General features: G+C 39.3%; 2 pseudogenes; both read left to right on the forward strand.

Annotated features, from left to right (window-relative positions):
- Window positions 1–15,651: 15,651 nt before the first annotated feature.
- LOC149186512 (coatomer subunit beta'-1-like) lies at window positions 15,652–118,083 on the forward strand (annotated as a pseudogene).
- Window positions 118,084–124,540: 6,457 nt separating this feature from the next.
- Window positions 124,541–125,140, forward strand: LOC149186513 (gamma-glutamylcyclotransferase 2-3 pseudogene; annotated as a pseudogene).
- Window positions 125,141–144,179: the final 19,039 nt, after the last annotated feature.

The following is a 144,179-nucleotide window of genomic DNA, read 5'->3' on the forward strand; positions in this document are numbered from 1 at the left end:
TGAGTGAGTGATGAAACTGCAGGGCCATATGGGTATTCATGAAACAATCTTCAAATAGTGGAATATGGACTGTTTCCAGCTAGTAAGAGGCAACTAAGAATCTTTCACTAAGCTGGTGATATGGAGAAATGAAATATTACTCAGGAGCAGATTAGAATTCCTGAACAGTATTTACCATGAAAGATTTAGCGTAAATGTGAGCAATTAAGAATTACACATTCATAACTAATTCTAGAGAAAACATGCATAACAGTATAGATTGAGTTCAGGGTGTTCAATGAACAAATCCTGAAATATTCTTCTTCTCTACTGCTAAACCTATGAAACATACAGCATAAGTGGATTATGAAAGAGCAGAATACATAATAACATGGTTTAGAAAACTTATTGTGACATGAAATAGCGCAGGAATCCTGTAGCAGCAAACAAGCACACCACAACACTTCAAACAACTCAGAACTTCAGAAATTCCATTAGCTTCTTGTATTGAAAGTCTGAATTTATAGCATAGCTCCGTAGAAGAAAAATCAACAACCCCAATAAGTTTATGCATGGGGATATATATACAATCGTTTTACAAAATATCTTAACGATGAGTCATTTGCTCAATAACTGTTTTTACCAACTTTCAAGAATAGCAAATGCAACAGTTATTGCTACATTAAATAAACAATGCATGACTGTTCACTCCTGTCAGAAGCTTTTTGACTTTTGGGGGAAACTGGGTCGGTTGGGTGCATCGCATTGATTCTAAGTACTATGCCCTTCACTGTTTTGTCGTGCTGCGGCTATCTCAGCCTCGTCATCTGCATCTATCGGTCCTGCTTGGTGATCAAACTTGATTGCTGAGTTGGCCCTTTTCACTTTTTTCCCAGTCAAAGCAAATATATCAATTTTTGAAAATGCTGACTTGTGACTGATATACAAAATTTGGTGAACAATCTGTTTCTTCACAGCAGTGTTTGTTTCATGTTCGTCCACCATTCCTGTGTAGGCAGCTGGTGTCTTAGAATTATACCAAGATTCTCATCTGCCTCAGTATATTTGTAATAGTTCGGAGGCACTTCAAAAAGATGTCTGATCTCATTCAGAATAAAGAATAAATTCTCTATTTTGTCATAGAAACTCTGCCCAGATGGAGGCCCTGTTTCCTCTGGGGCACTTGCTGATGCAGTGATCTGATTTGTGACATATGTATCAACTCTTTTAGCATAGTTTTCATGAGATAGTAACCTTCCTGCACTGGTTACTAAGCTGGGGAGACCTCTGTCATGTAGTGCTGTAATTTTCTCAATGAATTTATTCACCTCTGTCTGCATTTCTTGACACCTTCTATCTAGTGTCTGTACATGATTTCTCAAAGTGAGCACTCTCTTTACCAGTAAAATGGTATCAGTTCTGTTAGTGATACCCATTGCTGCCAGCTGGGGGCCAGTGCGATTGTTCAGGACATTGATCATCCTGTTGGCTATTTCAGGCATATTGCCTAGAGATGCTCTTGCTCTTTGACTTTCCTTTTGGGCCCTGCCTATAAGATCCAAGTGTTCATGAATAGTTTCAATATATTGCCACTGGTCTGAAATAGATTGACTAATATTGGCCCACAGGATTTTCTTGATTTCAGCTACAACCTTGTCAAGAGAGAGCTCTTTTTCCAGTTCCTTTATTTTCTTCTCAAGAGCCCTTACCTCTCTTGTTTTTTCAGCTACACTTTGTTTTGATTTATCATACTTTTCTTCAATAATAGCTTATTTATCCTTGGCCTCTTTTAGTTCAGCCATCTGTGCTTCTAAAGCCTCAAGCTCTTTCATCATGTTCTGCATGCTTAGACTGGGTTCCTGTTCTGGTGCTGTTGCTGGAGCTGCTGTTGAAGGGGTTGCCTCTGATGTTTGTCCTGTGGGAGGACCTGCTGTAGATTCCTGTGCTGGCTGCATTGGTAATTCAGCTTGCTTTGTTTTTAATGCTACCTCCAGTGCATTCTCTATTTCCATCAATCTTCTGTACAAACTTAGGAGTAGAGCCATTACATCCTGGTCCTTCTTTTGCTCTGCCACTTCTCCAGTCTGAGGGTGAAGGGTAGCTGGCAGCTTGATATGCTTTCTCATAGCTGCTATGTCTTCATCTCTCTTCTTTGGTAGTGCCTGAACACCTTTAGGGTTCTTTGGATCATGACCCAACTCTACAGTGATCTCTTCCAAGGACTTGATTCTGTTGTCCTTGGTTTGAGATGATGCTTTTTCCAATTCCAGCTGAGCAGAAGTATTGTGTAAGGAGTTTTGTAATTGGTGTGCTAGCAGGGTCTTATCAGCTAATGTAGAATATAACATCTCCCCGGTTTTCCTGTGTAGCTCAATCTGATCCAAGGGGTGGATGTCTTTGGCAAAAATTTCCAGGTTTGTTCTGATATAGTCGGTAGCTGTTTGAGGTTGCTGCATAGTAGGCCTGAAATGACTAAGAGTCATTTTCTGTTCTTGAATGTCATAAGCAGACATTAATCTTTGCTGATTGGTTGGTGCCATTTTCAAAAGCTGATTTTAGATTTGGTGTTTGAGGGGCTCATTCCTTTTCTTGATGTCTATGAACTGTTGCTTGATGCTAGAGTCTGCCTTTGATCGCTGCCTTGAAGAGCTCACCTCTGCCCCATGTGATATGTCTTGTCCTTGCTGTAAGGAACTGGCCGATGTTTCAATGCTAGGAGGGGGCATTGTATTAATTGGTCTCTCTGGTAATTCCTCCTCTGAAAAGGGGTTTAGCCTCTGCCTTTTTTCCCCTTGCTATTCCGTTGAAGTTGTAAGAGGAGTGTCCTCTTGTCTGTCCCTTTTCCTTCTTCTTTCTTCATTAATAGGTGTTTGTAGAACCGAGGATTCAACTGTTACCTCCTGTCTCGGAGGGATTTGCTCTTGTGTTTGCTGTTCTGTGGGGGCAGGTTCCTTGGCTGTACCTTCCTGCTGCTCTGCTTGTTGTTCCATACTTGGAGGTAACTCTTCTTGCTGCACTGCTTTGCCTTTAGCCATGTCTGCTGTTTGGTCAGCTGTTTTAGCAGGCTGCTTGGGAACGGTGGACGAAGAGGCAGCTTATCCAAGATGCTGAGTGCCAGAAGACCAAACCTGTCCAAAATATTCCAAGTCAACTGCTTTTTCTAAAGTTTTAATGGCCTTCTCTGCTAATTCTTCCTCAGAATAATCTTCCACTAAGGTGCCTTGCCTCCACTCTAGTTGGTTAGCATATTTTTCAATTTTTGGGATGCTAAAATGATCATAGGTGGCAAGCCTATATTTGATTCTCCTGAGGCTTATGAAATGGTTAGGGTCATAGGGTGCCCAATAGAAACTGGTCTTCAGGAGGAGGCTCTTTAGCATTTTGTCTGCCTCTTCCCAAGCTTCTTCCCTCTTATTAAACATAAATGGACCCAATTGATGCTTAATTTTTAACTGTGCCTTCTTGTTTCTGCTATGGAAATGAATCATATCTGCATTTCCGAACTGCCTGAAGTATTCTAGTGTAAAGAGTCTCAATGGGAACATACTTTGGTAGCCTGTATGGTGCTAACTCACAACCGTATACTCTGATCACTGTGTGGTCTTGGTAAAAGTACCAATCTCCAATACTATAGTTCTTAGAGAGCTGGAGAATTTTCTGCATATCATCAGTAAGTCTAGGAGGAGGGGAACTCTGCAGCAGTGATAAGGCTGGGTGAATGAAGAGGTCAATAAACTCACAGTATGTATATGGTGAGTAATGAATATGATGGCAGACTGATGTCCAGAACATTACAGACCTTCTGTTTCCCTTTGGATCTAGTTTCTTGAGGAAAAGAGGAAAGGCATCAGGCTGATGGTACAATATCAGATGATATATATAGGAGGTGTACTTGAAAACCCTCTCTCTTTCCAAGTTCATGAACTGTTCATGCATTTTGTTGGCTATAAATGAAGCATAGTCATACTGGACAGCAGGGGGCTGTCCTTGGCAAAAATAGATAGCACTACCAATGTTTTCTCATCTACAAACTCATTGGTTTTGAACCCCAGGATGGAGGATATCATGTCTACTAACAGTCTCCCTATGTCATTAAACCAGACATGCAGATAAGGGGGAGGCTGCTTAGGCTGAAACTCTGGAAGCATAAACAGTTGGACAATTCTTGTAACTTGTAAGCTGGAGAGCTTGGCACCTTGTTCTGGTAGAAGCTGCATAGTAAGAGGAGCCAGTGGCTTTGTAGGTCGAAATTGTAGCATTTGGTTGATAGCTTCAGGATAAATGTGGAACAAGACAGAGCCTGAAGGACTCAGAACAACCCTTTGATTGGGGTCATAGTTTGTGCAGCACTGGTGGATCAAGTCAGGAAACTCATTGACCTGAGGGAGATAGTAGATTGGAAAATGGGATTTCTAGATTCCCAGGAGGTCTGTACCATCTCTGTGTTTCTTCCTTAACTCACAAACTGTTTCTATGTGGTATTTGTTACACAGCTCTACAGTGTATCTCATTTGATAGTCTCTGTCTGCCAGGGCTAGCCATTCCAGGTCCTTATGTGGGGCATTCAATGGTGCAATGTTTAATGCCACAGGGGTCTCCATGGTTAATTGATATTTGAAGCTGTGTTTGAACTTGATTTTCTGGGTACAGCACTATAGAGTAGTGAATTTTCAACAAGGGGGGCAATTTGCAGAAAGGACCAGGCAAATAAAGGATAAACTGAGTTGAAATGCTTCTGGGAGAGTTTCAACGAGCAAATGCTGGGATTAAGAATTGCTTTCCCGGTGGATTTGTCTAGCAGAGGTTTTAGATTTGTGAATGCGCAATAATCTGTGAAATTGTGATAATTTAACACAATGTGGAACCTCTGTAGGTGGACTTTGGGCTTTTAGTGCGAAATGAAGCTCGGTTGCTGAAGGTTCCTAGCAATTTCTGCGTTTTCCCTCTTTTCTTATTTGCTTCGGTGAATTATGCAAAAACTAAGGCACGCAAAGGGAAACTGATAAATACCTGGGTAGAATATGACAATGGCGTTGATATACAGGTGAATTCACGGCGCCAGCAGCAAGGAAGCAGTCTTGAGAGTTGGTGGACAAACAACGTAACAGCTCATGCAGAAGTACAGTGAGTGTTTTTGTAAATAACGCGAAAAAATGACTTTTTTGGGCAAAATAGGGAAATTCGGCCTTTGGCGCCTTTTGTTGGATGACGTCAGCATGACGTCATAGGTGGGGTTAGGTACGGAATGATGACGTGGCGGCCGGTGGGCGACTCTTCGTGGACAGGTGACATGGCAGACAGCTCGGAGCAAATGGCGGATCGGGCGGTAATGTTATGCTGAAGCGGCAATGACGTGGGGGTGACGTGGGAGTGACGTATAGCGGGAATCGGAGGGCGGTAAGCGGTAATATGAGACCGCTGAAGGTACGGGTGTGGTTTTGGCAGGAGGCCGCCCGACAAAATGCAGGAGCGACACGCGTACGAGCCCTGACGTCACCCTCTGATAGATTTCAGGCGCTAACTTTCAGGCATCGGGGGTGGTCCGATATTGCTGTGGGCCGTCGGATGGGAGGGCCCGAATCTGAAGGTCGACGGGCTGCGGAGGTGATGGGTGGATACGGCGGAGATTTTAATAATATTTTTTGTTTTTTGCGGTGCGGCGCCCCGAAATATATATACTTTGGGAAATGGAACAAAAGTGGTTTTTTGCAAGATTTGCACCATGGCGGGAATAATGCAATGTGAAGGTTTGCAGAGCGGAGAAGGGTAGGAATGGGTTATTAAATTAACCAAGTGTTAATCCAATCCCTAATCTTTCAAAGTGACCTAGATATCAGAGACCTTTGATTCTGTAGTATTGTCCAAACTTTGAAACTATGGCTATAATGCCCAAGGGGGGAAATTACATATTATTTGGGCTTTTTCACAATAGTGTTATAGTAGTATGGGAAGAGGGGCACTTAGGGAGTTAGATAATAGGGTTAGAAGTCAATGTGAATTGGCGATATGAGAGATTGGAATTGAGGAATAGAAAACTAAGTTTAGTGAGTAAACTTAGATTTTTAGGAGTTGATGGGGAATGATTTTACACAAGAAATGTGGCTTCTTTTCGGAGAAGAAAGTGAAAACTTGCCATGAAGTTTCCAAGAAGAAATACAAGGAGGATTATTTAGGAAGATCCTGAAGTCCTCCATGGGATGTTAGAAAGAGATTCTTTTGGGAAAAACAGGGGGAGTTAGACATGCTTCTTTATTCTGCCTTCAAAATGATGCATAGATACCTTTGCAACTGCTAACATATGCCTTCTTGATCAAGGCCAAAATTGAATATGATCAGGATTCTGCAACTTCTGGCTACCTACCCAACTTAGAACCTAGCATTTTTTGTTACTTCAGGGAGGGTGCACTTAGACTTGCAAACCCTCATATGCTCTTTTCTTTTTGCTGCTCTCCTACCTAAATCTACCCTTATATCTTCCAAGGGCCCAGATTAAGCTAGTGGGCTCCTTTCTTTCTCTATCCAGCTAATCATCTGTCAAGCTTAAACTGTTTGAACAGGTACTCATTACCTACTCTACAACAAGCAATTCAAAACATGGCATGGCCCAGCTTGAACTGTTGAGCCATTCATCAAGATAGCAGTGGCATTTTGATTGGCCACTTTCTTGGTCTTTCTTTGGGGTTCATTTCAATTCTTTTTCTTTTGACCATTTCATTTTCTTGCCTTTTGATTACTCTTTTAAGGCATACCCTCTTTACATTTTTTAACTTTTTGCTTAGTTCACAAAAATGGAACCTTTGTATCATCAAAGATGATTATTTTTGGCACTTCCACTGTCAATCATGAAATATGAAACCCTATTGGTATAGGAGGCTAACAGTGGCTCCACTTGGGGATGACTTTTCCAGATGAAAAGTAAAGATCAGCATGTCAGATTGCCTTCTTTTTTCACCCTTCTGCAGTTTACCTTTCCTTTTGTTGAAGAGCGAACATCTGAATCCATGAAAACTTGCATGCAATACTCCTTAAGCTGATATGCTGTGAAATTACAACCTTGTTTTTGCCTTGCTTCTATGATTGTTCCTCATCTCCCATATAGTTCCCAAGTTCCTTCTCTTATTTTCCCATGACAAGGTGAATAATATTCATCAAAATAGTGCAGCACCTTAGTCTTTCTCAAAATCTGCTTCTTTTGGACCTTTATCTATCTGCTGAGAATAAACTACTGAAAATACAAATTTATGTACAATATACAATTGGGCAATGCTTGATCAGAGTGGGTCAAAGTAATGCTTAAGCATCCTCCCATTGACTGGGCCTTCCTCAGTATTTGAGCCATCCAAGCTCTTTAGAAAATAAGTGTTATTACCTTGTACAACATAAATTACATAAGGTCCTTTCCATAAGAAGTCAAATTTCCCATGTTTTCCTTTGTCCTCCCTCCTGGAATCGCATCTCAGCACTTTGTTTCCTATAGAGAAGTCTTCAGCTTTGGTTCTTTTGTCAAATATTCTTTTGATATTTTCTTGCAGTACCTGGGTTCTTTCATACACTTCCTCTCTCGTCTGCTGCAGGTGAATTGTCTGATTGATCCTTCTTTGAATGTCATTGGGCTCAGCTTGTATTTCTTGCAGCAGCTTCATTACAGGAACACCTAAAGATGAAGGAAACCTTGCTTCCATTCCATAAACTAGTTCATATGGACTTGTACCAATGGATCTCTTGGTGGTTAGCCTATCTACCCATAGAGCATTTACTAACTTCTTATGCCAATTCTTTTTGTTTTCCTCCAAAACTTTTTTGATGATGTTGATTAGGCTTTTATTGGAAGACTCAGCTAGGCCATTGCCTTGAGGATAATAAGCTATGGAATGACCTAAGGTCATATGATATTTGTGGCAAAAGTGGATCATTTTTTTGGACTTGAAAGCGGCAGCATTGTCTGTGATAATTTTGTCTGGACAGCTAAACCTGGACAAGATGTTGGTCTCTAGAAATTGTATGATAATGGAGTCATTGGCCTGCCTACAGGGGACAGCTTCTATCCATTTGGTGAAATAGTCTGTAGCAGTCAGAATCCACCTATGCTGGCCAGAGGATGGAGGGTGAATTTCACCAATAAAGTCTAAACCCCATTGCTGGAATGGTCTCTCAGTTGAAACAGGTTTGAGTGGTAAAGGCAACAGTTTTCTCTTCCCCTCAAAGATTTGACATTTGTGACAAGACATTACAAATTTTCTTACATCAGTAAACAAGGAGGGCCAATAAAAACCAGCCCTTAGGATTTTATCAGCTGTGGATTTCCAGTATAAGTGTCCTCCACAGTCACCTGCATGAAATTCTTTGAGGACATTGTCAGTTTCATTCAACGTTAAGAAATTAAGTAAGATTCCTTCATGATTTCTCCAAAACAAAACACTGTCAATAATACAAAATCTTGATGCTTTCATTTTCAAGAACCTTTTCTTAGTTCTGGACAACCCTGGAGGAGCTTGCAGGTTTAACAATACAAAACATATATCAGTATACCAGGGGGATTGCATAAAGGCTTGGTTGATCTGTGGAGTCGCCATCTCCTGTTCATTGTCCAGTTCATTAATGTCAAGGGCTTGAAAATTAGCTTCAGCCATCAGCTTGGCTAGACCTTGTCCTTTTATCAGTTTGGTAGGCTTGATTTCCATGTCATATTCTAAGATTTTGGCAATCCATTTACCCCTCCTACCTTCAATTCCTTCTTGGGTCAAAATGTCCTTCACTACTGCATTTGGGACATAGGAAATGATGTGGGAGTACAGGATATAAATTCTAAAGTCTTTTATTGCCTTTACCAATGCATAGGCTTGTTTTTCCATAATCTGATATTTCAAGGGGGCATCTCTAAGGGCTCTGCTAAAAAATGCAATAGGTTTTTCACAGTCTTGGTCATCTTTTTGTAACAGAACAACAGCAATTGTATGCTCAGATGCAAAAGAAAAAATGATGAAATCTTTATCAAATCTAGGACTTGTTAGGACTGGTGTGTTTGTCAATGCTCTTTTAATATCCTTAAAGGCTTGTCTAGCTTCCATGGTCCATTTGACCTTGGAGTCCTTCTTCAGCATGTTATTTAACAATCTTGTGAGCTCAGCCAAATTGGGAATGAATCATCTCAAGAAGTTGATTTTTCCCAGAAAGCTTTGGAGTTCTTTGATATTTCTTGGATGTGGTACTTGTAGGATAGCTTGAATTCTGTCTGGATCGATCCTAATACCATCTTTTGAGATTATATGCCCCAGGAGTTTACCTTCCTGCAGGCCAAACAATGATTTCTTTGGGTTTAAAGATATACCATATTTTCTACAAATTGTGAAAACCTACCTCAAGTGTTCTAAGTGTTCTTGGTCTGATTTTGAGAAGGCTGTAAGATCATCCAGGTAGACCACTAGAAAATCATGAATTTCCTTGGCGAAGGCTATATCCATTGCTCTTTGGAAGGTGGCCCCTACATTCTTAAGCCCAAAAGGCATTTTGACATATTTGAAAGTTCCCCAAGGTGTTGTGAAGGCAGTTTTGTCTTGGTCATTTGGGTGTACTAGAATTTGATTGAATCCTGAGAAACCATCTAATAATGAGATCCTAGAAGCTCCCACTACCCTTTGCAGGATATGATCCATTTTTGGTAAGGGGTAATGGTCTTTGAGAGAGACTTTGTTTAAATTTCTCAGGTCAACACACAATCTGATTTCTCCTGTCTTTTTCCTAGTAGGTACTAGGTTTGAAATCCATTCTGAGAACCTGATTGGAGCGATGATTCCTGCTTGATACATACGTTTCACCTCTTTTTCAATAAGGGGAAGTAGCACCGGGTTCACTCTTCTAAGTTTTTGTTTAAAAGGCTTTTGGTTTTCTTTTAAAGGTATAGTATGCTGGATGACTGATGTATCATAAGATTTGAGGTCCTCATAGCTCCAGGCAAAGACATCTTGGAACTCTTTAAACAACTCAATGTATTTCAATTTTTGATCAGGTGGTAATGTTTTAGATAGCTTTATCATTTTCGGATTTTCTGTAGTTCCAATGTTACAATCTTCAATTTCGGCATTTAGTGGTTGCATTTTTGGTTTTCTTGAGATATCATTTGAATCAAACAGATCCTCCAAAGGGGTTAAACCTGTGGGCAGAAAATTATCTTTTAGCTCAATTACCTCTGTTTCTGTTTCAGCCAATTCATCTCCATCTATCTGCTTCAACTTTTGTATGGTTTCACTGTTAAAGGTGGTAGGATGCAAAACTATATTAGCTGTTTCAGCTGATATGTTCTGTGTGAGAGTGTGTGTCTGTTGTTGATCATCTCCAGTAATTGAGTCAATGTTAATGCCAGAGAATTCCTCTTTTAGAGTGAGGAAGTTATTTATCTGAGTGTCACTCTCAAAGACTTGCCAGTTTTTAATGTTGTCTGGAACTGCAGGTCTATGCTTGATTTCAGCAGTAAAAGTATGATTGGGTTTGAAGGGCAGCTTACAGGTGCTGGCAAAGGTTTCCAAGCTGTGAGCATGTAGATTGAGTTCTCTAGAAATTTTAGTCAACTGTGAGTGTGAAAAGGTATCAAGTACCTGTATAGCTGCTCCCTTATATGCTCTCAATCTTAGATCATTTGTGGTAAAGTTTCCTTTCATTTGTTGTATGATCAGATCTGAATCTCCTAGGATTGAAACTCTGGTTGCACCCAAATTTTTTATGAGCTTCAGACCTAACAAAAGGGCCTCATACTCAGCCATATTGTTTGTACATCGGAAGTTTAACCTGTATGCATGACCCTCAGCTTGGTCATTGAGCATATTATGGATCCAGACTCCTGCCCCAGCTCCTAACTTGTTTACAGAACCATCAAATTCTAAATACCATAAGGTCTCATGATCAAGATTTGAATTGAGGTCTTTAGAGAATTGGATCATGGGCAGGTTGGTTTCTTGCAAGTCGCTTGATATATCATATCCTTTTGTTTTATCAGTTGTACCTAAAGTGTTTTGGTGTTGGGGAGAAAGTTGTTCATTTGATTCCTCTGTCTCTACTACCATTACTTGTTCAGAATAAACTTTGTTGCAGATGTCCGCATTATAGAGAATAAATGAATCCATGTCAGAGTGTATTGAATAGATTGGGAAGTTTTGGGGCTTCTCCTGACTGCTTACCACATATTTCATTAATGTTTCACGGTACAACCTCTTTGGCTGCCCAAAGACTGAAATGGTTGCATAGGACATATCTAATTGCAAAGATCCTTGGAGTTTGGCCCCCCAGGATCTAGACAAGAGCATACCATACTTAGGAGGTATGTCAGCTACCACTACATCCATCAAGATTGTTTTGGTTGGGTATTGGACCAAGGAGACACATAAATATTTAATCAATCCTAAGCACCTGACTTGGCTTGAGTCAAATAAGAATAGATCTTTATAAGGTCTTGTGATGTCTAAGTCAAGTTTTTCCATTACAGATTTGGGCATTAGGTTATGTGAGGCCCCGAAATCAAACATTGCATTGTGTAGAACCTTATCATGAATGTTTAAACTGACATAGAAGGGTGGAACTCCTCCATTTTCTGTTTTTCCATTAACCTCAGGGCCAAACAATAACTCTGGTTGATCATCTAGGACATTCACAACATCTTTATTGTCTGATATTTGAAGTGATTTGTTGATTTGCTGTCTGTATACTTGGTGTTTGGCCAATTCCGAAAGAGGGACTGATATCTTCAGCTTACTTATTTCAGTTTCTAAATTAAAAGGCTTTTCTATTTGAATCTTGGCATTAAGTGCAGTGGGTTTATTTGCTTCAGCTGAGTTATCAGAGATCTTTTGTTCACTGTCAGCATGATTTTGAACGGAACTGGTACGATGTTTATTTCCCGGGGCAGCATCTGCCCTTGCCTTTGCAGGATGGAGTGGAGCTATTTGATTTTCAAGGAGCTGTTGTTCTGAAACATCCTCTATAGTGACTTCTGTGATATGTGGGTTTGAATTCCCAGCTGATTGCGGAAGAGCAGTCTTGTCATTGGTCTTTTTTGGTTGCTTATTGTCCTTTGGTTTAAGAGGTTCAGGTACATCTATCGTTCTAGTCCTTAGTTTATACTGTTTGTGTACCTCATACACAGTTGCATCATAACCTTCTTTGAAATCGAATGATTCTCCTGACTTAGTGTGGCATTGATTGTTATTATAGCTGTCTTGATCTTCTTGTGTTAAAAAGACTTGTTGTTCACTGTCCAAACCCATTAAATTAATGTGAGGTTCCTCCGCTGGTTCATTAGATGTTGAAGCCTCAGCATAAATTTCTTGGAAGGGAGGTCTGATATGCTGGTCTGGATCAGTCCTTCCAACATTAGAACTTTGATTCTTTCTGAAGTTTGGGTTTCTAATAGTGCTTGGTTGACCTTCCCATGATGATTTTCTTTCTATGGTTTCCACCCTGTCCCCAAGTCTGTCCATACCTTTGATAATTGCATCCAGCTTTTTCTCAAATGATGAGGGTTCTTCTTTAAAGGTGGTTCTTCTTTTAGTTCTTGCTCGATTTCTTTTAGCAATTAAGTTTGCCTCTACACTTACAGCTATGTTTTGCATGTCTGCCAAAGTTGCAGGGGCTCTTTCCCTTAGTTGATATGCCATATCAGCATCAAACCCATCAGGGAACTTAATTAATGCCAAATCAGGTGGAGGCCTAAGATTTTGAGGAATGGCATCATAAACAGTGTTGAATCTGGTACAATAATCTAGTACAGTTTCTTGAGGGCCTCTCCTAATGGAGTCATACTCGGATAAAATGTGTAGAGGGTCCTTTTTCTTTTCCCATCTGTTCAGGAAGGATTGATAAAGAGCGCCTGAGTTAGGTATAGAATTTGCAGCAAGTGCTCTGAACCAAGTTCTTACTTCACCTGTTAAGCTTTGGACAAAAATTTTCATCCTTACATCATCATCATCTATCTCATAGTTCTCAAAGTAATCTTGCATTTTCTTGGTATGCTGTAAGGCAGTGTATGTACTGGTTCCATCAAAATAGGTGATCTTACTTTGGTAGTCCTGAGGCATAGCCCCCGGATTACCAGGTAATTGAAGAGGAGCATAACGATTAGCCATATTTGGAGGGATAAGTGGGACAACAGGTAGAAGGGGAACAACTGGAACAACAGGGACAGTAATAGCCATTTGTGTGTTGGGTGGGGGTGTGGACAGTATGTTTTGGGAAGAGGATGAGGAATAGGGGGAAGAGTGGGTTATATGTAGGTGAACTGATGGTTTAGTAGGAGTTGGGATATAACTTTCCTGAATTGCCTCAGGGCTGGACTCAGCAGATCGTTCAGGTTGCTTTTGGTTCCTGAGAGTCATGGGAATCAGATTGGGGTTATCGAAAACAAGTGGAGGATTTGGGTCAGGATTTGACCTGGTATGCCTAGTTCTCTTTTTAGGAGCCAGCTTCTGAGCTTGTTTTTGGTATTTTTTGAGAATATTTTTAGAATGGTCAAGGGATTGCTTAAATTTTGGAATCACTATCTAGAACAGACAGCAGTTGAAACATTAGTTCTGATCCCCAGTGGAGTCGCCAATTATGTTAACACTCAGGTTGTTCCCTTTGACTCCTAAGGGAATAAGGCCGAGGTAACCACAGACCAATCTTTGGATCATAGGTCCTAGCCTACCTGCAATCGGAGAGGGCTCTCTCTTTAGAATTTAGCTTTGTTTAAGTAATGTTCAGGCTAGTTATGATGTACTGAATTTTGTTTAAAGTTTTGGTTGAATGATGTCTTCTATCGACTTAAAATGTAATCTTCAGAGGTTTCAGTCCATTGGGCATTGGAGTATGTGATTATGTGTTGTTTGAGGCGTTGAGTGAGTGATGAAACTGCAGGGCCATATGGGTATTCATGAAACAATCTTCAAATAGTGGAATATGGACTGTTTCCAGCCAGTGAGAGGCAACTAAGAATCTTTCACTAAGCTGGTGATATGGAGAAACGAAATATTACTCAGGAGCAGATTAGAATTCCTGAACAGTATTTACCATGAAAGATTTAGTGTAAATGTGAGCAATTAAGAATTACACATTCATAACTAATTCTGGAGAAAACATGCATAACAGCATAGATTGAGTTCAGGGTGTTCAATGAACAAATCCTGAACTATTCTTCTTCTCTACTGCTAAACCTATGAAACATACAGCATAAGTGGATTATGAAAGAGCAGAATACATAATAACATGGTTCAGAAAACTTATTGTGACATGAAATAGCGCAGGAATCCTGTAGCAGCAAACAAGCACACCACAACACTTCAAACAACTCAGAACTTCAGAAATTCCATTAGCTTCTTGTATTGAAAGTCTAAATTTACAGCATAGCTCCGTAGAAGAAAAATCAACAACCCCAATAAGTTTATGCATGGGGATATATATACAATCGTTTTACAAAATATCTTTAACGATGAGTCATTTGTTCAATAACTGTTTTTACCAACTTTCAAGAATAACAGATGCAACAGTTATTGCTACATTAAATAAACAATGCATGACTGTTCACTCCTTTCAGAAGCTTTTTGACTTTTGGGGGCAACTGGGTCGGTTGGGTGCATCGCATTGATTCTGAGTACTATGCCCTTCACTGTTTTGTCGTGCTACAGCTATCTCAGCCTCGTCATCTGCATCTATCGGTCCTGCTTGGTGATCAAACTTGATTGCTGAGTTGGCCCTTTTCACTTTTTTCCCAGTCAAAGCAAATATATCAATTTTTGAAAACGCTGACTTGTGACTGATATACAAAATTTGGTGAACAATCTGTTTCTTCACAGCAGTGTTTGTATCATGTTCGTCCACCATTCCTGTGTAGGCAGCTGGTGTCTTAGAATTATACCAAGAGTCTCATCTGCCTCAGTATATTTGTAATAGTTCGGAGGCACTTCAAAAAGATGTCTGATCTCATTCAGAATAAAAAATAAATTCTCTATTTTGTCATAGAAACTCTGCCCAGATGGAGGCCCTGTTTCCTCTGGGGCACTTGCTGATGCAGTGATCTGATTTGTGACATATGTATCAACTCTTTTAGCATAGTTTTCATGAGATAGTAACCTTCCTGCACTGGTTACTAAGCTGGGGAGACCTCTGTCATGTAGTGCTGTAATTTTCTCAATGAATTTATTCACCTCTGTTTGCATTTCTTGACACCTTCTATCTAGTGTCTGTACATGATTTCTCAAAGTGAGCACTCTCTTTACCAGTAAAATGGTACCAGTTCTGTTAGTGATACCCATTGCTGCCAGCTGGGGGCCAGTGCGATTGTTCAGGACATTGATCATCCTGTTGGCTATTTTAGGCATATTGCCTAGAGATGCTCTTGCTCTTTGACTTTCCTTTTGGGCCCTGCCTATAAGATCCAAGTGTTCATGAATAGTTTCAATATATTGCCACTGGTCTGAAATAGATTGACTAATATTGGCCCACAGGATTTTCTTGATTTCAGCTACAACCTTGTCAAGAGAGAGCTCTTTTTCCAGTTCCTTTATTTTCTTCTCAAGAGCCCTTACCTCTCTTGTTTTTTCAGCTACACTTTGTTTTGATTTATCATACTTTTCTTCAATGATAGCCAATTTATCCTTGGCCTCTTTTAGTTCAGCCATCTGTGCTTCTAAAGCCTCAAGCTCTTTCATCATGTTCTGCATGCTTAGACTGGGTTCCTATTCTGGTGCTGCTGCTGGAGCTGCTGTTGAAGGGGCTGCCTCTGATGTTTGTCCTGTGGGAGGACCTGCTGTAGATGCCTGTGCTGGCTGCATTGGTAATTCAGCTTGCTTTGTTTTTAATGCTACCTCCAGTGCATTGTCTATTTCCATCAATCTTCTGTACAAACTTAGGAGTAGAGCCATTACATCCTGGTCCTTCTTTTGCTCTGCCACTTCTCCAGTCTGAGGGTGAAGGGTAGCTGGCAGCTTGATATGCTTTCTCATAGCTGCTATGTCTTCATCTCTCTTCTTTAGTAGTGCCTGCACACCCTTAGGGTTCTTTGGATCATGACCCAACTCTACAATGATCTCTTCCAAGGACTTGATTCTGTTGTCCTTGGCTTGAGATGATGCTTTTTCCAATTCCAGCTGAGCAACAATATTGTGTAAGGAGTTTTGTAATTGGTGTGCTAGCAGGGTCTTATAAGCTAATGTAGAATATAACATCTCCCCCGTTTGCCTGTGTAGCTCAATCTGATCCAAGGGGTGGATGTCTTTGGCAAAAATTTCCAGGTTTGTTCTGATATAGTCGACAGCTGTTTGAGGTTGCTGCATAGTAGGCCTGAAATGACTAAGAGTCATTTTCTGTTCTTGAATGTCATAAGCAGACATTAATCTTTGCTGATTGGTTGGTGCCATTTTCAAAAGTTGATTGTAGATTTGGTGTTTGAGGGGCTCATTCCTTTTCTTGATGTCTATGAACTGCTGCTTGATGCTAGAGTCCGCCTTTGATCGCTGCCTTGAAGAGCTCACCTCTGCCCCATGTGATATGTCTTGTCCTTGCTGTAAGGAACTGGCCGATGTTTCAATGCTAGGAGGGGGCATTGTATTAATTGGCCTCTCTGGTAATTCCTCCTCTGAAAAGGGGTTTAGCCTCTGCCTTTTTTCCCCTTGCTGTTCCGTTGAAGTTGTAAGAGGAGTGTCCTCTTGTTTGTCCCTTTTCCTTGTTCTTTCTTCATTAACAGGTGTTTGTAGAACCGAGGATTCAACTGTTACCTCCTATCTCGAATGGATTTGCTCTTGTGTTTGCTGTTCTATGGGGGCAGGTTCCTTGGTTGTACCTTCCTGCTGCTCTGCTTGCTGTTCCATACTTGGAGGTAACTCTTCTTGCTGCACTGCTTTGCCTTTAGCCATGTCTGCTGTTTGGTCAGTTGTTTTAGCAGGCTGCTTGGGAACGGTGGACGAAGAGGCAGCTTCTCCGAGATGCTGAGTGCCAGAAGACCAAACCTGTCCAAAATATTCCAAGTCAACTGCTTTTTCTAAAGTTTTAATGGCCTTCTCTGCTAATTCTTCCTCAGAATAATCTTCCACTAAGGTGCCTTGCCTCCACTCTAGTTGGCTAGCATATTTTTCAATTTTTGGGATGCTAAAATGATCATAGGTGGCAAGCCTATATTTGATTCTCCTGAGGCTTATGAAATGGTTAGGGTCATAGGGTGCCCAATAGAAATTGGTCTTGAGGAGGAGGCTCTTTAGCATTTTGTCTGCCTCTTCCCAAGCTTCTTCCCTCTTATTAAACATAAATGGACCCAATTGATGCTTAACTTTTAACTGTGCCTTCTTGTTTCTGCTATGGAAATGAATCATATCTGCATTGCCGAACTGCCTGAAGTATTCTAGTGCAAAGAGTCTCAATGGGAACATACTTTGGTAGCATGTATGGTGCTAACTCACAACCATATACTCTGATCACTGTGTGGTCTTGGTAAAAGTACCAATCTCCAATACTATAGTTCTTAGAGAGCTGGAGAATTTTCTGCATATCATCAGTAAGTCTGGGAGGAGGGGAACTCTGCAGTAGTGATAAGGCTGGGTGAATGAAGAGGTCAATAAACTCACAGTATGTATATGGTGAGTAATGAATATGATGGCAGACTGATGTCCAGAACATTACAGACCTTCTGTTCCCCTTTGGATCTAGTTTCTTGAGGAAAAGAGGAAAGGCATCAGGCTGATTGTACAATATCAGATGATATATATAGGAGGTGTACTTGAAAACCCTCTGTCTTTCCAAGTTCATGAACTGTTCATGCATTTTGTTGGCTATAAATGAAGCATAGTCATACTGACAGCAGGGGGCTGTCCTGGGGCAAAAATAGATAGCACTACCAATGTTGTCTCATCTACAAACTCACTGGTTTTGAACCCTAGGATGGAGGATATCATGTCTACTAACAGTCTCCCTATGTCATTAAACCAGACATGCAGATAAGGGGGAGGCTGCTTAGGCTGAAACTCTGGAAGCATAAACAGTTGGCCAATTCTTGTAACTTGTGAGCTGGAGAGCTTGCCACCTTGTTCTAGTAGAAGCTGCATAGTAAGAGGAGCCAGTGGCTTTGTAGGTCGAAATTATAGCATTTGGTTGATAGCTTCAGGAGAAATGTGGAACAAGACAGAGCCTGAAGGACTCAGAACAACCCTTTGATTGGGGTCATAGTTTGTGCAGCACTGGTGGATCAAGTTAGGAAACTCATTGACCTGAGGGAGATAGTAGATTGGCAAATGGGATTTCCAGATTCCCAAGAGGTCTGTACCATCTCTGTGTTTCTTCCTTAACTCACAAACTGTTTCTATGTGGTATTTGTTACACAGCTCTACAGTGTCTCTCATTTGATAGTCTCTGTCTGCCAGGGCTAGCCATTCCAGGTCCTTATGTGGGGCATTCAATGGTGCAATGTTTAATGCCACAGGGGTCTCCATGGTTAATTGATATTTGAAGCTGTGTTTGAACTTGATTTTCTGGGTACAGCACTATAGAGCAGTGAATTTTCAACAAGGGGGGCAATTTGCAGAAAGGACCAGGCAAATAAGGGATAAACTGAGTTGAAATGCTTCTGGGAGAGTTTCAACGAGCAAATGCTGGGATTAAGAATTGCTTTCCCGGTGGATTTGTCTAGCAGAGGTTTTAGATTTGCGAATGCACAATAATCTGTGAAATTGTGATAATTTAGCACAATGTGGAACCTCTGTAGGTGGACTTTGGGCTTTTAGTGGGAAATGAAGCTCGGTTGCTGAAGGTTCCTAGCAATTTCTGCGTTTTCCCTCTTTTCTTATTTGCTTCGGTGAATTATGCAAAAACTATGGCACGCAGAGGGAAACTGATAAATACCTGGGTAGAATATGACAATGGCGTTGATATACAGGTGAATTCACAGCGCCAGCAGCAAGGAAGCAGTCTTGAGAGTTGGTGGACAAACAACGTAACAACTCATGCAGAAGTACAGTGAGTGTTTTTGTAAATAACGCGAAAAAATGACTTTTTTGGGCAAAATAGGGAAATTTGGCCTTTGGCGCCTTTTGTTGGATGATGTCACCATGACGTCATAGGTGTGGTTAGGTACGGAAATGATGACGTGGCGGCCGGTGGGCGACTCTTCGTGGACAGGTGACGTGGCAGACAACTCAGAGAAAATGGCGGATCGGGCGGTAATGTTATGCTGAAGCGGCAATGACGTGGGGGTGACGTGGGAGTGACGTATAGCGGGAATCGGAGGGCGGTAAGCGGTAATATCGGACCACTGAAGGTACGGGTGTGGTTTTGGCAGGAGGCCGCCCGACGAAATGTAGGAGCGACACGCGTCTGAGCCCTGACGTCACTTTCTGACAGATTTCGGGCGCTAACGTCCAGGCATCGGGGGTGGTCCAATATTGCTGTGGGCTGTCGGATGGGAGGGCCCGAATCCGACGGTCGACGGGCTGCGGAGGTGATGGGTGGATACGGCGGAGATTTTAATAATATTTTTTGTTTTTTGCGGTGCGGCGCCCTGAAATATATATACTTTGGGAAATGGAACAAAAGTGGGTTTTTGCAAGATTTGCACCATGGCGGGAATAATGCAATGTGAAGGTTTGCAGAGCGGAGAAGGGTAGGAATGGGTTATTAAATTAACCAAGTGTTAATCCAATCCCCAATGTTTCAAAGTGACCCAGATATCAAAGACCTTTGATTCTATAGTATTGTCCAAACTTTGAAACTATGGCTATAATGCCCAAGGGGGGAATTTACATATTATTTGGGCTTTTTCACAATAGTGTTATAGTAGTATGGGAAGAGGGGCACTTAGGGAGTTAGATAATAGGGTTAGAAGTCAATGTGAATTGGGGATATGAGAGATTGGAATTGAGGAATAGAAAACTAAGTTTAGTGAGTAAACTTAGATTTTTAGGAGTTGATGGGGAATGATTTTACACAAGAAATGTGGCTTCTTTTCGGAGAAGAAAGTGAAAACTTGCCATGAAGTTTCCAAGAAGAAATACAAGGAGGATTATTTAGGAAGATCCTGAAGTCCCCCATGGGATGTTAGAAAGAGATTCTTTTGGGAAAAACAGGGGGAGTTAGACATGCTTCTTTATTCTGCCTTTAAAATGATGCATAGATACCTTCGCAACTGCTAACATATGCCTTCTTGATCAAGGCCAAAATTGAATATGATCAGGATTCTGCAACTTCTGGCTACCTACCCAGCTTAGAACCTAGCATTTTTTGTTACTTCAGGGAGGGTGCACTTAGACTTGCAAACCCTCATATGCTCTTTTCTTTTTGCTGCTCTCCTACCTAAATCTACCCTTATATCTTCCAAGGGCCCAGATTAAGCTAGTGGGCTCCTTTCTTTCTCTATCCAGCTAATCATCTGTCAAGCTTAAACTGTTTGAACAGGTACTCATTACCTACTCTACAACAAGCAATTCAAAACATGGCATGGCCCAGCTTGAACTGTTGAGCCATGCATCAAGATAGCAGTGGCATTTTGATTGGCCACTTTCTTGGTCTTTCTTTGGGGTTCATTTCAATTCTTTTTCTTTTGACCATTTCATTTTCTTGCCTTTTGATTACTCTTTTAAGGCATACCCTCTTTACATTTTTTAACTTTTTGCTTAGTTCACAAAAATGGAACCTTTGTATCATCAAAGATGATTATTTTTGGCACTTCCACTGTCAATCATGAAATATGAAACCCTATTTGTATAGGAGGCTAACAGCAGGGTGAAAAAGTTAATAGTTCCAGATGAAAAGAGATTGGAAGAGTTACTTGATTGACTGGACTAAGCAGTAACTTAGCAGCAGTGAAAGGTTTTTCCAACACAGTAGCCAATGCAAGTTTCAGTTCAACATCAGTATTTTTAATGACTCGGCAACAAAAACCACCCAAATAGGGCCACCATTTCCCTCATAGTCTACGTGGCCTATTGTTTTTGCCAGATTAGATGATATCAGTTTGTAACTAGGCTAATAAAACACTGTCAGTTTGAAAACGATCTTGTAGATAATTATTGTAATTTTTATTATAAATTCTTCACTATTTCATGCATCAAGGGTTGATTTTCGAATGTAATTTTTGTTGCATATTGTAATTTTGAAGTACTGGAGCATCAATAATACAGGGACCTTTTGCAGGATTCATGTGGTGTCTTGAATGGTGATATGTTTCTTGTCTTTACCTATTTAAACACTATTATTTCTTTCCTCTATTTTTCTAATCCTGAATTAATCAACAGAAATTGTGATAAATAAGATTCGTTATCAAGAGCGCCCTATTTTCGTTGTTGTTAATTTTAATGTTTTCCTATAAAGTTGGGATAAAGAATTCTTAATTTCTCTTTGTTCTCTACTGAACTTTACATTTTTGATTTTCCACCATCCATTTAAACTCTGGAAAGATCCATTTACTACACCTATTTTTCCCTGTGAGAACTCCTTTAAAAATTGATGAACAAACTCTAGTTTAGTTTATAGACTCCATAGCCCAATGGAATTATAACACTCAAATCAACCAAACCTTTTAAACAAAACAAATAAGTACAATCATAGCTAGCCTAAAACTTACACTAAAACAAAGCTAAATTAAACAGAGAGATCCCTCTCTGAAGCTGGCTGGGCTAGATCCTAGCTTCCAAAGTGGTTTTGATGATTTCCTATGTGTGTACTCCCTCCACCTCAAAAATACAGAATGACAACAACAAGCTTCCTTGCGATCGACAAGGTGTTTACATCATTAGCTCTTGATTGGTCGAGTTCACTGGTGTTTGACATCATCTCATTTATTCACACTTAGTGGAATGTACTAGGTACCTTGGGGTCCATTTTCCTCATTGATGGATTCCCTTGCATTTGTTACTGGTTTACCTCATTGGCTGGTAATCAGGCGGTTTCTACCATGCTCGACATTAGCTCATTTATTCACATGATGTATATTTGTACCATCGGGGTTATGTCAAAGACCCTGGGTTAGGGACATCTCACTCTTATATGGCATCCTTCCTAGGTTGCATTGGAGTTATGTATCATTCATGTACTTTGAGGACTATCTTGAGACACTTCTCTGTCTGTCATGTGTCCATAGTCCTACTGATGTATACTGTGACATAGATCCACATTTGTATTTGTTAGTGGCTATGCTCTATATGTTGAGTCACATGGATTGATTGTGTATGTCTTCGTGGCCTGTTGAAGCCTTGCAAATCGTTGCTTACAACATGGGGGGAAAACCACCCACTCTGGCCCTTGGTTGGTAGTTCCTTTTCCGTTTGGTGTGGTGGATCCAACTGGGGATAATGGGACCAATTTCCCAATCTAATAGTGTTGATGGGGTGATATGTAATATCTGGAGTAATGTTTAAGCTAAAAGTAATATAATCTGAACTAATAATCACATATATATATCCTAATGTAGACAATATCTAGCTATGACTATACTCGGGAATAATTTTGAAGTATGCGGTCTACAATAATGTCCAAAAGAATTTGGTAACAAAGATAATTAATTTGCAATAAGAAATGAAATCGTTTAACAATAATCATTTTGGATAAATAGTTAGCCAAACCGATTGTGAAATATATATCGCATAAGAAATTACTCATATATTCAACATAAAATTTAGGCCATCACCATACAAAAGTGCAATAAATGATAACCAAGATTCAAACTTTCATACATAAACAACTTGAAGAGAAGTTATTGCCTAATACATAAGTAAAACAAAATTATGGGATAAATGTACCATTTGTAATAAGCCCTGTTCATGTGATTCAACAATATTGATCTACTTCCAATCAATCCAACACCATATAAGAGTACAAAAGTGTAATTTCAGTAGAAGATGCCACATAAGATAAAAATAAATATTGTTCCATTCATTTCACCAGAACTTCCTCAAAGGGACAGAAGTGCATGTTTTGAAGATTGTTTCTGATAAAATTTCTGGACCCCTCTCTAAATGTGTGAGAGGGGTTTAAATACTAAACTATAAAACTAAAAATAGATTATTACAAAAATAGTTGAGGAGGTTTAAACGACCTTCCTCAAATTATGAAAAATAAAACAAAAATATAAATGAACATGGTGACTAACTCCTTTGTGTTTGATCCTTAAGATCGTAGATGTCTGTCATGAGCTTAAGCTATGATGGTCGGCTGCTTTAGATCTCAACTGCCCAGTGAACACGACATCGGTCATTGCTGGCACCATTTTCTCCATAGAAGTGGTTGGGCATCGCAGTTTCATCCACTGGTTGTGAGGCTTCACTAAATGTTGCCAGTATGCTTCCCAGTTTAACCTGGTCATTTGCCTAATTACTTCTCCTTTTTCCTTTGTTGCCTACCTCCATTGTTGTTCGAGTTGTTTGACATTTAGAAGAAAAATTGGAATGGACTCTACTACTAGGTTGGTGCTATGTAAATTTTCATTGATGTTCTTGATAACACTATTTGCTGCTGCTACTATTGCCTTTTCTGTCTGTTTAAGCCTAGCATCCCAGTCTACAAATAAAATTTCCTTGTGTGATTCCTCCAATTTAGGCAAGTCAGCCTTTCTCCCTTCTTCTGAATTTTGCCAGGTAATGAAGTCGGAAACTCTCTTGAATATTTCATCATATTCAAGTCTCATATCAATGACTTGGCTTGTTAATTTGTCACTTGTCTCACAATAGGAATTCCATTGCGAGAACTTCTGGCATAATAGTTTCTTTTGGTGCATCAACTGGGAGTTAAGGCTAAGTGATTCAATAATAAACTGATCATTTTTTGGATCATCTTTATCCAGATCATTTATTCCTTGTATATGAACTTCCTTCTTTGCTAAGCTGGTTTGATGTTTTATTTTCATCTGCTCGAATTCGCGTTGGAGCTTAGCTAACTGCGATTCTGCTTGCTTGTTACATTTTTCTTGCTGTAGTTGTTGTTCTAACATCAAGATTTTATTTTCCCTTTCCTTTAGCAACATTTTCACCTCTGTTTCTTTATCGATAGTCGCTGAGCATAGGCCCCTGCAAACTATGACAGTCTAGTAAGGTTGGCGGATGGGTCGATGGGTGAGTGTTTCCATACAATATCCATCGGTTCATTATCGGGAGTAGTAGCAGTTGTAGCATCCAACTTCCTTTTATTCATTTGTATTTTAACAATGGCTTTGTGGGTAGGACTGTAGAATACATCTAAAGGAGGAATCTCCTCAATCCTCAAAACAATTTCAGAGGTAGGAGTGTTAGGAATGTTCTCTACCTCTTAAGTATTTACAATTTTCTCTATTGTAATTTCTTGAGTTGTTATGTGCCGTGGAGTCTGTAGCTTTGTAATTTATTTCTTAGCATGGAGCTTTTTATTAAAGTTCTCCCATTCTTCATCTAAATCAATCACAAGGGGTTTTATTGGTTGGGTGGAGGTGTAATGAATTTCAATCTGTTTTTTAGCTGAAGTTTGCTCAACTGTCTTTTCTGTAGACTAGGTTGTTTCTCTTTCTAACTCCTTACTTTTGCTTCTCCCATTCTATGATTGTTGTTCTGAGTGCTTTGATTCCCTCATAGATTTCTCTTGGGATTCTACTTAGGAGTCATCTCTAGAGGTTCCTCTGGAACTACCCTCTAGGCTTACATTGGGAGTCGGCTCCCTTATTGGTTCAATCCGCAGTTGGTCCAATGGGACCTTTAACAATATCCTTTCTATGTATTGATGAAAGGCCTCAAGCTCTTCTTGGTCAAAAGTAGTGATGACATGTGCTTCACTTCTGTGAATGTCTCTTTCTGTAGGAAGATGTCATTAAATGGATCTTCCTCGTGACTGAATACTTTCACTTTTACCATGGTCGTGAAGTCTTTGGCAGTGCCAAATGGGTCATACTACCTACCTAGGAATTTAGGTAATTGTAGAGATAACATGATCTCTGCTTCTTTAAATGCATGCCCCACATCGTGTAGTGCAAATGCTCCACATTACAAAGGGAATGTAGGCCAAATCGCCTTTTTTTCTTCCTTCAATGCTTTTCTCAGCCCACCCTCACTAGTTGTTTTATAGGATATCCCTCTAGCCATCAATTTATCCAGAACATAGTATGGGAGGACATGTGGTAGGGTAATGCTACAAAATACTCTGATATACGTGAATGTTTCCTCCCTAAACCATCTGGCCACTGGGAGGATATCTACCCCGGCTTCCTTGGAAAACCTGGGGGCATCTCAGTTGTAAATCCATTTGTGGACAGGGAGCATGACTCCATGAATTTTTTTGTAAAAATGTGGTTGAAACTGAGATTCCCACATGTCTTTATCGTATATATGAATGGGAAGTGGATCTTGGATAATGCACTTCCATCCCATGACAGGAATTTCGAACCAAAACAAATTGCATCCATTACATAAGCACTCATAAAAAATGGAGGGTAAACCCTCGTTGAGACACTCCTTTTCCTCCTATAATCGATTATTGCCTTCACTAAATTATCAGACAAAATTTGGGCCCAATTCATTATAGTTGCATTTACGGCTGCATCTATTAATGGCAGCCATTGTTGGGAAAATTTAGTACTATCGGGCTTGCCAAACATCCTACATAGCATGGCCTCTGCAAAACTATGAGGGGGAGAAATAGACGCAGTAGAGTACATACCATTTTTGTCCTTTTTGATTTTTCCTTCATTATTTGAGCAGGTCTAGGTGTAGTCTATTGGTCCTCGTTCTCTTTGGAAAACTTCTCAATGAACTGCTTGGTGTAGATGGCTTGTGGCTCTGGTAGGTGGTACATAAGCCGTAGGTTGTCCAGCGAAAAAGATCCCATAACCTCTTGGCTTCTGTTCCTGAATTCTATGTCTGAGATATCGACCTCGTCAATAACCCATTTAACCATATCTGTATAAGAGATTAGCTTTGGGTGTGCAGTTATGCGATGCAAAAATGAGCATGCCATCTAAAAAATGGAGGCATATGAGGAATCACGATCGTCAACTGTGATCTTTGTTTCCAGAAGTCTTGGTTCCTCTTCTTCTAAGATATTATACATGGTTTCCCATGTAGAGGTTCCTCCATCTCTGCTGCATGTAGTATCCGAAAATAGGGGAGTCATTTCTGATTTCTCAGATGTGACTGCCTTGCCTTTCTTCACCATTGCTCCCAAAGATTTGTTTTGTGGATTGTTCCTGAAAGTGGAGAAAAACAATAGCTATCGGATATACAGAGATAATAATGAACGTGAAATGGAATGATACAGATAACTTGTAAAGGTGATAAAAGGAGTTTTATTTGAACGCACGTAAGAAGATATCATATCACATTAAATGGCTTTTCACACATAAATGCCATTAACCTTCACTAAATGCCCACTAATGTTCATTATCTCTTAGCTTTAATGCTCATAAATGTCCACATCGTAAGTCGGGAAAAGAGCTTCTAGGGTGGCAAGCCTTCGAATTGTGATAATGTCGATTTTGTGATTTGCGAAGCAATATCACAGATCACATTATCGCATTATGCCTTTTTTCTTTTCTTATCGTCTCTTATGTTTTTGCGAGATGCGAGATGTGAGACACCTATTTATTATTTCTAAGACAATGCTCATTTGTTAGGTTTTCTACGTAAAGACCTTTTTACTAAGCGACAGACCTAAACATTTGTTTGTAATGTATGTCGGGAGTGGGTCTGAGTTTTGATTGTATTTCGCAATTTCGACGGATGGTAAGTTTGCGGTGTTCTTTTAAATGCTAGAAATGCGGTGAGGTAAGGGAAATGATGTGATCACAATTTCACATTTCGCTTGTTTTTTAGGTAACTTATTAAGGCGTGCCATCTATGAATAATGATATGCGATGTGAGACTTAGTTTTGATGAGAAATACCTAAGGACCAAGTTTATATAAGAAACTTAGTAGTTTCAAAGCGTTTTAGCACACAATCCTCCTTTGATTGCTTTTTACTAGATTTGGTGGGTTAGCAAAGATTTCAATCATGCTTAATCATATGATATGCGGGAAAGGCAAGCATTTACTAGTTCTTTTGAAAAGGGGTTTGATTGATATCTTGTTTTATTCCAAAATTAATAAAGAAAATTCTTAAATGCTAAAATTATTTTGGAAATATTTTTTTTAAGGGTCCCCATTTATTAATGTAATATTGACTACTACTATTAATAAATGGAGGGTAGTTGAATAACACAACAATTGGCGATTCACTTGGAAGAACAAGTTATCTCTGAGAGTTTTTTGAAAATTCTAAAACATCCAAAATAAAGATGATTTAGAAAATAGAATTTATATGAAATATAAGATAAGTCACATTGATCTTTGAATATTTAAACAATATCTACTTAATCATCATCCTTTTGATTATTCTCAACTCATAAGAAAGTTACTTTGTCTACATCAGTCATTACTTGGTTTTAAAGATAAAAACAGGGGGGCTGTTTTTAGATCAATTTTTGGTATACTCAGTTGTCATAGGTAGAGCCTCTGCTGCCAGCAGGCATTCATAGCCTCGACGGAGTTATCTTTTAGCCAACAATGATTCAGTATCCCACCTTGGTCAGAATGAAATTTTAGAGACAAGCTCAGATTTATATACTTATTGTCTTTTTATTTTCTAAAATAATTATTTTTCTTCAACCTTTTATCTTTTAACCCTTAAAGGACAATGTCTTGGTTTGGTGACCAAAATTGACAATGTCATTCACTTGACTTATAACTTAACTAAACAAGCTGGCTCGTAATGAGACCCCTTGTATTTTTAATTAATAAAATCTCAAGCCATTACCCTATTTTGATATGCAATATTGGTAATGTCAGCTAGTTATAACCTTATGATCATTGTAAGCTGGCTCTTGATGAGACCTCTTATCCTTTAAGTTTAAGTATATTTTAGAATTATACTCTAAAAATGAAAGTTGATTAGGTGGGGAAAATCATTGGCTCCTTAAGAGCTTCTGGATGACAATTGTAGAGTTTGAGGATGCTTTTCTGTAGAAAGACTTTGTTTTGTTATCGATACTTTTCTTCATTGATGTAGAGGAAAGATTTATTTCTAAAGTTAAGTGTCATCAAAGATCAAATAAGTTTGGCAGAGAACATGAAATTTCAGAGCAATAGAACTTAACTATATGTTTCATATGTGAAGATTACTTTCATAACAGTCTTTACTTATACAAGTGAAAAGTCAAAATTAAAAAGAGACTATCATTTGTAAAGCCAAAAGTAAATGTTTTTCAACTTGTATTATTCTTTCTATAAAAATAAAATAAAGGCAATAATATACAATGAATATAAGAGATCATCTTCTATGGAAAGTATTTCGTTAGAATCTACGCATTAACAGGTAGAGATTCTCCCTTACCTGATAAATCCTGCAATAAAAAGGTTGATGGGCCTATTTGTTCCACAATTTGAAATGGGTCGAGCCACATTTGTTGGAAATTGGTATGCTTACCTTTTTCTTTGTGGGCTTTATCCCATTTCAATACTAGATCTCTGATTTGAAAAGATTTTGAACTTATAGAATTTGAATCAAAGGAAGTCTTGACTAACTGTTGATGATGTGCGTGTATGATTCTAGCCTTTTCCCTTTTCTCTTCAAGCTTAAGTATTTGTAATTGTCTAACTTGCATAGAAGAGGAAGGAGTTTCTTCAATGAACTGAACTAAGGCTAAAGAGGGAATATCCACATTTGTAGGTAAGACAACTTCTTTCCCATAGACCAAATTGAAAGGAGAAGTGCTAATGGAGGCTTTTTGAGTTATTTGATTTGCCCACAGAGAAAATATCAAAGACTTATGCCAGTTCTTTTGACTTTGGTCAACAGTTCATTTAATAATCCTTATGAGATTTTTGTTTGTAGATTCAGCTAACCCATTTCCCTGGGGATAATTGTTAGCATAGTACTTAAGCTTAAAACCTCTTTTGAGAGCAAATTATTTCATGGAATTGCCTGAAAAATAAGATGTGTTATCAAACAGAATGACAGATGGTAGACCAAATCTAGCTATGATAAATTGATCGATGAATTCAATAATTTTTTCAAAATTGGCTACCTTGAGTGGAATTGCTTCCACCCATTTTGTAAAGTAATCAGTTGCTGTAAGGATGTATCTATGTTGCTTAGAAGAATGAGGAACGATCTCACCTATTATATCCAATTCCCATTGCTCAAATGGTTGTTCAATATTGACTGGCTGTAAGGGTAATGCAGGTTTTATTTGTCTCCCAACAGCTGTCTAACAAAATTTACATCTTCTTACATAACTTTGTCTATCTTTGAATAATGTTGGCCAGTAATAGCCGACATGCAGGATTTTATGTGCGGTGGTATCTCCTCCAAAATGTCCACCAGCTAGTCCATCATGAAGTTCCCGCAAGACCTTATTTGCCTCAGTTTCAAGACACCTCAATTTCAAGACATCTAAGTAAAAGGGAATCATAATTTATTCTAAATGTCACATCATTGACAATTTAATATTGTCTAGCTTTTAGCCTCAAGGCCCTTCTCTTTTTGTAATTTAATTGCGTTGGGGCATATCCATTTTTTAAGTAAAATATGATATTAGCATATCTTGATTCAGTGTCATTAAGGCTTACCTCATAGAATTGTACATCATCACCTGAGTCTTGTATTACTGATAGATTAGATGCTCCTGCTAACATCCTGCAAAAACCTTGACCTTTTATAATTTTTGTTGGTCTGATTTCAATGTCATATTCTTGCAGAGATGTTACCCAATTTTCTCTCTTCTCACCTACATCCCTTTGTATTAATAGATTTCTCACTGCTGAGAATGGCACTATTACTTTGGTGTGGTTTTTGAGGAGAAAAGGTCTGAAGTGTTTTATTGATTTGAAAACGTCAAAAGCTTGTTTTCAACATCTCAGTAATGTAATTCAGCCCCCTGCAAATTGGAGCTAAAGAAATAGATTAGGGATTTAGCTTTTTCTTCATTTACTTATGTTAATATGGCTACATATGATTTCTTGGAAGCGAAAGTATATAAAATGAAATGATTTGAAAAATTCAGGGTGGCTAAAGATGGAGCATTTATGATTGCTAGTTTGATCAAGTTAAAAGCTTCATGTTCTAAGTGTCCCCATTTAAACAGAGATTTTTCTTTATCATGGATTGAAGAGGTAAAACAATTCGTGGGAAGTCAGGGACAAATCTTCTAAAAAATTTATCTGACCTAGGAAAGATTGCATTGATTTTTTGTTATGAGGTAAAGGTATTTCAGAAATTTCTCCTATTCTATCAGGGTCTATGTGAATCCCTGATTTCGACACAATGAATCCAAGGAGCTTCCCTTCACTTAACGTGAAGAAATATTTCTTAGGGTTAAGAGAAATTCCATTTTTGGAATATACAATTATATCATATAAGTAGATCACTATTGATTTGTTTACTAAACCTTTGAAGGCTATGTCCATGGCTGTTTGGAAAGTAGCACCAACATTAATCAGTCCAAATGGCATCTTTTGATAAGCATAAGTGACCCATTTTGTTCTGAATGTAGTTTTTAGTTGGTCATCTCGATGTACTAGGATTTGATTATAACCTGAGAATCCATCTAGTAAAGACATTAGTTGTGAGCCTACAACTGATTGCAATATATGTTCCATAGGAGATAATGGGAAATTGTCCTTTTGGAAAGTTTTGTTGAGGTTGCAGAAGTCTATACATATCCGAATATCATTGTTCTTCTTTCTGATTGGGACAAGATTGGAGACTCACCGGGAATGTCTGACAGGGAAAATAATCTTGGCTTTCAGCAGTTTGTTTAGTTCAGATTTAATCGATTTTCTAAATTAGGATGGATTTTCCTTAATTTCTGTTGAACAGGCTTCTCATCAGATGTCAAGGGGATAGTATGTTGAATAATAGAAGTGTCGTATGTTTCAAGATCATCATAGTTCCATGCAAAGACATTCTTGTATCTCTTCAACATACATGTAAAGGCTAATTTTTCATCTTATGTAAGCTCGAGGCCTAGATTAATATTTTGAGGTTTCAGGTCGGTTCCAAGGTTAATCAATTCAAACCTTAGAGTTGAACTCTGAAGTTTTGAGTTGGTGGGTTTTTTAAATCTGTCTTTGAGGTCAGATAAATCTTCTAACTTAACTACAGACTTTGGTATAGAAATATTGGCTATTTCTTGTTTAAGTTGGCTATCATACTGGTCTTCATCAACTATCTGGTCATCATAAGAGCCTTCTGATGTCAAAAAGCTTATGATATCCGGGTCATTATTAAAGAATCTCTAGTTGGCAATATTATCGAGAATATAAGGCCTAAAAATCAATTCAATAGAAAAGCAATTAGGGCTATAATCTTTCGGTGGAATAAGCTTGGAAGTGACATTAGCTAGGAGATTGGCACTGGCATTTTGGAGTCTTGGAATAGGGGAAATATTAAACACTGTAAAGTGGGAAGTCAGGTCTTGAACCAATGACAATAGTGATTCAAATGTCCTGATAGACATTGGATAGTATTTCTTACCTGTTTTATCACAATTTATGAATCTCCAATCACTTGGAGGTGTTTTATATTAAGTCCAATGGTCTTATACAACCCTTGAACTAATGCTTCATATTTCATAGTGTTATTTTTGCAATCAAATTCAAGTCTGCATGCTAACATAGTATTTTCTCCTCTGGGGTTGACTAATATGCATCCTGCTCCTGCTCCATCATTAGATTTAGATCCATCAAAAAATAATTTCTAAAATAAAGAGCTAACTATAGGTTTATCTACAAAATTTATGCATTTAGAAGTGTTTGTTTGGGAAAAAATTTCAATTTGAGATACAACAGAGTTTTCCAAGAAAGGTGAATTGTAAGCATTGAAATTTCCTAGAAATGATTCTACTAAGTAGTTACCGATGATATTGTTTCTATACATGACTAGTTCATTTTCTCCTTCTAGCTCTGTGACTATGTACTTTTGATGTTTTTCGCGATCAACCCTTATTTGATTTGGCTTGCCATTATAGGGAAGCCACATGTGAGAACAATCAGTTGCAAAATAACCATGAAGTTTTTTTGACAAGTCCCTACTAAGGATTAAGCCATAGAACTCAGGAATATTAGCCACAAGAATGTCAATGACTTGAAAAATTTTAGGGTTTGACAAAAGTCTGATGGTTACTTGATTAAGTTCCCCAAAAACTTCGACTTGAGATCGATCTAACTATACTATACGTACAACATATTTTTGGGGCTGAACATTCAACTTTGCAAAATTGTTCTATGTAAGATGTTAGATGAAGCTCCTGAATCAACTAAACAATTGTGTAAATTATTATTAAAAACTTCAAAAGTAAGGAGGAATGGAGGAGTATGAGATTAGTTCTTCCTCTGATTAGAGCGATATCAGTTGGATCAATTTTGTTTAAAGAGGTGCTAGGGGCCTTCCCATTTCTTGGGTGTCTTGTGAGATCACGACAACAGGAAGTGGTACAGTAGGTACTGCTTTAAGTTCTTTAAGGAGTAGCTTCTGCTGATGCTTCAATTTTCTAAGCTCATGAAAGGTGATGTTTTCCCTAGTCTTCTTCATATCATCAAAAATATTATATTCCATTTCATCAGAAACTATCAGAATTTTAGCTGAAGGTGAAGAATCTAATTGAGAAGGAGTGGTTTGAGTGGATTTTGATGAAGACTTATTACCGGTTGTTTTGTCCCTGGGAGGGCTCATTGAAGCCTTCTTCTTTGGATTTGTTTGTGGCAAATCAACAAGGTTTTTACTTCAGGTGGCAACAGGCAGTGCGTCTTGAGTTTCTTCGTTGGGAAGAATAAAATCCCACATTCCTTGTAACTCCGCCACTTCTTCATCATTTGTTTGTTCTTCGTTTGTTGAAACTTCATCCTCCTCTCCATCTGATTCGACATTTGATATAGCATTTGGAGGTTTAGGATCAGCAAGGGAATTCCTTTTAAATGGTCTAAAAGATTTTTTAGAGGAGGTCTCTGCTCCCTATTTTTTGATATCAACCATTTCGTTAGACATGGCTTTGAGGAATTTTTGTAAACCTTCAAGATCGAAAGGATCTTTAGGTGGTTTCTTCTTGGAGTCATCCATAAAAGTTACTTTCTTAGATTTTCATTCTCCTAGTGCGTTTTTCTTTTCTACAGCTAGAATGAGTTTTTCTATAGCTATTTCCTCTTTCATATTTTTTTCCAAAGTCAGTTTGGCAGCTCTATCAACGAAAATAGTTGTGTTTGAAGGGAGAGCCGAAATATACCATTCATTTTGGACTTCATCGCTATGCTTATATGCTGTTGGTATCTTATTCAATAATTTATTAAAGCGAGAGTTGAAATCTTTTATTGGTTCTTTAGATTCAACTTTCAAATTTGAGAGATCATTGATTAGGGTAGTTGTGGATCTATCATCTCCAAATTTAGTTAAGAACTGCTCTTGAAAAGCATCCCATCTATTAATAGAACCCGATGGTAATGAGAAGTACCATGATCCTACTGTTCCTTGTAAAGTATATGGAAATAATCTTATAATTGCATCTTCTTCCACTACTTCATTCAAGTTAATGGACAACATGAAATTGTTTATATGTTCCTTAGTAAGTGGGCCATTATCAGGATTGAATTTGGGTAACCATTTCTCTAGATGAGCTGGCAATTGATGTAAAGGCCCAACCATCCTAATATCTCCTGGGTTTGTCCATGGCCTCGGAGTATTCTATGCCATTGCTAGTATGTGAGTAGGAGAAGGTGTAGCAGTGGTTGAAGGTGATTGGGTAGATGAGGATGTAGTTCTTGTACCTGTGTCAATTGCGATCTGGAGTGGCGAGGTGGACGATTGATCTTGTGATGGTATAGATGGAATGAATGAAGATGAAGATTGTGTCGATGAGAGAACCTCGCTATGAGATCCGGATGGTGTTTTCTTAGCTTTCTTACGGCTTGGCAGAGGGAATTCGAATAGTGGGATTCCAAGTTTTTCACTTTGTGCTCTAGTTAACCATTGAGATGGGGTAAACTGAGAGGTAACACTATCTTGGGATAACTTAGATTCTTCTTGAGATAACGGAATCCCCTGTAATTTATGAATCCAAAATTGGACTTTAGGGGCTTGTTGTGGTCACCAACAACCCCCCCCTCTTTGCTTGATGTTATCCATAACCTCAAGCAAAGTGGGGACCCTGAACAAAAAATCCAAAAAATACTTTGTTAAAATTTTTGTATTTTTCTCCCTAAGGCTTCAATCGCATTGCAAGGAAAGACTGAGGCATCCCCCAAGCGCGAAAAGCAAAACTGCGAAAGAGTGACGCGAAGTTCATCGTGTCGCATGCATTCCAAGCGCTCTTAAAAAGAAGAGATTCAAGAAACGCCGATCACCGATATGCGACATCGCACAGCGCAAACGTCGCACTAAGAAGCATAAACCATTGAATGAGATCTGCGATCTACGATGTCAGCGATCTGCGATATCAGTGAACCGCGATCAGCGATCTGCGATCTGCGATATGAAAAGACTCATCGCAAGAATTCTCCGACATACACGATAGACCCAAGATTGAGCGCGCACCTTAAATGAAATTAATGACCGCATGCTTGAGTATCCAGAAATGATTGCATCGCATTTTCTGAAGAGTCAAGTCATGATGAATGTCAGGATTATGCATTCATTAGAATTTAATGCTTTCATGTCAATCTTTTCATTTTCCCTTCTTCTTTGCGTAGACTGCAAGACACGCAACTGATATAAATCTATATGCAGGAAACATCTAAGGAAAAGGGGAAAGCGCCAATCAGATAACAGAGAGAAGATGCCTCCGCAAATGGATGCCGCACTATCAGCGAACCGGCACTGATGAAATTAGACTGTCCAAGACGAAGAGTCAAAGGCGCACAAAAGCAGCGTGTTTGCAAAAGATCCTGAAGCTCAGACTTGGTAAAGCAGAGAAAGAAGCGCAAGAGAAGGAGGACGCTCCAGAAAAGCCTGGAACAAAGAACGGAAGAAATTATCGACACAGGGAATTGTCCATACAGCACGACTCCTAACTCACTCAGTCATTCGCACGACCAGAAACCAAAATAGCAACAGCAAAATCAGTTCGAGAAGAACCTGGGTTGTGCTAAGTATATACGCAGCGAATACACCCAGCTAGAGAAAGGTTTTCGAAAATATCTTCTGGTCTGTCTGAAGGAGGTGCCAGCTCTTGTTATTTTCACTTTTATCTCCCGAGCGAAAGAAGAAGGCAACCAACCGACTCTTCCCAGGCAAACGTTGCACTGTTTACAGCACTAAGGAGAATATACAGAAACGGTCAGAAATTAGATTTTAGTTTTAGAAATAAATTTGCTTTTAGTAAAGGGCGGTGATTTGAAGCCGTTTCCCTAAATTTGTGTAATTAATATTAATTAGTTAGTAGTATTTAACCCTTCTCATGGCATTTGGAGAAGGGTCCGGAAATCTGTCAAAAAACTTGTCCTCAGAACATGCACTTCTGCACCCTCGGAGGAGGTTTTTGATGAATGGATGGATCGCGATTTATTTATGTTTGCATTTTAATTTCTGTTACTGATGTTTCACTTCTGTACTCTTAGCAGATATTAGAACAAGTAGAAATAAATCATTATTGCTTGAAGTTTATTAGTGAAGTCAGTCATAAATGGTACTTTTATCTCTTGACTAAATTCTGCTAGTATTCCTAAAGTGATATGCAGCTGAGTTCTTTATATGTTACTGTATGAATGTGTGTATTACCATTTGGCACTTCTGTACGGTGGAGTCATTTATTTATGCTTGACATATGAATAACTGATTATGCGATATGCTGTTCACAACTGTTCTGCCTAACTTCTTATGCAGAGTGGTTTATCTTTATTGATTTATATTCTGATAATAGTTGAATGATCTTTATTACCAGCTATTGTTTGAAATCTTTCTAGATCGCATAACAAAAGAAAACACCCCGGGTTAGCGTAGATTAGATGTATTGTTTTTCTTCATTAGATTACATTAGTATAGAGTTAGTTTAGCAGTTAGAATTAAGACTAGTTTAGAAAAACCTTTAAATCAATACCATCAAACTCTACACACACACGCACACCCTTCACATTGGGAAACTGGTCCCATTACCCCCAGTCGGACCCGCTACTCCAAACGGGCAAGGAGCCGCCAACCAGGTTCTGGACCGGGTGGGTATCCCCCTTGTTGTCGACCCGATTTCGGGGCCCTCAACATTTCTGGCGCTAGAAGGAGGGCATGAGCTATGAATGGCGCATAATTCAAAATCCAAATACCATTCTGAGAGCAAATCACCCTCACCAACTTCCCCGACTTCTCCGGTACGATTAAACTCGGAACTAGAGGTCGCTCGGGTATCCACCGCTGCTACACACCGTAATACATCAGACCAACTTATCATTGATCCCCCTGAAATTCAAACTTTGATCCGTAAACTCCAGGGATTCTCCATTTTTACTCAGAGGTCTGATAAATCTAAAGGCAGCGTGACTTCGCAGTACAATCCTGCTCATCCCCTGACCAGATTGAAGAGTGAAAGGTTTGGCATCCAGCCAACTGAAATTCCTCTCCCCACTAGGAAAAGAGCAAGGAAAGCACTTCCAGAGTCTGACAGAGAGACTCTTTCGTCCACTTCGTCCATTTCAACTCCCTCTCCGCGAAGTCAACCACCCACATCTTCACCTCAAATCACCCATCCATCTTCCACAACCCTTCCTCCGCAATCATCGAAGATCATAATATCTCCATCTTCTCAACATCAGAAATCACCTTCTGCACTTTTGTTAACTAGCAACTCAGCGATGGCCCAGTCTCCATGGAACAATCCTGGGGCGGTTTTAATGCCTCCACCCCTAAGTCCAATACCCGCCCATCCTGAGAAATGGCTACCGAAGTTCAATCCAGAAACAGGAATGCTAGCTGAAGAACATATCAATAATTTCATGCTTTCTGTTAATCTCAACGGAGTTACCAACGAAGATGTCGTGGTCCAACTTTTTCCCTATACAATGCAAGGGACAGCCGGGTCATGGTATTTTTCGCTGCCCTCCGGATCTATCACGAGCTGGGACATTTTTCAAAGTCAATTTCTTACCAAATTCGGTGATGATAGATCGACAGCGACACTGATCAACGATTTATCCAATCTCAAAGCTGAGGCTAGGGAACCCATTAAAGATTTTAACTTACGGTTCAACAAGATCCTCAACAAAATCCCCGCTGCTTCCCAACCCAGCGAGGAAGTGAGATGTGAATGGTACATCACGGCCTTACCTTCAAACTTGGCCATCTTCGTAGATAGGGCAAGCAAGACAACCTTAGTTGAAAATTTGATTGAGGCGTTAGCAGTTGAAAAACGCGTAGTAGCCCTAGAAAAGAGATCTGCAATCGAAGAATGTAAATCTAAGAAAATCTCTTTCAAAGAAGACACCAAGAAGAAGCAAACGAAAGATCCTTTCGATATGGAAGGATTACAAAAGGTGTTAAAGGCCATGTCTAATGAGATGATTGACATAAGAAAACAAGTAGCAGAATCGTCCCCAAGAAAGCCTTTTAGGAATTTTAAAAGAAATCCTCCCATGGAGACGAAGCCACCCAATGTGGTCTCAAACGTTGAATCTGAAGAAGAATAAGAAGAGAGCACCATCGAAACACAGACCGACGATGAAGAAGTGGTGGAACTGCAAGGAATGTGGGATTTCATCCTCCCACAAGAAGAAGATCAAGAAGCATTTCCGGTTAGCACACGAAGCAAAAATCAACTTGATCCTCCCCAAACTACCCCCAAACAGAAGGGCGCAAGCCCTGCAGCAAAAGAAAAGGTCGCAACAAAGAAAACAACTGCTAAAGCGACCCCATTTAGCCCAGCCCAATCAGATCAAACGCCTCCATAAAGAACACTGATAGTGTCGGATGAAATGGAGTATAACATCATCGATGACATGAAAAAGACTAGGGCTAATATCACTCTGTACGAGTTGAGCAAATTGAAACAACAACAGAAAATCATGATGAAAGAGTTACATGCCGTGCCTACTACACCTTTACCTACAGCTGTAGCTTCCCACCATATAGGAAGACCTCCGGTCAACACGATCAATAAAATCGATCCGAATGACATCGCTTTGATCGGAGGAAGATCTAGATCTCATACTCCTCCTTTCCTCCTCACTTATGAAATCTTTAATAGAAACGTGCACAACTGCTTGGTTGATTCTGGTGCCTCAACCAATATTCTACCCAGGTCAATATGTGCCAAACTGAATGTTCAACCGCAAAAATCCGCAGTGCGCATAGTTCAACTTGATCGATCGCAAGTCGAAGTGATAGGTGAACTTAACCAAGTGACCATAAGACTGTCGTCTAACCCCAAGGTATGCCAGGTTATCGACATTCTAGTGGCTGATATCCCTGAATTTTATGGTTTGATTCTTAGCAGGGACTGGTCCGAGAAACTCCATGGATACTTTTCAACCGACTGGTCGCACATGTGGTTACCCTCCAACAGGAAACCAAATCAAATAAAGGTTGAACGAGAGTTGCACCAAAAATACATAGTGACGGATTTGGAAGGAGAGAATGAAGCCATAGCATACAACAGCAGCATCATAGGCAACTACTCGGTAGATTCTTTCCTCGGAAATTTCAATGCTCACATATCACCTTATTTGGAAAATTCAGTTTTGTCCCAAGTAGAAAACTTTTCCCAGACTGATGATTCAAAATGTGTTAGTTTTTTAGATAACCCTGTAAATACATCTTTATTTTGGAAATTATATTTTGATGGATCTAAGTCCAACGAGGGAGCAGGAGCAGGATGCGTTCTAATTAGCCCAGACGGAAATAAGACTATGCTTACATGCAGACTCGAGTTCGATTGCACGAACAACACAACGGAATACGAGGCCTTGGTGCAAGGCCTATACAAAGCAATCGGATTGAACGTCAAGTATCTTCAAGTCTTTGGAGATTCCGAGATCGTCGTCAAACAGGTACGTAACACCATACACTGCCTGTCAAGTCATTTGAAGCACTATCAATCGTTAGTTCAAGATCTCACTGCACATTTCATAGCATTCAATATTTCGTAAGTCCTGAGACTCCAAAATGCAAGCGCAGACCTGTTAGCTAACGTAGCCTCCAGACTCATTCCCTCCGAAGACTTTAGTCCAGACAGATTCTCGATAGAGTTAATTTTTAAACCATCCATCCCTGACAACATCACCAACTAGAGGGTATTCAACGACGACCCAGACATCGTAAGTTTCCTCACCTCTGAAGGATCCTACTCAAACCAGATAATTGACGAAGATTGTCATGATCACCAAATACAAAAAAATAGCACTGATAATGCTATACCCAAATCAGTGGTCAAACTAGAAGACTTATATGACTTAAAAAGTCGGTTCAAAAGGTCAGCTAATGCCAAGCTCTACAGTTCAACTCTGAACTACGAATCAGTGAACCTAGGAACCGATGAGAAGCCGCAAAACATTAATCTAGGCCAAGGCCTAGCCCCCGAAGAAAAATCAGCATATATCCGTCTTCTACGACAGTACAAAAACGTCTTCGCCTGGAATTATGACGAGATGAAAACTTACAACACTTCTATCATTCAACACACTATCCCTATGATTGACAACGAGAAACCTGTCCAACAGAAGCTCAGAAAAATCCACCCCAACTTGGAAAATCAGATAAAAACTGAGCTGAATAAGTTGTTGAGAGCCAGAATAATCTTCCCGGTCAGACATTCCAAATGGGTATCCAATATGGTACCTGTTAGGAAGAAAAACGGAGATATTAGAATCTGCATCGACTTCCAGAATCTCAACAAAGCCTGTCAGAAAGACAATTTTCCCCTCCCACCGATGGAGCAAATATTACAGGCAGTAGCAGGCTCAGAGTTAATGTCTTTCCTGGACGGATTTTCAGGATATAATCAAGTGCTAGTACACCCAGATGATCAGTTAAAAACCAACTTCCGAACCAAATGGGGTACCTACGCGTATCGGAAGATGCCATTCGGTCTGATCAACGCCGGCGCTACTTTTCAGAGAGCCATGGACATTGCATTTAAAGGTTTAGTCAATAAATCGGTAGTGATTTACCTGGATGATATAACTGTGTACTCCAAGAACAAAAGCGACCATCTCAAAGATTTGAAGCAAATCTTTCAAAGATGTTTAAGGTATGGGATCTCGCTTAACCCGAAGAAATTTTTTTTCGCGTTGAGTGAAGGGAAATTGCTAGGATTCATAGTGTCCAAATCGGGCATCCACATTGAACCTGACAGAATCAAGGAAATTTCCGAGATACCCATGCCTCATAACAAAAAGACCATGCAATCTTTCCTAGGACAGATCAATTTTGAGAAAAGGTTTGTCCCAGATTTTTCACGTATTATTTCTCCTTTACAAAAAATGATAAAAAAGAATTCAAACTTTAAATGGGGTCTAGACGAGCACGAAGCGTTTAACTTAATCAAACAAGCCATCATCAATGCTCCATCTTTAGCAACCCCAAATTTTTCAGAACCTTTTGTCTTATACACGTTTGCCTCAGAGAATTCTTATGCTGCAATTTTGACTCAAGCGAATCAAGAAAAGGTGGAAGCTCCAATCGCATTTTTTAGCTGAAACTTACAAGGTGCTGAACTCAATTATTCGGACGTAGAGAAACATGCATACGCCGTTTTCAAAGCGATCAAATATTTCAGACCTTTCTTGCTAAAGGCCCATACCAAGGTCATAGTACCGTTTCCAGCGGTAAGAAACCTCCTGATATAGAAGGATGTGGGCGAAAAGAGAGTGAATTGGATCACCGCCTTACAAGAATACGACCTGGAGATCAAGCCGGCACACATCGTAAGAGGTCAAGGCTTCTGTAAGATGTTAGCTGGAGCATCGCAAATCCCTGAAAACCCGTATGAAGAGGTACACACGTATGAGGTAAGCCTAAATGACGCAGAATCATTATATGCTGACACCATTTATTTCCTGAAGAACGGGTATGCTCTATTTCACCTGGATCACACCAAGAAGAAAGCCCTGAGATTGAAAGCTAAACAATACCAGCTCGTAAATGATGTCCTGTTTAAAAGAAATTATGATTTTGTGCTTCTTAGATGTCTTGAGAAAACTGAAGCCGAAAAGGTTTTGCAGGAACTCCACGATGGACCAGCAGGTGGACACTATGCTGGAGAAGCCACCGCACATAAAGTCTTACGTGCAGGATATTACTGGCCCACGCTGTTCAAAGACTCGTACAATCATGTAAGGAAATGCCAGGTCTGCCAGACTGCTGCAGGAAAACAAAAGAAGTCATCCATGCCACTGCAGCCAGTTAACATCGAACAGCCGTTCAGTCAATGGGGCCTGGACATAATAGGTGAGATCGTTCCTCACTCCTCTAAACAACATAGGTATATCCTCACAGCAACTGACTATTTTACTAAATGGGTAGAGGCGGTTCCTCTCAAGACAGCTAATTCTGAAAACATTATTGAATTCATAGATCAGTTTATCATCACTAGGTTTGGATTGCCAACGGCCTTACTATTTGATAATGCTTCATATTTTTCTGGAAATACCATGACTGAGTTCGCGCTCAAAAGAGGGTTCAAACTGAAGTATTCCGCCAACTACTATCCACAAGGTAATGGGTTGGCTGAATCGACAAACAAGAACCTAATCAGGATTATTAAAAAGACAGTCGACCAAAACCAAAAGAATTGGCACAAAGCGCTGGTAAACGCCTTATGGGTAGACAAAATTACAAAGAAAGCCTCTATCGGCACTTCTCCCTTTAATTTAGTTTACGGGAGAGAAGCAGTTCTTCCTACTCACTTAGTCATTCCCTCCTTGTCCTTAGTACAATACATTGATGAAGTATCTACTTCCTCCTTACAACTAAGACAAATGGAAATAATCAAGCTAGAAGAACAACGAGAAAGGGCTAAGAAAACCCATGCTCACCACCAAGCGCTAATAAAATCCTCTTTTGACTCGAACATAATGACCAGAAAAAACTTTCAGATGGGAGATTTAGTTTTGAAGTGGGATAAGGCTCATGAAGAAAAGGGCAAACATACGAAATTCCAGAAGCTATGGCTTGGTCCTTTTCAGATTGTAGAGGTCATAGGCCCATCGACTTTTGTGTTGCAGGACTTAACAGGCAGGAAAGATTCTCTGCCTGTGAATGGACAAATTCTCAAAATATATTTCCCATAGAAGGTCACTCTTCTATTTTTGTAGGATAATTTTAGTTTTATTTTAGTTTTTCATTTCTTATAAATAAGGTTGGTTGTGAGTGATCATAAATAGTATTCATGAAGGAACATACCATCTCTCTACCAGATTTTGATTTCACTTGTATAAATAGCAAAACATTTCAAAAAATCTTGCTTTTATTATTGACAGATAGAGTTAACTTTAGCCTGAATATGATGTTAGTTTCACCTCAAAAAAATCTGGGATGAAAGTAAATTTTGGCAAAAAATTGTTTTACGCCAACGCAATGAAAGGTATCATCAATAATAAAATAAGTATTTTCTGTAAAACTGTTGTTTTTAAACTCTATTATTGTCGTCCAGAGTTTTCTTAAGGAAAAACAATGACTTCCTCCCTGCTAAGGAAAATCGCACCATCCAGAGAAACAATCCAAGAAAACACCATATCTCAAAGAATAAGAGGTCTCATCACGAGCCGGCTTATCATGATCACAGATATTATAACTTGCTGACTTTGCCAATACTGTCTACCAAAACAGGGCAACGACTCAAGATTGTTGCAATCAAAAGACAAGGGGTCTCATCACGAGCCAGCTTGTTCAGCAAAAGTGTAAATCAAGTGAATGACTGTGTCATAATTTGGCCACCAAACCAAGACATTGTTCTTTAGAGAATAAAAAATTAAGAAAGAAAGAAAAAGGGTCGAAAGGATTTTTTCTCTGGAATGTTGTAAATGACCTCAAGCAGGAAAAAGGATCATTGCTGGATAACATGGTAACCCTGTCGAGGCTATGGACGCTTGCGGGCAGCAGAGGCTCTACCTACGACAAATGAGCATATTTTACAAAGCCAGTACGCAGAGAAGACCTTATTTTATCTTTGAAAAGACCGAGTAATGTCTGGTGTAAATACAAGAAATAACCCAGAGGAAGCAAACAATCGGAATGAAATAAAAGTTGTGACGAAACATCATTGACAGGATAAGGGGTAATACTCTATCCGTCCATAACAAAATTTATATATACGAAAATTTTTCTGTTTTGGAAGTGAAAGTGCAATAGAACAAGTAGAGATAATTGGTTCTTCACAGTGAATCACCATTGTTGTGGTCACCAACAACCCCCCCTCTTTGCTTGATGTTATCCATAACATCAAGCAAAGGGGGGACCCTGAACAAAAAATCCAAAAAATACTTTGTTAAAATTTTTGTATTTTTCTCCCTAAGGCTTAAATCGCATCGCAAGGAAAGACTGAGGCATCCCCCAAGCGCGAAAAGCAAAACTGCGAAAGAGCGACGCGAAGTTCATCGCGTCGCATGCATTCCAAGCGCTCTTAAAAAGAAGAGCTTCAAGAAACGCCGATCGCCGATATGCGACATCGCACATCGCAAACGTCGCACTAAGAAGCATAAACCATTGAATGAGATCTGCGATCTGCGATGTCAGCGATCTGCGATATCAGTGAACCGCGATCAGCGATCTGCGATCTGCGATATGAAAAGACTCATCGCAAGAATTCTCCGACATACACGATAGACCCAAGATTGAGCGCGCACCTTAAATGAAATTAATGACCGCATGCTTGAGTATCCAGAAATGATTGCATCGCATTTTCCGAAGAGTCAAGTCATGATGAATGTCAGGATTATGCATTCATTAGAATTTAATGCTTTCATGTCAATCTTTTCATTTTCCCTTCTTCTTTGCGTAGACTGCAAGACACGCAACTGATATAAATCTATATGCAGGAAACATCTAAGGAAAAGGGGAAAGCGCCAATCAGATAACAGAGAGAAGATGCCTCCGCAAATGGATGCCGCATGCAGCAGGACCGCGGATTCCAGACTATCAGCCAACCGGCACTGATGAAATTAGACTGTCCAAGACGAAGAGTCAAAGGCGCACAAAAGCAGCGTGTTTGCAAAAGATCCTGAAGCTCAGACTTGGTAAAGCAGAGAAAGAAGCGCAAGAGAAGGAGGACACTCCAGAAAAGCCTGGAACAAAGAACGGAAGAAATTCTCGACACAAGGAATTGTCCATACAGCACGACTCCTAACTCACTCAGTCATTCGCACGACCAGAAACCAAAATAGCAACAGCAAAATCAGTTCGAGAAGAACCTGGGTTGTGCTAAGTATATACGCAGCGAATACACCCAGCTAGAGAAAGGTTTTCGAAAATATCTTCTGGTCTGTCAGAAGGAGGTGCCAGCTCTTGTTATTTCCACTTTTATCTCCCGAGCGAAAGAAGAAGGCAACCAGCCGACTCTTCCCAAGCAAACGTTGCACTGTTTACAGCACTAAGGAGAATATAAAGAAACGATCAGAAATTAGATTTTAGTTTTAGAAATAAATTTGCTTTTAGTAAAGGGCGGTGATTTGAAGCCGTTTCCATAAATTCGTGTAATTAAGATTAATTAGTTAGTAGTATTTAACCCTTCTCATGGCATTTGGAGAAGGGTCCAGAAATCTGTCAAAAAACTTGTCCTCAGAACATGCACTTCTGCACCCTCGGAGGAGGTTTTTGATGAATGGATGGATCGAGATTTATTTATGTTTGCATTTTAATGTCTGTTACTGATGTTGCACTTCTGTACTCTTAGCAGATATTAGAACAAGTAGAAATAAATCATTATTGCTTGAAGTTTATTAGTGAAGTCAGTCATAAATGGTACTTTTATCTCTTGACTAAATTCTGCTAGTATTCCTAAAGTGATATGCAACTGAGTTCTTTATATTATACTGTATGAATGTGTGTATTACCATTTGGCACTTCTGTACGGTGGAGTCATTTATTTATGCTTGACATATGAATAACTGATTATGCGATATGCTGTTCACAACTGTTCTGCCTAACTTCTTATGCAGAGTGGTTTATCTTTATTGATTTATATTCTGATAATAGTTGAATGATCTTTATTACCAGCTGTTGTTTGAAATCTTTCTAGATTGCATAACAAAAGAAAACACCCCGAGTTAGCGTAGATTAGATGTATTGTTTTTCTTCATTAGATTACATTAGTATAGAGTTAGTTTAGCAGTTAGAATTAAGACTAGTTTAGAAAAACCTTTAAATCAATACCATCAAACTCTACACACACACGCACACCCTTCACATTGGGAAACTGGTCCCATTACCCCCAGTCGGACCCGCTACTCCAAACGAGCAAGGAGCCGCCAACTAGGTTCCGGACCGGGTGGGTATCCCCCTTGTTGTCGACCCGATTTCGGGGCCCTCAACAGGGGTTTGGTAGAAAAAGAATGATCTAGCTTCTTTGGGATTTCAGCAGTGTCTTCTGTAGTTTTCTTTGCAACTTCTCGCTTAGGATTAGGAGATTTGGAATGCAATCGAGAAGTTGCAGGTGATGGTGAGGGAGTTTTACTCTTAGAATGACCTGTTTATTTGGACTTACTTTCCATTCACAGTCAGCCCTCCTTCTAGTGCCAAAATTTTGAAGCCTCGAAAATCATTGCTTACAACATGGGGGAAAACCACTCGGTCCAACCCTTGGTTGGCAGTTCCTTTTTTGTTTGGTGTGGTGGCTCCAACTGGGGATAATGGGACCACTTTCCCAATCTAATTTATGATAGTGCTGGTGGGGTGATATGTGATATCTGGAGTAATGTTTAAGATAAAAGTAATCTAATCTAAACTAATAATCACACACACACACACACACACACACACACACACACACACACACATATATCCTAATGTAGACACTATCTAGCTATGACTATACCTGAGAATAAATTTGAAGTATGCGATCTACAATAATGTCCAAAAAAAATTGGTAATAAAGATCATTCAATTGCAATAAGAAATGAAATTGTTTAACAATAATCGTTTTGGATAAATAGTTAGCCAAAATGATTGTGAAAGATATATTGCATAAGAAATTATTCATATATTCAGCGTAAAATTTAGGCCATGACCATACAAAAGTGCAATAAATGATAACCAAGATTCAAACTTTCATACATAAACAACTTGAAGAGAAGTTATTACTTAATACATAAGTAAAACAAAATTACGAGATAAAAGTACCATTTGTAATAAGTCTTGCTCATGTGATTCAACAATATTGATCTACTTCCAATCAATCCAACACCATCTAAGAGTACAAAAGTGCGATTTCAGTAGAAGATGCCAGATAAGATAAAAATAAATCCTGTTCCATTCATTTCACCAGAACTTCCTCAAAGGGATAGAAGTGCATGTTTTGAAGATTGTTTCTAATAAAATTTCTGGACCCCTCTATAAATGCATGAGAGAGGTTTAATACTAAACTATAAAACTAAAAATAGATTATTACAAAAATAATTGAGGAGGTTTAAACGACCTTCCTCAAATTACGCAAAATAAAACAAAAATAGAAATGAACATGGTGACTAACTCCTTTGTGTTTGATCCTTAAGATCGCAGATGTCCATCATGAGCTTAAGATGTGATGGTTGACCGATTTCAGATTTCAACTTCCCAGTGAACACGACATCGGTCAGTGTTGACACCATTTTCTCCGTAGAAGTGGTTAGGCATCGTAGGGTCATCCACTGGCTATGAGGTTTCACCAGTGTTGACACCATTTTCCTTTAGCAACATTTGCACCTCTGTTGCTTTATCGATAGTCACTGAGCATAGGCCCCTGCAAACTGTGACAGTCTAGTAAGGTTGGCAGATGGGTCGATGGGTGAGTCTTTCCAAATAATATCCATCTGTTCATTATCGAGAGTAGTAGCAGCTGTAACATCCAACTTCCTTTTCTTCCTTTGTATTTTAATAATGGCTTTGTGGGTAGGACTATAGAATACATCTAAAGGAGGAATCTCCTCAACCCTCAAAACAATTTTAGAGGTAGGAGTGTTAGGAATATTCTCTACCTCTTGAGTATTTACAGTTTTCTCTACTGTAATTTCTTGAGTTGTTCTATGCTGTGGAGTTTGTAGCTTTGGAATTTGTTTCTCAGCATGGAGCTTTTTATTAAAGTGTTCCCATTCTTCATCTAAATCAATCACCAGGGGTTTTATTGGCTAGGTGGAGCTGGCAAGAATTTCAACCTATTTTTTAGCTGAAGTTTTCTCAGTTGTCTTTTCTGTAGACTGGGCTGTTTCTCTTTCTGACTCCTTACTTTTGCTTCTCCCATTCTGTGATTGTTGTTTTGAGTGCTCTGATTCCCTGGTAGATTTCTCTTGGGATTCTGCTTGGGAGTCATCTCTAGAGTTTCCTCTGGAACTACCTTCTAGGCTTATGTTGGGAGTCGACTCCCTTATTGGTTCAATCCACAATTGGTCCAATGGGACCTTTAACAATCTCCTTTCTCTGTATTGATGAAAGGCCTCAAGCTCTTCTTGGTCAAAAAGTAGTGATGACATGTGCTTCACTTCTGTGAATGTCTCTTTCTGTAGGAAGATGTCATCAAATGGATCTTCCTCGTGACTGAATACCTTCACTTTTACCATGGTAGTGAAGTCTTTGGCAGTGCCAAATGGGTCATACTGCCTACCTGGGAATTTAGGTAATTGTAGAGATAACATGATCTCTGTTTCTTTAAATGCATGCCCCACATCGTGTAGTGCAAATGCTCCACACCGTAAAGGGAATGTAGGCCAAATGGTCTTTTTTGCTTCCTTCAATGCTTTTCTCAGCGCATCCTCACTAGCTGTTTTATAGGTTATCTCTCTAGCCATCAATTTATCTGGAACATAGTATGGGAGGACATATGGTGGGGTAATGCTACCAAATACCCTGATATACGTGAATGTTTCCTCCCCAAACCATTTGGCCACTGGGAGGATATCTACCTCGGCTTCCTTGCAAAACCTGGGGACATATTGGTTGTAAATATGTTTATGGATAGGGAACATGATTCTATGACCAATTTTGTAAAAATGTGGTTGAAACTGAGATTCCCACATGTCTTTATGGTATATATGAATGGGAAGTGGATCTTGGACAATCCACTTCCATCCCATGACAAGAAATTTTGAACCAAAACAAATTGCATCCATTACATAGGCACCCATAAAAAATGGAGGGTAAACCCTCGTTGGGACACTCCTTTTCCTCCTATAATCGATTATTTCCTTCGCTCAATTATTCGACAAAATTTGGTCCCAATTCATTATAGTTGCGTTTACGGATACATCTATTAATGGCGACCATTGTTGGGAAAATTTAGTACTATCGAGCTTGCCAAACATTCGACATAGCATGGACGCTGCAAAACTATGAGGGGGAGAAATAGATGCAGTAGAGTACATATCGTTTTTGTCCTTTTTTATTTTTCCATCATTATGTGACCAGGTTCAGGTGCAGTTTTCTGGGTCCTCGTTCTCTTTGGAAGACTTCTCAATGAACTGCTTGTTGTAGATGACTTGTGGCTCTGGTAGGTGGTACATAAGCCGTAGGTTGTCTGGTGAAAAGATCCCATAACCTCTTGGCTTCAGGTCCTGAATTATCTATCTGAGATATTGGCGTCATCAATAACCCATTTAACCATATCTGTATAGGGGATTATCTTTGGGCGCATAGCTATGCAATGAAAAAATGAGCATGCCATCTAAAAATGGACGCATCTAAGGAATCATGACCGTCAATTGTGATCTTTGTTTCCAGAAGTCTTGGTTCATCTTCTTCTAAGATATTATACATGTTTTCCCATGTGGAGGTTCCTCCATCTCTGCTGCATGTAGTATCCGAAAATAGGGGAGTCATTTCTAACATGCGACTACCTTGCTTTTCTTCACCATTGCTCCCAAAGATTTGTTTTGTGGATTGTTCTTGAAAGTGGAGAAAAACAATAGCTATCGGATATACAAAGATAATAATGAACATGAAATGGAATGATACAGATAACTTGTAAAGGTGATAAAAGGAGTTTTATTTGAACGCACGCAAGAAGATATCATATCACGTTAAATGGCTTTTCACACACAAATGCCATTAATCTTCACTAAATGATCACTAATGTTCGTTATCTCTTAGCTTTAATTCTCATAAATGGCCACTAGGAAAGAGCTTCTAAGGTGGCGAGCCTTCGAATTGCGATAATTCCAATTTTGTGATTTGCGAAGCAATATCACAGATCACATTATCGCATTATGCATTTTTGGTTTTCTTATCATCTCTTATGTTTCTACGAGATGCGAGATGCTCGTTTATTATTTCTAAGACAAAGCCCATTTGTTAGGTTTTCTACGTAAAGACCTTTTTACTAAGCGTCGGACCTAAACATTTGTTTGTAATGTATGTCGGGAGTGGGTCCGGGTTTTGATCGCATTTTGCAATTTCGACAGGCAATAAGTTTGCGGTGTTCTTTTAAATGCTCGAAATGTGATGCAGTAAGGGAAATTATGTGATCGCAATTTTGCATTTCGCTTGTTTTTTAGGTAACTTATTAAGGCATGCCTTCTATGAATAGCGATATGTGATGCGAGACTTAGTTTTGATGAGAAATATCTAAGGACCTATTTTATATAAGAAACTTAGTAGTTTCAAAGCGTTTTAGCATGAAGTCCTTCTTTGATTGCTTTTCGCTAGTTTTGGTGGGTTAGCAAAGCTTTCAATCATGCTTAATCATGTGATATGCGGGAAAGGCAAGCATATACTAGTTCTTTTGAAAAGGGGTTTGATTTATATCTTGTTTTATTCCAAAATTAATAAAGAAAATGCTTAAATGCTAAACTTATTTTGGAAAGTTTTTTTGAAGGGTCTGCATTTATTAATGTAATATTGACTATTACTATTAATAAATGGGGGGTTGTTGAATAGCACAACATGGCCATGTTCTAGAATTTCATGTCATGGATTCGCAGTGTATTTTATGGAGGCCATGTTCAGTATCTTCTTATGTACGAGCATGGGTATGCCCTTCTTAGGGATGTTATCATCAGAATTGACACTTCACACTTGAGTTCCTCTGATCCAACTTTGTAGTCTTAGCTCCTTCCTCCCATTTTGAGCTTTGAGTATTATTGTAATGCATTTTGGCTATCCGTTTCTCTTATGACCTCATGCTTTAGGGGGAATCTGCTATAACCCTATTCGCCACTCCATTATAGTGAGATAAACCCAATATCAACTTACCTCAGTTGTTTGGCTAAAATGCATCCCTTTCATCTTATCTTTTACTTATGTGATATTTGTCCCATGATAAAAGGGTGAAATTACATAATTGAGCAATTTCTCATAATTATTTTTGCAAAATATTATAATTATGAGATAATAATTATTTGATAACTGAGATAATTGAGAAAAGACTCATAATTGTGAAAAAGGTTTCTAGAGTTTTCCATTCCCAAGGAGATCAACTTGACCCACTTGTGTATGAGTTGTCTAGGGGTTCATTATTGTAGAAGTTTCCTAACTTCTCAAGCCCCTAGGTGTCTAGGTACATTCTCCTGAAGGATAGAATGAACCTTTATAATCTTACCAAGAGGAAAGGGTGTAATATGGAGTATCCAACTATAGTGAGAGAGCTCTGTTGTACTGGGAGAGGAGACCATACTACAAGCTGGAGGAGAGGATTTTATTTGTTGAAGGTCTATTGACTCACTTTCACTTATATGATTAATAGAAACATATGTTCCTTCCCTGTATTGATTTATATTCAACATGCTTTATAGTTGTTTCTATGATAATTTGATCTAACTTTCTTTCTACGAAGGTCACTCGTTGTCTATATTTCTTTGTGGTTGTGTGTAGGGATCGATATAGGGTGTTGACACAGTAGATCGCTTGAGTGGAGCACAGGAATTTGCATCAAACCCAAAATCCTTCCCCAACATACGAGGAAGCGAGGTGAATACATATTTCCTTGCAGTATATAGAACCAATTACCTGATATATGTTTGATCATTTGCGTTGGGACACTATGTTATCTCTATTGGTCTTTCCTTTTGTGGTTTGGTGATCTCAATCGAGCATGCGATTGCGGAGAAATGGCTCCTTGCATAATTAAATGCAGCATGAAGCTATGTGTGATGCAAATTTTCAAATTAAAAAATAAGCAATTTCACTACTAATAGTGGTTAGAAAAGCAATTAAGAAGCCTATCTAAAGTGTTAAAATTTGCAGAGTGTAAGTAGTTCACTAAAGGCAACCAAACACTCAGGAAAGATCAATTACAATGAAACTTTGAGCTTTCTGTGTATCACATGGGTTATGTGTTGCACATATGTATGTGGAAAAAGCCGCACGACCTACACAAAAATTTGATTTCGAAGGTATTCTCGGGCCAAGAATAGGTCCTAGGGGGTTTACAAAATTTTAGAGAAATTATAGAAGCAAAATGTGGTAAATCAGCTGTCATGGGTGCATCACAGCTAAAAATTAACTACCTCATGACTTTTTCTTCGATAGCCATGAGGGTCGTGAAATGCCGAATCAAAACCTCAAGTCATGAACTTGCTTGAAAAACACTACATCTCTTGACAGGATGGGCTTACCATTCGAGCCTTGAGCCCTAAGAAACCTTAATGTCAAGAGGATGGTAGTTATCATCTCATTTATGAGGCAAACAACCACATTGATGAGCCAAAGGAGGGAAGGTGTGTTAAAAAAATCTATAAATACAAGTTCATGGAGAGCCAAAAATAAGAAGTTGTGCATTGTTTTGCTGCTAAAATTTCTCCAAAGCAATCTAGCATACCATTGTGAGGAGAATTCCACCATCATAGAACATTTTCTATGCTTTTTTGAGAGAGAAAGATCTTGCAAAACAAATTTAAAAGGGGAAATAATTGTTGAGAACTTTTAAGCACTATTGCTCAAACAAATATTTTCAAGCATCTTGAATACTTTTATTGTAACTCTTCCACCATCAGAAATCAATAAAGAGGATCCTTTTCCTATACCTTTGTTGATTTGTTTTGTTCCACAAGTATTTTGTGTTATTTAGTTTAGTTTTAGTTTATTTTTTTTATCATGCACTGTTACCATTACTTTCAATGCTTTTTTGGTCTATTTTTATCCACTAATGCATCTCATTTGTTTGTATACCCTTTGTAGGAAGAAGCCAACTAAAATGAATGTGTTTTTGGGACTCATATGAAACCAAACACACCATAAAAAATGGTGACTCCACTTTCTTACCTACTTTAGTATAATTGGTTGTTTTGCAAGTCTTTCTTCTCTATAATTTCATTGTGGTTTTATCCCATAATCTTTCTAGAATTATGTAGGCCTCCTTAGGACTTGCACGCAGTCGAGAAAGATCTCTAGTTAATTTTTTCGAGTCGGCCTCATGATTGTTTGCAGATACAACCACGCGAGTCTTACGATTGTTCATAACATAACCTGCGAGAGACACATAGAGCTTAAAAAATCATTGTAATTCCATTTTATAGAGTGTTGTGGCAACCTTTAGTGACATTCCTGCACTCCTGTAATTTTTTCTAGTTCATATAGGCTTTCAATTTTCTTTGTTAACCATCATAAGTAGGGAAATTTCTTATCTTTTACCTTGAAATTTTTTGCATCAAAACATAGATTAATGAGGAGGAAATTAAGTGGCCCTAATCCACATATCTTTTCAACTTGGTTTTCTAATTCACATCACTCTAGATTAATTAGGAAGAAAGTAAGTGGCCTCAAATCCACACTTATTTTTTTTCTAACCAAAGCTTTAGCTTAATTAGGAGGAAAGTAAGTGGCCTTAAATCCACACATATTTTTTTTAACCAATTTTTTTTTTTTTCAATTATTATTGGGACGAGGACTTGGTGTTAGTAAAGAAAGTGAGTAATCCCTACTTCCCTTGTGTCCTTGTGATGATCTTGTGGTTGCATTTGAAATCTTTCTCAAAGCACTAGGTTTCCATCTCCCTATATGCTCACATAGTGTAATTAGGAAGGAAGTAAGTGGCTTATCATCCACACATTATTTGTTTCATTGCAAGGAACAAGAATAACATAGTGTTATTAAGGGAGTTGTACAGGATCACCACATATCCACATCACTTCACACTTTGTATGCTCACAAGTTCACTTGCATACACTTTCACTTCACACACTAAGATAACTTAAAATTTGTATAAAGGGTATCCAATTTATGGAGACTTAGTTTATTTTAGCTTACATTTCACACCCTAAGTGAATCAAGGCTCTCTAAAAATCAACCATAACTTGAACACATTAAATTCCCCATAATGGCCAAAAGATAATGTAGAGTTTAAGTTATCACTATAGGGGTAGGAAACACAAAATCCGTCATACATCGTTTTACATATTGAAACATAGAAGTTTTCTTTTATTAGGGAGCTTAAAATCTTGCACCATCTAGTGAAAAATCTGGTATATGAGAAGAAACTTGTGAAAGGGGTTAAGGCCAAGGAGGTAGATACCTTCATGTCGTCTCCTGATGTGTCATAGGGGTATTGGGTCAAAACCTGAGAAACAAAATATGGGATTCACCCACTCCCACTAAACACAAGTAACTTAGTGGAAAAAACATAGGGAATATTTCCCTATTGTTTGAAGTGTGGGAGCATTGAGACCTGAGGTGATCTTGGTAAGGCTATTGGAAGCATTACTAGTTCATTCATGATGTATCCCTAGTACCCCCCCCCCATTATAACCCTCTTAGGCTTTGTTTATTCTGGGTTACTAGAAATGTCGCCAACACATTCGGGATGTGGCACCAATATCCCATTAAGGAGTCACATCAAGGTTTCAGTTACAATTTAAGTGGAAAGGACATTTAGGTCTTTATGGATCTTTATCATACACAATAAAACTCACAAAACCTTTTTTTTTTACTGTTTCACATCTTACTTAGATAAAGGGAAAATTAACCACTTATTTTTCACTTCGTTTTATGTATGTGATTCATTTTTCTTTGATAAAACTCCTCCCTCACCATATATCAATAACACGCACTTTGTAGGGAACCATAGGGGACCCTAGAGTCATTCATCACTCTAGGTGCATCCAAAACCTACCCCCATTATTGAGAGGTGGGCCAGGTCTCTCACCATTTCGGTGTACGAGACACCATTCGCCCATTTTGATTGGTTCATTTTTATTTGGGCAACCATTGTCGGGAACCTTCCCCCTCAAAATACTTTTTTCACCACCCCTAAGGGGAGTCCATATGCTACCCCTCCAAGTAGTCCCACTCATACTTCCCCATAAGGGGCTACATTGCACACTACATTTCAAAATCATTTTATGATGGAAAATACAAACTAAATCCCATTATTAGCTTCCTTAAATCTTCTAGATTTAAGCAAGCTCACAAATTATCCCATTGCTCATCATCAACAATGGCCCCCTATGCCAACCAAATTTCCTTTTGGCATTCCAAGGTTTGAAGGAAAACAAGGGGAGGATCCTACAAACCACTTCATGACCTTTCATCTATGGTGCTCATCTAATAGCATCATCAAGGACTTAGCTTGCTTGAGATTATTTCAATGCACCCTAATTGTTCCTGCAGAAAAATGGTATGTAAATGAAGCCTCAGTCTCAGATGGATCCTTTTACTCCTTAGCCAAATAAATTTTCACTTTTTTTTCAGCTTTGAGTTCATCATGATACAGAGTTGGATCTGTTGACACAATTTTGGCAAACGACTTCCACGCACATCTCAAACCATGTCTATGAGTGGTGAAAATTTAATAGCCTTTGTAAGGTGAACATAAAAAAGGACCTCTGCCTCAATTTATTTTTGAAAACTATTTTTCTCATAATTTCAAGAGACTTGGGCAGAGAGGAAGAGACTACTAGTAAAGCTCAATAGTTTAGCTTATATACACTCAGTCAGGGTACGTTTACTATCTACTCCCCAATGCTCTCCAATTACGTTCATTTGAACAAGATAAATCGGGAGCATCAAATGATGCAAATGGTTTAATTGGAAACATCACCAAAAAATCCAACCGGAAGCACCTACCAACATTCTGGAAACATGTATGGTTTTGAACCTCACTACCAATCATTTGGTGGGCCACCTGTAGCACCAATACCATCTAACACTAGGTATTACCCCAATAAACCTATGATATATCAGAATCCTCACATGTAGGGTAGTTAGTACCCTCCCACATAGGGTCACCAATATCCTCAAATACCGAGTGGCCAGTACCCTTCATGAACCTTAGAGACCGTGTCAACCTCCAAAACCACTTACACCAATTCAGGTCAACAAAATCCTTACTGTCTTTTCCCATTAACTCAATAAAATAACCCCTTGAATTAGCGTAATGTAAGGGTTAATCTCATGCAAACTTCCTTCACTCAACAAAAATAGTCATTTGAACAACTCAACACTACAAACCCTCCAAATTCCAATAAAAAGAAAGGGAATAATAACAGAAAGGAGAACTTAGGCCGGGGGGGAACAACCAACAACAACCTCCGTGAGCATCGACTGGGGGAAACCCCCCTAATCAAAAGAAAAACCAAAATCAGGGTACAAATAAGTCAGAAAAGTAAAAAAAAACCCTAGTCTTCAGATTAATCATGCTTATGATATTTGTGGAGAGTATGGGCATTACACTCATCATTGTTGTCAAATCCTTGAGTTGAAGCGTATAAGAGAATCAAGGGGGAAGGGGGGAACAAACCAAACAACTACAATAATGCAAAATCCTTTCCCTCACCAAGTAGCAATAGCCATGCAACAAGAGGTTTCCCAAAACCCAACTAGGGAAAGTTCTAATTTGTGAGCCCTGGTATCGCACCAAGAATGTTGTAACTCCCAAGGGATCCTCAACTCAAATTATCAACTCGGGGTTCATACAAACTTCGAGGTGACAGTGCTATATGCACAACAGATAAGATTCCACTCATGCCACCCTCATTTATGACCTTAGATCAAAAAGTGCTCAAAGAATCTTCCTTCTACTAAATTAGAATGAAAGCTTGATAAAAGGACAATTTTGAAACTAATTCTAGTTATGAAAATAGAAATTCCATTGAATCAACTTCTAAACCCTCACTACTTAATTCATGAAAAGACAAAATCTAACCTACTTGCAGAAATGAAGTTATGCTATATTGCAGAATTCATCAAATTACCTCATCTACTTGCATAAAGGAAACTAATTTATCTTGAATAATTCATCAAGCTACCAATCAGAATTGCAGGTAACATCTACCTAGTTCATAATTTCTCATGCATCAATAACCTACTTGCATGATAAAGAAACTAACTCTACTATATTTTTGTAGTGAAGACAAGGAAGGTTTGGAGTGGCCTAAGAGCTTTTCCTGATCATATTATCATAGTTGGGGGTCATTATGCATCTATGCTAAGTCAAAGTTGCAGTGTGGGTCGAAACTGATGAAGAAAAAGGCTGTTATAGGTTTGCTATAGGAGGCTTGTAATGCTATAGGAGGGCATCTGAGTGGTTTTTGAAGGTGACACTGTTGGCTTGAGGGTATGGAGAGGTATATAGAAGTTGAAAAAAATGAAAGGAGGTTGGTTTGAGCCCCTATCCAAGCTCAGGACCTCTTATAGGCATGTCTTGCACTAAGATGAGTGCTCTCGGTGACCTATATAGAATAGATTACAAAACTAGGTTTTTGGGACAAAGTTTGAAGGTAGAAGGAGAAGATGAGAAAGCTCAAGATGGAAGTGGTGAAGGTGCCCTTCTCTGTAGATAAACCAACCCTACAATCAATCACATGCATGCATCCTTTTATCATTTACAAAATGAAATAACTTATGATGGAAAAGATGAGTTGAATTTAAATGACATCTAATTCATGCAAACCACTGATCTAGTCACTGAACTAAATTCTAAACTGCAGAAAACGAATGTAAAATAGGACAACCAGCACTAATCTATTTCCAAGAAATCATAAACACAATATTTTTGGGTTGTGGTTGTGAGAACTTCCACTCATTCTCCCACAAGAGAGGGGATATAAAGGCTGAAACCACATGATTTTATAGGTTAAATTCTACTGAAATGAAATAAACTATGAACTTCTTGGAATCAAGAAGAAACATAAGTAGAAGAAGAGGGACCAAAACATATGGGTTGGGACCAAACCCAAGGGTCTCATCCCTATGAAACTAAATCAGATGCAGCTTAAAAATCCAACTTCTCATTATCAAAAAGTACAGGTCTAATACATCACATAAAAGTTGAAAATAACAATGTCAATGCTTGGAGCTCAATAACTGTGCCTAGCTGAACAAAAAATTTGAATCCTAATGAGCTCTTACTCTAGTTTATTTATATAAAAGGGCAGTTGAAGAAACTCCCTTTAAATTAGGAATGGTTCCCTCCTTGATCTCCAAAATGGTAGATTTTTTCCTTCTTGATCTTCACTTGGATTAGGAGTCACTCGGCTACCAATGAACTTGAATTGGTGAGAGAGGGTATGGTGATCCCAAGTCGATTTTAGGGAGTTAAGGAGGTGGAAAACCCCCCTAGATTCTCTCCTAATTATCTCCATTGAGCCCCTGCATGGTAATAGCTTAGAAAATGCTTCATTTTCCTACAATTAGACCACATTAGGCCACATACTATGAAAAACACCTTTTACTCCTATTACTAAGCATAATATAACGAAAAATGTGAATTAATGCAAGAGAAGGTTAGTTTTAAGGTTGGAGGATGGCTGTTAAAATTGGAAACCAGGGCAAAACTTCATGTGGGTCATCTTATTCATGGCTGATAATATTTTTATTAGATTCCTCTCGTCGAGAGGTGTAGGATTGATATAAAGATCATCCGATTTCGATAAGTATTCATGGAGATATGAATTTATTTTGATTATGGAATTATTATCAAGCCGACCTACAACTCATGTAGGCTCAGAAGCCCAACAGTCACATCTATTCACCCTTCAACGTTGTGTATAAATATAAGAGGACTTTTCCTCATTTGGACTCACTTGTCTCATCACATCTCTCTCTCTCTACTGCGCAGATGTGAGTCTCTTCTCTACTGCGCTGAAATGGGTCTCTCTCTCTCACACATGTGAAGCCAGAAGCTGTTGAAATTGAAGCTGCAACTGCAGAAGTAAAGATTGACTTGCATGGCCTAGAAGATCTCCTCTTTGGAACTGTGCTGTAGGTTCATCTGAACCTCCTTTGAAAGCCGCAACTTTTTGTGGTGGAATGAAGTCAATCCGACGAACGGTTTGCAAGATATCGACTGCCCTAGTTTGAAGCCGGAAACTGCTGAAATTGAAGTTGCAACTGCAGAAGTAAAGATTGACTTGCGTGGCCTAGAAGATCTCCTCTTTGGAAATGCGCTGTAGGTTCATCTGAACCTCCTTTGAAAGCCGTAACTTTTGGTGGTGGAATGAATTCAATCCAACGAACGGTTTGCAAGATATCGACTGTCCTAGTTTGAAGCCGGAAACTGCTGAAACTGAAGCTGCAACTGCAGAGGTAAAGATTGACTTGCGTGGCCTGGAATATCTCCTCATCTGAACTATGTTGTAGGTTCATCTGAACCTCCTCTGGAAGCCGAAACTTTTGGTGGTGGAATGAAGTCAATCTGACTGTCGGTTTGTGAGATATGGTCTGCCCTAGTTTGATAATGAAGCCACTAATGCTGATGCTACTGATCTAGGGTTTGCTACTGCTGATATGAATCAGATTTATTGTACTATTTCTCTCTGCTGAATTATTGAAGATAAAAGAAGATTTGATCAAAGGGTTTCCCCACACATTGTGGGGTTTGTCCCTGGCTAGCCGCCACATCTTCTGTCTCTTGTCTTGGCTTGTTTTTTGTCGATCGTTTAATGTTCTATCTGCACTTTACTTTATGTACATGTGATTGCTAATTGGTGGAATATAATAAGAAAAATAAGTAAACTGTTATAAGCATAGAACATACCATAACTTAACAATGGCATACTAATCTTCAAAATGTACTTATTGATGGGACTCATCATCACACCCCTACTGAAGGTGTTTCTCATCCTCTGATAAACTCAGTCATCCATGTGCAACTCTTTCATGGCCCTGGTGGCCTCCCTGACATCCCAAGGCTCCTCAGATGGTTTTCCCTCTTGGGGGTAAAAACCTGCATTCTTCTCTATTTTTTTCCATTCCTTCTGCTCTCCTACTTCATCTCTTCCTTCTTGTAAGCCTAGAAGCAAGGGTGGACTGAGCTTGAGTCCTATCCACCTGACTTTCATCCTTTGCATGATCCTCTTGTATAATGGTGTTCTCTCCAAGGCATTCCTTAGCCTTTAGGAGAGTGATATTTTCTGATCTGTAGACTATGAGGTAAGGCATGCCATCTCCTCTGGCAAGCTTGCATAATTTCTATTCCTAACAACCTGAATGTGTCTTCAAAGTGTAGAATGCCTTGCTCTTGGGTAGAAAGGTATTTAGGTGCTAAAGTAGCATCATTGGAGATGAGGCCGTGATTTCTAATAATAACCCTTGGGCTCACTAGCTTTTCCCTGATATAAAATGGTTCCTTTTCTTCCTTTGTCATTATCATTTTCACTTCTAAGATCTTGTCTCCTCATGAGTCATCTAGGATGCTAAGGCCATCAGTTGTATATCTCCCAATCTTGCATTGGGATCCCAAAAATTCATATTTTCAAGGTGAGGTTGTGCATGTAAAATTCAACCAATTTTTGTTTGTCTTCCATGTTAGCTTGGCTGCAAAACTCAATGAACTATTAGTAATCCTGAAATGGCATAGATCCATGTTGTGCCAAGGTTTTGATTTGGAATTGTAGCCACTGATCTTTGAGAAAGAGGGCATAAATGTTATAGAAATTTTTGTGCCTTGCATCACTAAGCATGAAATGTCAATAATCAAGGGATCCAAAGTCCCTAAACATGTTGTTCCTACCCCTAGAGGAACAAGGCCAGCAAACCACAGCACTTAACAAAAGTTCTCCACCTGAAAACACTCAAAAACAAGGCAATTCTGGATCATGTCAACTGCTCCACTGAGCATCTGCGCTGAATGTCAACTGCTCCACTGTCTACCTGCGTTGAATGTCAACTGCAAAGAAGGCTACCTGCGCTGAGCGAGTTTGGACAAGTGGCAGAGTCATTTCTCAAGGTGTCAATGCCCAGGAAGATTCCAAAATGACATTTGGATCAGGGAATTCGACTGGTGATGAGTAAGAGGTTCCAAATCTCCAAGTGGAAGCAAGAACCTCCAAGAGGACTTAAGAACTGAAGTGGGAGAGGACACTAGTCAGTCTCAGACCAGTCTCAAGCTGACTCATCCTCTCTCCAATATCCCTATATATAGATCTCTCCCATGAGATCAAGAGAGGTTGGAATTTGGTATTTTCAAAGAATTGTTGTTGGTTTGTGGCTAGAAACATTGGGTGTGTTATGCTTTGAAGGGAGCTGAAGAAGGAATTCCATTCTGCTGGGAAGGAGATGCTGGGTTGGAGCCCTATGGGTTGTATCTCTTCCTGAACCCTGTTACTTTCAATAAAGCTATCTTGATTCTTTCCTATATGCTGGTGTATTTTGTGTGATTGCATTAGTATATTTGATTTACTTCTAATACTGAATCATTTATGAATATGTATATTTGCCTTTGTATTGTGTTCTTCTCTTGTTGCGAGTAGCTGTTCTCTTGTCACAGGTAGCTGTTCTCTTGTGATCTCGTGGGATTCAAGTAGCTATTCTCTTGATCAAGCGAGGAAGCAAGTAGCTGTGGACACACAAAGAGAAGAGGATCTAGTTCGAGGGACAACCGGAAGACAACGGTAAGTCTGCCGATCTCCTCTCTTTCATATTTCATAAAGGAAGAAATCATGATAGCTGTATTCGTTTGTTGCTAAGGCGCTGTCACAACTTAGGTGGATAGGATCGTCCTAAATAGGCATTTTTCCCCACAACAAATTGGCGACTCCAATGGGGAAGAACTTGTTTATTCATTTCATTTGTGTTTCCGTCATTTTTTTACTTCATAGACTTGACAGCTACTATTGAACTGCATCTTTCCCGGATGCAAAGTAAAAGTTGCTGCTTTGATCCAGTATGTTGGACTTGTCTATGATTTAAAATAGATCCACAAATGATTTGATTGATCCTTGTGATAGTCTTTAGTACCCTATCAAAGCATCCCTCTGTTTATACCTTGCTTGTGTTTCTGATTTGGCCTGAAACAGTTGATTTTTGAGCATTTTGTGACCCAGAAACCAAGGGAAACGAGAGTTTCTCTCTTCAGCGCAGGCACTGTGAAGGCAGTCTGCATTTCAACGCAGGTCCTGAAGGGGCTACCTGCGCTAAATGTCAAACTGACAGTGTTGGACCTGCGCTGAACCAGTGTGGCCTTGTGCAGCTGGGGTTCTTTGTCCTTTTTTGCCCTGTTTTGATCTCTGTTTTTGCAGCCTTTAACCAGCATAGGTGCTAGTCTGATAAACCTTTTCTTTGCTTGAATTCCGCCCCATTTTTGTACAAAAAGATTGTGAATGTTTTTATGTGTTTGTGGTGTCATTTACAGTCTTCCTTTGCATGAGTGAAGTAGTCTTTCTGTAGCCTTTGATTCAGATCTGATTGAGAGTGATCTTTGAAGAGAGTTCATTGGCTATTTGTTCAGATTGATTATAGTTTTACTTTTGCTTATTGGTTTGAATTTGTTCTTTTCAAAGTATCAAAACAAGTCTTTATTTCAAAAATCGCAAAGTGATTGTAATCTCTTCTACCCTTGTTGATTTCGAAGAAAGTGAACTTGTTTATTTTGATTATTGTAAAAGCAAATTCAAAGTTGTGCAAAAAGCTTTCTTTGTAGGCATTTATACTAAGAAAGTTAAAAACAAACACATGCATTGTGCATTTTGCATTTGATAAGTTTGCATGTTGGATTTAGGGAAAGTGCATTAGAGTGTGCTGATTGCTCTTTGAGAAAAGATAGTTGCTCTCTTTTCCCTTAGTAGCTAGGATTTTCAAAGTTGAAAGATTGAAAAGCTTGCTTATCATCTTAGACTGCATTTAGGAAGTTGTATCATACATCTCGTGGTGAACCTTGAAAGGCAAACTTTAAAAAGATCAACCTAAAATAAACTGAATGAACCTAACAATGCTTTGTAACATAACGCACAACATAGAGGTCTAGGCTAGAGACGTGTTCCGGCGTCGTTAAACATAGTGACTGTCGATCTCGAAGAAGGTGGGTGATTCCTCCTGAGAGTTGGTGGCGCTAATACGGACTGTGCTCCCACGTACCGTCGCGTATATATTGGGAGACCCCTATAGGCATATATCTTTTATCCTTAGGAAGCCGTGTCGGCCGCCCTACTGATCGCAATGCAGTGAACACAGCATTCACGAAGATCGACCACCCGTACCGTAAAAAGTATTCTGTGGTTTTGCGAAAAGTTTGGCACACCCTCTGCCTAGATCTCCAGAGCAGTTTCTTTTGGCCTTTTTCAGACTCTATAACAGAAAAAGTCCATCCGAGCATTTGTCACTTCGGTCTCGTTAAAACATCGAAGGAGACTAGAGTCATCTTTAGCTTTTTCTCGAATCTTTAAAACTGAAAAAGCAAGTTGTGTCTAAAAGCGTCGTTAACAATTTATTTTAAACGGAACAATCACCCTTTAATCCTGTGTTGATCTTTAGGTTGAAAAGATGGAGCACACCAACCAAGGAGTTCCCTTGGGTGGAAATCCTAGTCCCTTCTCCTCTTGGGGAGATGTTGGTGCGCCCCACATGGCCACATTGTCGCTTCCAGGACTGACAATTGGCCTACCAGTTTGGCTCTTTTCGACCAATGTCATTCAGAATACCACCACTCCTGAACAGTCGAGTCAACAGTTAGATCAGACAAGAGTTGCCTCCCAGCCTTCCACTTCATCTTCCTCCCCTCCTTCCTCTTCGCTTGACGGAACTGGTCGATCAAAAAATCGGGTTCCTAAGGAGAAGAAGGAGAAGAAGAAGAAAGAAAAGAAGAAGAAGGAGCCTAAGGCGACTGGGGGCAAACAAGTGTCATCTAACAAAAATCCACACACCGCACTCGTAAGGCCTAAATCGCCATGTGTCATATGCAGGGGAGACCACTTCCATAGAGATTGTCCCTGTATCCCACGGATACTAAGAGACTGGTCCCCCCGTTTGCACAATTCGGGAGCATCGACCTCTGATAGCCATGTCGATTGCTCGCCATCAACTAGTGGGAGTGAAGCTCCAGGACAGAATGGGAGAGTTAAATTTCCCTACAGACTGTGTGAAGGCGATCACGCCATCCACCGTTGTCCCTTCTTAGACGAGGCAAAAAGAGTTCTGGAAGATCGCCCGATTTTACGAGCAAATCTTCCTCCTGGATATCAAAGACTCCTGCCAAGTCCCTCACTAGTTGAGAATCCGGCTAAGCCACTTAGATGGTCAGCTGAAGCACCTGTCATTGAAGAAGAACCGTCTGGATCCATGCCTGACGAAAGTCAAAAGGTTGATACGGCAGTTGACCCGGTTTTGCCTTCAGAGGCTCCATCTTCAAATGACACCATCACAGAGGAGAATACAGACGACACCGTCCAGATTCTCTTCATCAGCACTGACTCTGATGATCGAGGGGGCAATGCCACCATTCCTTTGTTGCAGGAAGGAAGTTCATCAGAGCGCTATCCAGCCGTATATTCGGTCCCACCACCAAGCAACCTGGGTGTGTCCTTTGATTGGAACCAACTAGGCAGACCCCGGTTGCCAGCCAGTGTGCCATTCAGAATTATTTGTCAAATATACAGAATGGTAATGGTTGGCACTATCATTGATGAGGGGGCATCTGTGAGTATCCTTTCCTCTATTGCTTGGAAAGCACTTGGTTCACCAGCGCTTTTACCTGAGATGAGAAGTCTATCAGGTTTTGATAAAGGAACCAGTCGACCTTTAGGGATCCTCCCCAATGTGCCTATAACATTGAAAGGGAAGACCGTTCAAATGAACGTGATGGTCATTCAAGGACCCTTGGATTATAACCTACTCCTTGGACGAGACTATATATATTGCATGGGAGCTGTAGTCTCCTCACTCTTTAGAGTAATGTGTTTTCCGCATGAAGGAATAATGGTCAAGCTCGTGGACCAACTTTCGTTTCCCGGATCACACATCGCAAATAGTCATGTGCCATCCCTAAATGGTCTATTCATGCAAGAAGTGTCTCAACCCACGTCCGTCCTCCTGATGAGCGCGAGTAATCCGGGAGGATATGACTGGAACCCAGGGGGGCATGCATCCTGGCCTGCTTCGGCAGGGAAACTTTGGGTATAAGGTAGGTTTCCGCGGGAGAATATGACTAGTTCGTACCCCGTCCGTGGGTGGAAGAGGGGTTGTTCTAGAATAGGATTCTCTTGTCAAAGTTATGAGAGGGCGGGGGGTCGTCACTCACCTTTGTTTATTTCGGTAGACATTGCCGAAGAAGTGTTTTGTTTGAAAGATTAACGAGACAATCTTTGGGTAACCTGAAAGAGGTAAGCCTCTCTCGATTAAAACAAATGTTTTGGCGGAGGGTAAGTAGAGGTAACCTTGAAACTCTGTTCTATACCTGGGGGCATGCAAACCTTTTAGAGTGTAAGCAAAGAGCGGTTATTTTATCTGTTTTTTTTGGGTTAGTCGTTTCCTAACTTGCATAAAGAAAGGATGGGGAGTGTTATCACTGAAAATTCTGTTGCCAAAATTGCTCAGACTAGCTTAAGGACAAAGTGTTTTCGCAGCGCATAAATCCTAGCTTAAGGACAAAGTGTTTTCGCAGCGCATAAATCCTTTAACAGTTTCGCAGCGCTATATGTTTAGGTGGTTTCGTAGCGTGCTACGAAATTGGGGATTTTTCCGAAACCATAGTTCACCCATATCACCTTTGTCTCCTATGGGTTCTGTGGGAATATGATATATGCATAGAAAAGCCTGTTTCTGCAATTGATGGTGGAGTTTGTAATTCATCTGAGTTACGGCACTGTGATGAGCTTCTACAGGTTTTCCTGCCTTCTAGTGAGAGTTTAAAGCTTGCTAACCAGGATAGAAGACCTCAATCAGCTCCACTGTCAATGACAGCTGATGTTAATAGGAAGGTGGTTTGTGAAATGGGTGTTGGTGGTAATACTGATGTTCAATCAGAAAATCCAAATTCTGAGTCCTTGTTTTATGAGCCCCCTCGCCTAGCTTGGATTTTCCATTTATTAACTGTGATCTTATAAATTCATGTAGCCATCTTCAGCAGGCATACAGCCCTCTTGGTGTTCGGCAAATGATAATGTCATCAGAGGACGAATATTGAACAGTGGACATTTCTCCTCCTGTTGGTGCCACTGGGGTATATCTACAGCAAATTGCAGGTTTATTACAGAGCAACATCACGTGAGCTGCGGAGATTGGATAGTGTGTCTCGCTCACCAATTTACACATCCTTCACAGAAGCACTCGATGGTGCCTCAACTATAAGAGCATTTACAAAACAGCCCATATTTACCTCAAAAAATCATGAACATGTAACATTGAATCAGCGGGTGTCTTACTCAAAACTTGCAGCAAGTGTTTGGCTCTTTATACGCCTCCAGTTGTTGGCAGCATTTATCATTTCCTTTATCAGTATAATGGCTGTTGTTGGTCGCTACAAAGGATTGCCTATTAGTTCTGGTACAACTGGTCTGGTGGGTTTATCTCTTTCATATGCAATATCAATTATTTCATTGTTGAATGATCTCTTAACGAGTTTTACAGAAACTGAGAAGGAAATGATTTTAGTTGAGAGAGTACAGCAGTACATGGATGTTTTTCCGGAAGAACTGGAGGGGCATTCATGTGTTGATCCAAACTGGCCAATGGAAGGACTCATTGAGTTCAACCAAGTTAAGTTGAGATACTGCGAGCAGTTTCATTCACTATAAATGCATGTGAGTAGGTTGGAATAGCTGGAAGAACAGGGTCTTTAGGGGAAAATTTAGATCCCTTTGGTAACATTAATCCAAATGGAAGATTTGTTGTTGTATGTGGTGATAGTGGATACATAATTTATACGGCACTGGCATGGAGGAATAGATCTTTTGGATCTGCACTTGAATTTGTTTGGGCTTCAGATGGAGAATATGCAGTTCGAGAAAGTACTTCCAAGATCAAGATTTTTAGCAAGACATTTCAGGAAAGGAAGAGCATTCGGCCAACATTTTCTGCTGAGGGTATTTATGGGGGAGCCTTGTTAGCTGTATGGTCAAATGATTTTGTTTGCTTCTATGACTGGGCTGAATGCCGTGTAATTCGGCGAATAGATGTTAAAGTGAAAAATATCTACTGGGCAGACAGTGGTGATCTTGTTGCGCTCAGAAGTGACAACTCATTCTATATTTTGAAATACAATAGGGAGGTTGTTTCTGCGTATATAGAGAATGGTCAACCGATTGATGAGCAGGGAGTGGAGGATGCATTTGAACTGTTGTATGAGATAAGTGAACGAATTCATACAGGCCTATGGGTCGGGGATCCTTTTATTTACAATAACTCAGCCTGGCGCCTCAACTACTGTGTTGATGGCGAGGTAATTACCATGTGTCATTTGGATCGACCAATGTATCTGTTAGGCTATCTATCCAGCCAGAGTCGAGTGTACCTAATTGACAAAGAATTCAACGTGATGAGCTATACATTATTGCTTAGCTTAACAGAGTACAAGACTCTTGTTATGCGTGGAGATTTGAAGAAGGCAAATGATATTTTGCCCACAATTCCAAGGGAACATCTTAACAGTGTGGCTCGTTTTCTTGAGTCTCGGGGAATGCTGGAGGAAGCTCTTGAAGTGGCTACTGATCCTGATTACAAATTTGACTTAGCTGTGCAATTTGGAAGACTTGAAGTTGCACAGGAAATAGCAATAGAATCTCAAAGCGAATCAAAATGGAAGCAATTGGGGGAGCTTGCCATGTCCTTTGGAAAGTTAGATATGGCAGAAAATTGCCTAAGCCGTGCAGCAGATCTGAGTGGACTGTTGTTTCTCTATTCTTCCTTGGAAGATGCAGAAGGGATCTCGAAACTTGCATCGAATGTTTCTTTCCTGTGTTTATTCATGCTGGGAAAGTTAGAAGAATGCATTCAACTTTTGGTAGACAACAATCGTATACCTGAAGCTGCTTTTATGGCTCGTTCCTATCTTCCCAGCAAGGTTTCAGAAATTGTCTCTATTTTGGCGTAATGATCTAAAAAAGGTGAACCAAAAGGCAGCTGAAGCTTTAGCAGATCCAGAAGAGTATCCCAACCTGTTCGAAGATTGGCATTTAGCACTTGTTGCTGAAGATAAACTAAGGAGATGCAGAGATGGGTATCCTCCTGCAGAAGATTACTATCGTTATATTGGTATTACAAATAGAGACCTCTTAGAAGAATTAAAGAATATGCAAGATAACAGGCAGAACTCTGCTATTATGCTCAGAAAATTGCAAATGCGTGGATTGTAAGAACAGTTATGAAGCCAGAGAGAGGAATTGCGGGCACGGTTTCCTGGTATACCTGGAAATTTGATTAACTTTTTCTTGTATGTTGCAGAGGAGGTTAGAAGTATTCTTGCATAGCTGGGTTATGCAAAGTCAGAGGATATTATTGGAAGAACAGATTTGCTAAGACCAAGGCGCATATCCCTCATGAAGAATCAACGACTGGATCTCAGTTATCTGCTTTCTAGTGATCGGACGACCAAAATGGAACAGCACATCAAGGACCGACAAACAGGGGCCTATGTTTCAGGGTAACAGAAAAGATGTATCATTGAAGACAAACATGGAGCATTAAAGGTTAATCACAGCTATCTCAACCAAACTCCAGATGTCAGAAAACGAAAATGATTGAAGATCAAGGCTGTTATGGGATTTAAGTCTTATTCGATTTAGAAGTCTAGAAGATCTAGTAGAATTAGATTTTTAATTGTTTTAGGATTCCAGCGCTGTCAATGAGTAGTTAGCTGTAATTATTAGTTAGTTAAAAGTTAGTAGGTGGCATCATTGGCAGTCATCGAGCTCCCCTCATGCTGGAGGAGGAAGCTCAAAGTAATTAGAGTTATGTTTCTATATATGGCTGAAACTTCTATGTAAAGGAGGTTGGATGTTTTTGAGAAACAGAGTTTATTTTGGCTTATGTAAGAACACTTTTTTCAGTAATACAAATGACTGCTTTTTCTTCTCAGGATTCATACATTGTTTCAGATGCTCAAGATATATGTGGTTTTGTTTTATCCTTTATGTTTTACAGCTTTATAGATACACAATCACTCAGAATTCACTCTGCTGCTCTGATTTCCTGTGTGTATTTGTAAGTTGAGGTTTATTTGAGAGGTGTCTTGAGTGTTTAAACATTACATGCCCTGACTTCTATGAATGAGTGGTTTTATAGTTTGCTGAAATGATGATTAACTCCATGAGCCCAATGGAAATCTTTGTAAGGTCTGTCCAGCCAATTTATATGTTAAATTTACTTTGCAAGAGTTAGCCATCTCATCAATATTTAAGATCAGTAACCCTTTGAGAGAGCCCTCTCAGGCTAAGGAGGCTAAGCCTTAGTCAAAAGTTTGGTTTGAAATAGTTACACAGAGTCTAACTGATTGGCAGCCTTCAGTGCTTGATTTTGTGATAACAGGGAGCAAAGCTTAGTGAGATGAAGCTCCATAAAAAATAGAATCTTGATGAGACACTCTTATCAAAAGACTGGGTATTCGAGCACTTTTAGCATAAAGTTCATGCTCGTTAAAAAATAAACGCAAGATCCGAGCAGTTTTAACGCAGTCTTCATGCTCGTTAAAAAATAAATATAAGTAGTGAGCAATGTTTCCTCCAGAGTTTAAGCTCATTTTTAAATAAAAAATGAACCTATCCCGGTAAATAACCGCTATGATCGTAAATTTATCAGCCATAAAAGCCTTGGTCGTGTTTGCACCTGCCACCTCCACTTTCATTTGGCCGATCATTCACCTCCATATGATTGTTTACCCATTTTGAGGAACAGCTGCGAAGAGTGATTTCACCTAGCCATCCTTGTGACACTGCCGTGATTGGAAAATTCCAACCTGTACCTGGAATCAGTTGCTATCCCTGTTTATCACTCGTTCCTCAAAAGACGAGTCTTCTTTAAGCTCTTTTCAACTGACTCGTAAAATATGAAAAGATTGCCGAGTTTTGGCCTTCCAGCTCGTTAAAGGACCGGAAGAGCTATCCCTCCTCTAGATTTTAATCTTTTTGGACCTGAGGGATTATTGCACAAAAAGGTCGAGCGCTTGTTTTATTCGGCTCGTTAAAGTTATCGAAAACTCATCCCTTCTGTATTGTTTTATACTTTTTCGGACTTAAGGGATTAGATGACGAAAAAGGAAATTTGGAGTTAACTTTACGTACCTTTTCAGACTCTCTAAAAATGAAAAGGACCGAGTTATCCTTGTCGTTAGACTCGTTAAAATTATTAAATAGCGACAAACTTGTCTTTAGACGAGAACGAGTTTCACTATCGCTAGGCTCGTTAAAACATAGCGATGGGCTTGCCCGAAGGGCAGGTTATAGAACAAGCATATGTTATCCTCCTCAAGCTTGACAAAAATAAAGAGGTACTGGTTAGCAATGACTGGGGAAAAATTGGGAAAAATCAAGGAAACTTTGATGGTAGCAGGTCGCTCTTGAACATGACACTTTTCCTCCGTATCACATTCGGGTTGGGTTGTTTCATTCACCGGTCACATCACCATGGTCTTGCCATACCATCCATATTTGGGGTAATGCTACCGATCCATCACATCAGTGTCGCCATATGTTCAAGAGAAGTCGTTCAGAAAGAGTCAACCGGGTCCCATCCACTGCCATACATTATCCTTCATCCGTTCATGACCGCCACCCTGAATCATATGTCACAGATTGTTTTCACCTCCATTAAAATCATTAGCTCCGTTCCGTGTCACTGATGTGGGATTCATTAAGGCCCTCCTTTGACGGATCGCTCCTTGTCGACATCAGCTCATTATCCAAGGAGTTGATCTAGGAACAACCCCTTCAGTACTTTGAAGCTTGCATGCCTCAATGGCAAGTTTCTCACTTCTGGCGACAGGTATACATCAATGACCTTCGACCAGAAGATTTTGCGTGGTGTTCGACGCCAAGTCCTTTATTCACACCACGTGAATTGTACTGCAGTACCTTGAGGGTCATTATCATTATCGGTGATTCCTCTCGCGCTTGTTAACGGTTTACATCATTGACCGGTAATCAAGCGATGTCTTTCCATGTTCGACTTCAGCGCAATTCTCACATGGATCGACTTGTACTTAGAGTGAAGATCGAATGAGTTTGAAGACCCCGGATCTAGTTTCATCCATCCAGGCTGCGATATATATTCAGGAAAGATAAAGACATTTGACATGTACATCATTGCAGCAGATGATCATCCTACTCAAAGGATGATAATTTCACCAAAATTATCAGTCTACCATCAGACGATCGTCTGTTCCATGTACAAAAATGAATTTATAAAGCTGAGCATGGGAATGCCCACCTCAGCTAGATCATGAAAGCAGTATGAATCATAATGTATTGTATTGTATTTTACTACAGGTCTCCTCCCAGCAGATGGATGAACTTCGGACGCTCCTGGATAAAGCATTTCACCCGATAAACGGCCTCATACTTTAGGGGGCAACTGTTATAGACATTTTTGTGCCCTGCATCACTGAGCATGAAATGTCAATAATCAAGGGATCCAAAGTCCTTAAACATGTTGTTCCTACCCCTAGAGGAACAAGGCCAGCAAACCACAGCACTTAACAAAAGTTCTCCACCTAAAAACACTCAAAAACAAGGCAATTCTGGATCATGTCAACTGCTCCACTGAGCATCTGCGTTGAATGTCAACTGCTCCACTGTCTACCTGCGTTGAATGTCAACTGCAAAGAAGGCTACCTGCGCTGAGCGAGTTTGGACAAGTGGCAGAGTCATTTCTCAAGGTGTCAATGCCCAGGAAGCTTCCAAAATGACACTTGGATCAGGGAATTCGACTGGTGATGAGTAAGAGGTTCCAAATATCCAAGTGGAAGCAAGAACCTCCAAGTGGACTCAAGAACTGAAGTGGGAGAGGACACTAGTCAGTCTCAGACTAGTCTCAAGCTGACTCATCCTCTCTCCAATATCCCTATATATAGATCTCTCCCATGAGATCAAGAGAGGTTGGAATTTGGTATTTGCAAAGAATTGTTGTTGGTTTGTGGCTAGAAACATTGGGTGTGTTATGCTTTGAAGGGAGCTGAAGAAGGAATTCCATTCTGTTGGGAAGGAGATGCTGGGTTGGAGCCCTATGGGTTGTATCTCTTCCTGAACCCTGTTACTTTCAATAAAGCTATCTTGATTCTTTCCTATATGCTGGTGTATTTTGTGTGATTGCATTAGTATATTTGATTTACTTCTAATCCTGAATCATTTATGAATATGTATATTTGCCTTTGTATTGTGTTCTTCTCTTGTTGCGAGTAGCTGTTCTCTTGTCACAGGTAGCTGTTCTCTTGTGATCTCGTGGGATTCAAGTAGCTGTTCTCTTGATCAAGCGAGGAAGCAAGTAGCTGTGGACACACAAAGAGAAGAGGATCTAGTTCGAGGGACAACCGAAAGACAACGGTAAGTCTGCCGATCTCCTCTCTTTCATATTTCATAAAGGAAGAAATCATGATAGCTGTATTCGTTTGTTGCTAAGGCGCTGTCACACCTTAGGTGGATAGGATCGTCCTAAATAGGCATTTTTCCCCACAACAATAAGACTTTTATGGCTGTTTGCATTGCAATGCTTCCATGGAGGGAGTTTCCATGGTGGCAAGTTGTGTTTCTTTCTCCTGCAACCTCTCTCTCAACCTCATATTTTCTGCCTATAGCTTCTCCTTCATTATGGACTCTCTCATTCTCAGCTCACTTAATTCTTTGCTCATTTCAATGACCTTTTCTTCCATGAACCCTACATCCTCTACCTTATTAGATTTAGCAATTTGCATCCATCAGTGGGTTCTACCTCATTTTATATCTAGCTCATTAGGAGTGGGACTGCAAAATTTTCAGGGATAATCCTCCCTCCTTCAATGAATTTGTAGTAGGATCTTAAGCTAGGTTGGGGGCTAGGTTCTTTGAGCTCTTGTAGGTCTTTTCCAATTTTTTTGAGGTGGTGTCTACCTCTTATGAATCTTTCTTGGGCTCCTATAGCTTCCCCTATTATTCTTGTAGCAAAGTATTCCCCTCCTATAGAAGACCCTATCTCTCCTGTAGCTTCTCTTTTTCCTCTTCCTTAAAGGAAGATTGAGTCCTTAGCTTCTTGAAGGTGACAAACCTAGTGGTAGGCCTACTCAACGATGCTATAGGTGACTTGTTTTTTGTTCTAGGAGGAGTGACCTCCTCAATTTTACTTCATTAGGTCCTATTTATTCCTTTTTTCTTAGCGTCTCATTAGTAATTATAGGAACCCTTGTAGGATTTTGTGGCTTTCCTTGTCTAATTATAGTGTTATTCCTAGTTCTGAAATACATTTTACTTGGTCTTGAGTGCTTCCTCTTGGGCTTGACAGGAGTGCCCAATGAGGTTGCAACTACCACTTGTTAACTGTCTTATGTTCCTTTGGGTGGAGAAGTCTTCTTAGGGATTATTATTTCTTCTCCTTTCTTCTCATCCTCTTCTCCTCTCATTTCCGCTTCTCCTTCCTCTCTCTCTGTTGCCTCTTTCCCTTCTGTCTTTGTTTCCTCTTCTTTTATTCTTGCTTCCCCTTCCTCCTCTATCTTTATTTCTAATTCTTATGACCTTGCTGCCTCTTCCTCTTCTGTATTTTCCCCTTCTTCTTCCTCTATTTTTCCCTCTCTTCCTCGAACACTAGAGGTTGGGGTTTCTCCTAGTGTGAGCGCTTGTGTTTCTATGAAAGTCTCCCTATCGATGTCTACAAATTTGTTCCATATGACAAGGATTCATAAATGGTTCATATGATCTACCACTATCAATTTGATGAGGCCATGGTTAGCTAAATGCTAATGTTTTCCTTCCCTTACCTTTTGACTCATCTCCATAATTGACTACAAAATAAAATGAGGGACACTAATTCTTTGAGCAAGGGGTAAGTCTGCCTTGAATCTTAGCTCTTGGAGAAACCTGAAGTGGTAGGCATAAACTACACTTAATCTCCCTTCAAAAGATATGTATTTAAGGATATGGTAGGATACCTCATCCCAAGGGTAAGGCAGAATTTCTCTCCTCACTCCATTCTTGTCTTATACATGCTTCTCTGTTTAAAGGAAAAGGCTTTTCCTAGTTGTGACACTTACTTGCTTTTCTTCTTTTCTCCATCTCATTCCTATAGGCAATGTGGTTACTCCGTTGATAGTTTCTAGACAGAGAGAAATGACCAACCCTCTAAGAATAGTTGTGGCACTGTCTTCCCCTTGAGAGTGTAATGTTGTGGCAAATTCATGGGCCAAATCATCATCATACCCCTTAGTAGCTCAAAGAAGCACAACAACTGGTGTTTTCTGAAGATGTCAACTAAAGGAGGGTGTTGGTGAATTCTCCCAGTGTCTGAGGGTTCCCTTATGTTAAATCCTCCCCCCATTTCTTCTCTATTACTCCTTGATGCTATGTAGGTGTGGAATTTCAAAAATTCAAGTAGTCTCAGTGGTGAAATAGTGGCATAAACAATGGTGAAACAGTGGCACAATGCTTGGTGATAGTGAGGAAGAAGGGTGCTCAAAGTTATATTCACCAAGCTATTTATTTTATCTTAACCACAACAACTTCCAAGAGGCTCTGCTACTGATCAATTGACTGTTATATGCTCTTAATTTTAGGTAGACTGTCCATGAAACTAGGTGTAGAAACAAATAAGGAGGGTATCACTTACTTATTATTAGAGCAATTTTGGGTGTGCATGAAGTTTTTGAGCTAGTATCAAGCCACTATGACTGCTTTTTCTCCTCTCAATTCTTCCTGTAGCTCCTCTTGAGCCTCCTGTAGAAATTGCATGCCTGCTTGTAGCTTTCCCTGTAGCACTATGTAGGTAGGGTTCAAAACTCCTCAATGGAACTCTAGCTGCTCGATGCACTAGCTCGTCTTTCCTCCACCAATTTTTGGAATAGGTGATGGTGTAAATGGAGTTGAGCCAACACATAATATCCTTTTTTGGTTAAACTCTTGGAGCACTCCGGTGACTTGAAATTAACATGAGTTTCTTATTCTGGTTCGTTGTCTCCACTAACTTTCATTATATATCCCTCCTCATGATTATAACCCCACTCTTTGAGGACACCAGTTTGTTTTGAGTTGACATTTCCACATTGCATGGGTGACTTAACTCACACTTGAGTTGACTAGTTGAGGGTGGCCAAGTTCACTGGCCACCTCCAGCCTATTAAAACACCTTTTCTTACTTAAAACACATTTTTGTCATTTTTATGCAGAGGGAGGAGGTTAGGGTTTCCATACTTGAGCCTACCTATGGATTGATCTGTTGTAGAGGCTTGCATGTTGGAGATGGACCGTACATCATTATGAATAAGGGAGTTGACCTCTTTGACTTTTTTCATGTGCATGTCTTCATTTTTTATGTTGCCTTAACTGTTGTTATTGTTATGTTTGCAGGTGCTTATTCCAATATCCAAGTTGCTAATGGAAAGCCTCCCTGAGAACGAGGTGTCTCTCCATGGTTGCAAATGGAGCTTCATCATCCCTTTTGGTGGTGAAAAAACATAATATCAGTGTTTGTTGTGTGGCTGTACAGGCTACTAGAGGAGGATTTCATTCTTGTAGCAGTCTCTTGTTCTCCCCTTTAAGTATTCATTTGGCATGAGGGAGATGAGGGATATTATGGTGAGTGATGAGGATAGGGTTAGAATCATGGAGGAGTAGAGTAGGCACTGTATAGATAGAAAATGATAGCTTCTGTGTTTTGTTTTTTAAGGTAGGACAAAGTGGAGATGTTTGAGCAAACATTTAGTGAAATGAGTGGATGGATGATGGATGGGTGATGGAAAAGTCAAAGGAGGAACCTCTTTACCATTTCTTAGAGTCAGGATGGTATTTTAGATAATTTTCCTCTTTGAATCTCGCTCCTGTAACTCCACAGGCTCCTCCTGTAGCATTACAATACCTTCTTGTAGCAACAAAAGTCCTTCCTGTAGCAACACAAAGAGGAGGTGAATTTTGGATTTCTTGATGATGGGATGGTGGAGAGAGATAGTAATGTGAATGGAGATGATGTATATGGGGTGTATGGATAGATGAATGGATGGAAACCTGTAGGTATTGGCCTGTAACCATGAAATATGCAAATGTGTACAACTTTGCAAAACAAAACAAAGGTTAGCAAATAAGATATAAAATTCTTCCCTTTTCTCTTTTCTTTTATCTCCTTTTTTTGTTTTGTTTTTTTTCCTTTTTCTCGAGACACACAGGCTTCCTCAAAGGAGGTTTTCGACCTGCATGCCTTCCCTAAGTGCCTCAAGAGATGTTATAAATCTGATATGAAAATATATGATATTGTAAATAAACCCAAGAAATAACAAGATCTGAATATAGCTAGAATGCTTCTCTTTATTAATATCAAACCCTTAAGGTAGGGCAACACTATACATCCACTTCTTAAGGAAGGAGAACACTCCACAAGCCATATGCCTATTCATACAATATTCCTTGACATCTCTCAACGGGGAGTCTCTAGCCTCTATATAGGCCTCATACATACAATACCATGGGTCATTACCATGGTTCCCTCAATACCATCTATCTAATACCATGGGCTTATTACATTATTGTTAACTACTTGTGGTCCCTTACATGATATGGGTTAACCACCTTATTACTATGGCCCATCCCATTATTACATTATTCCCTTGGGTACCTCCCTTTGTACTCCATATTATCCCCCCTGTATACTACATTCCACCCCCCTTAACATCTTTCGTCCTCAAAAAATGGGAAGAACACAAGTAATAAGATTTACTCAAAAGAGTAGTCCACTGGTACCATGCACGTGCAACTAGCCATCTAAGAGAAAGGTGAACCCTCGATCTCGCTGATTCCTCGCTCGCTTGAGATGGAAGTTGACCGTGGTAGCTCTTTTATGTTGATGTGTAGTAGGTGGATCTTCGCTCCTCTCTATCTGTCATGCGGGGATTATTGTCCTTGTGGCTAATTCATTGCCATCTTGTTGGTTGTTTTCTTGCAGGGTGATGTGGGTGGTGATATGTTGAAGTGTTAACTAACGATGTATCTTTCTTTAATTCACCACCTAATGGAGCCTGATTGGTAGCTGGTACATATTGTGGCTTCTCTTGTTGTTGCTTATTTTCCAATATTACTTCAACCATTGATTCCTCATCTGATGTATCTATACCTGTAACATTTTCTGCTTCAGCCTCCTTGGACTCTACTTGTACCTGGTTTGATGTTTGTGTTTGATTTTCAACCCTTAATGGCTCATCATCTGATATGTCTATCTCTGGAACATCTTCTGCTGCAGCCTCTGTGGACTCTACCTATTTATTGATGGAAATATCCTGTAATGTAATTTTCTTCTTTTTATACCAGAGCTTCAGTAATTTCTTCTGCACATTAATATTGATAGTACCCACTGATTCCATCTAAGGGTATCCCAAAACAAAATCCATGTTATCCATATCTGAAGTATAAACATCACCATGCAACACATACTTATTCATAGAAAGCTTCAAATCCTTATAAACTTGAACATCCTCATCATCAACCTATGTGTTTTCAATGTGTTTGGTTGGAACTTGCAATTTTTTTGCCAAATTAACATTGATAAAATTATGCTTGCAGCTAGGATTTATAGACACAATCATCTTCTCCTTCTGAATCAATCCATGAACCTGCAATAAGGAGACACTCGTAGAAAATAATCCCTTACGTGTCTCATTCTCCTTTTTTCTAGTACGAGACCATTTGTCTAAAAGGACTCTTTCAAATTCTGCATCTGAAAGTTTGGTCAACTTCTTGTTGTTAAGTGAGAACCACCATCTAAGAGCCTAATTGCAGTTCACCTAATGCTCTTGGGCTACGTCTCCTGGTCCAGCCTTTCAGTGGTGGCCTCTTTATTATGTTTTCAAGCAGAGTTTTTACAACAGTGAGCTCGATTTGAGACTCACTAAACAGAATGAAGTCAGTAGGAATGGAGTGCAAAAACTCTCCTTACTAAAACTCGAACTCTGAGGGTCACAGTAGTATGACAGGCCTATGCCAAGGAGTTTGCTTGAACCTCTCAAGCCTTCAATGGAGTACACAGACTCTCTGACTCTCTCTGGCTCTGTCTGGCTTGATGATGCCTTCAGTTTAGCTTGGCTTCTACTCTCTGTTGTTTGCTATTAGCTTCTTACATCTCTATGTGTGCCTATCCTCTGCTTCTATTAGTTCATGGCTTTAAAGCTAGTCTATTCTTTGACTGCTCGTTTTTGCTTCCAAGCATTTTGGTTTCCTTGCCTCTGTTTGTTCGAATTCCTCTGCTCTGCATCATCATCACTGGGTAACGCCTTGCAGGGATGTGGCTACCTGTTTCCCAATGAACTAGGTGTCAGATTCCTTGAATCATTTTTGATTGGCTGTTAATTCTGTTTGCTTTAAGATCACCCAAGAATCATGAATATTTTGCCAACTCATCATCCACATCGGACTTCAAATCCCCTGTCATCTTGCTTTTTGACCTATAAAATCTGGTCAATCATCGGGACTCATCTCCACCATTGATCTGGGCCCCCCAGATCCTACGGTCGTCCTTCATATCAGGCAGACAAGTCGCTCGGTGTTTAGTTGTCCGATGCGGGTGGTTTTCTCTCTCATCCACCGGATGCGTGTCGCTCGATGTGTGGCATCGAGCAGGACTCAGTCAAAACTACTTACCACCTCGAGGCCTTCTGATATCCTGCCGATTTGTGGAATCCCGTGCTACGGAACTGAATGCATTAATTTTCCAAATTTTATAGCAATTTCGAGTCCCAGCACTTTGGAGCTTTCCTTCACTGAGGGGGACACCCTGCGATACACAATTAGTGCTAATCGCGTATCAGAAACCACCCCCATTTCTTGATTTGGCCTCTGGTTTTGCCAGTTTGCGACAACGTGCGTTACCATGGGCCAATGGTCTGTGCGCTTGACCAAGGGTCCTCGTTGCTCTGCTCTAGCCACAACTGCAACTGTTACGAGGATCCAATTCAGATCATGGCCTTCCCACTAAAAAATCTTTTGGACCACCAAAAGTTGGTTTTCTTTTAAGCATCAATCAAGTGAGGGTATTGCTTCCTTGCTTGCTCAATTTCTATCCATTTTGCATTACTCGGCTTTGAACCTTTGAGTCCAATCCTGAGGTATTCAACATCCCCTCTGTGCGTAGTTCTTACCTTCCTATCTAGAACTGTATCTTCCTATAATTCATTAAGATATTTAGGCAACAAATCATCAATAGAAGGCAATTGACTCTACTCTTCGGGATCTTCGATTAATGAAGGTTCAAATAGTCTCAAGCTGTCTACATGAACGACTGAGTAGATGTGCATGTAAGCTGGTAGGTCAAGGCCAAAAGCATTCTCACCAATTTTCTCAAGTATCTTGAAAGGTCCATACCTTATTGGCTTTAGCTTCTTACCTTCACCTTACATTCTGTCTTTGCTGATATATAGCCAGACTTGATCACCAACTTGGAAACTATGCTCCATCCGATGCTTGTCATGCCTTACCTTGTACTTGGCTTGGTTCTTTTCCAGTTTTTCCTGTACTTCTTGGTGAATCTCTTGGATTTGTTCAATGAACTTGGTTGCCTTGTCCACATCACGGTGTCCATCAATTGCTATGTCTTTACCAAAGACAAAATCCAAGGGAGACCTTGGTGTGAAACCAAAACAGGTCTCAAAAGGAGATCTCTGTGTAGAAGAATGTTTAGTTCAGTTGTAAGCATGTTGCACATAACATAAATGTTCATCCCGAAGTTTGGGTTGCTTGCTGCAATAGCCTCTGAGCAATTGGATCACTATCCTGTTGACCACTTCTATTTCGCCATCTATTTGTGGGTGAAAAGTTGTGCTTTTCTTCAGCATGGTGTCCATCAATTCCCACAAACTTGACCAAAATTTCCCAAAAAATCGGGTATCTTGATCAGATATTATGGAAGTGGGTAATCCAAAATGAACCCATACATGTTGAAAGAACAACTTTGCAGTTTGTTCAGCTGTAATCTGTTTGTTACTAGGTATTAAAATACACATTTTGCTGAACCTATCCACAACAACATATAAATAGTCATGACCTTTCCTAGATTTAGGCAGTCCTCCAACAACTTCCATGGAAACACTTTCCCAAGGATGAGAAGGAACTGGTAGTGGAGTGTACAAGCCTAGTTTTCTATTGTCGGGCTTGATTTTAGCACACATGGTACACCCTCTTACATATCTAGAAACTATCTCATTCATTTTTGGCCAATAACAAAATTTTTGTAGTTGTGCAACTGTTTTACTTACACCAAAGTGACCTGATATTAGAGAAGTGTGTGCTTCTAGAATTATCTTTACTCTTTCAGTTTGTGGAATGCATAGCTTCCCAAAATGATACAAGAGTTGGCCCTTAACATGATAATCCAATTCTTCTACTCATTTGCCTTGACTTAAAGTTGCATATACATCTTTAAAATCTATATTTTGAGCATATTGTTCAATGTAGCTCTCATGCAATACTGAATTATGCTTAAGTATAGTAGATGCATTTATAATTGGTCTGGACAACATATTTGTATCTTTATTGTGTATTCCCTTTTTATATCTGATGACTAAATGAAATTGTTGTAGAAAACCCATCCATCTATAGTGTCTTCATTGCTGCAACTTAGTTTGGGAGTGTAGATATTGAAGTGGTTGATGATTAGTATGTATAACTGTCTCTTTGCCCATTAAGTAATGTTTCCACTTTTTCACACTCTGTACTAATGCATACAATTCTTTATCATATGTGGGATAGTTAATTACTGCAGAATTAAATGTCTCAGAATAATAACATATGGGTTTACCGTGCTGCATCAACACTGCTCCCATGGAATAGCCACTGGCATCTATTTCAATCTCGAATGGTCTTTGAAGATTGGGTAGTGCTAGTATTGGTGTTGTACTAATCTTTTCTTTCAAGGCGTCGAAGGCTTTCTGCTATTTTCCTCCCCACTGAAACACCTTGTTCAATCTTGTTAAAGCATGTAAGGGAGCTGCAATTAAGGAAAAGTTAGAAATAAAATTTCTCTAATATTGTGCTACTCCTAAGAAGCTTCTAAATTCTGTAGCAGATTTGGGTTTAGGTCAGTTTACAATGATTGCAACCTTAGAGGGATCTATGTTCAATTCACCACCCCCTACTATATGTCCCAAATAATTCAAAGATGTTTTGCCAAATTCACATTTTGAGAGTTTAACATAAAGTTTTTCTCTTTCCAAAACATCTAGTGTCTGCTTAACATGCTTTAAATGTTCTTCCCACGTTTTGCTAAATATAAGAATGTCATCCAGATATACAATAACAAAATCATCAAGAAAAGGTCTGAGTACATCATTCATTACTCTCATGAAAGTAGCAAAAGCATTAGTTAAGCCAAAAGGCATAACTAGCCACTCATACAATCCCTGCTTTGTTTTGAAAGCAGTCTTCCATGCATCTTGCTCAACAACTCTGACCTGATGATAGCCACTATGCAAGTCTAACTTGGAAAAATAAAAAACTTCTTTCAACTGATCTAATAGATCAACTATGCGAGGAAGGGGATATTAATTTTTTATTGTTATCTTATTCCATGCTCGGTAATCAATGCACATTCTCCATGAGTCATCTTTCTTTTTCACCAAAACAATTGGAGACCCAGATGGTGATGTGCTAGGTCTGATGAACCCCTTCTCGAGCACCTCCTATACCTGCTTCTTGATTTCTGCATTCTCTAAAGTGGACAACCTGTACACTCTGATGTTAGGCAATGAAGCATCTTGTTGCAAATTAATATCATGCACTGTTTCCTTTTTGGGCGGTAGACCTTTAGGTTCTTGAAACGATATATCATATTCTGAAACAACTTTTTCTAAATCAACGTGTTGTTTAGCATCACAACCCTCAAAACATTGGTTTTATCAGGTTTCTTTTCCTTTAGGACCATCAGTAAAAATTGTTTGCATGAATTTACAATTCGTTTCATCTGCCCTGAGTTTATGAGAGTATAATTATTCTTGAGCTTATGAGCTCTTACAATATATTCGATTCCATCTTTAATGAGTAGATACTTGTTCTCAGCTCTATATAAAATAGATTTTCTATCATACAAGTAAGGACTTCCTAAAACAATTCCACATATATCCAAAGGAACTATATCTAACTCAACCTCATCTACAAATGCTGACCCAAAAGAAAACTTAAGTTTACATTGTCTAGTCACTTGTAGCTTTGCTTTATCACATAGCCAACCTAATGGATATGGTTTCTTGTGAGGTGTGGTTAGTAATCCCGACTTCTTTACAATTGCTTCAGAAATTAAATTTACTTGTGAGCCACTATCAAACAAAGTATCAATCTTTTGATGATTGGAAATAACTCGAATATGAAAAAGCTCATGTCTTTTTCTCTCATTTTCTTCATTATTAGTAGATTGTGCAGAATTAGTAGTAGATGCTTTAGAGTTTTTACCTTTTATACCTGTGGCTGTGATTGTTTCTTCATCTCCTGAGTCTGACCCCAAATCCTTTTGAATAGCTATAGCAGTCTTCTTCTTCTTGCCCTCGAACTTCTTAAGTTTTAGCTCTGGGTGCAGAATCCAGTAGTGTTCATCATCATGCCCATCCTTCTTACAGTGAGTGCATGAAGACTTGCTTTTATATACAGTGTTTTTCTTCCTCTCTTTCCATTTCTGTTTTCTTTTCTCTTTATTTTTGTTTGCAGTGGGTTTGGATGATCCCCCAACTTCTGGGTTCCCATTCTTACCTCTAAATTCGAGATGCGTATCCTGAAAAGATACCTCATCTATGCTAGTGGGATTAAACATGAGGATAGTGTGCCTCATGTATCTCTATAGACCACCTATATACTTCAACAGAGTCTCAGGTGAGTCTAAAGAAATTCCTAGAATCAAAGCTCTTTTCCTAAATTCTTGGGTGTAACCTTGTACACTTTTCCCTTTTAGTTGTCGAAGAGTTTTCCAGGTCATCATGGCTTACTGCATGTATGCGAGTGGATAGAATTGCTTTTTAATTGCAGAAACAAATTCACTCCAGACAGAAAGAATCTTACCATGTTTCTTCATTTCAGCTTGTGTCCTGCCTTCCCACCATACCAAGGCAGTTCCTCCAAGGTGTAGGCTAGCTAGCTGAATCTTACTCTTGTCTGAGTCAATGCTCTACACGCTGCAATAAACATCAATCTGTCTGATCCAATTATCCAGCTTCTCTGCATTCAACTCTCCATCATATATTGGTAAATCAAATTTAACATTTAATTTAATCAAAGATGTATTCATTTTATTTTCAGGGCTATTAGGAGGTGTGAGAAATTTTTCTTCTTTCCCTTTGCCTTTGGAGTGGTCATGGAGGAGAGATTCTTCTACTCCTTTATCTTGTTTGGAGCTTGATGAATCTTCATCTCTATGTTTCTTAAAGTCCCTATACATTTCCTCCACCATGGATCTCAGGGTCATAAAACTATCCATGAACTGGGGGTCTGATTCCAAGGGGTTTTCTTTTGACATTTTCCTCTTAGAATAAACTCTTCCAATTTCTAGGTTAGTTTTAGCCAATTCTCCTTCTCCTAATTTAAGCTTTGATCTAGTTAGCATTCAACAACAAAATCCAGCACAAGCTTGTCTAACCTTAGTAACCTAGGGCTATGATACCACTTGATCTGGAATTTATCTAGGACAAAGAATTAAAGGTATTATAGACTTGTGTGCATGGATGTGCCTATGTTACTTATGCAACAGATCGATAAAATTGCTAGAATACATAGACATTGAGGCAATCAGAGAAAACATAACAGTCAAACATGTAAACAAAACAAGTTTAATAAGGAGTTCACCCAATGCTCCTAGGCTACGTCTCCTGGTCCATCCTTTCATTGGTGGTCTCTCTATTATGTTTTCAAGCAGAGTTTTTACAATAGTGAGCTTGATTCGAGACTCACTAAACAGAATGAAGTCAGTAGGAATGGAGTGCACAAACTCTCCTTACTAAAACTTGACCTCTGAGGGTCACAGTAGTATGACAAGCCTATGCCAAGGAGTTTGCTTGAACCTCTCAAGCCTTCAATGGAGTAGACAGACTCTATTACTCTCTCTGGATCTGTCTGGCTCGATGCTACCTTCAGGTTAGCTCAGCTTCTACTCTCTGTTCTCTGCTATTAGCTTCTTGCATCTCTATGTGTGCCTGTCCTCTGCTTCTGTCAGTTCATGGATTTAAAGCCAGTCTGTTCTTTGATTGCTCGTTTTTGCTTCCCAACCTTCTGGTTTCCTTACCTCTGTCCTTTCGAATTCCTCTGCTTTGCGTCATCATCACTAGGTAACGCCTTGCAGAGAGGTGGCCACCTGTTTCCAAACAAACTGGGTGTCAAATTCCTTGAATCATTTTTGATTGGTCATTAATTCCATTTGCTTCAATATCGCTCATGAATCATGAGTTGTTTTCCAACTCATCATCCACGTCGGACTTCAAATCCCCTGTCATCTTGCTTTTTGACCTGTCAAATCCGGTCAGTCATCGGGACACATCTCTATCGTTGATCTGGGCCCCCCAGATCCTATGGTCATCCTTCATATCGGGCGGACAAGTCGCACAGTGTTTACCCATCTGATGCGGGTGGTTTTCTCTCTCATCCACTGGACGTGTGTTGCTCGATGTGTGGCATCGGGCAGGACTCAGTCAAAACTGCTTACTGCCTTGAGGCCTTCCGATATCCTGCCGGTTTGTGGAATCCCGCGCTACGGAACCGAATGTATTACTTTTTTTATTTTTATAGCGATTTTGGGTCTGGGTGCTTTGGGTCTTTCCTTCACTGAGGGGGATGCCCTACATATCAGAAACCACCCCCGTTTCTTGATTTGGCCTCCGGTTTTGCCAGTTTGTGCCAGCGCGCGTTACCATGGGCCAACAGTCTGTGTGCTTGACCAAGTGTCCTCGTTGCTCCACTTTGGCCACACCTGCAACTGTTACGATGATTCCTTCTGATAGCTTTGATTTTTCTAAGACTTGAATCTTTTGGCATAATTTGAAACAGTCATGAAAACTTAGAGAGTGTTTTAGGATCCAATTCAGATCATTCGATAGGCCCATAATGCTTCCGGTAATTTGTCATCCCAATCCTTTCTGTGCATGTTTACCATGTTTGTAAGTATGGACTCAATCGCCTTATTCGTGGGCTCCACCTGGCCATTTTCTTGTGGGTGATATGGTGTAGATTTCCTATGTCGTATTTTGTACTGATCCATCACACCCTATAGCAGATTAGAAATAAACTGCAGTCCATCATCAGAAACAATTTCTCTAGGCACACCAAATCTAGTAAAGACTTCAGTAAAAAGAAAATCAACAACAACTCTTTCAGTAGCAAAAGAAACAGCTTTAACTTCTACCCATATTGTAACAAAATCTGTACAAACCAAAATATGCTTTTTATTTGATGATGCTAGATTTATTGGTCCTACGAAATCAATGGCCCATTTTTCAAAAGGCTCAATCATAACCTGAGGACATAAAGGCATTTCATTGGTTTGATTAGGCTGGCCAACTCGCTGACAGCTGTCACACCGCTTGACATATTATTTGGCATCTTTGAACAAAGAAGGCCAAAAATATCCAGCTTGTAACACTTTGTATGCAGTCTGCTTATCAGCGAAGTGACCCCCACAAGGTTCATCATGGGAAAATTTTAAAATATCAAACACTTCTTCCTCTCTTACAAATCTATGGATAATGAGATTTGCTCCAGTGTAAAAGAGGTCTCCTTGGATCCAAGAATATGCATCACTTTTCTGAATGATATTCTACTTTTCACAAGCGGATAAGTGAGGTGGTAATTTTTTGGTGACTAAATATTTAGCTATGTCAGTAAAACATGGGGATTTTGTTAACACAACAAATAGATGTTCATCAGGAAAATCATCATCAACAAGAATTTCTTCACTAGGATTATTTAATCTTGAAAGATAATCTGCTACTACATTTGATTTTCCTGGTCTATCAACAATAGTAATATTAAATTCTTGTAAAAATAGCAACCACCTAGTCACTCTACTGCTATTTAATGATTTATTCATCAAATATCTTATTGCAGAATGGTCAGTATGTACAAAGACTTCATATCCTGTAATATAATGTCTGAATTTATTAATAGAAAAAATTACAGCGAAAAACTCTTTATTAGTAACTGCAAAATTGAGTTCAGCGGGTGACAAGTTTTTACTAATGAAATAAATAGCATAAGATTGTTTGTCTTCTTCTTGTCCTAAAGCTGTGCCAATAGCAGTATCTGAGGCATCAGAGGAAATATGGAATGGCAGGGACTAGTTTGGTCCTCTGAAAACTGGTGCCTGGACTAATTTTTCCTTCAATGTCTCAAAGGATTGTTGTCAAGCTGTGGATCAATAAAACTCACTATCTTTAGCCAAATGTCAAAAAAGGGGGGTAGCTATCCTCGAGAAATTCTCAATGAATATCCTATAGTATCCCACATGTCCTAGAAAACCTCTCACTTCCCTTTGAGTTTTGGGTACAGGAAGACTCAAAATGGCTTCTATTTTTGCAAGGTCAACATGGATACCTTTGTCAGAAATCAAGAGCCACTCCCTCTTTGCACATTAATATACATTTCTTATCACTCAAGGTGATATGAGCTTCTTTGCAGTGAAGAAGCACTTTTTCTAGATTCTTGAGGGCCTCCTAAAATGAATCACCAAACACAGAGAAATCATCCATATAGATTTCTATGCACTCAAGGTCAGAAAAAATAGCCAAAACTACCCTTTTAAAGGTAGTTGGGGCCTTACATAGCCCAAAGGGAAGTACTCGTTAAGAAAATGTACCCCATGGACATGTAAAAGTGGTTTTGTCTTGATCCTCGGGTGCTATCTGTATCTGGTTATATCCGTTAAAGCCATCTAGAAAAGAAAAGTACTTCTTACTAGCAAGGGTATCAAGTACCTGATTGATGAAAGGAAGGGAGAAGTAATCTTTGAGAGTGGATTTATTCAATTCTCTATAGTCAATACAAATGCACCATCTCCCATCTTTCTTTGGGACTAATACTAATGGAGAGACCCACTGGTTGTCAGAAATGGGATAGATAAAATCAACATCTAAGAGTTTTTGCAATTCTTCCTTTACAATGTCTCTTAGAGCTGGGTTCATTCACCTTTGGGGTTGTTGGACAGGTAGGGCTCCATCCTGAATATAGATATGGTGTGTAAAAGTTTCAGGAGCGATGCCTTTCATATCTTCATAAGCCCATGCAAAGGCATCGAGATGGTTTCGCAACAAATTCACAAGCTTCTCTTGCTGAGAAGGATCCAAGTCTGAACTGATATACAAGGATTTACCTGGAATAATCTCAACAAGAGTAGTATCAGGCTCAAGAATACACAAAGGTGTCACTAGAGATGGTGGTGATGGAGGTAGAGAGTCATATCTTTCCTGAAAATCTAGACTAAAAATCTGACTCAATGACTCGAAATTAGGCATGGTGTCTAGATTGTTTAGGAAGTCTTGAATCTCACCCTCCTGTGAGGACTCAACATTTTGATGTATCAAGGAAATAGGTTGAGTCTCCTCATCACTACTGTAGTCTAACCATAAAGTGTCTCGGAGCTCCTGAATGGATCTAGCGGGTGGATATAAGGTGACCTTCTTTCTGGAATCTCCATGGGAAATATACATATCACCAGAACGACATCCGATATAAGCATCGGTCGTAGCAAGCCATGGTTGTCCCAAGATCAAGGGATGCCCTCCCACAGGGTTCTTTGGCTGAAGCATAATGAAATTTGCGGGATATTCCCAAGAATATAGGGAAATGACCACATCATCCAACACCCCTTCGGGCTTGATTTTAGATTTATCCGCTAGTTCAAGCACAGTGGGAGTAGGACGAATATGGACCAATCCAAGTTAATCCATGTTTTGCTTGGTCATAACATTAATGGCCACCCCTAGGTCTATAAGTACATTGGAGACAAGGACATCACCTATCTAAACAGAGACAATAGGGTTTCTGGGGTCAGTATATTTTTCCATGTGCATACACCTCGTCATCAACTCTGTTGCTCTACCAACAAATTGAATAGTTTGAGGTTCCAATCTTCTCCTTCTTGGATTCTTGAGACAAAGTCCCCTAATGATTTTTGTACAAACGGGGATCTCTTTGATAGCTTGGAGCAAAGGTACCCTTATGAAAAGGTTCCTAAGTTTAGAAGCTAGGCTAGACTCAGGAGTGGGGTCTTTCTTCTCCACAAATAACCTCTCTGGATAGGGAGGTCAGTTGGAATAAGATGACAAGGGCTCAGAATGCACAGGGATAGGCTGAATGGTGTCATCTTTTCCAGAATGTTCAGGAGTTTCCTCCTCTCCTTTCTCATTGATAATCACCATAGGCTGCTTTTGATTTTCTGAGGTTACTACCTTCCCTGACCTTAATTGGAGATCATTGACTCCAACTGGCATAGTCTGATATCTGGATGAAGAAAGCAGGTTCGTATAATGGATCATTTGTACTGCTTTATTATTGGGGTTGGGTAAAGGTTGAGCAGGCAGCTGAGAAGGTCGAATCGATGGAGGTAAAGGTAATGGTGGCATATGTTGACTCAGCTGAGGTAATGATGGTTGAGGCGTTGGGTAAGGTGCATATATAGGAGGGTATGATTGCATAGGTGCAGGATGGGAATGATGTGAATGATGTGAATGGTTTGGCCCTCTCCATCCTTGTTGCCAAGATTGGGAGGGTTGTCCATACTGATATTGATTCCCATGCTGCCAATGTTGAGAGTTAGGATAGGAATATGAGTGTGCATTATAACCAAAAAAATGTGGTGGAGGTTCAAGAACCATACCTGTACTTACCTGAGGCCAATTTCTTCGTGATCCCATAGCATGCAATGATTCAGCTTCAGGTTGTCCCCCTTCAAGTATAGCTTTTAGCCCTGGTATGGAGGGACATTTATCTGTAGCATGGTTATCTGCACAAATTTCACATTTATTAGTTTCTTTAATATCGAGAGGACATTCTCTTAAAGGATGCTTTCTTCTACATTTAGGACAGAAAATAGACAATATATCTTTCTCTTCTACAAGTTTTTGCTGCAACTTCAAAGAGTCTATTTGTTTACTAAAAATATTCATTATTTCAATTTTCATATTTTCCATTTTTTTTTCTAATCCAATAATCATAACATCAATAGATTCGGTTTTCCTGTTTGTATTCTGAATTCCTTTACCGGATCTATATTGGTTCCTCGAGAATTTCCTGCACAAGTCATATATCTGATCAAAAGTTTTTTGAGCAATATCCCCTTGTCCTAATAGATTTAAATTATTTCTAGCATCATCAGTAAGCCCACGTAGGAACAAGGTTCTAATGGTACTTAGATCAAATTTGTGCTTTGACCTTTGGAGGATGTACAAGAATCTCTCCAAGTAGTCCTCTAGCATTTCATCATCATTTTGCACAATAGTAAAGATTTCATCTTGAATATCTCTAGTTTTACAATATTCTTGATATTTTGATAAGAACACTCTCTTCATTTTCTCCCAAGAATTTATAGTGTTTCCTCCTAGTCCCATGAACCAACGGAGTGTTGCGTCCTTGAGAGTTGCAGGAAACAACTTTAACTTCTGGGCATCAGATAAGTAGTCATAACTTCTACACAAAATATCAAACTCAAATAAGAAAGAGACTAGATCTTCATGTACCTTACCGTAGAAATGAGGAAGAGCTGATGGTAAAATACTTTTCATTTGTACTTGTATATTAGGATTCACAATCGGGAATCTGAAAGTGGATCGTTCCTCATTTACCTGATTTTCACCTCTTCCTTCTACATGGTCTTCCATATCTTCCATTGTTGTTCTTCCACATGAACCGTTCTCAACAGGCTAAGAATGTTGACTATGGATTCCAACAATCCCCTTCTTCCCCTTTATGGGCTATGTCACACCTGGACCACTGCTACCAGAGCCTAGGTGGATTGTTCCCGCGTGATGAGTTTGAGTTTGTTTGGACTTTTTGCCTACAAAAGAAGGCCCAAGATTAGTTTTGATTTCATATTTGTCAGTATTTATTTGGCCCCTAGTGGGCTTTGGACTCCTACCTCTTTTAGGCATTCATTTCAAAAATGACAAAACGAAATTCAAATAAAAACTGCAATTTTCAAAAAAATAAATCAGCAACTATAAATTCCTTCAAACAATAGAAACATAATGCAGGAAAAAATAATAGCAGACCTACCCCGATTACAAAAAATGGAAAATTCTTACCAATTCAAACCACCTCCTCGAAAATGGCACCAAAATGTTGGGTGTCGGAATTGCTTCTCCACTGTGTAGAACCTTGGCTTCTCCATTGTGTAGAGCTAGTATATCTCTTTGGAGGAGCAAGCGGTTGTGGCTGTAACGTTCCGCTATTGGAAGTAGTGGCTGGACATGGATGTATTGTATGACTGGAACTTACACTTCTTAATATAACAAAGCCATCATGTTTCATGAATATGTCATATTGTATTCTAGCTATCTTGTTTACTCTAAATGATATATGTATCTATTTTCTTATGCATGCATGTATGGACTATTCTGTATAAGTATGTATGAATATTACTGAAATGTGTTAATTAGTTTAACCATCACTTTGGACTGCTCGCTAACTTTCTTTCCAACTAGTGATGCATGTTCACTCGTGTGTTCCCTTCCAAGCTGCGAACTATTACAGGTTTCCAAGGGGCGCACTCACCCCACTTTCCGTGTGTTAGAACCATTCACGCACCTTCCTCGACTCGCTGCAGATGTCACACCCTTGCTACCAACAGGGACATCTTACTTGCCTCTATGAAAAACCGCGGTCAAGGCGATACCATACAACCCACTGTTGGGACTTCTACACCAAACGGTCTGAGGTCTAATTGGGTCTTCTTGCCGAGGAGATCCCCTGACATGTTGGCGGGTCCAACATTGTCAACATTTTTGGCGCTATAAGGAGGGCCAGATGACAAGCTGTGTCCTCTCATCCTATTTTTAACCTTTGCACATCTATCATGGAGTCTTGCACACTCAACCCTCCACAATGTTTTTTGCACGTCGAACCTCTTCACATCACGTGGGAGTTTTTGATCTCTTGTCCAAATACACGTACGATGGTGAAGGCGAAGTGGCCTAACCTGTGTTCTTACATGACTTCCTTGCCATGCTTCATGAGGAATATGGATGTTCTAACAAATAGGCCAATTTTCTTCTTGCATACACACTTCATGAATCCCCACTACAGTGGCTCTGCAACCTACCGCTGACAACGTGCACTCACTCGAGAATTTATGTGATCTCATTGAAGATACTTTCCAGCATTTTGATCTAGAACATCTTGACTACCAATTGTTACAACAACAGAAGGCTCCGTATGAATCACCCGATGATTTTTGGTAGCGCTTCCGTGTTTTGATGTTTCAAGCTCCGAAGAGCTGGATGATATTTCAATATCTCATTGACAAATTCGAGTATTGCCTTATCAAATCTGTCAACCCCAAGAAGAAGTTCAAGCTTAAGCCCCACTCAGCATACTTAGGTGATGGAGTTGCGCAATCATAGATAAAAACGGTTACTGTCATGAGTGACTGTCCACTGTCTCCTCATGAAACAACTCCACCAGCACAGAGTGATGTGGGAGAGCATGAACACACATTTGTTCAATTGTCACATCCTCCTGACATCGCTCCTTTCGATTTTATGTAAGCTTGGTTGCGAATCCATGTGGTTATCACATGTATTTTGTACCTCAACCTCCATCTTCATATTTGGATTATCCTTCGGATGACACTGCTTCGTGTTCATCAATTCTGGACTCTACACTTGTTGTGAATGAGGATCAAGCCATCAATACAGTTGGTGTTGCACAACCAACATGTGCTGTCATTCACGAAGGGTATCACTGGGAGTTTGAATATCCACCGGCAGTAGAGGACCATCCCTGTCTGTCTGTACCTCCTCCGTTTTTTCCTGACATCCTTGATGATCCTGCCATCCCTGATTTTTCTTGTGTATCTCCATCCACGAATGCACCCATTATTGATCATTCGTAAGACACACCGTATGTCAACCCATCATCTGAAAACAAAGAGGAACAATCATTCTTTTAACATCCACTTGATTTTTCATCCATCTTTCCCAAAAACACAGAGGATGAATATTCTTGCTTCTCATCTTCCCCTCTGTGCGATTCATTGGATCATGAAGATGTCAACCAACATCCATAATTTTATGATCTTGGTTCCCGTGATATCTTTACCTCATCATCCAATCACAATGTTGATTCACTCGTTGTTAATCTATCTAAGCCACTGTTCTATGATGATCCAACTAGTAATGAAGTCAAAACCCCCAGACTGTTAAGGAACTTCAGCTTGAGCTAATGGTTATGTCAGGCCCTCAGTGTCCTGAGGTTTGTTTCACTTATGATCAAGGAATTGCTCAAACATGCAAGGCTCCTCATCACTCATTTGTATGCATTGAAGATCAATCTAACACTCATATTTCACTTCCTCCTCAAGAACTACATGATCCCATCGCTCATGCATTGGAGGGATCTTACACAACAAGCACACTTGCGCAATGTAAGTGGTCTACCTTTCTCACGTTTGCTTGCATGTCACGGTCAAGGGAATGCATACGATCAACATCTACACGTAGTGTAGCACAGTACCATGGAAAGTCCACATAGTGCATGTCATGCGCTTTCCCTCATTTTTGTTCTATGGACACTTGTAAGCTCGGAGTGTGTATGTCTTCATTGTTGTATCTTTCACATCTGTTGATTCGCATAGATGTTTTTTTCGCAAACTATGCCTTCACTGACATGGGTCAACCAATGCGTTGGTAGCTGCATTGGAAGTATCACTTCACATGTGATGACCCATGCACTATTAGCTTAGGAGTAGGGGTAGTGTTTTCACTTTGAGTTGTTTGCTTGCATGCATGTTTTCTTCTTTCTTTGTGTGTTTGTTTGCTTACTCACCTTGCTTTCACATTTGCTTTTTCTTTTTTCTTTGCCTTTTGGTTTGTTTGCTTGTTATTGTTTGTAGGTTAGTTTCACATGGACCGTGTGCGACTCTTGAAACGAGCTGGGTAAAGTACAAGATGACTTGTACAACTATCAACATTTGGTTATCTATTGGCCGCTCTCTTATGTAAGAAATTGTTATCTTTAGTCCATGATACGTCGATGGAAAATACAGACTGTTCAAAGTGAACCTTGGTGAAAACACAATGCTTGCACACTAACTAGTTTCACCTACTCTAGTCCGTTTCTTTTGGATTAATCCTTGTCAACTCAGTTAAGTAGAGTAAGGTGAGGGGGAAAACCTTAACAAGCACGTTAGAGGTATATATAAACTATTCTCTGAAGGAACAAACTCTTCTGTTCTCAATAAGTCGGGATCCCTCTTCTGCCTCTAAAATGAATTAGTGCTATGTACAGTTATGAAAAAATGAAAATGTGAAAAAATTTCAAAAAAATGAAAAATGAATAAGGCGAAAGAAGAGAAATGCTTCCTGCACAGAGAGGTGATGAAAGTAACTTTGCTGGGGTACTGACCAAGCTCACTGGCAATGAAGCGATGCTTGTGTTCCTGCGTGACTCCATCGGGCTACTATCCAAGCCTGCTAGCAGTGGATCAACACCAGAGATGAAACTAAAACTCTAACAATTATACTGCTTGTGCACCAATATACCCCTCATCCCCAATCGAAACAACTGTGTTGGCTTGGCTTGGAATGTGTGTCAACCGACCAAGGGTTCGGAAAATGCTACATCTTACAATCAAGCAAGTGTGAAAACCAATATGACCATAGAACTGAACATTACTTCCAGAGTTGTTAGACTTGCTTTTCACGAACAAGGTCCATTCAGAGAGCTGGAGTTCTAACAGTGTGTTGCCAAGTGTTGTAGTGACTACAACCACCCTCCAAAATTTTTCCTTAGCTTTGTTTTGGAGCCTCCCTACTAACCATCCTCAATAGCATGTCTTGTAGTGTCAAGCACATCAGATTCAGTCGTTTCATAGAGTCTTGTCAGCCTGTGCATGCAAGTTTGTTCCACGCCCTTCACAAGCTGCTTTCCAGAATTAGTGTCAATTGTTGGTTGAGTATCTCCCTCTAGGAATTGTGTAATTCTGGAGGAGAACCATCCTTCCCTCCAGAAATTACGCAAACCTAGTTGGGCTCCAGAATTGTGCAATTCTTCCTGACAATCTTCCTCTCAAAAATTGCACAATTCATCTCAAGACAACTACTCAACCCAAAAATTGTGCAATTCTCAGTAGCAGTCACCTGTTGCTCACATAAGTTGCATAATCCCTTTGGGACAACCAACCCAACAACTAGTAGAAATTACGCAAATACAGTCAGGAAGCCCGCTAGGCTAAGAAATTGCGGAATATAGTCAGACATGCTTCCTTGAGAAAATTGTGAGGTTTGATCGAGGACAACTTCTTAGCCCAGAAATTGCACAATCCTGGGAGATAGCCACCTGTTCCTCTCAAAAATTGCACAATCTCTTTGGGACAACCATCTTTGCTCAGCGCAAAAACTGCGCAGATTTTCATCCCAGGCTTGCAAACCGATGCATGTGTCTTCAGGTTGACCGGTTCCCTCCAGGATTAAGGAAAACTGATTTGCATGCATGGACCGCTTCTCCCAATGCAGCATGCAAAGGGATCCCTTGATTCAGGGATATACTTTTAGCAGGTGGACGTTACATGCAAGGATCATTTCAGAAACCCCCCGCCAAGTGTTTGTTTTCCTAAATTTGTGGCATGCATGTCAAAACCTCTATTTTATCAAAACTCATGAACCATATGCTACAGAGCTCATTCCTCACATCGACCTTGCAACACTGACATCCCACATTGCATCTAGGAGTCGTCGGCACATTCAGCTCAGTTGTTTTGGGGTAAGCTCCCTTTTCATGTCTTGTGTGGTGTTCTAGTCGCTTTTTGTGTTTCTCTTTGTGTGAGTGTTGTCTGCTTGATTTTAGTGAGTGTTTGTTTTCATTTTGATGTATGCTATCTTTTAGAAGAACCGCTTCAGTTTTCATTCGCATCTCACTGCTATCGCACGCATGACATTATTTTTGCACAGACAGTCGCCATTGTGGCGACTCGCTTAACACACGTGCATGCTTTCCTCGTTTTCTGAATCCTACAATTGTTGTTTGCATGTATGATCATTCACTCTTGTTTGCACTCATCTCATCATATATTTAGACTTCTCATGTTTTCAGTCACCCGTCGGCCAGTCTAGGTTGCCTTGGCCTAAACCATGCCTTACCCGTCTAGCACTGCGCATTTCCAGAAGCAAAGGCTCTGCCTTCCCTCCAAAAATTGCGCAAGTTTGGCCCGCCACTAACTTCTAGGCTTGCATTGTGCAATTCTCGAAGGAAGTTTCCTTTTGGCCCCAGAAACTGCGTAATGCAGTTTGCTGGTTGCATGTCACTACTGATTGAAATTGCACATTTCAAAGTTTCAATTCTCAGCAGGCTAGGATGGATAATGCATTGTGTAGTTCCAGTAGTGAGTCAGCCTCCCGATAGCATAGATTGTGCCTTGTGCAATTTTGGCAGTCAGTCTCCCAAACTCCCAATGAAAATTGAGCAATCTTCACAAACAGTTACACAGGTATGTTGCATGTCATTCCTCTAGTTTGTTTTGATTTCAACTGACAAATTGCTTGCCATGAGTGTTGCTATGTCTCCATGTATCACAGGTGTTCGTCTACCTCTCAGCAGCATAGGTACAATGGATTTCTAGGAGAGAAAAGTTGAAGACATCGTTCAGAGCACACTTGGGGATGTAGTCGATCAAGTGTATATGAACTTTCCTATCTATGAAGACATCAAGTTGTTCATGGACAAGGATATCGAGATTAAATGAAAACAACATCACAGTAAGTAGAACCATAAGTAGAAGTATAAGGCAGCACACCTACATGTAACGAATGCGAGAGGAAGGCCGTTGGCAACACAGAGGCAAAATAAAGTTGCAAGCTCAAACAGATCCACTTGTGATGAAAGAAAATTTGGAGATTGAGGCTATGAAATGAAAACACGACACGAAGATTGCATGAAGGTAGAGAGAGAAACAGAGAAGGAGTTACATGTGCTGAAGTGACAACTCAAGTAAGATCAGGAGAGGCACAGACAAGAGAATGAGTTGCAGTAGGAACAGGTACAATAGGGGGCGTAACAAGCACAAATAGATGAAATTGTACTCATACAAGTTATAGATCCATCCTAATATTTGGCACGGAGCAGATAAGGTGAGCAATGAAGTTGATCACATGCAAGGGAATTTAGCAACATACATGTCATTGTGCACACGCATGCAATCCCACCCATTTGGCACACTCACCGAGGTGAAGACACGAAGAATGTTTGACTGGATCTGAACGTGTATTTTGATATTTGATGCACACGACCACCAATAGATGGTTGGATATCATCGCAAAACTATGCATCAACATGTTGCTAGCCCAGTTGCACCCAAGGCGACCATGTGCATGCTATTAGACAAGTTGGACAAAGGAGCCATATCAGTGTACCCAGATGCAACGGAGGCAAGAGTTTGCTTCAGAAAGATGTCACCATTGAGTGCACGCACACCATCACAGACAACCAAGCTTGGCATTAGCTCACCACCTTCGTCCATCACAAGGATGTCAAAGAGTTGGTTTGACCACAATAGTTCGAGTGTCAGTGATGTCTTGCATGTCTTGGTCAAGCCATTTTATCTCACATGGGCACATGTGCATTGTAATGTAATGTCTTGTCAAGTGGAAGTTTAAGTGTCGATAGTTGAAAGTAACAGTCATAGAGTAGTTGAAGATTCATGAGGATAGATGAACAGTCACAAAGAGGAATGTCAAGGGTCACCCCACCCTTTGCTATAAATATTCCCTCATAACTCATTGTATAGGCTTTTGATCAGCCAAGCTTCCAATAGGAGTATCTTAGAGAAAGCTTGGACAGTATTGTAATGAGCCTTGGCTTCTCCACTATGCAGAGCTAGTATATCTCTTTGGAGGAGTAGGCGGTTGTGGCTATAACGTTCTGCTATCAGAACTAGTGGTTGGACATGGATGTATTGTATGACTGGAACTTACACTTCTTAATATAACAGAGCCAACACATTTCATGCATATGTCATATTGTATTCTAGCTATCTTGTTTACTCTAAATGATATATGTATCTATTTTCTTACGCCTGCATGTATGGACTATTATGTATAAGTATGTATGTATCTTACTGAAATGTGTTGATTGGTTTAATCATCACTTTGGACTGCTTGCTAACTTTCTTTCCAGCTGGTGATGCATCTTTGTTCATGTGTTCCCTTCCAATTCACGTACTATTATAGGTTTCCAAGGGGCGCACTCACCCTACTTTCCATGAGTTATAACCATTCATGCACCTTCCTTGATTTGTTATAGCTGTCACACCCTTGCTACCAACAAGGACATCTTACTTGCCTCTATGCGAAACCAGGGTCAAGGCGATACCGTACGACCCACTGCTGGGACTCCTACACCAAATGGTTCGAGGTCTAATTGGGACTTCTTACCAGGGATATCCCCTTACATGTTGGTGGGTCCACCACCATCAACAAGTTGTAACCACTAAACCTGTCCAAAAATGAAAAAAAATTCTTCTCGGACAGGGTATCAAGGACTTGATCTATGAATGGTAGAGGGAAATGGTCCTTTTGGGTGTCTTTGTTGAGTTCATTATAATCTACACATACTCTCCACTTGCCATTCTTTTTGGGGGAAATGACAAGTAGGGATACCCATTGAATATCATAAATTGGATAAATGAAGTTGGAATTCAGGAGTTTCTACAGTTCTTTTTTCACTACCTCCTTTAGTGTAGGGTTCATATGTCATTGCGGTTGTCTAACTGGATTGCAAGCATCCTTTAAATAGATGTGGTGAGTGCACATGTTGGGATTGATCCCTTTCATGTGTGTATAATCCCATGCAAATGCCTTTTTGTACTTCTGTAATAGCTGTAACAACAATTTGTTTTGCTTAGAAGTCAGGTTTAGATTGACATTTAGATATATACCTAGTTCTATTTCAACTGGACTGATGTTGATGTTTGGAGTGGTCTTCATATGTTCAAAGCTTAGGCCTTCTACAACATCTTCCTCCCTCAAGTCCTCAATAGAAGTAATAGAAAGTGAATTACTAATAAAACTATTTATGATATCATCTTTTGTCTCATCCTTGAAGTTCTAGGCTTTCCCAAGGGTGATAAGTCGCTGGGATTAATCTGATTAGGGTTTGAATTCATCCCAAAAGGGGTTTCTCGAATCCATACTTGGTTTTGCTGGGGGGTAGAGACTAAGATTCTTTGTGGTCTGGCCATCTAAAATTATCATAGAACCAGACCTACATCCTATGAATGCGTCTACAGTGGCTAGCTAAGGCCTCCTTAGAATCAAAGGATGCCCCCTTAGGTTTGATTTAGTTTGTAAAATAAGGAAGTCAGCTGGATATCTCCAACAATCCACTGTGATCACTATGTCTTCTAAGACTCCCTCGGGTTTGACACGGGACCTATCTGTTAATTCCAACATCGTAGGTGTGTGCCTTAGTCCATGTAACCCAAAGGTGGTGAAGATCTCCTTGGTAATTACATTAATGCCTACCCCTAAATCAATCCATGTATTGGTAATGGGTTTGTCATCGATGTAAACAATGACCGTGGGATTTCCTGGATCATTATATTTGGTTAAGAGAGGTTGATCAATCATCAATTCAGACAACTTTCCCATCACATGAATAGTAGCAGGGTCCTTAGGCTTCCTCCCAAGTTTTTTAACACACAGATCTCTTACTATTTTTGCATAAATAGGTACATCTTTAATAGCCTGTAGTAGAGGAATCCATATGTGTAAATTTTTTAACTCCTTAAGGAAATCATATTCTGGTTGTGAATTCATCCCAACTTCGGCTAATTTCGGGGATATGGGGGATCCTTAGTTATCATAGTCGATTCAGTTGTTACAGGTGTAGCAACTTTACTTGAATTAGTTATGACATGCGCAACACTCCTTTTTGAGTTAGCTGTTACAGGTGTGACAACATATTCAAAATCCATGGTATCTTCTCTGGGTGACTCACACTCTTCTTCAATGATAATGGAGAGTGTTTTGGGTTAATCACTTTCCCTAACCGAAGATCAATTTCATTACATCCGACAGGAGTTATGTAATAAGTATAGAAGGTATTCGGGGCCTCAATGTTCTCGGTTTCCTTATTGTTTGGGTTAGGGTTAGGGTGAACAGGTAATTGGGGTTTTTAAGGAGGTGTAGCAGTAGGTGTTTGAAGAGGTAGCAACTGTAATTTATATTGCATTGGAATTGCAGGAGGGGCTGGACCTAGGGAATTTCCTCTCCAATTCTAAGTCCAAGGATATGGCTGAGATGGAGGGTATTGGAAAGGTGGAGAGGGAGACCACTGGTTCCAAGGTGAAGTAAACTATGCTAGAGGAGTAGAATAATGCCAAGGGAATTGTTGAGCATTATATATATATTATTCCATGAATTAAAAGATGATAAGTCTTGAGGCATACCCGGGGGTCATGGTTTCCATGGTTTCCTAGATCCAATGAAATAGGAAGACTGAACTTCCTCGCTTGATTATTTGAGCACCACTTTCAGTCTGGGAAACATCGGGCAATAACCCATAGAATTCTCTAGGTTAAAAATGTTGCACAAGTTAATGTTGTTTACTCTACATTCCTTCACGGAATGCTTCTCCTTGCATTTTGGGAAGAACACAACTAAATCTGTATCAGCTTCATATTGTGCTTTCTTCACTTGTGTCGTCATTATTTGAGCATATAAGGTACCGAGGAGATCAGTTTTAAGGGTTTTGAACATATTTCTGATCTCAGCTCTGGTCACACCTCCGTTTGCAGATTTTTGTATTTTGACAAAGGCATCCCATACCATGCTTCTTCCTCTCGAGCATCTTAGGTAGAGCTTTATTATCTCTTAAAATGATTCCTAAGATATGTCTCCCTTTCCTAGTAGATTTAAGGTATCAAGACAGTCATCTCTCATTCCCCTTATGAATATAGTTTTCAAGATTTTTGGATCTAAATCACTATGTTTAGATCTCTGCAAGTTATAATGGAATAGTTCCACATAATCCTCCAAGCTTTCTTCCTCCTTCTATTGGAAATAATACTGAGAGGGGAGGGGTGTGAATTAGTATTATCTAATCAATATAACTTTTTCATTTTCAAATTCAGTTTCATATACGCTACTTCAGTTAAGGAAAACTGCGTGTATATGCAACTGTGTGAAATGCAACAAGCGTATATCTAGTAAACTTATAATTCAGTTAGTTGCTTATTAATGAGTGCATTAGAACATTATTAACCATATGAACAGTAAACAGGAGCAGTAAAGCAGAACCAATCACAACACACATGAACACCTGGATGTAAGGTGGAAACCTAATGTGGGTGAAAACCACCTGCTGCAATTCGTCTCTATCTTCTTTTAATTAGAAACTTCTTTTTACAATGATTCTGTACTGGTGCAGTCTTATACCAGTACGTAGGCTGCTACCTGCAGAAGGCTACAACCTTCTCTCATTCTCCAGCTTCTCCTAGAAGGGAGCTACAACCCCCTTAGCTCTTTTACTAGCTAAGGTACTAGTACGTAGGTGCTGACCTACAGAAGGCTACAACCTTCTCTTTTCTTCCAGGGACCACGTTTCATAAATTTTCAGACTGGATCCATGAATAACATCAATCAAACATCAAGTATATCTACATCAACCAATCTCTTTTGCACCAAACAAACTCAATCAAATAATCACTTCTCTAAATGTTGTACCCATAAAGTAGTAACAGTAACCAAACACCAATTCTGAACCCAGAACTCGGCAGCAATAAACAGAAGTATCTAAAACATATTTCAAGAGACGTACGCTACTTCAATGTGTACAACTTGTGTGCATACGCTTCTGAATTAAGGCCAACCAACGTATACGCTATTTTTACTTACTGAACCAGCATGTATACGTGCCTCTAATGTGCCGAACTTGTGTACAGATCTATAAAAGATAGTTCACTCTTTCAAATATTCAGACATCAGTTATACCTAGATTATCAGATTTATAGATCAAGTCATGCGCCAAATATAACAGATCAAAAACACACAAAGATACTACTATTCAAGTCTTGAGTTTTGACCCATTAATAGAACTTATCCATTTTCTTGCGCCCAGGTTCCTCCTTGATTTAGATTCATCTATGCACCATAAACCAATCACCAGTATTCCAGATCTTCCTCTTCATAAGATATTCAATACTTCAGTCAAAAGTACCTTTGCCAAATGATCTCCTCCTTTTTTATAGTCTTAGGCCTTACTCAAACCATGGTCCAAAACCATAGAGAACCAATACTAGGGACCCAAAACCTGGGTTCAATACTTCGGACGCAATACCAAGGTCCAAACCATAGGTCCAAATACCATGGTCCTAAAAATAAGCTTTCCGACATGTACGCGCTTTTCCATGCATGAAAATGCGTGCATACGCATACGCGCCTTTTGATCGGCAATCCCGCGTGTATACGCGACTTTGTCAAAGGAAACATTTGTATACCTCTTTTTCTTTCATTCTGAGAACCTGAACAGTGATCTTCCATCTGAGTGAGTTTCCATCAAGGACAACACCTATGCCATAGTGCCAAACCTGTGTCATAATGCCAACAATCTCCCCCTTTGGACTTGATGGCAACCCCAAATCATTCAAAGTCATTCTCCCCCTTTGACATCAAGGGCAAAGGGTTATGCTCCCCCTGAGTACATGCTGAAATCTCTGCTCTGCTGTGCTGTCCATGCTCCCCCTGACTATAGGCAAGGTCTGCGGAAAAATTATCTATAAGAAAGACCATGACTCTATACATCATAAGTGACCTTCCTATCACCAAAGACTCATACATACATACATCTCCCAACCAAATGGGGATATACCAATATTGACTCATCCACCCAACTAAGTGGGGATACACCAAAAGTTTACACAAGATAAAACAAGAACATTACATCAACCATCCCAGGCATAGTGGGGAAATCAAAGAAGGCTGTTACATGACCTTGATAAGAAAAGAAATACATGACATAGAGATGAAATATCTATAACCAGACTATGATAGTTATCAACAACTATCATCAGTAGCATCTGTCAATCATCATTAAGACCAGCAACCATGTTCTCCTTCTGTACTTGTTCCCCCTGAAACCAAAACACTATGATCTTGAACCAAGATCTTCTTGGATAATGCCAACAATGCATTATTAGAAGAATATATATTCTCCCCCTGAACCTATGCCAGATGGTCTCTATTAGACCCATATCAGACTCCTTTCATCCTGAGCCCGGCCCACTGTTTGTCTTCAAACCAACATATACACGATTGTACCCATATAAACCGGCGTATGTACGCATATCCTCCTCGTGAAACTCGCGTACACCCACTTTTCTATAAAACAGATAAGTTTCAACAGCAAGATGACGCATCGACTACTCCCAGCTTTTGTCTGAGGTATTCAAATGTTTCCCTAGGCAGTGGTTTGGTGAGTATATCAGCAACTTGTTCCTTGGAGGGAACATACTCTAATTTGACCTTTTGTTCAAGCACTTGTTCCCAGAGAAAATGATATTTGATAGGTATGTGCTTGGTCTTTGAATGCATGAAGGGATTCTTTGAAACACTGATTGCACTTGTATTATCACAAAAAATGGAGATAGGCGGAGTACAAGTGATTTGCATGTCTTGCAATGTTTGCATCATCCAAAGGAGTTGTGTGCAGCAAGATGCAGCAGCTACATATTCTGCTTCAGCTGTAGATAATGCAATTGAACTCTGTTTCTTGCTGAACCAAGATACTAATCTAGGACCCATGAAGAATGCACCACCACTAGTGCTTTTTCTGTCATCCACACTTCCTACCCAATTTGCATCTGTATATGCATGAAGTGTGAGATCTGTACTTCTAGGATACCATAAGCCATGGTTTTGAGTTCCTTGAAGATACTTGAAAATTCTCTTAACTGCCTGAAGATGAGTTTCCTTTGGATTTGCCTGAAACCTTCCAACTATTCCCACTGTGTGCATAATGTCTGGTCGGGTACCTATTAGATAGAGCAGACTACCAATCATGGATCTATAGGTTGGCTGATGCACTGCTGCTGATTCGTCATTTGCACTGAGGCTGCATCCTATTACCATAAGGGTACATACTCGTTTCAAATCCTCCATCCCATATTTCTTCAAGATTTGCTTGAGATACTTGGTTTGTGATAGAAAAATACCATCTTTGTTTTGTTGGACTTGTAAACCAAGAAAATATGTGAGTTCACCAAGTAGGGACATTTCAAATTCTTTTTGCATCACCAAGGCAAAGTTTTGACTCATGTCTTCTTCATTACTACCAAAGATGATATCATCAACATATACAACAAGTATTAGCAACTTATCATTGTCAATTTTTATATATAGATTGCTATCTGTTGATCTTTTTGTAAAACCTTGTTGATGAAGATACTTATCCAAACGATAATACCAAGCCCTTGGAGCCTGTTTAAGGCCATAGAGTGCCTTTTTGAGTCTACATACAAGTTTTGGATCATTTCCAAGGATAAACCCATTTGGTTTCTCAATATGCACTTCTTCATCCAAGTCTCCATTTAGAAAAGCAGACTTCACATCCATTTGAAATACTTTGAACTTCTGAAAGCTAGAAAGAGCAAGGAACATTCTTGTGGCCTCAAGTCTAGTAACTGGTGAAAAAGTTTCTTCAAAGTCTATGCCTTCTTGTTGAGCATACCCTTTACAAACAAGTCTTGCCTTGTTTCTAATAACATCTCCATTTTCGTTCAGTTTGTTTTTGAATATCCATTTTGTGCCTATTAAATTTTTATCATTTGGTCTAGGAACAAACTCCCAAGTGTTATTATTTTCAATCTGCTCCAGTTCTTCATTCATGGCCATGACCCAACATTCATCTTTGCATGCTTCACTTACATTTTGTGGTTTAGTGGAGGAGAGCAATGCTAGGTAGCTTGAAGTTTTTGAAATAGTTCTTCTTGTTTGTACACCTGCCTCTTTCTACCCCAAAATTTGAGTTTCTGGATGATTCTTCTGAACGTACCTGGATGGAGTCTTTTCTTCTATCCTTATCTGTTCTTCTGGTGCCTCATGGGTTTCTTCTTCATCATGAGTCTGATTTGTTGTTGAAGGATAGTCCTAATCATCTTCCAAATCTTCAGATTTTACTTCCCTTGGAATGTTTCCTTCTTCATCAACCACTACATCAATACTTTCAACAATTTTTCCAAGTATTTTATTGTAACACTTATATGCTTTGATGTGGGGAGAGTAGCCAAGAAGAATGCATTCATCTGCTCTAGGTTCAAACTTACCAAGGTTTTTATCAGTCTTTTTGATGTAACATTTGCTTCCAAAAATTTTGAAGTATTTTATTACGGGAGTCTTACCATACCAAAGTTCATGAGGAGTTTGAGTGTTGTTCACCTGGACATTTGTCTTGTTGAGAATACTGACGGCAGCAAATGCAGCTTCACCCCAGAAGGTTGCAGGAGTCCCAGACTCATCAAGCATTGCTCGAGCCATTTGTTGAACTATTCTATTCATCCTTTCTACTACTCCATTTTGCTAAGGAGTCCTAGCAGTAGAGAATTCCCTTCTTATTCCATGTTCTTCACAAAAATAAAAAAATTCATTCAAAGTAAATTCCCCACCTCTATCAGACCTGAGGCATTTGATTTTGTGATCTAATTCGTTTTCAACCAAGGGTTTGAATGCTTTGAGCTTTTCAAAAACTTCGTCTCTATGCTTCATAAGTCCTATCCAACACATCTTGGAAAAGTCGTCAATGAATAGTATAAAGTATTCTTCTCCTCGAGGTGACCTTTTCCTAGATGGACCGCATACATCAGTATGGATAAGTTCAAGTGGCCTACTAGCTGATCCATCCTTCTCAGGGAAATTAGTTCTGGTTTGCTTCCCAAACTGACATGATTTGCATATTGTGTTGTCTGGAATTCTGATGTTAGGGAGATCATGAACTGCCTGATATTTACATGTTTTCCTTATCTAAGAGAAGCTTAGATGCCCCAATCTTCTGTGCCATAGCCAGTGTTCATCATTCTTGCTAAGATAGCATTGTTGTTGTCCTCCCTTGAGTATGTATAAATTATTTTGAGTTCTTATGCCTTTAATCATGGTTTCTCTTGTATCAAGCTCACGAACAATACATCCATTTGATCGAAATATTACCTCATTTCCTTGATCACACATCTGACTGACACTTAATAGATTATTCTTTAAGCCATCAACATACATAACATTCCCATCTTTGACATTTTCTTTCAAAATAACAGAACCTTTACCTTTTATGAATGCAGGGGTGTCATTTCCAAATGAGACCTTCTTTTCCTTTTCTAAGGCACTATATGATTGAAGTTTTTCTTTATCACCTGTCATATGTTTCGAGCATCCATTGTCGATGTACCACTGATTTTCCTACCTTTCCACATATAAGGCTATGCCACAATTTTTGGTTGTGGTTCTTTCTTCCTCCATGTTTTGGGGCTCAATGAAGCATGCTCCTTCTGAGTTGTTTGCTGAAACCTACTCCTACATTCAGAATCTTCATGACCAAAGTTGTTACATATAGAACATTCTATTTCATTTTCAAGAGCATAAAAGTTATTGTAGGTTCTTTTCATGATTCCAGTCACACTCCTTTGATTTCGTGCTTCTCTGGTCATGATGGTCTTGTAGGAAACACATTGAGCTACTTTATGTCCAAAGTTATGACACGAGAAACATTGGCCATTGAAGAAATTCCTGCTATCATCAAACCTTCCATTGTAATAGCCATTCGTTCTTGAGGTAAATTGAGAATGATTTACCTGTGGTTGGTTGTAGCTTTTGTTCATCCTTGAAGTATATTGCCCTCGATTTACTTGGTGATTTCTGTTCATTCTTGAAGTAAATTGTCCCTAATTTACCTAGTGATCTTCATTGTGCCTTTGTTGTTGATTGTCAACCTGTTCATTTCTCCTTGTAGCTTCAAGATAACTTTTGGAGGTAGATGGCTTCTGTGCTTGAGATGTTTCTTCAATATACCCAAGACCTGTCTTGATTAAAGGAGAACGTTGCACTTTGATAATCTCATCTAAAGTTTCAAATCCTTTAGCAAATCTAAGATTAAGAGCTTTTGTTTTCTCAATGTCCTTTCTAAGTCCCACAATTTCACATTCTAACTTTTCATTATGTTTCTCCATTTCAGCAAGTTGGAATGTCAGAGTATCTATAATCATATTCTTTTCTTCCAAGAAATCATCATCTTCAAAAGCTATCAAAAGTCTATAATCATTACCTTGTTCATCTTCATCACTATATGAAAATCCATCACTATCTTCATGTGTGTAATAACTCTTCTTACTTACATTTTTTTTTCTGTTCCATCTAATTGATTCCTTACCTTTGTCAAGCTTATCTTTATGAGGACACTTGGCAGCATAGTGACCGAGTCTTCCACAAGCAAAACATTTGAAAGGTAGCTTACCTCTGAATCTTCCAGAACCCCGTTGAAGGTTCTTGACAAAATTTGATTCTTCCTCTTTTTCCGACATATTTCTTGAGTCATTGTAATCTCCTTTTCCCGAGGCTTTGAATGCAGCTTCTCTCTTGTCTGATGGTCCCCCTTTTCTCATTTCATAAGCGGTTAGGATTTCGTGTAGCTGTGACATGGTAAGGCTCTATAGATTCTGTTTTTCTTCTATGGCAAAAACTTTTGATTCAAACTTAGAAGACAAAGATCTTAGAACTTTTTCAACCAAAACAACTTCTTTTATTTCTACACCTAAAATTTTCATATAATTAACAATCTCATCTATACGTAGGAAATAGTTAGCCACACTTTCATCATTGTACATTCTGAGATTTTCATATTGAATTATGAGAGTTTGTAGTTTTGCTCGTTTTACCTGATCATCTCCTTCATAGCTCAGAACGATATTGTCCCATATTTCTTTTGCGGTTTTGAGCTGCATAACCTTGACGAATTCTGATTGATATAGACTCCCTAATAGAGCATTGACAACCTTTGCATTTGTTTCATACTGCTTCTTACCAACCGTATCTGTAGGAGTTGTTGATGGAAATGTGTATCCCGTTTCCACGATATCCCAGACTTTTGTACCAAGAGATTGAAGATATGCTGTGATTCTTACCTTCCAATAGATGAAGTTGCTCCCATCAAAAATTGGTGGCCTGATCGATGCTTCTTTCTCGTAATTGCTCATGATGATAGATCTTCCTTCAAGCGATCAAGCTTCTTCTGAAGCACCTGCTCTGATTCCAATTTTTGGAAATAATACTGAGAGAGGGGGGGGGATTGAATCAGTATTATCTAATAAATATAAATTTTTCATTTCCAAATTCGGTTTCATATACGCTACTTCAGTTAAGGAAAACCACGTGTATACGCAATTGTGTGAAATGCAACAAGCGTATATCTAGTAAACTTATAATTCAGTTAGTTGCTTCCTAATGAGTGCATCAGAACATTATTAACCATATCAACAGTAAATAGGAGCAGTAAAGTAGAGCAAATCACAACACACATGAACACCAGGATGTAAGGTGGAAACCCAATGTAGGTGAAAACCACCTGCTGCAATTCGTCTCTATCTTCTTTTAATTAGAAACTTATTTTTACAATGATTCTATACTGGTGCAGTCTTATACCAGTACGCAGGCTGCTACCTGCAGAAGGCTACAACCTTCTCTAGTTCTCCAGCTTCTCCTAGAAGGGAGCTACAACCCCCTTAGCTCTTGTACTAGCTGAGGTACTAGTACGTAGGTGCTGACCTACAGAAGGCTACAAACTTCTCTTTTCTTCCAGGGACCACGTTTCATAAATTTTCAGACTGGATCCATGAATAACATCAATCAAACATCAAGTATATCTACATCAACCAATCTCTTTTGCACCAAACAAACTGAATCAAATAATTACTTCTTTGAATGATGTACCCAGAAAGCAGTAACAGTAACCAAACACCAATTCTGAACCCAGAACCCTGCAGCAATAAAAAAAAGTAGCTAAAACATATTTCAAGAGACGTACACCAGTTCAATGTGTACAACCTGCGTGCATATGCTTCTGAATTAAGGCCAACCAACGTATACGTTGTTTTTACTTACTGAACCAGTGTGTATACGCGCCTTTGATGTGCCGAACTTGCATACAGATCTATAAAAGATAGTTCACTCTTTCAAATATTCAGACATCAGTTATACCCAGATTATTAGATTTATAGATCAAGTCATACGCCAAATATAACAGATCAAAAACACACAAAGATACTACTATTCAAGTCTTGAGTTTTGACCCATCAATAGAACTTATCCATCTTCTTGCGCTCAGGTTCCTCCTTGATTCAGATTCAGCTATGCACCATAAACCAATCACCAGTATTCTAGATCTTGCTCTTCATAAAATATTCAATACTTCAGTCAAAAGTACCTTTGCCAAATGATCTCCTTTTTTATAGTCTTAGTCCTTACTCAAACCATGGTCTAAAACCATAGAGAACCAATACTAGGGACCCAAAACCTGGGTTCAATACTTCAGACACAATACCAAGGTCCAAACCATAGGTCCAAATACCATGGTCATAAAAATAAGCTTTCCCACATGTACACGCTTTTCCGTGCATGAAAGTGCGTGCATACGCATACGCAACTTTTGATCAGCAATCTCGCATGTATACACGACTTCGTCAAAGGAAACCTGCATATACCTCTTTTTCTTTCATTCTTAGAGCCTAAACAGTGATCTGCCATCTGAGTGAGTTACCATCAAGGACAACACCTGTGCCATAGTGCCAAACCTGTGTCATAATGCCAACACCTTCTGTGTCATCTTGAATATTTCTTCCCTCAAGTCCCTGTTTCGACAATAGTCTTGATTTTTGGATAGGAATGTAGCTTTCATGTCGCCCCATGTTCGAATAGTAGCAGAGCCAAGTCCCATAAACCATCTCAGTGTTGCTCCTTTTAGAGTAGCAAGGGACACTTTTCAATTTTGAGCATTTGAAGTATAATCATAGCTCCTACATAATACATCAAATTCAAACAAGAAGGTGTCAGGGTCTTCTACAGTCATTCCTTGAAAATATGGAAGAGATGACAAATGAATGTTTCCCATGGGAGCTTCACCCCTTATATCACCTATTGGGAACTCAAATTTGGTAATCGTGCCATTTTTTTGTTGTTGTTGTTATTGTTGCCTTCCATTATTGATCCTCCTGACTCTTGCTATGATGAGTCTCCTTCTTCAGACCTTCTAAGTGACTGTCTAATGGGTGAGGATTCATGAGATGATAACTCAGGCTGCTTCGGGGCTGGTTGTTTCACCAAACTACCCAAATATGGATATTGATAAGTAAATGAATGATATTTTGATTTAGGCCCTTGGTGTTCCCCACTGGTTTCCCCTTGGTCCTCAAACCTAAGGTCCTAACCACTAGTTTTCCCCTGCTGTTCTTGAATTGAGTCTACAGTTTTGGGAGTGGGTACACTAGTTTGAGGATGATGAGGTTTGAAGACAGAGGAACTAGATGCTTTTGGCCTTACTATGGGGGTAACAAATTTTTGTGGCCCTGTTTTTCTTATATCCCTTTGTGAGTTTGATTGTTCTTTCTCTGTTTTTTATATTAGCTCCTAAATAAATGTTTTTCTCCCTAAATCTATGCTCTTCTTGTTCCTTTTATGACCCATTTTTCCTGTGATTTATTAGAGTGGTTGTGTTTTGGTATCTCTGCTACTCCTACACCTTACACATGGACCCTATGTGTGTTTAATTCACACCATAAGTGTCTTAGCTTCTACAATGGTGAGTTCGCTCATATATAGTAGAGAGATGCACATGTTCTTACCTCTCGTCTTACTGCCCAACACTTGTAAAGCGAAAAGCACATCTAAAGAAAATCCAAAAATTTCACACACCCTAAGTGTCCTAATGACCATAGTGGTGAGTCCGCCGATGTATATTAGAGCGATGCATAGGTTCTTACCTCTCATCTTACCACCCAACACTTGTGCACTAGAAACACTATATTAATGAAACACACTTCGTTGATTGTATCATCAAATGCCTTCCCCGTAAACAACTCCAAAATGTTGTGCCAGTTTAATAATTGTTTAATTGATTGAACCACAACCATTTAATTGTCAACCAGGGTAGGTCTGTTTATCTCAAAGGTGTCTGCACTATCTGTGCCGATACATAACAACCAAGGATAGAAATAAAGAATGGAAAGAAATGATGTTGGACCCATTGCAGAAATTAAACACTCATGAATAAATAAAAAATAATTCTACATGAATGAAATCACATTTCATGTTTTACCAAGAAACATGCACACCACACACAATATTAATGACTGAACCAACTGATCAAATATTACAGTTTAAATTAATCCTATGTAACAACATATCAGAAATTTGAAAAATAGAAGTAAATATGCTCTATGAATTATACAACGACAACAATAACTCCACACTTACTAAAAATAAATAATTAATCTACTGCTAAAACTACTACTGCAATCCCTGCTAAAGAGGAGGTCCCTTCCTCCCTAGCAGGGCACAGGGATGAAATAAGAACTAGTTAGGAATTCAACATAGAATCTATAAAAGCATCATCAACGATGTTCTTGTATTAAAATAGCCATGAATTACAAAATCAAAATGATGGTACTATCTCGTGTTGCCTATTCCCTTCCATGGAACTGAATCCTTTTATAAAGTTTACATGCCCAAAATAGGGAACATATTAGTCATGAGAATCTTACGATTCTCATGTTGATCGATATTAAAAGAAAATAGAAATTGTTACAATTGGTTTCTAAATACAAGGCCTATTCAAGTTACATCATTTTCTAAAATCATAACCACCTAGATTATTTGACCACCCACATATAATTCATGCTTCTCAACAACTGTCTCATGGAATAGTACCCACGGTCTTTGATAGTTGTAGTGTAACAACATCTCACGATGTAACAACAACTTGAGGTGTAGAAACAATGGTCTGTAACAAAAATCCTCAAAACATATTTGTGAATTAATAGCATAGTTGTCCATATTTTGGCCTTGAATTCATGGGCGACACCTGAAAGAAAAAGAGCCGTAGAAATTCTTCAACACTTACCCTGGTTAGCCATCAAAAAGATATCACTTCATTCATATTTAACAAAAATGGAAAACTAATATGTCGCAACAAGAATTTCTTCTTATAACTAGGAAAAGCGATAATTAGGACGTAAAGCTCACAGGTTCAAAGGTAAAATGGTAAAAAAATGGGGGAAAGAGGTATCTAAAGTATGCCCAAAAGCTGCACCCAACACAAAATCTACAATCTTGACATGGTATGGACATGAGCCAATATGGAATAATTCAACCCAAGGATTACTCTTAGATCCATTCATCAACTCTTCAATAGGTATGGGAGTGGGAGGTCGACTCTAAAGTATATGGTCAATAAGTTTGTTTTCATCAGGTTTCCCCCCTCCTGTAATGATGTCCATAATGCGTATTGGGTGGGGAGTGGTATGATATAGTTCATCTTCTTCCTTCTCTTCTAGCCTCAAGGGTAAGTCATGCTTAATGGAGGGTTGCACAGGAGGATACAATACCAATTGTTTAGACAAATTTCCATTCTTAATAGCCATGTTCCCAACCCTAAAACTAATGTAAGCATCAACAATGGCTAACCATGGCCTTACCAAGATGAGAGGATAGCCATTAAACTTGGTTTTGGGTTGGAGAACCAGGAAATTAGTTGGATACTCCCAAGATTCAATGGAGACCTGTTGTAGCGGCTACAATACCCTCCAAAATTTTGGCTTGCACTCAAATTTTGGAGCCTATTGTGGATCCTATGATCGGTCGTTCCTTATTTCCTTTTTGGTAAGCTCATGATTTCAAGATCCCTTCCTAAATATTGGGAGTCATTAATGATTTTATCTCTATATAGTATGTTTCATCTTTAGTATGTTTCATCTTTGGGAATGGGGACTATCGCTTGTCATGCAAAGGGAAGGTTTTGTTGCTTCAAGGGGAAATCTTTGTGAGAATGGATTTTTCTCATCACATAGACATGTTTCACACTCATTTCCCGCACTCTTGCACAAGTGTCACCTTTATCCTCCCAAAGTTTATCATCGGAGCCACACTTGTCGTAAGCTGCCACAAAGGTTGTTGCATTAAGCAAAGTATGTGTTTATATGTTCTGGATGTTCTATTTTGTATCACTAAGTGTTCAAGTGTGTGATTGTAGTCAAGTTTTATCACTGTTCACATCAGTTCAACTGATCCCACACTTCGCCAAATTCCAGAGTTTCCCTAGCAACCTAGCCTCATCTATATTTCCTCAACTGCGCACTTCACATATGAAACCCTCAAACTTTTTCCTTTCCTGTTGTAACTACACAATGGACAGAAAGAATAACCTCCCTTGGCATCCAAAATTGCACAAGTGGTTTCCTCCAGTTTCCTTCCCTCAGTTAGAAGCCACTGTCTCTAGAAACTACGCAGTTTTGTCCCTTAGGCATCTCAGCTACCCAGTCCACCTTGCCTCCTGAAACTACATGGATATGTCCTCCCAGGGCCTCATCCCACAGTAGTCACTCTGGTTGCTTAAAATGTGCAGTTTTTTCTCCCAGTGGCCCCAGAGATGGATGACATGCTAGATGACTCTGAAGGAGACGAGGAGAAAAGATAAGGAGACCAAGGAACCCAGGGTATGATAGAATATTAGGACCGCATGAAGACTCCATCTGATGCATAACCCTTTGGAGGGTAGGTATGGAAAACAAAGCACATATTTTTGAAATACACCTCTTAGTGTAGCATGAAGGACCGCTTATCATTTTCATATCATTATGTCTTCAATGACATGCATGGTTGCAAGCACTGAAATCCATTCCATGTGTTTCCTCTAAGTGTCTTGCTCCCTTTCGCTTGTTGGATCAATTGTTGCCTTTTGGCATGTTTAGTTTTTATGTCATATTTATGAACCTTTCTAGTGACCTCAAAGGTTGGTCTTTCTGTATACAAGTTGTCCTCGCCATGTAAAGACTTGTGGCACTCATACACAAAGTTTTAAGAACTATCACAAAAGTGTTTTCATGGTCGTTCTAAGGCCTATCTCAAGTGTCGCACACGTTGCTTTTTGTTCTAGATAGTCTCACAGAAGGTAATGCTTTCTCTTATTGTTCCGGTGGTCTATGTTTTCATATCATCGAAGTATGATAAGTGTGTGATCACAATATCAAGTTCCTCACAAGTTCACCTGCCTCCCACACTAAGTCATTTTTCTAAAAATCCTCCCTATTGGACAGCTCTCTTTCACCTGACCCCAACTGAACTACACACTACGTAGTCTCAGCCCTCAGTGATGCAACCCTTCTGCCTAGAATTTATTAGTGCGCAATCACTATCCCCTAGGGAAGTTTCAATGCGCAATTCTATAGCTAAGAAAACTACCTTCATCCCCATAATTGCATAATAGATTCTCCTAGCTTGACTTGAAATGTGAATTTCGCAAGACTAGTCATCAATCTTCCTCCCTGCCTGCTAGAACACTGAAATGCGCAGAGAACCAATCCTACCTTGCCTTCAAAAACTACGCAGAAGTGTCTCCCTAGTGTCCTCTCACATCTGGAACTTACTGATCTCCAGAAATGCATAGACATGTCCTCATAGGCCCCTTTGCTACCCAGTCCCGCCTTACCTCTGAAAACTGTGCAGATCTACCTCCCAAGGTCCCATCTTGTAGCAACTACTGATGGTCTCAACTGTGTGATCTTGTCTCCCAGTGGCCTTTGTGCAATTTTTTCCACCAGTGAAGACTGTGCTTGGGAGTTCCTCAACTAAGCTTGAGTTGCACTCTGCGTAATCTCAGTGACCAGTTTCCCTCCCTATCACTTGGAACTGTGTAATGCATAGTTACTGGGCCCTCTTTTCTAGTTTGTCCCATGTCCCTATCTCAGTCCATGGATAACAGTGCATCTCTTAGACAAGGGATTTTTTTTATTTGATTCCATCTCGTCATGAGTGAATTAGAGGAACAGGTACACAGCTATATCATGACAAGACGATGAAGAAGGAGAAGTAGGAGCGAACATGCTAGAATAATCATTTATAGCTGGACGAACAAAGAAGCTTGCCAAGGAAAATCGAAGGGAACACATGCATGCAACTACCTCTCAAGACCAAAGATCATTGAAGACCCCACATCATCAAGCTATGCAAAGGAGAAGAGAAGGCACATCCAAGAACACATCCATCACTCAGCAGCAGCAACGGATTGACATTACCACCTCAGTAAGCTAGTCCATGTCAGCAGTGTCATGTCAAGTCGTGTCATGAGTTTTCAAAGATCACATCACTATTATGGGCCATGTCTATTGTAAATCAAATGTAATGTAAAGTGGAAGTCCAATGGACACACATGAATATGAAGAGTCATGTCAGTTAAAAAGTCATATGAAGTTGAATAGTCATGAGGGTAGTCAAAGAGTCATAAGGGTCAAGCATAACTCCTTGGTTATATATACCCCTTCATTGTATGAGAAAATTACTTTTCACCTTGGCTCCTCCCACAAAGCATAGAGAGTTTCAGTCAGTTCTTTGAGGAGTGAGGAGTGGCTTCAATGTCCCACTACTGGGGCTAGTGATATATGATGTAAATATGTGTCTTGGAACTTTTGTACTTAATACAAAAGCCTATTCAGGCCAGCACATTTCCATGCATGACTTATGGATGTTTGTAAGACTATTCTTTAAGAATTTGTAATTCATGTATGTTTCACATGTTCTAAGATGGTTGAACTATTTCGGTTGTTTAGTGCTTACCTTGTTGGGAATGTGCTGTATTGGTCATCACTTCTGTCTCATCCTTATGGAATACTTCGTAGGATACTAGACAAACCTTTCTCGCTCATTGGTTAGAACAACCATCACATCCATTGTGGACTATTCCGCTGGATGGTGGACGAATCTTTCCTTCCACTTTGCTTTTAACGATTGCCACATTCACTGTGGACTATTTCGCCGAATTCTGGACAGATCTTCCTTGTGTCTCTTCCTAGGTGGTACTATTACCTCTCACTTAGAGGCTCACTTTTCTACCCCCTTTTGAAGTAAGAGAACCTTGACACAGTTTCATTGCACACTCACCAGGCACACTTACCTTGTTGTTGGAAGATACCATTGCATCACGCTCCCGTGCTGACAACTAGAACCAAGGCAGATCTTTGAGTATGTGGCAACTGAACCTTTATACCAGATGGGACTCCTATACCAAATGGTTTGAGTTCTAATTGGGAATTCATATTGGGGAGATCCCCTTGGTTGGCGGATTTCCAGCACCATCAACAAGACCATAACATCTTCCAATGACTCCCTCAAAATATATTATGGATATGTATGCAAGTTGCAACACTGTGGTGGTATTTCTCAAATCTTCTTGGAGGTTTAGCTTTAGCATGGTTTACTTAGTCATCACATTGATGGCAGCCCCAAGATCAATCAGGGTGTTAGGGACTATAAGTCCATCAATGTGAACATCTACTATAGGGCTTCCAGGGTCCAGATATTTCGAGAAGATCACCCTCCCAAGCATTAAATTAGATAATTGCCCAACAACATTTATGGTGGGGGTGTCTCTTTTTCTTCTCCCAGGATGTTTGAAACATTTCTCCTTGATGAGCTTATTATAGATGGGAACATCTTTAATAGCTTGGATAAGGGGTATTTTAACACAAAAATTCTTCAATTCTCCCAAAAGTTCAACCTCTTTTTGGGTGTGTTGGCTAGGGTGGATCAACCTCTCAGGAAAAGGAGGTGGATTGACTTGAGGAACACTCTATTCCTTATCGCCTTTAAGCTCTCTAGGTGGAGAAGGTGAGTGGTTATCTAGAAGCACTCTCCAAGATCGAAGGTGGATCTCCTATATTTCCAGAACTTAAGCAGGGTAAGATGTCTCTCCACTGTAGACATTTTGTGCTTGCTTGTTGTTCGGGTTCTTATTTAGTTGAGTAGGTATTTGAGGTTGCTTAGGTGGTGTAGGATGAGTGAGCTATGAATAAAGTTGGGGTGGATGTAGTAAAGTATGATATTGGTTAACTTGAGGCCTCCACCCTTGTGATGGGTTTCCCCATTAAGAATATTGGGGTGGATATGGCTGAAAAGGATGGTTGACAGGTTGAGGAGTATATGGAGGGGCATAAGGCCAAGAAGGGGGTGTGGACTAGGATGGGTGAGTGAAAGAGTACAAAGGTTTCAAGAGTGTATTTTGATTTGGATTATAATAAGAGTAGTGTGAACCTTGCATGCCTTGTTCATATGGCCTAGGTCCTTGAGGTCTTCTTTGATTGATGAAGCAAAGTTTCTCTGACCCCCCTATGCTCCTTGATGTAAAAATTTTAGTCTTGGAAAAGAAGGGCACTTGTATTTTGCATGATTTTCTTCACATACTAGGCATACCTCTATGACATTCATGTAGGAATTTATAGGGTAACTTCCTCAGACAGAACACCAAAGGACACTGCTCACAAACAGATCACAAATCAATACATCAGTATTCTTGACGTGGTTAAAACCCTCAAAGAGGGAAACAGTCTGTTATCACTGAAAATGCTGTAGTCAAAAATTTTTAGCCTGGCTTAAAGAGTGGGTGTTTTAGCAGCGCCTGAATTATTTTTAGCAGTTTCGCAGCACTACTTGTTTGCGTGGTTTCGTAGCGTGCTACGAAATTGGGAATTGGTTCGAGTTTTCAGTGAAGGTCCAAATCCTAGCATGCCTATTGTACAGAGTTTTGCTTCCCTCCAGGAATGTTGATGAGAGCAGTGACAGTGTGTTCAAGGAGGCACCCTATGATGATGCAGCTATTGTGGGATTGGCATCAAGTACATTAAGGGAGTTATCTCTGAATTCTGGCTCATGGGTGATTGTGAAGGATGTCCATACTAATGTGGGAGACTTGCAAGAGTTTTTGTGTTGAATCCTCCAGACAAAAAATCTATTAAATTCCACAAATCATAGAGAGTATTATGTTCTCAGCTGGCATGCTTGAAGCATATGGGCCTTCTGTCAGCGTTCTGTTTGTCTGAAGATTATGCTTTAGTTATTGATCCACTGGTGGTGTATCTATCATTTCAACTGGCCTTTGATATTGGGTTATATTTAGCATGCCTGAAAACATATAGGGCGCAACATCAGGTGTTATAAGAATGCTTCAGGGGTCCTTTAATAGACTACTCAACAATGTCACCAAGCTCAGCTATGCTCAAAACAATGTCTTCAACACCTCTTTGAATGTTCAAGAACTGCTTCTCAGTGGTGACTTCAAATCTGCTATTAATCTGTGATCTGTACTTCTACAAGAGGAAATCTGGTTTATAAATTCAAGGCTCCGGCTGAGTTACTTAAAGAATGCTTTTGTCTTATGTCGTGTTTTCAAGAAGAGTGGACGTATGGATGCATATTTTGAAGAAGAAAGAATGCTGGGGGAAATGTTGTCTGTGGCTTCACAGGACTATATTAATTCTAAACATATCATACTTCCCTTGGAGATAGCCGTGCAGATATTTTGAATGGAGGTTATATAAAGGTCAAGAATCTAATACCTTCCATAGGGGAGTTGGAGAATCATGATTCTTGTTTATGGGAGATCCCTAATCCATCATTTGATCGCAAGGGAACTGGAATCCAGATATGCTCTCATGTTCAGTTTTGGAGAATCATAAGCAAGGATTTTCATTTGAGGGTACAGCTGCAAGAGGAGTTTGTATGCAACTACACAAAACCAAGATCCTCGAAAAGGAATATGATGAGAAAGGCGATGTAAGGAATGCAGTTGAAGCCGCTTCGATGTTTGCTGGTTTTAAGATTGTCCCGAAATTAACTTTGACATGCGAAATCTGGGTAAAACAGAGACTGCATTTATTTCAAGTAATGGACCTGTTGATGTCATTAATGTAATGGTGGATTTGTTTCTTTCTGGAATAAGTGTGAGCAGATTCATGAATCTTGTTTTGATATGCATTTTAGTAATGTAAATGACGGGGATTTATCAGCAATGTTTGAACGCCAGAGCAGAGAAGTAGTTAATCATGTTCAAGTTATTGTGGCGCCGTTATAGCTGCCAGATGTTCAAAGGTTGCCATGCGCCAAATTGCGCATGCATACATTGAATTTAAGAAAAGGGCATCTTGACACGGCAGGTTATGTCGAGTAATGGCAGTTGTTCGATTATATGGTGAATTTATATGTCTGCTCAGCGCTCTCCACGATTCACTTGTGAAACTTGGCAATCTTAAGCTTTAACGTTTGCCTCTTAAAAGCTTACATACCTTTTGGAAGGAAGGAGTATTTGGACACGTTTCACTTAGCATATATTGCTGTACAGAAGCATTTTCGACATGGTTCATGGTATAATGAAACAGATGCGTTCTTGCAACTCTGTTATACAAGGGAAAACAACTTGTCTTCACACAAACGGATTCTTGATGAAATTGCTCAACGTTTTCTTAGCGATTCTATGCTGTCAACATCATGTGATAAACAATCTTTTGAGGTAAAGGTATCCATGTATGATGCGCTGAAGAAGCGGAGGTGAGAACAAGATAAAGAGCACTTGCTAGAAGCAGCAGAGGCGTATAAGAAAGCTCTTGTAGTGGATCCTACATACAAGCTTGCTGCGGAGTACGTGGCAATTGTTTTGACAGACCTTGGGACCAGTTTCAAACTTGTAGAAAATGTCCATGAAGGAATTCAGAAATACTCTGAAGCTCTAAAAGCAGATAGCTGCTATATTGTTGCTTAGTGTAATTTGGGGTGGTTTATTAAGAAATGAGCATATCGAGCCTAGGTCTGGCTGAGGCATTGACAATGGATGGAAAAAGGAAGCCTTTGATATTGGCTAGCACCGATGGAGTTGTTAATTCCGCCTTGTTTTCTGGAGAACATGATAGCACAGACCATAGAGGAACCCTTGCCAATCCCGGCAGGACTGTTACACTCGAGCCTCACGATGACCACACCAGTTGGGGCGTTGCTTACAGGGTTTTTGGACAGGAAGCTGAAGATATTGCTTTATCTTATTTAGAAGTGAGAGAGAAGGAATATGACCAAAAGGCCTACGTTGATTTCTATTTTGAAGAGGCTTCAACAGAGCCAGCTATAGCTGGAGTCCTTGTGTACATTGCATCAACAGACAAGAATTCGAATAAGAATTACCTGGGCCCTGCACCATTGGAAATGATGGCTCATCAAATTGTTGAAGCTGTGAGTCCTTCCGGGCCTAACATTGAATATCTCTTTCAACTAGAGACAGCTCTACTTGAGATAGGTTGCAATGATAGTCACGTGACAGACCTCGCAAATGCAGTTAGGAAAGTATTAACATGCAAAGATGGAGATGCTACTTCAAATGGAGATGCAAAGTACTGAACTTCAGTGTGAACTTCAGCAATTTGTTGTCTTATTCACGAGATTGTTTTAAAGGATATTTTGCCGAGCCTTTTGAGTACTATAACATGCGCTGCCTCAATCTAGAATATCTCTGATGTTATTGTGGATCCATTGAGAGATAAAGTTGTTAGTGCCCACATTGCAGCTTTGACTTCTAGGTTCTATGCATAAAAAACAGAGTCCCTGTAGGAATTATATCTTAATCGAATCCTTCATCCAAGAGAAAATCAGTGGCAGTAGAGAATTAGGAGCACAAGGCTAAATTTTATACTATCGATGCTTTTGACTCTAAATGGGTGAAATTTCTAGATCCAGGGGAGTTCATTGTGATGGTTTCATTGGTTAAGAAAATTCGGAAACTTTACAACAAAAAGATGCAGCTGATTCTGACAGACAAGCCGAAGTTGATATATGTAGACCCAGTCAAATTGGTACAGTAGGGTGAGATAGTTTGGTTTGATAATCCTAAGGAGCTTAATGACCAAGTGTTGAATCCTTCCAAATTTAAGATCTGTACTTTGAAAAAGATCACCTCATTTGAAGATTCGAAGACAGCAAGGAATACTACAGTGACTTTATGTTCCAGTTGGGATTTATGAAGCTTTTTATTGGTTTAATGCTAATCAAGTTGGCTGTGATATGTAATGACAGAAGCAAGCTTCATCTTCTTAAAACTATTTAGGTTCCTAATAGCTGTACAAATGTCTGAAGAGATCATGAATCTAAGTAGAAAACGCTTCAAAGATACATAGGTTCTGTTTTGACATCTACAGCAGTTTCGTAGCGCGCTACGAAACTGCTGTAGAATGCTGTTTTATGGAAAAACAATGAATTTTGATGATGAGGTCAGCTAACGGTAAAAGAAGGTCTCAAACTCAGGCAGGGAGATTATACATGGGTTTCATAACAGCTCAAACAGTGACAGGTGTAGGTCTTGAAGGGAAAATAAAATATTTTGTTTATTTTCATAAAGTTTTCTCAAAGGCAATTTATGACCGAGCTACTAGGGTATTGGTGTGGTTACCAGAATGTTCGGTTGATACACCTGTTTGGTCCTTGAAGCATACAGATCATATAGCATATGGTGGTTATGCGTTGATTAATTGAAGGTTCAAAGAACTTGGAGTGTGGTTTTTAAATGATGAAGAGGAATGGAAGACAGGGGACCGTGGATATAGGGTGATTAATTTTATCAATTAATAAGCTGTCTTACAGCTAGCATCCGAGACCAGCTTGCTCGGTGAATGCTCCCTTAACATATCTTAGTTATAATGGAAATCATACAGCTGTCCAGCATCCAAGAGCAATCAAGCATACGAGGAGAAAGGAATTAATGTTTTAGTTTGATTAGGATTATGTGCAATTACATTTCAGCACTTTGTAATAAATGCATTAATTAAATAGCATGTAGGAGTAGTTAATAGCCACCTTCGAGGCTCCCCTCATGCTGGAGGAGGAAGCTCGAGGTGGGGGAGTTTGCTTGCCTATATAGGGATCAGATTAGAATGTAAAAAGGGGTTGGATACTTTATAGAAAAACAGTGTTGTTTTGGGCCATTGTAAGACCTTTTTGACAGTAATAGTAAAACAGAGTTATTCTCTTCTCAAGATTCTCGAAGGATTGTCATGTTCAAATGTAGTGATGGTGTTTTATACTTTATGTTATTTTATAGTCTTGTTGTATGCAATCACTCAGAATTCATAATTATATGCTCTGACTTCCTGTGTATTCAGCAAGCTATGTTTTGGTGGAGTATGTTTGACATGTAATGCTAAGAGCCTTGATTTCCATGAGATCACTGTGTTTTCCTTGTTTACTTAATATTATAGACTCCATAGCCCAATGAGAGCCAGTTTGATGTGTTTCCAACCAGTTATGCTTTCATAAGTGAATAAAGAGTTAGCCATCTAGTGTTTGAAGGATTTTATCAAGAGTTGTGAGAGAGCCCTCTCTGATTAGGAAGGCTAATTCCTAATCTAAAGTATGGTCTGAAACAGTTACATGAAACTTTGCTTGGTTGCAGCCCCTAGTACTGGTTTTGTGATAACATTTTGGTGCGTCTGCCGGGAGCTTAAGATTGAATTTCTGAAGGTAGCAGGAGTTCAAATGATTTTCAAGGCTGCAAAACTACCTTGGCGACTCCATTGTTGAAGAATTCAAGGTTTATATATTCATGGTGATTCCACTGGAGTTATGAAAGACCCAGAAGCTGCTCTTCTTTGTTCAAGGTATGCATGCATAGATTTCTCAGGAATTCATGGTTTCCCAAATCATTTTCCCAAGGATGCATACTTTCTAAGGAATGGTCCAAAATTTAACAGAGAGAATCTGAGTTTAACTTTGGATCATATATCAGATTTTTGTGAATTTGCACAGCTTCTTAGAATTAAACATGAGGATGTTTGCATAAGGTTATTTTATGATTCATTCCAAGGGAAATGCAAACAGTGGGTTGAATGCTTGCCTGCCAAGTCCATTAAGTCATTGCCAGACTTTTGGCTTATGTTCTTGGAGGAATGGATAGATAGGTCAGAGGTGGAAGTAAACTCTCCTTTAGTTGAAGGTTTTAAACAGTGGAATGATGATCATAATAAAGAAGAAACAAATGAATCTTTTTCTTTGTCCCTGTCCTCATATCTGAAATCTTTTGACTGCAAGTCAGAGGATAAGATGAAATTTTTTGATGAATTTGCCAAAGACATTGAGAAAGAAATTGAAGGTTTAGAAGGACAAATTCAGGCATACAATTTTCATGATCATGATCATTATTCCCAGAAATTTTTTATGACTGAACGCAAGGAGACTATGCTGGTTCCCCTCTCTTTTACGATTGAGGAACTGAACACTGTGGTTGAAGATCAGTTTGCACAGCTGGAAAGTGTCGTGGAAGGACAAGCTGATCATGTGTTCTGGGATCCTGTAGCTGATTATATGGAAGAGTTTTGCTCTCCAGTGTTTCAGTTTACCTATGAAGATCGGAGAGTACTTCAGTGGCAGCGGTCTTTACACTATCACATTAGTTCTGAAATCCGATACAGTCAGGGAAGATTTCAGTGGCAGCGGTCATTACACTGTCATATTGGTTCTGAATTCCGGGACAGGCAAAGAAATCAAATGTCAGACAAAGCAAATGATTGGCTGCATTGGAAGTTTCATATTGATTGAGCTGAGGGAAGTTGAAATGGTTAGGGTAGGTAGGTAGGTAATTGCAAATAAGCTCAAGGTCAACTGAGCATTTTTCAGTAGGTATAGCTTTCTTTCTCCTACAGTCATGCTTGTCAAGAAAATTTTAGTTTGTCGAAATAGATAAGGCACTGGAGCTGCATGTTCTTAGTGTACCACAAGGGCACACTATCCCAAGTGGAGCCACTGTTATCACTGAAAATGCTGTAGTCAAAATTTTTTAGCCTGGCTTAAAGAGTGGGTGTTTTAGCAGCGCCTGAATTATTTTTAGCAGTTTCGCAGCGCTACTTGTTTGCGTGGTTTCGTAGCGTGCTACGAAATTGGGAATTGGTTCGAGTTTTCAGCGAAGGTCCAAATCCTAGCATGCCTATTGTATAGAGTTTTGCTTCCCTCCAGGAATGTTGATGAGAGCAGTGACAGGGTGTCCAAGGAGGCACCCTATGATGATGCAGCTATTGTGGGATTGGCATCAAGTACATTAAGGGAGTTATCTCTGAATTCTGGCTCATGGGTGATTGTGAAGGATGTCCATACTAATGTGGGAGACTTGCAAGAGTTTTTGTGTTGAATCCTCCAGACAAAAAATCTATTAAAATTCCACAAATCATAGAGAGTATTATGTTCTCAGCCGGCATGCTTGAAGCATATGGGCCTTCTGTCAGCGTTCTATTTGTCTGAAGATTATGCTTTAGTTATTGATCCACTGGTGGTGTATCTATCATTTCAACTGGCCTTTGATATTGGGTTATATTTAGCATGCCTGAAAACATATAGGGCGCAACATCAGGTGTTATAAGAATGCTTCAGGGGTCCTTTAATAGACTACTCAACAATGTCACCAAGCTCAGCTATGCTCAAAACAATGTCTTCAACACCTCTTTGAATGTTCAAGAACTGCTTCTCAGTGGTGACTTCAAATCTGCTATTAATCTGTGATCTGTACTTCTACAAGAGGAAATCTGGTTTATAAATTCAAGGCTCCGGCTGAGTTACTTAAAGAATGCTTTTGTCTTATGTCGTGTTTTCAAGAAGAGTGGACGTATGGATGCATATTTTGAAGAAGAAAGAATGCTGGGGGAAATGTTGTCTGTGGCCTCACAGGACTATATTAATTCTAAACATATCATACTTCCCTTGGAGATAGCCGTGCTGATATTTTGAATGGAGGTTATATAAAGGTCAAGAATCTAATACCTTCCATAGGGGAGCTGGAGAATCATGATTCTTGTTTATGGGAGATCCCTAATCCATCGTTTGATCGCAAGGGAACTGGAATCCAGATATGCTCTCGTAGTTCAGTTTTGGAGAATCATAAGCAAGGATTTTCATTTGAGGGTACAGCTGCAAGAGGAGTTTGTATGCAACTACACAAAACCAAGATCCTCGAAAAGGAATATGATGAGAAAGGCGATGTAAGGAATGCAGTTGAAGCCGCTTCGATGTTTGCTGGTTTTAAGATTGTCCCGAAATTAACTTTGACATGCGAAATCTGGGTAAAACAGAGACTGCATTTATTTCAAGTAATGGACCTGTTGATGTCATTAATGTAATGGTGGATTTGTTTCTTTCTGGAATAAGTGTGAGCAGATTCATGAATCTTGTTTTGATATGCATTTTAGTAATGTAAATGACGGGGATTTATCAGCAATGTTTGAACGCCAGAGCAGAGAAGTAGTTAATCATGTTCAAGTTATTGTGGCGCCGTTATAGCTGCCAGATGTTCAAAGGTTGCCATGCGCCAAATTGCGCATGCATACATTGAATTTAAGAAAAGGGCATCTTGACACGGCAGGCTATGTCGAGTAAAGGCAGTTGTTCGATTATATGGTGAATTTATATGTCTGCTCAGCGCTCTCCACGATTCACTTGTAAAACTTGGCAATCTTAAGCTTTAACGTTTGCCTCTTAAAAGCTTACATACCTTTTGGAAGGAAGGAGTATTTGGACACGTTTCATTTAGCATATATTGCTGTACAGAAGCATTTTCGACATGGTTCATGGTATAATGAAACAGATGCGTTCTTGCAACTCTGTTATACAAGGGAAAACAACTTGTCTTCACACAAACGGATTCTTGATGAAATTGCTTAACGTTTTCTTAGCGATTCTATGATGTCAACATCATGTGATAAACAATCTTTTGAGGTAAAGGTATCCATGTATGATGCGCTGAAGAAGCGGAGGTGAGAACAAGATAAAGAGCACTTGCTAGAAGCAGCAGAGGCGTATAAGAAAGCTCTTGTAGTGGATCCTACATACAAGCTTGCTGCGGAGTACGTGGCAATTGTTTTGACAGACCTTGGGACTAGTTTCAAACTTGTAGAAAATGTCCATGAAGGAATTCAGAAATACTCTGAAGCTCTAAAAGCAGATAGCTGCTATATTGTTGCTTAGTGTAATTTGGGGTGGTTTATTAAGAAATGAGCATATCGAGCCTAGGTCTGGCTGAGGCATTGACAATGGATGGAAAAAGGAAGCCTTTGATATTGGCTAGCACCGATGGAGTTGTTAATTCCGCCTTGTTTTCTGGAGAACATGATAGCACAGACCATAGAGGAACCCTTGCCAATCCCGGCAGGACTGTTACACTCGAGCCTCACGATGACCACACCAGTTGGGGCGTTGCTTACAGGGTTTTTGGACAGGAAGCTGAAGATATTGCTTTATCTTATTTAGAAGTGAGAGAGAAGGAATATGACCAAAAGGCCTACGTTGATTTCTATTTTGAAGAGGCTTCAACAGAGCCAGCTATAGCTGGAGTCCTTGTGTACATTGCATCAACAGACAAGAATTCGAATAAGAATTACCTGGGCCCTGCACCATTGGAAATGATGGCTCATCAAATTGTTGAAGCTGTGAGTCCTTCCGGGCCTAACATTGAATATCTCTTTCAACTAGAGACAGCTCTACTTGAGATAAGTTGCAATGATAGTCACGTGACAGACCTCGCAAATGCAGTTAGGAAAGTATTAACATGCAAAGATGGAGATGATACTTCAAATGGAGATGCAAAGTACTGAACTTCAGTGTGAACTTCAGCAATTTGTTGTCTTATTCACGAGATTGTTTTAAAGGATATTTTGCCGAGCCTTTTGAGTACTATAACATGCGCTGCCTCAATCTAGAATATCTCTGATGTTATTGTGGATCCATTGAGAGATAAAGTTGTTAGTGCCCACATTGCAGCTTTGACTTCTAGGTTCTATGCATAAAAAACAGAGTCCCTGTAGGAATTATATCTTAATCGAATCCTTCATCCAAGAGAAAATCAGTGGCAGTAGAGAATTAGGAGCACAAGGCAAAATTTTATACTATCGATGCTTTTGACTCTAAATGGGTGAAATTTCTAGATCCAGGGGAGTTCATTGTGATGGTTTCATTGGTTAAGAAAATTTGGAAACTTTACAACAAAAAGATGCAGCTGATTCTGACAGACAAGCCGAAGTTGATATATGTAGACCCAGTCAAATTGGTACAGTAGGGTGAGATAGTTTGGTTTGATAATCCTAAGGAGCTTAATGACCAAGTGTTGAATCCTTCCAACTTTAAGATCTGTACTTTGAAAAAGATCACCTCATTTGAAGATTCGAAGACAGCAAGGAATACTACAGTGACTTTATGTTCCAGTTGGGATTTATGAAGCTTTTTATTGGTTTGATGCTAATCAAGTTGGCTGTGATATGTAATGACAGAAGCAAGCTTCATCTTCTTAAAACTATTTAGGTTCCTAATAGCTGTACAAATGTCTGAAGAGATCATGAATCTAAGCAGAAAACGCTTCAAAGATACATAGGTTCTGTTTTGACATCTACAGCAGTTTCGTAGCGCGCTACGAAACTGCTGTAGAATGCTGTTTTATGGAAAAACAATGAATTTTGATGATGAGGTCAGCTAACGGTAAAAGAAGGTCTCAAACTCAGGCAGGGAGATCATACATGGGTTTCATAACAGCTCAAACAGTGACAGGTGTAGGTCTTGAAGGGAAAATAAAATATTTTGTTTATTTTCATAAAGTTTTCTCAAAGGCAATTTATGACCGAGCTACTAGGGTATTGGTGTGGTTACCAGAATGTTCGGTTGATACACCTGTTTGGTCCTTGAAGCATCCAGATCATATAGCATATGGTGGTTATGCGTTGATTAATTGAAGGTTCAAAGAACTTGGAGTGTGGTTTTTAAATGATGAAGAGGAATGGAAGACAGGGGACCGTGGATATAGGGTGATTAATTTTATCAATTAATAAGCTGTCTTACAGCTAGCATCCGAGACCAGCTTGCTCGGTGAATGCTCCCTTAACATATCTTAGTTATAATGGAAATCATACAGCTGTCCAGCATCCAAGAGCAATCAAGCATACGAGGAGAAAGGAATTAATGTTTTAGTTTGATTAGGATTATGTGCAATTACATTTCAGCACTTTGTAATAAATGCATTAATTAAATAGCATGTAGGAATAGTTAATAGCCACCTTCGAGGCTCCCCTCATGCTGGAGGAGGAAGCTCGAGGTGGGGGAGTTTGCTTGCCTATATAGGGATCAGATTAGAATGTAAAAAGGGGTTGGATACTTTATAGAAAAACAGTGTTGTTTTGGGCCATTGTAAGACCTTTTTGACAGTAATAGTAAAACAGAGTTATTCTCTTCTCAAGATTCTCGAAGGATTGTCATGTTCAAATGTAGTGATGGTGTTTTATACTTTATGTTATTTTATAGTCTTGTTGTATGCAATCACTCAGAATTCATAATTATATGCTCTGACTTCCTGTGTATTCAGCAAGCTATGTTTTGGTGGAGTATGTTTGACATGTAATGCTAAGAGCCTTGATTTCCATGAGATCACTGTGTTTTCCTTGTTTACTTAATATTATAGACTCCATAGCCCAATGAGAGCCAGTTTGATGTGTTTCCAACCAGTTATGCTTTCATAAGTGAATAAAGAGTTAGCCATCTAGTGTTTGAAGGATTTTATCAAGAGTTGTGAGAGAGCCCTCTCTGATTAGGAAGGCTAATTCCTAATCTAAAGTATGGTCTGAAACAGTTACATGAAACTTTGCTTGGTTGCAGCCCCTAGTACTGGTTTTGTGATAACACAGTCCATGGACTGAGCCAACGCGGCCACTTCAATAAATTTATTAATAAAAAAAATAAAATTTACATAAGCTTCTCTCATGAATGGTCACGCTACAAATGAACCTCCATGCTCTTTAAATAGAGATCATGGACCAATCGGGTGTTAAGCCATGGATCAAGTGTCGGTAATACCAAGGAGAGAATGAACTGTCGGATCACTTCATGTCTAGAACATATCATGACCGTTGGATTGTAAGTTACAAAATTACATATTAAAGAAACACACTTTCCTAACTCTACACTAGACCAAGTTATGCTTAACTATTTCCTTTGTGTCGAAATATCCTAACATCCCCCCTTAAGAACAACTTGGGATAGGATTGAAGGATGTACAAATATGACACAATAAGAGAAGGAAGGAGGCATTAGAGCCTATCCCCCATTAGTGACAACTTCCTGAACTCCAACCATAAATCGAAGTTTAGTAAACTTCGCCTCTGTGAGAGCCTTTGTAAAGATGTCTGCAACTTGATCATCTGTTGAACAATATTGCACTTCAAGAACATGGTCATGAATGATCTTTCTGATTAAGTGCATGTACAGTTCAATTTGTTTATTGCACTGATGTTGGACTAGATCTTTGCATAGTTGAATGGAACTTTGATTATCACACCAAAGTGTATTCGGATGCTACTGCTGAAAGCCAAACTCTGACAGGATCTGACGAAGCCACAGGGCTTCCTTACTAGCTTCTCTGGCACCATGATACTTTGCTTTTGCTGAAGAAAGAGAAATGGTGCTTTGTTTCTTGCAAGCCCATGTAATAGGTCCTGAACCAAGAGTGAACACATAACCTACAGTAGACTTCTGATCATCAAGGTCACCAGCCCAATTGGAATCAGTGAAACCAACCAATAGAGGAGATGCTTCTGCACTATAATGAATCCCAAACTGAACTTTACCTCGAACATAATGAAGTATTCTTTTAGCTGCTTTCCAATGACTTTCATGTGGGTTTTGCATAAACCAAGCAATAAGGCCAACAACAAAGGAAAGGTCAGGACGAGTATGGGTCAGATACAAAAGTTTTCCTACAAGCTAACAGTATAAGGTAGCATCAACTTCAGGGGAAGTACAAGTGACTGAAAGTCTGGCTCTAGCCTGAAAGTGAGAAGGGGTTGGCTTACAGTCTTCCATGTGAAAGTGGCATAGAAGATCATAGGCATACTTGGACTGGGAAAGGGAAATACCTTCCTTGGTTTGCAAGACTTGAAGACCAAGAAAATAATGCAAGTGTCCTAAGTCTATCATTTCAAACTTCCTTTTAAGGCTAGAATTCACATGGTTTATAAGGTTGGGATCACTACCAGTAAGGATAGGATCATCAACATAAAGAACAAGAATGATAAGAGACTTACCCACTTTCTTGGTGTAGATAGTATTGTCAGAATGACACCTAGAAAATCCAGTATCTGAAAGAAAGCTATCCATTTTGGCATACCAAGCCTAAGGCGCTTGCTTGAGACCATAAAGGGATTTCTTAAGCCGACATACAAGGCTGGAGTCTGTTTGTATATAGCCAAGAGGTTGTTCCATATAGATTTCTTCATGCAAGTCCCCATGCAAGAAGATAGATTTAACATCCATCTGATGGACTTCCCATTTGAAAGAGGCAACAAGGGAAAGAACAAGGCAGATAGAGTTCATTTTGAAAATAGGGGAGAAGGTTTCAGTATAGTCAATGCCTTCAACTTATGAAAAACCATTAGCAACAAGATGAGCTTTATGTTATCAACTTTTCCATCTCGGCCAAACTCGGTTCTGTAAACCCATTTGTAGGTAACAAGTTTTCGTCCCTTTGCAGGAGGAACAAGATCCCATGTGTCATTTTCCAATAATGAAAGATATTCTTCATTCATAGCTGTGTCCCAATCTGGATGGCCTGAAGCTTCTGCAAAGGTGTTAGGATCATAATTTGCTAAAGCTTGAGCCAGTAAAGAAGAGGCTCTATCAAACTGAGAACGTGTATGTCGCTGATCTGTAGGATCACCTGCAAGAGCACCTGCTGCATCCCGAGTAGCACTGACCCATTTTGGAAGCTGACGAGCTGAAGGAGAATCCTGAGAAGGCGGGGGAGGATTGTCATCCTCACTGTCATCATCTGAAGAATAAATATTTTTATAGGTAGAAGGGATAGAGAGAGGTGGCACATCCGCCAAAATAGGCTTGTAGGCCGATATAGTTTCAACAAAATTTACATCTCTTCTAATGATAACATTTTTGGACTTAAGTGGAATAAGTCTATATCCTTTGACATCTTCAGAATATCCAACAAAAATACATTTTTCACTCTTAGGTTCTAGAGCTTGATGTTTCTCATCTGGAATATGGGCCCATGCTTCACTTCCAAAAATACAAAAGTGACTTACATCAGGTTTAATTGAGATCCATGCTTCTTCTGGAGTGATATTATTTAAAACAATAGTAGGAGTGTGATTTACTATGTAATTTGCATAGTTAATTGTTTCCACCCAAAAATTAGGACTAAGTCCTTTAGATTGAAGCATATAATTAGCCATTTCCTTTAAGGTGTGGTTCTTCCTTTCAGTTGCACCATTTTTGTGTGGAGTATATGGAACAATATGTTGCATTTGAATGCGATTTTCAGTGCAAAAGTTAACGAAATTGTTGTTAACATATTCATCGCCTTTATCAGATCTTAGCTCAAGAATTTGATGTCCAGATTGTTTCTCAACAAAGGCCTTAAAGGCCAAGAAAATGTTAAATACTTCACTCTTGAGTTTTAAAAAGTATACCCAAGTGCGTCTGGAGAAATCCTCAATGAAAGTTAAGAAATACTTGTAGCTAGAGAATGAAACAACTGGAAGCGGACCACATAAATCACTATGCACAAGCTATAAAAGGGTTGAGGCGTGCTAAGAGGCCTGTTTTTAAAAACTATCCTGATGATGTTTTTCAAGTACACATCTGGAACAAACACCATCTCTACAAGATACCATAGGAAGACCTGCCACCATATTTTCTTGACATAGATTTTGAAGGGAGTGATAGTTTAAGTGACCAAATCGCTCATGCCAAAGTTTTCTCACTTCATCATTATGAGCAAAAAATACCGAGGGAAGAGTTGATGACCCAAAGTTGTTAAACTTATACAACCTTGTAGAATCATCAGCAATGCCAGTAGCTAAAATCTATCTAGGATCTTTTAGGTCCTTAATTACAACATCATGAGGTGAAAATTCAACAATTTTACCTTCACCTGAATGACTTATCTGATATACAGGTAGAAGGTTGCAGGATAAGGTTGGAACACATAATACATCATTAAACTGACCATTGTCTAGATGAATAGTTCCAGTCCCTACAACACTAAGAGATCTATCATCACCAACATATATATTTTTGGTGTTAAAATCATTTAAAGAAGAAAACATGGCTTTGTTTTTGGCCATGTGATAAGAAGCTTTATAATCAATGAGCCACTCATGAGAATGAGAAGAAGAAGATACATTTAGTGCATAACCAGACCGAGATGCTTAACAAGCACATGCAGAAAGTGTTATTCCTGAAGATGAAGTTGAAGTTGAAGAATGCTCCAAATGTATGGTATGCTTCTTCATTGCTTCTTCCAAGGCTTCCATATCCTTAAAGCATTTGGATTCTAAGTGGCCATCTCAATTACAAAAGTTGCATTGTCTATCAGTCTTCTTCGCTTTTTTATTTATTTTCCTTATCATTTTGTTGAATTGATTTTTCATTTTGAGATTGAAATTGCTTAGGACCCTTGTTAGGTTTAGGACCATTCCTTTTAGGATACCGCTTCTTAGGATTCTTTGAATTTGGTTGTTGTTTGGTGGCTAAAGCTTTCTTAGAAGAGTTTCCAAGATTAAGAAGACCAAGATGTAAGAGTTTTTCATGTTCTCTTATTAAAGAATCACAAAAGCCATAAAAAGAGGGGGACTTGTAGTCTTGTCCTTGAGAAATAAAGGCTTTTCTAGTAGAATGGAAGGTGGAAACAAACACAGAGTAGGCTAGTCCCAACTTAGTAAGAATGGAATAGATAAGGCTACCATCATCTTTCTTAACCTTAACACCTTCCAAGAGAAGTCTAAGGGTCTTGAACTTGGAAAAAAAGTCTTCAATGGAAGAAACATTATTGGGGTCCAACGTAAGAAACTCATTTTTAAGTTGATGGGCCCTAATTTCATTTTTAATTCCAAAAACTTTAGTGATTTGTGTCATTGCTTCATTAGGGGTACTGAGTTCTGCGATATGGAATATAAGGTCTAGAGAAATAGACATCCCTATCGACCCATGTGCTTGATATTTCCTATTTTCCCATTTGGCTGCCTTATCTTCATCTTTAAGTTTAGTTTCTTGGCCCAAGGCTATTCTGTAAAGACCTTTACTTCTAAGTAAATCCACAATGTAGGACCACCATTGGAAGTAGTTGGTGCTGTCAAGAATAACTTGGCATGGAATTTCCATTTTAAGAGAAACTAAAGTTGTATATGTTGAAACTAAGTGTTCCAATGGAAAAACCTCAAAAAAATAGGTTGATTAAAAAAAATGGCTCTGAAAACAGCTTTCGGATGAAGAAGTTATGGCTTTTTGAAGAAAAGTTGTTGAAAATGCTGACGAAGTGCGTGAATGTGCGGAAGTGAATGATAATGTTATATTTAAAAAAATCCCCCTCCCCTACCCCTTCCAAACTTAATCTAATTAGCTCACTTTAATTTTTTTTTTAATGTGACTCACTTTTATAAATAAGTGAAAGTCACTTTTACAATGGTACTTTATGAGCTACCCACTAAATTTTAACTTAAATAAAAGATAAAGAGACTTTAGAATTATAAGTGACTCACTTTTTATAATGGTTGAGAAATTTTTTACATAAAGTAACTTTGAAACATAAGTTACATGTGCTTTTTGAAAAAATAACTCAACAAAAAGAAAAACTTGAACTCAAGACCTCTATTCTCATAAAGTAACTTTGGACCAAGTGAGCTAGTTTAAAAGGTTAGTAATTTTTGGAAAAGAAGGGGGGTGGGGGGGGGGGGGGGGGGTGTTTTTTTTTTAGTCACTGGTGCTTTGGGGTGTGTGCTTACTTGAAAAAAAAAAATTCTTACAAAACAAAATCCACAAAACCCAGAAAAAATAAAACCTCACGACTTGAAGTTAGCTTTAGTCAGAAACTAAATATTTTCCTTAATGTTTCTGATTTTTCGAGATCACACTAAGGTGTGGCCGAAAAGAGCATACGCATGAGAAAAATCCTTCCTTTCTATTTCTAATTTTCCCAGATCGCACAAAATCGCGAAGCAAAGAGAATATGCATAAATGAAAGGTATAGATCTGGTAATAAAAAATAGAGAGCTAAATAAACCAAAATAAATAGAGAGATGAATAGCTAGAACTACAAATAAAGACTGTATACCTCTAGATCTTAAAAATGACATAGCTAGAGCTACCGGAAACCTTTTTGCGTGAAACAAAAGGGGTTCCTCACTGGAACAGATGATCCTAACATAATAGAGTAGTCCTCTCGGCTCGAAAGCAGTCAGAAACCGTAGATCTAGGAAACGACAGTTGGATGCAGTTGTACGGGCTTCAGAATTGGATCACCAATGAATGCGGCCCTCAAATAGCTGTGATACCATGTAGGAATTTACAGGGTAACTTCCTCAGATAGAACACCAAAGGAAACCGCTCGCAAATAGATCACAGATCAATACACCAGTATTCTTGACATGGTTAAAACGCTCAAAGAGGGAAACAGTCCATAGCCTGAGCTAACGCAGCCACTTCAAGCAATTTATTAATAAAACAAATAAAATTTACATAAGCTTCTCTCATGAATGGTCACACTACAAACGACCCTCCATGCTCTTTAAATAGATATCATGGACCAATCGGGTGTTAAGCCACGGATCAAGTGTCGGTAATACCGAGGAGAGAATGAATCGTCGGATCACTTCATGTTTAGAACATATCGTGACCGTCAGATTGAATGTTACAAAAGTACATAGTAAAGAAACACACTTTACCTAACTCTACACTAGACCAAGTTATACTTAACTATTTCCTATGTGTTGAAATATCCTAACAATTTAAAGGGCACTCATTCGTAGGATGTCTTTTGGTGCATCATCGGTAGAAAATAGCTAGTGCCCTTTCTGCTTCCTCTTTCTTTCTTTTGATTTGCATGGTATCCATTTGTAGTGAAAAGGTATATAGAATTTCACTCTTGAAATCCTCCAACATGTTGCCTATCTCATTCTTAATGGATTTTGTGGAGGGAGAGGAATTGCCCAAGCCTTGACTAGCCCTGCCATTCTTTATAGCAGCCCTAGAGTGATTCTTGAACATTGTTGTAAGGGTCTCTAACATGTCTTCCTGGATCCCTCGGTGAAGAATTAGTTTGAGTTATTTAGGATCAAGGGTGTAGTTGTCCCTCCTATAACTGAGTTAAAATCTCTCCTCATAGTATTCTAGGGATTCATCGAGTCGAAGAGTCATCCTAAATATTTATTCCTTGGTTTATTTGGACCTACAATAGTCCCTGTATTTGTTATTGAAGTCTTGTTGCATTTGGGCCCAGGTAGTTATGCTACCCCCAAGCAGACCCATAAACCAACGCAATGTTGCATGTTTGAGGGTAGATGGGTATAACTTTAGCTTCTATGCATTAGAGGCATAGTATTAGGTCCTACAGACAACAAAAAATTCAAACATGAAGGTATCAGGATCCTCAAATGTTAATCAATGGAAGTGTGGAAGGGAAGTAGGGTTTATATTCTTCATTCTAGCCTCTCCATTGGTCTCTCTAATAGAGAAAACCTCATTATCCTTGTTTTCAACCATATTTTGTATAGGTGAAGTGAGTCCTTCTTCTTCCCAAATAGACTCTTCATAAATTTCAAGTTGCTCACCTAGAGGGTATTATAACTCCACTGTAGTCAGAGAGGGAGGTTGACAGTCACCAAAGAAGAGGGAAGGTTGACTATTTGAGGGTGTGCGGGTTTTTGGTAAGATTTTTCCTTGGTTATCCCTACTCCTACGAGGAATGAAATAATTTTTTTCTCCTTTTTTTATGTTACTTTTTCAAAAACTATATGCAAAAAATAAACAATGCTTAAGAAGAAACAACACCAAGAATGTTGTAACTCCCAAGGGCTCCTCAACTCAAATTATCAACCTGAGGTTCATACAAACTTTGAGGATACATTGTTATATGCACAACAGATAGGATTCCACTCATGCCACACTCAGCTATGACCTTAGATCAAAAAGTTCTCAAAGAACCTTCCTTCTACTGAATTAAAATGAAAGCTTGATAAAAAGGACAAATTGGAAATTGCTTCTAGTTATGAAAATAGAAATGCCATTGACTCAACTTGTAAAACCCTAACTACTCAATTCATGAAAATAAAAAAGCTAACCTACTTGCAAAATGAAGCTATGTTATCTTGCATAATTCATCAAATTACCTCATCTACTTGCAGAAAGGAAACTAATTTATCTTTCATAATTCATCAAACTACCAATCATAATTGCAGGTAACATCTACCTACTTCTTACTTTCTCATAAATCAATAACCTACTTGCATGATAAAGAAACTAACTCTACTCAGTTTTTGCAGTGAAGACAAGGAAGGTTTGGGGTGGTATAGGAGATTTTCCTGATCGCAATATCACAACTAGTGGTCATTATGCATCTATGCTAAGTCAAAGTTGCAGTGTGGGTTGAAACTGATGAAGAAAAAGGATGTTGCAGGAGGCCTGCGATGCTATAGTAGGGCATTCGAGTGGTTTTGAAGGTGAAAACATTATCTTGAGGGTATGGAGAGGTAGATAGTAGTTGAATAAAATGAAAGGAGATTGGCCCCTAGCCAAGAACAAGACCTATTGGAGGCTTGTCTTTCACTAGGATGAGTGCTCTCAATGACCTAGACATAATAACTTACAAAATTGAGTTTTTGGGACAGAGTTTAGAGGTGGAAGGAGAAGATGAAATACCTCAGGATGGAAGTGGTGAAGGTGCTATTCCCTGCGTATCCATCATCCATACAATCAATCACATGCATGCATCCATTTTTCATTTACAAAATGAAATAACTTATGATGGAAAAGATGAGTTGAATTTAAATGACATCTAATTCATGCAAACCACTGAACTAACTTCTAAATTGCGGAGACAAAATGTAAAACATGACAAAAAACACTAATATGTTTCCAAGAAATCATCAACACAATATTTTTGGGTTGTGGTTGTGAGACCTTCCCCTCATTCTCCCACAAGAGAGGCGATGTAGAGGCTACAACCATAAGATTTTATAGGTTAACGTCTATTGAAATATAAGAAACTTTGGACTACTTTGAATCAAGAAGAAACATAAGTAAAAGGAGAGGGACCAAAGCCTTTAGGTCGAGCCCAAACCCAAGGGTCTCAGGCCTCTGAAGCTAACTTAGATGAAACTTAAAATATAACTTCTCATTATCAAAAAGTGTAGGTCTAATACATCACATAAAAGTTGAAAATAACAATGTCAATTCTTGGAGCTCAATAACTATGCTTTTCTGAACAAAAACTTTGAATCTTAATGAGCTCTTCCTCTAGTTTATTTATACAAATGGGCAACTGAAGCAACTCCCTTGAAAGTAGGAATGGTTCCCTCCTTGATCTTGAAAATGGTGGATCTTATCCTTCTTGATCTTCACTTGGACTAGGAGTCACTCGGCTGCTAATGAACTTGAACTGGTGAGAGAGGATATGGTGATCCCAAGATGAGTTTAAGGAGTTAAGGAGGTGTACACACCCCCTAGATTCTCTCCTATTTGTCTCCATTGAGCCTCTGCATAGTAATAGCCTAAAAAATGCTTCATTTTCCTATAATTAAACCACATTAGGCCACATACTATGACAAACACCTTTTACTCCTCTTACTAAGCATAATATAATGAAAAATGTGAATTAATGCAAGAGAAGGGTAGTTTTAAGGCTAGAGGATGGCATATTAATCTTCAAAATTTACCTATTGATGGGACTCATCACCAATGATGCAGAAAATCATGACATTTACATGGAAGGGACAAATGTTCTCTTACAAACATGAAACTGTGAATATGGAAACCCTCTAGAAACAAACCCCTCCAGATCAACTAATACTACATCTATGTCACCTTTGACGTTACCATGAGCCCCTATTGAACCCATCCTAAAGATGGTCAAAGGGCCATTATGTCGTAGTGCTCATAACTCAAAGGAAACTTATAGTTATAACATTGTTAAGGACCTAGCGTAGTCACCTTTAGCCATGTTAGCATTAGAGGTCCTGTAAACATTTCTAACTTGGCGGAAGGCCCTTCTCTTTATGTTAGGTGCAGTCGACCCATATGATTCATGATTAATAACATTTGATTTGGACAACTCAGAATCACAGATACCATCAATAGTTTCCTTTCATGTTATGATCACCATTTAGAATATCACTATTCATCGATGCATTGTTGATTAGAGGGTATCCACTTGTATCATGTCCAAGTTATTTTGGAAAAAGCTAGGATTCTCTGAGCTCAATCCTTCCCCTATCATGTTAAGGGCATATGGTGGATGCCCCTTGGCACCCATAGGGTTTTTTTAGAATGTTCTATTAGAGCTTGTCGACAAACCATCCTCATAGACATTGATGTCCTCAATGCTCAACTATATTGCAACGTCTTGTTGGGACATAGCTATATGTATGCCATGAAAGTAGAATCATTGTAATTATTTATCACCATGATGTTATCACATAACGGGAAAATCATCACTATTGGCTAATTAACACACTATGAGATGCGATATTCTCCATCCCCTGATGGTGTGTTACCCTTTGTTGGGTCTCAACAAGAATTGGTCCCCTATCTAATCAAATCCAGTCTGGGGATTTTCAAAGCCTCGTCACTCCTTGGAACATATATAGGAGATCCCCCATTAGTCATGCCCATTTCCACAACACCGGTATGCATGATGAGTTCATCAATTTCTACCCAGTTCCAAGATCCTCAACCAACTCCTAAAACACATGGCGTTGTGGCAACCAAGCCACCCTTCTTACCTTATGTGATAACCCAAACACCTTTCTTATAACCTCCACTCGGTTTTGTCTCGCACCAAGTCACGACAACTCTCACCCTACCTAACATGGCTCTCACGCTACTTGTTTGATATTTGGCCCTGCAGTCCATGTCATCAAGCTTAGGTATTACTTCTACTAGAGTGATTCCTTTAAACACCCCTCATGACACCACTACTCAAGGAGTCATACTAGCATATATACCAACATGTCCGACCAAGAGGGATAAACCAAAAGGAAAGAAGTTTGAACCTTCAACTAACTCCTCCTAGACTGCCTCCCCCATGAACATTACGTAATGTAACAAGAAACCCTACCAACCAATTCCCAACATTGGAAGAATTCAAGTCCCACCTCCATGCCACAAAGGCACCCATGGTCCCACCTTCACCTGTGGGAGACAAGACCACCGCATCATGTAGTAAGGGATTACATACTAACCACCCATGCACTATTTGCGCACAACTTGGTCATTAAACACACCATTTCCTTGATATCCCTCGCTATCAGGATGCATTGGTGGCCCTCCATCAGGCCAATACTATGACATCATCAATCCATGCTACTCTAGCTACAGATCATGGGTCTTGTTAGTGTCCTATATTATAGTAATCAAAGTTAGGTTTAGTCTTTTCATTATTTTGGTCAATTTGTAAAAGTGTTGCTATGATATCATAGAGATCAAGTCCTCGGTTTTTGTGAAGAGTGTGAGTTCATGCTTTTGGCATTCATTTTTGCACATGGAGGTTCAAATAAGGTTCTTAAGGTGGCCAGCATCATCAGCAAACTATTTTCCTCAACCACAGACCCCAACATCCAGTCAAACATATGCTAATGAAATTCACTGCGCTTCTAATGTAGGTGGTGTTTTTTTAGGATGCTGATGAACAGATGGTATCCAACATGTTCAACATTAAAGCATTGATCATATAATATGAAAATAAAACTCATCATGCTTTTGTTGTAGGGGATTTGGTGTGTTATTTACTGTTTTAGTAGTTAACTTCAAAATCAATTTTTGACCAAATGGTGATGAATTTTGAAATAATGAAAGAGGTCTTTGTCAAAAATGAGATAAATTACAATATTCTCCTTTGAATGACTATTTACAACCTATTTTTCATATTTCATTATTTCCTGTTTTAGCCATGATATTTGGGTGTGGATTTCGAGTACTTGAAGAAGAATTTCCGAAAACGGAGAGAGGTTTGACTCAATAAATATCCCATATACAAAAACCTCCTTTGCGTAGTGCCCACTCTAGTTTCCTGACCCTAATATGATATTATCTTAGATACTTTATTTTTTTAGGACCTCAGGTTGAGGATCCGGACACATGACTCTATAAGTAGTGATTGTGATATTAGTGGTTGTGATGTTTATGTATGCTATCCATTGACATTATGATGATGATAGTATTAATGGTTAGGTATGTTCTCTATTGGTATTATGATGATTGTAACATTAATGATTATGCACGTTCTCTAATGATATTAGGATGATTGTAACATTAATGATTATGCACGTTCTCTATTGAATTTATGATGATAATAGCACTAAAGGATATGTATGTTCTCTATTGATATCATGATGATGATAGCTTTGATGGATATGTATGTTTTCTATTGATGTTAAGATATTGATAGCCATGATGGATGTGTCCCTATGTTACCTACTTGCATTAGTTCTGGTTCACAATGAACAAATATGCGAATGACTAGGTGATGGCGCTGATGTTATTATGACAATGGATAACACTGAGAAACCTTGTTACTGATGATTATTGAGTATGGCAGTAAACCACCAGAGGCACTCACATATGACAAGTTGACGACACCTGGCATAGATTAGTTGCTTGGCCGAATGACTCACATATGGGTGATGGGGTTGTACAAGTGGATGGAACTACATGGGAGGGGTGGGACAGTGTCCCTAATTTCACCCACTAGCACTTCCACCGTGACTTGGGCTGGAAAGGTTGAAACAAATTCACCTCGAAGATCACGATGCCATGAGGGCAGGTCCCAAAGTTGGGTTGCTCATGAGGATTTTACCAGGAGGCGCACATCAAGGCGGATTCCTTGATCCCCGACACCATTAGTCTCACTATAGCAGGCAACATAAGAGATGAGAGTGGTCTCTGTCATTGCACTTATCCTTTCCCCTCGTAATCACGGAATGCTTGAAGGGCAAGTGGTGTAGCACCCTTGGAACTTCAAGGGAATTTCTTGAAGGGCACAACCAACTTGCCACCCTTGGCATCACAAATAAAATGTTAGGCGTGGCACCCTTGGAACTTCAAGAGAATTTCTTGAAGGGCACGACCAACTTGGCACCCTCAGAAACATAAATAAATTGTTTGGCGTGGCACCCTTGGAACTTCAAGGGAAGTTCTTGAAGGGCACAACCAAACTTGGCACCCTTGGAATCATTAAAAATAAATTAATTGATAAATATAATCAAGAAATGAAAACTAGGTAGATTTACATCAAGGGTAAATGATGTTAGAAACCGAGGTAATTAAATCAAAAATAAAACTTGGGTTAAGAGGATCATAGGAAGAAATAAAATAGATTACCTTAAAAACTCTACCCTTCCCATGTTGGAAAATATTAGATAGATTATGTAGATTAATTAGGTAAAAGGGGAAGAGGGACATAATTGTAAGGATAAAGATTAATCCTAAACTAATTAAACCTAATTAAGAGAAGAGGAAGGGGAATTAAAATAAGAATACTAAATTAAATTTAGAGAAATGTAGAGAACCTCCATGTGGCAACGACCAACATAAGAATATCCATCTAAGAGATAGCTTGAGTTAAATTAGAGAGTAGATAGGGAATCAAATCTTGACTCATTAATTGACTTTAGTAATGAACACAAATTAAGAAGTAAAAGGCGGGGGGATCATGAGGCAACTAGGAGAAGAAATAGGAATCTTGATTGAGGTGAGGAAAATATTAGTTTTAAATTAAAAATTTAAGTAAATAATTTTGGAGACGCTTTATGAAAGAGTGACACATGGGTGGGTGAATAATCAAACTATTGAATTATAAAAGAAATATATTATGCATGACATGCCACGTGTCACCTATGAGGACTCCTATAAAATAAGGGGCAAGCCATGGGAAAAGGGATTTTGGAACCCTATTGTTGGATGGGATAAGACTATGTCAGAGCAGTGATTACAAAACTATAGTGAGTTTGGTGGGGTAGAGGATTTAGAGAGGGGACTCTTGAGCCAAGGAGTGCTCTTCTCTACCAACTATGGCATTCTTCCATTGTACAACCCCATTGTAGCTCGGGAGTCTGCGGGGAAGAAAAGTACCCAAGGAGTAGGCTGGGAGGTTAACCGATGGGTCATCGCATTCGGATCAAGTACGACGTCATTCACTCTCGGAGGTGACCGGAAAAAAGGGAAGACAAGTAACGACAAATCAAGTGGAGTCTCATCTTCTGGTGAACGGTACATGTGTGTTGCATTATTATTTTGTATGATTTATTTATGGACTTAGTTAAATATATGTCAATTTTATGATATGTTCAGTGAAATGAAATTTAGGAATGTGTTAGACAGTCGCCGAATAAATTTGAATTTCGAATGTTTTCTTTTCTGGTTATTATTGTGAATTGTTTATATATATATATATATATATATATATATATATATATATATATATATATAGATATGTATATATATATATATATATATATATATATATATATATATATATATATATATATATATATATATATATATATATATATATATATATGTATCTATATGTATCTATATGTATCTATATATATATACATATATATATATATATATAGATATATAGATATATATATAGTTTTTTTTTATATGGTATAGAAATGGTCTTCACACTTGGTATCAGAGCCATGTTGAACCCTTGAGATCTATGGGCCCATGCATGCATGACTGATTTTTCTCAATATCTACTACATTTATAATGTTGCAATTTTTGTTCCAAACTTGAGCAATGATGATTTTTGTTGAGTGCTAATGGCATCTCTAAATTGAGATAATCAGAGTTTAAAGAGATTTATGCAATTCCTCTGTTATTTTCACTAAGTGCATTGTATACCGAAGCACAACTCTCAACACCCCCATTTTGTTGAAATATTATATGAATCCTTCATATTTGTTTGGCGTATCCACAAGGCAAAGCTTGCGTTTAATAATGTTTGACAATGATATTCAAACTTTTCATTTAAGTCAAAGTGCTTAAAATTTGCCCGCAGAAACAAAGTTACCAATATTATGTTGTTATTTCTTTTTCCAGTTTTCCAAATATATATAAAACAAATTTGCAAGCTTATGGGTGTCAATTCAACTTTCTCGTTGGGAGACCCTTTCATACATAAAATCCTTAACCGCATGCGGCCTTCTCATATATCAAATGAAAATATATTCTGGAATTTCTAAATGTGAAGTTCAATGAACAAGAAGTAAAACATATTCTGGAAATTCAATTGTGAAACAAGAAAGAACGTGATTGAACTCGGCAAAAGGTCGAATAAAAGAAAAGTTGCAGCCAAAGATGAGAAATGACGGGACAGATAAATATGGAAACAACATCCTCCATCCCATTCAGAAAGACAAACCACTCCCAACCTCGGCTCCATCTCGCTCCTCACCCTTACAATTGAAGATAAATAAATTGCGATATAGCTCCAGCCTCCAATCTTTTAGATTCAAACATGGGCCCAAACATTATAATACTTCTGACAGACAACTGAGGATTAGGCATGAAGAGAATTATGGTTTTGAGTAACTGAGCAAAACCGTAATATATCCAAAATAGGAGGAATAATAATGGTGGGTACCTTGATTTCAGGCCAACCCACATTGGCCTTTATCAGAAATGGTTCGAGTGGCAAAAGCAACAAGCTTAGTGGTATGTGTTGGATACCTATACCAATAGGATTCATATTTCATGATTGGCAAGAGAAAGTCCAAATATGCTCTGCTTTGATATCACAAAGATCCCATATTTCCTAGAGAACAAGAGGTCTGTAAAATGTTTCAATGTTGATGACCTTATTTCAATTTTGATGGATGATCCAACAGTTTAATCTGGGTCATGCCATGTTTTCAATTTTCTGCTATACACTAGAGAAAGAAGTCTGTCCAAACTGCTTAATCTTGGCAGACAACTAGTTCAGGTAGAGAAGAAAAGGCTCCCAACAGCTTAATCTGGGACCTTGGAAGAGATAAGGGTAGAAGTAGATAGAAAAGGCAATAGAAAAAGCAAAAGAAAAAGCCGAAGAAAAGAAAAGGCAAGTAAGGGTTTGCAAGTCCAAATGCACCCTCCAAGAAGAAAAAATGCTAGGCAGGTAGTTGGGTAAGTAGTTGGGGTTGCAGAAAGGTTATCCCTACCATTGCAGAGATGGTAGCTGTGGGTATCAAAGCAAAGTCAATTAATTGATTAAGGTGTTCTTCTTCATCAAATTGCAGCAGGAAGCATGACTAACTTCCCTCATTCCCCTCCAATTTCATTTCTAACATTCCCCATCAGCTAAGATTCATGGAAAAAGACTAAGCTTTCATGGTGGTTCATAACCTTCAAAAGCCACATTTCTTGTCTAAAAATCTTTTCATTTTGATCTACTCTCAAAACCAAGTTGTTTCATATAAACTTAAATGGTTTCCCCTCCACTCATCCTCTATCCATATTAACTCTAATTCTACTATGTAAATCCCCTATATTACCTTTTCCCCTATTATTACTAACACCATGGTGTATAAACCCCAAGCATTATGTAAATACCCACCCCTTGGTATTTTAGCCAATAAGTCTTGAGTCAGGGATCGAATGACACCTGGTCATGTTGATGAACCTAAGCCAAGTACCTCTGCCCCTTCATGAGCTAATTCCTTCATTTTGACCCCTTTTGCACATAAAAACCCCTAAAAAAGCCTAATCTCTACCCTCACCCGCCTCAAATGGCCAAAAACCATAAAAAATCGACATTTTCTCTTTATGCTAAGTCTAAAAGGGCGGAGCTATTTCCAAATAAGACGTGAAAACCCACTTTTACATAGTCTCCGTCAGCGCGCAAATTCCCAGAAAAAACATTAGTTTAATCCCCCCTTTCCCCGTACTTGGTTGTCATCTCAGTTGTCCCGACGACCGTCCGATCAAATACCTCCCATCCAACGGCCCTGATCGCATCGGAGTCCTTCCGACGTCCGAGAAATAAGCGTGCTATCTCCCTGTCACATCAATCATCTGATCACCGTCCGATTTGGCTCCTCCAGATCTGACGGCCACCATAGCGTCGGAGCTCATCCGATGCCCGAAGGTTACCTCCCGACGTCCGTATTTTGGGTACGTCACTCCGCTGCCACGCGCCCTCACCACAGCGCGTCGAAGGTACAACTGCGGCAAACCACCACCGTACCGTAAGCGGTGCGATATGAAACCGCTGCCGGTTTCCGGTTTTCCCATTCCGCTTACATTACGTCCTCGCCGCGTCAGCTCCCCGTCGCCTTACGTCACCGCCACCTATGCCGCCACGTCAACTGTCGCCCCAGTCATTGGCCGATCTGTCCCACCACCTCATCACCCCCGTGGGCCAGTCAGGGCTCGCCACGTCACTCGATGACGTCAGCATGACGTCATCCGACCTTGACCCCACCAATGACGTCATGCTGACATCATCACAAAAAGGCGCCAAATTGCTAAAAGTCTATATTATGGCCAAAAATCACGTTTTTACGTTCTTTTCATTCATTTTTCCGTTCTTGCTGCTACATGCGTTCACGTCCGAGCTTGCTGTCAACCTGCTAAATCGACCAGGAGACCTCCAGCGTACGAGTCCA

Source organism: Pinus tabuliformis, chromosome 3_1 (genome assembly GCF_031772625.1).
Source record: "Pinus tabuliformis cultivar Carrire ecotype Pingquan chromosome 3_1, CPIR1, whole genome shotgun sequence".
NCBI lineage: Eukaryota > Viridiplantae > Streptophyta > Pinopsida > Pinales > Pinaceae > Pinus > Pinus tabuliformis.